Source organism: Grampus griseus (assembly GCF_964374135.1).
Source record: "Grampus griseus genome assembly, chromosome: 18".
Taxonomy (NCBI): Eukaryota; Metazoa; Chordata; class Mammalia; order Artiodactyla; family Delphinidae; genus Grampus; species Grampus griseus.
In genome coordinates, this window is record NC_139012.1 from 27,133,614 (window position 1) to 27,277,792 (window position 144,179).

The 144,179-nt window shown below is 40.6% G+C and overlaps 2 protein-coding genes across 2 annotated transcripts; both read left to right on the forward strand.

The window, feature by feature from the left end:
- The first annotated feature begins 45,038 nt into the window (after positions 1-45,038).
- Positions 45,039-91,023, forward strand: OBI1 (ORC ubiquitin ligase 1). Its single transcript, XM_082675691.1, has 6 exons — positions 45,039-45,144; positions 54,538-54,673; positions 57,069-57,160; positions 59,598-59,846; positions 69,230-69,318; positions 88,395-91,023. Exons 1-6 carry the CDS (start codon positions 45,073-45,075, stop codon positions 89,908-89,910), a joined length of 2,154 nt encoding a protein of 717 aa, XP_082531817.1. The 5' UTR covers positions 45,039-45,072; the 3' UTR covers positions 89,911-91,023.
- A 9,685-nt stretch (positions 91,024-100,708) lies between these two features.
- POU4F1 (POU class 4 homeobox 1) lies at positions 100,709-102,643 on the forward strand (the record flags this gene model as incomplete). The annotated part of the gene is made up of 2 exons (XM_082675768.1): positions 100,709-100,831; positions 101,492-102,643. The coding sequence occupies 2 exons, from the start codon at positions 100,709-100,711 to the stop codon at positions 102,641-102,643; spliced, it is 1,275 nt and encodes a 424-aa protein (XP_082531894.1).
- Between the last annotated feature and the right edge of the window lie 41,536 nt (positions 102,644-144,179).

Sequence of the window (144,179 nt, forward strand, 5' to 3'; positions counted from 1 at the left end):
AAGAAAAAAATCAGGAGCTTATGTTTTAATATGTAAACTACAATAAAGCCATTCTCAGATCATAATATCAGTATTGATTTTTGGAGTTGTTGTAGACAATCATCCAAAGAGCTCAGAGACCCCCAAATCGTTCTACAAGAGGCAAACTATCGGTTTCTTTAGAATCCTCTCATTCATGCCCAGCAGGAGACCATGCCCTAAATAGGGACAGAAAGCTTGCCTTAATAAACTCAATATTTCATAGAAGCCAAAGATGGGATTATTTAATTTAATAGGAAACAAGCATTACAAGAATATAGGAAAGTAGCACAACCTGCGGTATTGATTGTGTTACCACTCATTTTACTAAACAGAATTCTGGCCCAGTAGTGCCAGCCTGAAACAACAGTGGCATAATTTTGAAACTGATGCCTTGGAAGACAACACGGCATAGGAATTCTCACTCAGGTTAATTTAATCTCTCCCTAAGATTTCTTATTTTTCTCTCTTATCTGCAAACACAGTAAGTAATAAGAATGATCATCCAGAAGTTGGTTTACTAGCATTTGTAAGAAAACCACGTAGGACTTCCCTGGTGATCCAGTGATTGAGACTCCACGCTTCCGCTTCAGGGGGCATGGGTTTGATCCCTGGTTGGGGAAGTTCCACATATCGCACAGTGCAGAAAAAAAAAAAAAAAAGAGTTCCACATAATTTACACAATGTATATAAATCTATGAAAGTTGTTGACGTGGGTAATTCTGCAAGAAAGGAAGGAGTTATAATAATACCAAGGAGGCACTGGTATAGATGTTAATCAGTTCAACACTATCCCATTCTGCTTTAAGAGTGAATAATCTATTTCTTACTGATTACCAGGAGATAACCTACTTTAAACGTCCACACTCTGTAAAGTTGTAATCTAAATCGAAAAATATGGACACACAGAAACGGTCAGAAACAGTGCTATTTCACATCGAAAACTTCAGGAAAATAGGCATACTTCAGCTTTGCTAGTAAAATACCATCAAGATTCTACAAGGCAGAAGACAGTAGTAGAATAACAACATTACCAGGCAGAGGAGGGCCATGGTAACACTTAACGTATAAGATGTTTTCCAAGAAGAGCAATACCCTCTTCAAGAATCTTCCTGGATTAATTCTAGGTCAGGTTGATTTTTCTAGCATCCCATCAACATTTATATATTGGTCTAGAAAAGTTGTGATCAAGGCAAAATGTCTACATGTATGCTATATCTCTTTCTAATGGAAAAGGCAAAGTTTTGATATAAGAGAGACCAGACTTTGAATCCTGGTTTAACTCTAATAAGCTGTATGATATTGAACAACTGACTTTTCCCATCTGTAAACAGGGATAGTACCTGTTTCAGGGGCTTGCCGTATGGCTTTTTTGGGGGGGGAATAACATTTTCATGTTATTATTATTCATAAGCCAGTGGTTGGTAGAGAGTGGATACGTTATAAATATTAGTTCCCTGTCTTTTCCCCTCATGCTGAGAATCAAGGTTTCTATAACTTTTCTGATTCTTCCACAACTTAAAGAATTCTACATACAATGCACACTCAATAATTGCTGAGTGATGACATCAAAATATCTCAGCAAGACTGAATATGCAGGTTTTAGCCACTGCTACCTCCCTGTAAACCGGAATTCTACAGTGTGATTACAACTATAGATACACAAAAAGGATTAATGATCAAATTAAAAAGCAATAGAGGATTTCCCTGGAGGCGCAGTGGTTAAGAATCCGCCTGCCAATGCAGGGGACACGGCTTCGAGCCCTGGTCCGGGAAGATCCCACGTGGCGCGGAGCAACTAAGCCCGTGCACCGTAACTGCTGAGCCTGGGCTCTAGAGCCCGTGAGCCACAACTACTGAACCCGTGTGCCACAACTACTGAAGCCCGCATGCCTAGAGCCCGTGCTCCACAACGAGAAGTCATCGCAATAAGCCCGTGCACCGCAATGAAGAGAAGAGCAGTCCCCACTCGCCGCAACTAGAGAAAACCCGCACTCAACAACAAAGACCCAACGCAGCCAAAAATAAAATAAATAAATAAATTAAAGAAAAAAAAGCAATAGATATCTATGGTTTATATTGAAACAAATCTTAATGGTTCTAGAAAAAAATTTTTGAATTGAGAGATCAAGAGCTCTACCTCCTCCCCTCATACCTAAGTTAAATAGTGCCCAAATATATAAACATATAGTAGACTAACAATACAATTCAATATTGATTTGTTTGTTCAAAACACATAAAAAGCAAACCTTATGGAGAGTTTTACGATGTTAATAGTTTGCCTAATCACATCATTTGGCATACAACACTTTATTTTAAAATGAGTATAGAGCTTCCAGGAAGATGGCGGAAGAGTAAGACGCGGAGATCACCTTCCTCCCCACAGATACACCAGAAATACATCCACACCTGGAACAACTCCTACAGAACACCTACTGAACGCTGGCAGAAGACCTCAGACCTCCCAAAAGACAAGGAACTCCCCACGTACCTGGGTAGGGCAAACGAAGAAAGAATAAACAGAGACAAAAGGATAGGGACGGGACCGGCACTAGTGGGAGGGAGCTGTGAAGGATGAAACGTTTCCACACACTAGGAAGCCCCTTCGCAGGCGGAGACTGCGTGTGGCGGAGGGGGAGAGCTTCGGAGCCACGGAGGAGAGTGCAGCAACAGGGGTGCGGAGGGCAAAGCGGAGAGATTCCCGCACAGAGGATCAGGGCCGACCGGCACTCACCAGACCGCGAGGTTTGTCTGCTCACTCAGCGGGGCGGGCGGGGCGGGCGGGGCTGGGAGCTGAGGCTCGGGCTTCGGTCGGAGCGCAGGGAGAGGACTGGGGCTGGCAGCGTGCACACAGCCTGAAGGGGAATAGTGCGCCACGGCTAGCCGGGAGGGAGTCCGGGAAAAGTCTGGACCTGCCGAAGAGGCAAGAGACTTTTTCTTCCCTCTTTGTTTCCTGGTGCGCGAGGCGAGGGGATTAAGAGCGCTGCTTAAGGGAGCTCCACGGACGGGCGCGAGCCGCGGCTAAAAGCGCGGACCCCAGAGACGGGCATGAGACGCTAAGGCTGCTGCTGCCGCCACCAAGAAGCCTGTGTGCGAGCACACGTCACTATCCACACCCCGGTGCCGGGGAGCCTGTGCAGCCCGCCACTGCCACGGTTCCGGGATCCAGGAACAACTTCCCCCAGGAGAACGCACGGCGCGCCTCAGGCTGGTGAAACGTCATGCCGGCCTCTGCCGCCGCAGGCCCGCCCCGCAATACGTGCCCCTCCCTCCCTCCCTCCCCCTCCCCCCACCCCACCCTGGCCTGAGTGAGCCAGAGCTCCAGAATCAGCGGCTCCTTTAACCCCGTCCTGTCTGAGCGAAGAACATACGCCCTCCGGTGACATACACGCAGAGGCGGGGCCAAATCCAAAGCTGAGCCCCTGGGAGCCGTGAGAACAAAGAAGAGAAAGGGAAATCTCTCCCAGCAGCCTCAGAATCAGCGGATTAAAGCTCCACAATCATCTTGATCTACTCTGCATCTGTGGAATACATGAATAGACAATGAATCATACCAAATTGAGGAGGTGGACTTTAAGACCAAGATTTATGATTTTTTCCCCTTTTCCTCTTTTTGTGTGTATGTGTATGCTTCTGTGTGAGATTTTGTCTGTATAGCTTTGCTTCCACCATTTGTCCTAGGGTTCTATCCGTCCATTTTGTTTTTTTTTTAATTTTTTTCTTTTTTTCTTAATAATTATTTTTTTATTTTAATAACTTTATTATATTTTATCTTACTTTATTTTATTTTACTTTATCTTCTTTCTTTCTTTTTTCTTCCTTCCTTCCTTCCTTCCTCCCTCCCTCCCTCGCTTTTTCTTTCTTTCTTTCTTTCTACTTCTACTAATTCTTTCTTTCTACTTTATCTCCCTTTTATTCTGAGCCGTGTGGATGAAAGGCTCTTGGTGCTGCAGCCAGGAGTCAGTGCTGTGCCTCTGAGGTGGGAGAGCCAACTTTAGGACACTGGTCCACAAGAGACCTCCCAGCTCCACATAATATCAAACGGCGAAAATCTCCCAGAGATCTCCATCTCAACACCAGCACCCAGCTTCACTCAACGACCAGCAAGCTACAGTGCTGGACATCCTATGCCAAACAACTAGCAAGACAGGAACACAACCCCACCCATTAGCAGAAAGGCTGCCTAAAATCATAAAAAGTCCACAGACACCGCAAAACACACCACCAGACGTGGACCTGCCCACCAGAAAGACAAGATCCAGCCTCATCCACCAGAACACAGGCACTAGTCCCCTCCACCAGGAAGCCTACAAAACCCACTGAACCAACCTTAGCCACTGGGGACAGACACCAAAAACAACGGGAACTATGAACCTGCAGCCTGCAAAAAGGAGACCCCAAACACAGTAAGATAAGCAAAATGAGAAGACAGAAAAACACACAGCAGATGAAGGAGCAAGATAAAAACCCACCAGACCTAACAAATGAAGAGGAAACAGGCAGTCTACCTGAAAAAGAATTCAGATTAATGATAGTAAAGATGATCCAGAATCTTGGAAATAGTATAAAGAAAATGCAAGAAACATTTAACAAGGACCTAGAAGAACTAAAGATGAAACGAACAATGATGAACAACACAGTAAATGACATTAAACATACTCTAGATGGGATCAATAGCAGAATAACTGAGGCAGAAGAACGGATAAGTGACCTGCAAGATAAAATAGTGGAAATAACTACTGCAGAGCAGAATAAAGAAAAAAGAATGAAAAGAACTGATGACAGTCTCAGAGACCTCTGGGATAACATTAAATGCACCAACATTCGAATTAGGGGTTCAAGAAGAAGAAGAGTAAAAGAAAGGGACTGAGAAAATATTTGAAGAGATTATAGTTGAAAACTTCCCTAATATGGGAAAGGAAATAGTTAATCAAGTCCAGGAAGCACAGAGAGTCCCATACAGGATAAATCTGGGGAGAAATATGCCAAGACACATATTAATCAAACTGTCAAAAATTAAATACAAAGAAAACATATTAAAAGCAGCAAGGGAAAAACAACAAATAACACACAAGGGAATCCCCATAAGGTTAACAGCTGATCTTTCAGCAGAAACTCTGCAAGCCAGAAGGGACTGGCAGGACATATTTAAAGTGATGAAGGAGAAAAACCTGCAACCAAGATTACTCTACCCAGCAAAGATCTCATTCAGATTTGATGGAGAAATTAAAACCTTTACAGACAAGCAAAAGCTGAGAGAGTTCAGCACCACCAAACCATCTTTACAACAACTGCTAAAGGAACTTCTCTAGGCAAGAAATACAAGAGAAGGAAAAGACCTACAATAACGAATGCAAAACAATTGTAAAAATGGGAATAGGAACATACATATTGATAATTACCTTAAATGTAAATGGAATAAATGCTCCCACCAAAAGACACAGATTAGCTAAATGGATACAAAAACAAGACCCATATATTTGCTGTCTACAAGAGTCCCACTTCAGACCTAGAGACACATACAGACTGAAAGTAAGGGGATGGAAAAAGATATTTCATGCAAATGGAAACCAAAAGAAAGCTGGAGTAGCAATTCTCATATCAGACAAAATAGACTTTAAAATAAAGAATATTAGAAGGGACAAAGAAGGACACTACATAATGATCAAGGGATTGATCCAAGAAGAAGATATAACAATTGTAAATATTTATGCACCCAACATAGGAGCACCTCAATGCATAAGGCAAATACTAACAACCATACAAGGGGAAATCAGCAGTAACACATTCATAGCAGGGGACTTTAACATCCCACTTTCACCAATGGACAGATCATCCAAAATGAAAATAAATAAGGAAACACAAGCTTTAAATGATACATTAAACAACATGGACTTAACTGATATTTATAGGACACTCCATCCAAAAACAACAGAATACACATTTTTCTCAAGTGCTCATGGAACATTCTCCAGGATAGATCATATCTTGGGTCACAAGTCAAGCCTTGGTAAATTTAAGAAAATTGAATTTGTATCAAGTATCTTTTCTGACCACAACGCTATGAGACTAGATATCAATTACAGGAAAAGATCTGTAAAAAATAAAAACACATGGAGGCTAAACAATACACTACTTAATAAAGAAGTGATCACTGAAGAAATCAAAGAGGAAATCAAAAAATACCTAGAAACAAATGACAATGGAGACACGACAACCCAAAATCTATGGGATGCAGCAAAAGCAGTTCTAAGAGGGAAGTTTATAGCAATACAATCCTACCTTAAGAAACAGGAAACATCTCAAATAAACAACCTAACCTTGCACCTAAAGTAATTAGAGAAAGAAGAAAAAAAAAACCCCAAAGTTAACAGAAGGAAAGAAATCATAAAGATCACATCAGAAATAAATGAAAAAGAAATGAAGGAAACGATAGCAAAGATCAATAAAACTAAAAGCTGGTTCTTTGAGAAGATAAACAAAATTGATAAACCATTAGCCAGACTCATCAAGAAAAAAAGGGAGAAGACTCAAATCAATAGAATTAGAAATGAAAACGGAGAAGTAACAACTGACACTGCAGAAATACAAAAGATCATGAGAGATTACTACAAGCAACTCTATGCCAATCAAATGGACAACCTGGAAGAAATGGACAAATTCTTAGAAATGTGCAACCTGCCAAGACTGAATCAGGAAGAAATGGAAAATATGAGCAGACCAATCACAAGCACTGAAATTGAAACTGTGATTAAAAATCTTCCAACAAACAAAAGCCCAGGCCCACATGGCCTCACAGACAAATTCTATCAAACATTTAGAGAAAAGCTAACACCTATCCTTCTCAAACTCTTCCTAAATATAGCAGAGGGAGGAACACTCGCAAACTCATTCTACGAGGCCACCGTCACCCTGATACCAAAACCAGACAAGGATGTCACAAAGAAAGAATACTACAGGCCAATATCACTGATGAACATAGATGCAAAAATCCTCAACAAAATACTAGCAAACAGAATCCAACAGCACATTAAAAGGATCATACACCATGATCAAGTGGGGTTTATTCCAGGAATGCAAGGATTCTTTAATATATGCAAATCAATCAAAGTGATAAACCATATTAACAAATTGAAAGAGAAAAACCATATGATCATCTCAATAGATGCAGAGAAAGCTTTTGACAAAATTCAACACCCATTTATGATAAAAACCCTCCAGAAAGTAGGCATATAGGGAACTTGCCTCAACATAATAAAGGCCATATATGACAAACCACAGCCAACATCATCCTCAATGGTGAAAAACTGAAAGCATTTCCACTAAGATCAGGAACAAGACAAGGTTGTCCACTCTCACCAGTCTTATCCAACATAGTTTTGGAAGTTTTAGCCACAGCAATCAGAGAAGAAAAGGAAATAAAAGGAATCCAAATCGGAAAAGAAGAAGTAAAGCTGTCACTGTTTGCACATGACATGATACTATACATAGAGAATCCTAAAGACGCTACCAGAAAACTACTAGAGCTAATCAATGAATTTGGTAAAGTAGCAGGATACAAAATTAATGCACAGAAATCTCTGGCATTCCTATACACTAATGATGAAAAATCTGAAAGTGAAATCAAGAAAACACTCCCATTTACTATTGCAACAAAAAGAATAAAATATCTAGGAATAAACCTACCTAAGGAGACAAAAGACCTGTATTCAAAAAATTATAAGACACTGATGAAAGAAATTAAAGATGATACAAATAGATGGAGAGATATACCATGTTCTTAGATTGGAATAATCAACATTGTGAAAATGACTCTACTACCCAAAGCAATCTACAGATTCAATGCAATCCCTATCAAATTACCACTGGTATTTTTCACAGAACTAAAACAAAAAATTTCACTATTTGTATGGAAACACAAAAGACCCTGAATAGCTAAAACAATCTTTAGAACGAAAAACAGAGCTGAAGGAATCAGGCTTCCTGACTTCAGACTATACTACAAAGCTGCAGTAATCAAGACAGTATGGTACTGGCACAAAAACAGAAAGATAGATCAATGGAACAGAATAGAAAGCCCAGAGATAAACCCACGCACATATGGTCACCTTATCTTTGATAAAGGAGCAGAAATGTACAGTGGAGAAAGAACAGACTCTTCAATAAATGGTGCTGGGAAAACTGGACAGGTACATGTAAAAGTATGAAATTAGATCACTCTCTAACACCATACAGAAAAATAAGCTCAAAATGGATTAAAGACCTAAATGTAAGGCCAGAAACTATCAAACTCTTAGAGGAAAACATAGGCAGAACACTCTTTGACATAAATCACAGCAAGATCCTTTTTGACCCACCTCCTAGAGAAATGGAAATAAAAACAAAAATAAACAAATGGGACCTAATGAAACTTCAAAGCTTTTGCACAGCAAAGGAAACCATAAACAAGGCCAAAAGACAACCTTCAGACTGGGAGAAAATATTTGCAAATGAAGCAACTGACAAAGGATTAATCTCCAAAATTTATAAGCAGCTCATGCAACTCAATAAGAAAAAAACAAACAACCCAATCCAAAAATGGTTAGAAGACCTAAATAGACATTTCTCCAAAGAAGATATACAGACTGCCAACAAACACATGAAAGAATGCTCAACATCATTAATCATTAGAGAAATGCAAATCAAAACTACAGTGAGATATCATCTCACACCAGTCAGAATGGCCATCATCAAAAAATCTAGAAACAATAAATGCTGGAGAGGGTGTGGAGAAAAGGGAACCCTCTTGCACTGTTGGTGGGAATGTAAATTGATACAGCCACTGTGGAGAACAGTATGGAGGTTCCTTACAAAACTACAAATAGAACTACCATATGACCCAGCAATCCCACTACTGGGCATATACTCTGAGAGAACCATAATTCAAAAAGAGTCATGTACCAAAATATTCATTGCAGCTCTATTTACAATAGCCCGGAGATGGAAACAACCTAAGTGTCCATCATCAGATGAATGGATAAAGAAGATGTGGCACATATATACAATGGAATATTACTCAGCCATAAAAAGAAACGAAATTGAGCTATTTGTAATGAGGTGGATAGACCTGGGGTCTGTCATACAGAGTGAAGTTAGTCAGAAAGAGAAAGAAAAATACTGTATGCTAACACATATATATGGAATCTAAGAAAAATAAAATGTCATGAAGAACCTAGGGGTATGACAGGAATAAAGACACAGACCTACTAGAGAATGGACTTGAGGATATAAGTTGTGACAAAGCGAGAGAGAGGCATGAACATATATACACTACCAAATGTAAGGCAGATAGCTAGTGGGAAGCAGCCGCATAGCACAGGGAGATCAGCTCGGTGCTTTGTGACCACCTGGAGGGGTGGGATAGGGAGGGTGGGAGGGAGGGAGATGCAAGAGGGAAGAGATATGGGAATATATGTATATGTATAACTGATTCACTTTGTTATAAAGCAGAAACTAACACACCATTGTAAAGCAATTATACTCCAATAAAGATGTAAAAAACTAAATAAAATGAGTATTAAAAAAATCAATATTTTCTCCCTGCACTATCTGTATGCTGCCTCCACACTATGCACTAAATTTTCCAAGAGTAATTTCAAATCAAAATTGCATCCAAGAGCCACCTACATTGGCTTCTTTTGGACTTGCCATGAGATTATTGTTACAATACAAGCTACATTTGCATACATTAAAATACAGCAGAAAAGGTAGCCACTCTGCATGCCAAATAGTTGTTTTTCCTAAACTTAAATATCTCAGGTGGCTCGCTTTTATTCCCCAAGCCCCTAAGGTTATTTTTCTACATTAAAAATTGCTTGCATCCCAGGCAATTATTTGCAAAAACGCGAATCAACAATACCTTTGCTTATTCACGATATTGTCTCTATTTTTCTATGTCTGTTTTCAAGCTGCAAGGCTGCCATGAAAGTTGCATCTTTACAAGTTCATGTTCTCCTGCTGTTTCCCTCTCACCTCAAGTCAGTCTCTTCTGTTGCAAAGGGCATGGGCTAATGATCCAAGTCACAAGTGATTATATAGAAGAAAAAATGAAAAGGTTATAATCACATTAATGAAATGAAGAAGGGAGGTTTCAGGCAGAAAGTCTGCAAGGTTTTGAGCAGTGCCCCATTGTCATTCACACTACCTCTTCTACCTACTCCTAATCAATGCCAGTCTCCTACCTACAGCCTGGTTGATCCAGGGCCACAAGCTTGTAGATGTTCATACGTGGAAATTGTTATTCATTAAATACACTGTTCTATTTTAAACCACACCTCTTATTGCAGGCAGATGTTTGCCTGAAGGTAGGTCATTGAAAGTCAATGCAAATGAAGGCAGTTCCACAGCAGGGAGAAAATTAACTTGGGGAACTTTGTGGGCACAGGTCTTTCTCAAAGCAGCACCAGTGGTGCCCTTTACGATGAAGCCCCATCACCCAGGTGCTGAGCCAAAGCCTCCAGACTGATTACTGAGAGTGAAGTCCCTCCCTGTAGATGGCTCCCATGGTGATTTCCAGTGACTCTGGGCTGCCATCACTGTAAATGAAAATAAGAAGGGTTACAGTGAGAGACACAGGATACCCTGTATAGTATGGTAATTACCTTGCTAGTCACTCTTCTACCTTGAGTAACATTCACTAGAAACTGTAAAGCACAAATCACATTAGAGGAGACACTACCCCTAACTAACCCTATCTTACGAGCTCTTGAAAGTCATAGAGAATATAGAGTTGAAAGCTTGAGTTTCTGGGGAACCTGAGTCTTAAGTTCCATAGAGAATGCAACCTCCTTTCTCTACTCTCGGGGGCTCCCAGCTCAGATGAAGACATTGCTGTTGCTCCCAAGCTCCAGTTTGAAATTGGAGGCTTATAAAAAGCCACAGGGTTGGGAAGGGGTCCTCTTTGAAGATTTCTCAGCTGGCTCTAGACCACTGGATCTCAAACTTGGCTGCACACTTGGAATCACATGGGGGAGCTTTCAGAAAGGCTGAGGCCTTGGGTGTGACCTTCAGAGATTCTGGTTTACTTGGTATGGATGGCTGGGCAGAGTTACTAGACAATTCAATTCTACAGAAAAGTTCAAGAGCTACTGCACTAGACCAGTGGTTCTCAAAATGTAATGTACGTGTGAGTCATCTAGGGGTCTTGTTAATTTGATTTGATTCAGCAAGTCTTTGTTGGGGTCTTAGATATCACTTTTTTGACAAGTCCCAGATAGCTGCCAAAGCTCCTGGCCTGCAGACCAAGCTTTAAGTAGCAAGGCTTTGGGGACTTCCCTGGTGGTCCAGTGGGTAAGACTCCGCCAAAGCTCCTGGCCTGCAGACCAAGCTTTAAGTAGCAAGGCTTTAGGGACTTCCCTGGTGGTCCAGTGGGTAAGACTCCACCAAAGCTCCTGGCCTGCAGACCAAGCTTTAAGTAGCAAGGCTTTGGGGACTTCCCTGGTGGTCCAGTGGGTAAGACTCCGCACTCCCAATGCAGGGGGCCCGGGTTGGATCCCTCGTTGGGGAACTAGATCCCACATGCATGCTGCAACCAAGAGTCCACATGCCGCAACTAAGAAGCCCCCATGCCGCAGTGGAGATCCTGCATGCCTCAACGAAGACCTGGCACAGCCATAATAAATAAATACATAAATAAATATTAAAAAGAAAAAGTAGTAAGGCTTTAGACTAAGTTGGTAATGCTGGCAATGAGATAATAAATCCCCTTTATCAATAACCTGAATCCTTAGCTTTAATCACGCTAGTAACCCATTCTGGTGAATGTACAATGACGTATGCAAATGATATGTATTTACACTTGCTTGTAGTTGAAGAAGATACTGTACTAGAACAGCCAGCCACTAAATCTGGTACTGGGGGTATCATCTGCCAGTGATATGATTCTGTTCTATGTTCAATTTAACACAAAAATATTTGTTTTGATATCAGGCAGATGTTTTGGTCTACTGCACCAAAAATTTAGGCTGAATCTTAAAAAAATAAGTGCTACTGAGAGTAGTCATACATGCAAAAGTATTAATTAGGTGGTAATATATCCATTATAGTATCTTTTGAATTCCTAATATTGTGTTTATATAAATGACAAGTTCAATAGAATCACCAAATCTATCTTATTTTTAATCCTCTTTACTTTATCCCCACATCCCAAGATTGGAAGCAGGTTTTTCAAAGACATTGCCTATCAGATTCTAATAATCTCTCCTATCTTAATGCTAAAATGCATCTAGAGTATTTTATATCTATTAAAAAATAAAGTACTTTTAGGAACATAAAAATTCACACCACAACTAAGACCTAAAAGTGACAGTTTATACTAGTAATTGGGGATATTTTTCTCCTAAAAGGTCAAAGGAGTTGGATTAAGAATAATAAATAGAGGACTACCATGTTTCACCTCAATAATGATAGCTTACTGTGTGCCACATGCTTGTTTTAAATACTATATATCTATATATCTACCTGTTTAGATAGATAGAGACAGAAAGAGAGATACATGAGTGTGTGTGTTTATGTGCGTACTTACACTCATTTAACCATCAAAGGAATCCTACAAGATATTTTAATCCCCATTTTATATCTGAAAAAAATTGAGATATAGAGAACTTAAGTAACTTACACAAGGCCAAAGGGTTAAAAGTGTTGGAGCCAGATTGGGATTGACATATATACACTAATATGTATAAAATAGATAACTAATAAGAACCTGCTGTATAAAAAAATAAATAAAATAAAATTCAAAAAAAATGTTGGAGCCAGAATTCAAATACATATTTTCAGGATTTAGATCTCTGCTTGTACCCACTCTGTTATAATGCCTTTCAAGAAAAAGAGCAAACCTCTTCATCTGAAAGGTTGGAAGCTACGCTGACCATTCCTCCACCCTCAACCCCTTGCTCAGCAAAGCAATTTCCGTAATTCTGAGGACTTGTCCCTCTAGGTACAAGTGATGTTTTTTGAGATAATCAAATGGCTTACCTGCTTCCCCACCTCCAGTTTTTCTAATTCCTTTGCAAAACTTCGATTCCAGGTGAATTAGAATCAGAGAGAATTTAGATGGCCACAGGATTTCTAAAACAACTAATATCAGCAGTTCCCAGGTAGAGTGGGAGTGAGGAGAAGGGTGGCACTTGGGTACTGAAAAGCAGAAAGACTGGAATGGTTGCTCTGAGGGATTCATAATCCAAGGAATGAGGATAAAAACAGGATATTTGGTGTTACCAAATGATGGAAATTGTAGAAACCTCTGATTATTGAGGGTCTTAGTTTTCTCTGGAGCCTATGGTGACTGTAGAACTTTCAGCAGCTAAAGTCTAGATTGATTTTTGTGGTCTGGATATACTGCTGAGTAAAAAAGTATCAGAGAGAGACACCAAGGTAATGGCTGCTGTCAGAAAGAATTCTGAGACATGCTTAGAAAATTAAGCTTAACAGTTTGAGGTCCCATCCTGGCGTCTAGGTACTGAAAGTTATCAGAGTCAAAGATTAGTGCTATTCTGACTGAAATCAGGAGTCAGTCATTGCTGATAAGAACTCATTGTAACCAAGAAATAGAAAAGAGCATTCTCATGTTAAAAGTTTATTTTAGGAGCTAGTGATAAAGATGATTCTAAACGGCAAAACATTGGACCCTTGGTAATTAAAGACAGAAATAGGAGATGCTCACTATCATTGCTATTTTTAACAGTGTTCTGGAAATCTTGGCCAATGCAAAAAGACAAGATATATATACACGTTGCAAAGGAAAAGAATAAGAAGAAGTGTCCTTGTTTGAAGATGACAAGATGATCAGAAGGAAGCTTTATAAATCAATAGAAAGACTATTGAATCTATTAAGAGATTTCAGTAAATTAATATATTTAACAAAATAAAATTTTATGTATTACTTATAAGCCTTAATATATAAAAATCTTTTACAAATGAATAACATATGCAAAGCATGTTAATATCATGGGCAAAGTAAATAAACATAAACAATACAATTGAGTATATAAGAATCTCCTAAGTAAAAATTGAAATGTAAGTTTAAAAATATGAGATAGCAATATCAAATTGATAAAAGTATTTTTAATATTTTTTAATAAATATAAAACACATAGATAATATTTTAAAAGGTAATTTGTCAAAACTCATAGAATATACAACACCAAGAGTGAACCCGAGTGTAAACTATGGACTTTGGGTGATAGTGATATGTCAATATATTGTCATAAATTTTAACCTATGTACCACTGTGGTGCAGGATGTCTAAAGGGGAGGATGTGTGCGGACAAGGGGTATACGGGAACTCTGTGCTTTTGGTCACTTTCTTTAATTGAAATACAGTAGATGTTCAATATTGTGTTAGCTTTAGGTATACTAATTGTGATTTGACATTTGCATACATTATGAAATGAGCACCATGATAAGTCTAGCAGTCATCTGTATTAATACAAAGTTATTACCATATTATTGACCATATTTTTTATGCTGTATATTATATCCCTGTGGCTTATTTATTTTATAACTGGAGTTTTGTACCTCTTGTTCCCTTTACCTGTTTCTGCCCTGCCCCTCTTCTGGCAACCATCCATTTGTTCTGTATATCTAGGAGTTTGTTTTCATTTTGTTTTGTTTGTTTATTCCTTATATCAATTCATGCAGAAAAAGTATTTGACAAAATTCAACATCTCTTCATGATAAAAACTCTCAGCAAACTGTGAACAGAAAAGAACTTCCTTAACTTGATAGAAGACATTTGCAAAAACCTATAGCCAACATCGTACTTCATGGTGAAAGACTGAATGAATACTTTCCCCTAAATTCAGGAAGAACACAACTTCAGACTTCCACCATATTTGTCAACGATGGGTACGTAATACCTTGCTACTCAAAGTGTGGTCCAAGGACCAATAGCAAGGATAATACCTGGGAGCATGTTAGAAGAGCAGAATTTCAGGCCAGGTCTAGACCTACTGAGCCAGAATCTGCAGCTTAAGGAGGTCCCCAGGTAGCCCATATGTACATTACAGTTGGAGAAGCCCTTGTGTAGGGTACCAGAACAAAGCCTTGGGTTTCAATCTCATCTCCACTACTGTGCAGCTTTGGGCAAGTCACCTAACCTTTCTGGGTCTCTGATTCCTCAACTATGAAATATAGAAAACGATATCTCCCTTGCCGGGTTGTTATAAAGATAAATGACCTGGTAAAATCATGCTCCAAATTATGCAAGAAGCCTGGGACATATCTGCCATTTCTTTTATAATAACCATAGCTTGCTAGTGGGTAACAAGATAAGTGCAAAGGTGTAAATAGACAGAGAGAAAACTAACGTTTCCAAAACTGATAGGGAAAAAGCGAAAACAAGAACTCAGGTCTCCTGAGTGCCAGACTATCACACACTATGTTTGACTTTACTGGGCCCTTATCACAATGTTCATACTCCCCCTCCATGCAAGCTGTGTCCTGAATTGCTGAGTTATAAACTCCTGGGCATTATATCACAGTCACAGGTAACATTGCTCTATGTGTATATAGACATAGTATTGCTGTCATTTCTAAAGGCCAAATGGAGACCTAGGTAGGATATCTCCCCCATCTATCTACCTTGTCTTTCCCAACTTTAAAAAAGAAAGTTCCTTATTTCAACCTTGATAGCTGCTGTTTTTCAAACTGGCCACATACACAGAAGGCAAGGAGAGACTGAAGAAAGAGGCAGCCCACTCCAGGTTGGTAGGTGCCTGTTTAAATAGGCAAGGGAACTTAATTACAAGGCTTGTCTTGGGGAGCTGCAAGATGACTAGCTCTCCATATCCACCCACCAGCATCTTAAAAGTTTATATAGAGGCCTTAACAGGGTTCAGTCATATACATAGTCAGATGGGCTTGACAATACCTTACTCTCTCAAGGCTATGTTCCCACTGTGGGAATGGTGGACAGAGTATACATTCCAAGGACAGGGGAGGGAGTGAGGAGTATCTTGGGTTCAGCTTGCCAGCAAACATGTCCTCTCAATGGTCTCCTCCAACAATAGCTTTAAAAGAAAATAGTAAAAATATCTTATCAGAGTGAAAAATGCAAAGTGGCAAGTGGAAAAGACCCATCCTAGAACTCATTTCAGCTCTAAACAGAAATGAAAGGAACAGAAAAATGAATTCCATTGTTCGTATTGGTCAACAGTGAAGAATTAATGGGCCTAAGGGTTGGAACAGGGCATCTTACTCTTAATTCCAATATTTTAGGAAACTTACAGCCATCATGTGTTCCTTCCATCTGATTTATTACCTTCCTCCTGCTGCTATTTTAGTCAGTGTCCCCTTTCTGTCCTTAATGACGATGTAGTACATTTGGTCACCAGTCATCTTTGCAAAAAGTTCCTGTGCCCTTATTCAATCATCCCTCACCTTTGTCCTCTTCAGCTTTGCTAAATTTTATCTTATGAACAAACCATTTTTCCTGTTGTCTTTCATTCAAACAAGATACCAAATCCATCCCCTTCTCTTTGTATTTGCCTTAAATCTGTTTCATCCTTTGAGCTTCTGAAATTGGTGTTTCTAGAAAGAGCTGTATAGCTCTCATCTGCCTCTTTAACCTCATGCCCTCTTCACCACACTGGGGGATGACCTCCTGCAGGGTCTGACACCAGATCCTGAGCAGTGCCAGTAGCCACCAGGGCCCCTCATCACTACTCAGTACTGTTGTGTTGTCCCACACCAATCCCAAACCCTGCCCATCAGACACTGCCCACAATAACTGGAGGAAAACGAAGATACTATACTGAGTTTTCATAAAACTGTATTTACAGTAAGTTCCCTACATACAAACCTTCAAGTTGCAAAATTTCAAAGATGTGAACGTGAGTTCGCATGTCCAGTTACGTAAGTTCACGTGTCTGGAGTACATTGTCACGGGCATGCATCCTCTACAAGTGGCTGTGTTTTGTATAATTTACTGTACAGTACTGTATAGAGTACAGTAGTACAGTATCTTTATTTCAAGCCCAGGTTGTCTGGAAGCAAATGTAAAAGCAGTGGTATATAGCCGATTGTGTTAGTTGGGTACTTAGGCTAACTTTGTTTGACTTACGAACAAATTGAACTTACGAACGTGCTCTCGGAACGTAACTCATCCGTATGTAGGGGACTTGTTGTATTTCCATGGAAACAGTGACCTTGTATTCTGAGATTACGTGTTTCTCACTTCTGTTTTCTTCTTTTGTTGGAATAATATAATAACACTGCCCTCCTTTTTAAATGATCTTGCTTTGCAAAACTAAAATATTGCCAACCCTCTGTCAGGCTCTTCATCTTTGCCGTTGTTTCTTTTTTACTACTCTGTGAAATCTCAGAGTCTGGGTGTAGAGGTTAAGAGCACAAACCTTAACCTCTGTGGTCTGAGGTGGATTAGAATACCTGCTCTGCTTTCTATTGATGAAGAAACCATAGACAAGTTGCTAAACCTCTCTAAGCTTTTGGTTTATTCATATTACAATGGAGAAAACAGGACCTACATTTGAAAAAAGAAATAAATAATATATGCCAAGTGCATAACATAGTACCTGGCACAGAGTAACAGATCAATAAATAGTAATTATCATTATTATTATGCTTCCTTGAGGGTTACTTGGCCAAACATTTAAAATAAGCTCCCATCTGTTGTCAAGGCCCCACTTCCCCTTAGGAGAGGAAGACCAACATGCCATCAACCTCAAAATCTCACCTTTGATTGCAGGTCGGTCCTACAGGACAGGCTGTAGGATAGAAGTAGAGCCAGTGTATTAATCATATATTTTTTCTATATTTTATGACACTTTGGCATCTTGGGGAACCTGTGGACCAGAGGAGGGACTGCTCCTCCCAGGGTTAGCTAATTCCTAGAGGTAGCAAACAATTTGCCTGGGAGTGCAACTTTGATATGCAAACCAACAGATCCAACCCTAAACACTTCTTTTAACTAAATCTCAAACACCAAACCAATATTTCCCCTCTTCTAAATCATCCCAGTCCAAGTACCAGACAACTAGAGATCATCCCTATAGCCTAGAGCCCACTGAAATTATTCAAACAAGCCAATCCTAAGGTGCTTACCCCACCCTGCCTTGCCTTTCCCGCAGAAACCAAAATAAAGGCTTGTGGTCATGCTTTCCCCTCACCCCTCTGCCTCCTGACTGACCCCGGCGCTTCCCCATGTGGCCCTGTATGCCATGCTTCCTGTTTCTAGGCAACTGGAAGTAAAAGCTTCTTCCTTCATGGCAGTTGTCTCCTGATCTGTTGGCCTCATCACATCTGACTAAATCAAATTCAGGGTACATTTTAATGTAGTCAGCAAATCTGACCTGTCTCAGATGATATTTTGGGCTGAATACCCCCTTAAACTTAAATATACCAAAATGTCACCATCAGTGTAAATATATGCCTCAATGATAAACACCTCCCCACCTCCACTCCAAATCCACATGGTACTAGACGTGTATATCCAGAATGACTAGAGAATACTTGGTTTCCTAAGGGTAACTTCCAAGACGTAGTATCATCCACATGGAAAGTCGGGCCAGGTCCAGACCCACCTCTGAATTGCAATGACAGGGTATTCACTTCAGAGAATTTTTGAAGAATAGGTTTCAATTATCTTACAATTGTCCTTTATTTCCTTGGAGTCAATGGCAATGCAGAACAAGCCGCCTACAAAGAATTAAGAAACTTAGACACTGTTTTAAATAGAAGCTAAAATGGGGCAAAAATTGTGTTTTGCTTGTTTCCTGGGAAGAAACTCGTTTCTTATTTATTTACTTTCTATACTTTGATGGTGTTAAAGGTCCCTTTCAGATCTTAAGTTATATGATTTTATGACTATTACCATCATTTTATTTTCTCACCACTTTGGATCTAGTTCGCCGAGATATCACCAAGAGGTATGAACTGTTATTGTTAACAGGTAAAACTGAGCACAATATGTATATTTGTTCCATACAAGAAATAACTCTGTGAAAAAGTTCAAAAATGTAGGGCTGAGTTTCTTCCTATACCACTGACTCCCCTAGAAAAAGTCTTTTGGCCAAAATGAAAGTTCTTCGTGATCACCTAAGAAATTGCTCACCTTCCTGAGTCTCTAATCCCCTACCCACCACAGCCATTGAGGGTGGTAAATGGAGCACAGAATTTTAGTGGCTCTGAATCCCTCATGTTCTTGATCCATTCTGGACGTTGACCAGAATAACCTGCTAGGAGACCCCAATAAAAAACTGCCTAGGGCTTCCCTGGTGGCGCAGTGGTTGAGAGTCTGCCTGCCGATGCAGGGGACGCGGGTTCGTGCCCCGGTCCGGGAAGATCCCACATGCTGCGGAGCGGCTGGGCCCGTGAGCCATGGCCACTGAGCCTGCGCGTCCGGAGCCTGTGCTCCGCAGCGGGAGAGGCCTCAACAGTGAGAGGCCCGCGTACCGCAAAAAAAAAAAAAAAAAAAAAAAAATGCCTTGACAAACCCTTTGCCTTTCCCTTCATTTGTAACTGAGGTGGAGCTTGTCAATAAAGCTTTCCAAAGGTTCTTCACCACAATATTCTTAGACAAGTATTTACATTCTTTCCTCCTCCCCCATCAAAAGCAAGACCATTAAAGAAATGAACAGGAGTAGAAAGCCATCGGAAGCAGACCTTAGCTTTTCTATCCCGGTATGAGTTTGAAAGATACCCACTCTCACAGAAATACATCCTGGACGATGCAAACATGCCCCACTTTTTCCTCCTGCTGTAGCTCTTGTGATGTGGTCTAAAGGAATTTCTAAAATGAGGTCCTGAAGTCCTTTTGCTGGGCAAACTGTCTGTTGGGCATATTCCGTGCCTTTTTTCTTTCTCTTTTTTGGTAACAAATGAAATAAATTACTGCACTCGTGCCCAGTTTTTTTCCCACTCATTGTTCTTATTGGTTTCCTATGCTTGTGTTGACATTTATGAAAATGAGCCTTTGTAGACTCCTGTTAAAAAATAGTAAAGTAAAACAGCTACACTACCACATCCCTTGTCTTCATCTTGTCAGTCACCCTCACCGTCTCCCACTGCATACACAATCACCAAATACTCAAGTAGTTCTTTTCTCTCCTTGTAATATTTACTTTATTTAACCTCAAAACGTATGCAAATAAAGATTAATTGTGCCCAGACTACGTAGATCATTTTTTAATTAGCAGAGTTCATTGTACTTAGAGAATATGGTGATTAAATAGGACAGCGAAATGGCTAATCCATCATAAAATTTGTAAGTTCCTCACCCCCCAAAATTTCAACTTAAGATGCTTTTATTCATCTGAACAGTTCAGCCCTGCAGTAAAGAAGGCAACTAATGTGAGCTAAAGCCCCGTATTTGCATTAGCATCAGTCAATAGAAGAAAACAACATAACCTATTTTTAATTACATTCAAGGTGTTCGTCCTATTAACCTGAAAATTAAACATGCAAAAATGAATTCCACCTGTGAAATATTACTTTCTAACATGTTAGAAAAAGAAATAAAATCACTCTGGATATAAAGCAATGTGTGGCGAATCCTTCTTACAAACTCTTGCATGGTGGTTTCCCGGGAAACCAAAACTCTGCAGATGTACAAACTAAAATGCAGATGTGTGCATTTCAAAGAACTAAATCCAGTTTTTATTCCTAATGAAGCCAACTCATTTTCTGAGTTTACACAAAATGCTATGTCCCTCTAAATTGGAATAAAAATCTGGTCTCCTAAGCATGAACAATAATGTTGTTTGAAAATTAACATTTATTCAATCAAATTTGGTTTTTAAACCCGTATAATATATGATCTCCATAGACTGGCAACTAGTAAACCACTAGGTAACCTTGTTCTTTGGTATCTCACCAGGGGCCCTGCTGAATCATTGCCTTACAGGTTGTGTGCCAACTATGGAACAAACACAAATGTATATTTCCTTTCCAAATGCCTCACTTCTGCCAGGAAACTAACAGATGCACCAACAAATGTTGCAAGTCTGCCTATTAAATGGGGAGCTCATTGAATTTCTATTGCATTTCTCCAGCACAAGTGCATTTGGGGTAAAGAAAGAAATTAAAATGAAGTCAGGTGTCATTCAAGAAAATTACAGTCCCACGGAGGATAGTTTTGAGTTGCAGCTTTGAGTTGCCATGCTGTGCCTTTCACAGCTGCCTACAGTTCTTGTCATTAATAATCAGTAAATAAGATCTGCAGGTGGGCCTGGAAGGCACCCCAAGCCAAGAAGACGGTAGTTAGGGCTTCTGTCTCTAAGATGGGTGGCCAGGCTCATTTGCACTACCCAGCTTATGTTTCCACACAAAAGTGCAACCCTACTTAGCATAGCTTCAGGGAAGCTGCCACAATATAGGGAATGCTAATTACTGTAACCAACTGGCAACGATGCATCCAAAATTAAATGGCCTGTGACTGAGCAGATGAACAATTTTTATGGCCCAAAGATCAGGGAACAGGGATAGTTTGTTAAATTAACTGACAGCCTCTTTGGTCTAAGTAGGTGAGTTGAAGTCATTTGAAAGCCGTGTTTGCATGCAGTTACACACCAGAGTCTCTCCTGTGTAAGTACAGTTCCCCCTGCAGTTTTATGTGGGAGTATGGCTACAGTTAGCACATAAAATTAAAAAAGTTCCCCAGTTCAGTTCATGAATGACCAGGAGATGCTATTCTGAATCCCTATGGGATTGATTTTTCACACACAAAGGTTTGATTATCTTTAAATTCACCTGAAACGAATTCAAATAGTTGCATAGAGAGGTTTTTAGTAAACCTATAGAACCCTGCATGAACAAAAGCTTTTAACTTCTAATTTCCAACATTGATCACACTTAGAAACCAAGCCATTTCACTCGCATATCACAAGTTGCTGTTATTATAAGTTCATTCCCAACTGTTAATGCAAATCTAAAAGTCTTCCTGAAAAACAATACAGAGATGAGAGCATACATAGCCTCTAAAATTTCCAAAGCATTCCTTTTAGTAAACACTTTTCATGTCACAATTTAGGCCATTATTTCTGCCTCTTCTGCTACAGGATTTCTCAGCTTCGTCACCACTGACATTTTGAACTGGATAATTATTTTTTCCTTGAGGTGGGAGAGTAGGGGGCAGAGGGAACGGTGCTAGAAGGACTGTCCTGTGCCTTGTAAGATGTTTATCAGCATCCCCAACTTCTACCCACTAGATACCAGTAGCAACACCTCCTCCCAAGTTGTGACAATCAAAAATACCTTCTGGCACTGCCAAATAAACTCTGGAGAATAAAATCCTCCCCCCAGTTGAAAATCACTGGCCAAGAGTTGAACAAATATTTATTGAATCATTATACCAGACTCTGTGCAAAGTGAGGGATGGGGTTAGGGTGAGGCTGAGAAATAACCTGTGTCAAATCATAACACAGTTGTGACCTGGAGGAGAGGGTAGTTCAACAAAAGAGACAGGCACATGAACAGAACGTTTCAACGATATATGATAAAGCATAACTTAGAGTGTGTACAGGGTGCTCTGGGAATAGAGGAGAGGTGAATAACTCCTGAAGGTTCTGATGAGATTTACTGGAGGAGAGTCTGAGTTGGGGCTTGAAGAATGGGTTAAAGTTGGTCAAGTGAAGAAAGATGGAAAAAGCATACTTCAGAGGGCACTCCACGGACAAAGACACAGAGGTGTGAACCAGCAGGGTATGTGTGAAGCACTGTATCCATTTCTAAGCAGTTCTATCCATGGATACTACAGTTTTTAAAAGCACATTTTTTTTTTTTTAAAAAAAGGCAAGAACACTGAGAGGTAAGAGGGGAGTATGGCTTTTTTTTTTTTTTTAGAAGATGTTGGGGGTAGGAGTTTATTAATTAATTTATTTATTTTTGCTGTGTTGGGTCTTCATTTCTGTGCGAGGGCTTTCTCTAGTTGCGGCGAGCGGGGGCCACTCTTCATGGCGGTGCGCGGGCCTCTCACTATCGCGATCTCTCTTGCTGCGGAGCACAGGCTCCAGACGCGCAGGCTCAGTAGTTGTGGCTCACGGGCCCAGTTGCTCCACGGCATGCGGGATCCTCCCAGACCAGGGCTCGAACCCGTGTCCCCTGCATTAGCAGGCAGATTCTTAACCACTGCACCACCAGGGAAGCCCTGGCATGATTTTTGATGTTACAAGGAAGTTCTTTCTAATCATTAATTCAATAAATATTCATTTACTATCAAAGATATCTATGAGACTCCTTGCCATCTAGATGCTCACCATTTGGTGAGATATGAGAAGTACAGGTACGACTCAGATATGTTCTAAATTGCAGACTAAACTACAACTCTCTGTGTCACTCCAGCCTCTAGAATCTTCTCCTCATATATTGAATTTCACCAGGAAATATTAAAATTGCCAGATTTCTATGACAGTCTTATGGGAGAATGTGAAGAAGGTGAAGACATACAGCCTACAGGAAACTTACAATTTGGTTAAGAAGATAAAACTCATGAAAAGGTAATGAATCACACAAATTATGAAAAATGCCAAAGAGGAGGTACAGACTCTTAGAGTAGCAGAAGAGGCAGGAAAATGGTAGCTTTCCATGGGCAGACGAGAACTTGAGAAAGACATGGAATTTATTCTGATCTTAAAAAATGAGTAGTATTAAAATCATAGAAAGGGGAAAACATTTTAGACAAAGGGAAAAAATGGCAAGTACAGTGAAACAGATGTTGGTCCATGCCTAGCATTGTAATGATAGTGAGAAAACATACCTAGGTAGGCAAAGCAATGAGTTCCTACAGAAAGGAAGAATTAAAAGTAGACAGTAGCAAGATATGGAGAACCTTCAAGCTAAATAGTTGGGGTATGGGATAGGCAGGAGGTTAGACAGTATTTATGCCTACCATTGAAAGATGGATAGAATGATGATAATACTTAGGGGGAAATACATAGACAGTGGCAAGGAGGTGGGAAAAAGTGTATATCCAATATGGTACAAAGTTCCATCGGGACTTCCCTGGTGGCACAGTGGTTACGAATCTGACTGCCAATACACGGGACACAGGTTTGAGCCCTGATCCAGGAAGATCCCACATGCTGCAGAGCAACTAAGCCTGTGTGCCACAACTACTGAGCTCAACTACTGAAGCCCGGATGCCTAGAACCCGTGTTCCACAACAAGAGAAGCCACCACAATGAGAAGCCCTGCACTGCAACGAAGAGTAGCCCCAGCTCACCGCAACTAGAGAAAGCCTGAGCGCAGCAACGAAGACCCAACGCAGCCAAAAATAAATAAATTAAAATAAATAAATTTTTAAAATAAATTCTAAAGTTTAAAAAAAAAGTTTCATTGGCTTTGGGTGGTCTCATGCGATGGATGAAGGGGTATATTGTCTGCCTGCAGTCTTTTTGTATTTCATGAACACCATTTCTGTTTTAGCATTATGCTAACATAGTGATTCCCATAAACAATTACAAGAAAGTTTGTATTTTGTTAGGAAAATATTAAAAAGCCATGCTTTTTAATAGGCGTCATACCTCTGCAACCAAATGCCAAACCTCTAGGAAATGACTTCTGCCATTCTTCTCCACTCCTTCTGACTTCAATAAAATGACATCCACTTTTCTCAGCCCCACAGAATAGGCAGCAAATAATGCCTCCTAACCACAGAAGCCTCTGCCCCACGCCCCTTAGGGACTCTGTTGCCTGCAGCCAATAGACTTAGGTGCATTCCTGCCTAGAGCAGGTAATAATCAGTTAGCATCCTGCAAGTTAACACCTTCTCTCCCAGAGGCAGGTGTGGGAATCTCTTCCTGTTTTCCTTATACTTTCTTTGGAAGCACATAATTTTGATTGTAAAAGGCATGAGATTGGATATAAATTCTGCCTTCCTGTGACCCTTTTCCCCCTGCACAGAGACCAGTATTCATAGTCATGACTGACCAAACATACAAGAAAAGACATTTCTGCCCACAGTTCTCAAATTTGGATGTAAATGAGAGAATCACATGGAGAACTGCAGCCTAGAAATTCTGATTCAGTAAGTATGGGGTTGGAAACAAATAACTGCTCTTACTTAGCTGGTTCTGATTTTTAGAAAGTTTTTAGAGGAACATGAAATATGTTTTTTAAAGGGTATTACAGATATCTTTCTGGAAGTAAGGCCATTGTTCTTAGCCTTGACTTTCTATCCTCTTGAAGTAAATAAATAAGTAAACAAATAAATAAATAAGACAAAAAGCAAACTTGTTGCCTCTGAAGTGTTTGGGTATGACAAAAATGTAGCAGGGATAGTCAATAGTTTAAAGTCACTCTAGGTGTCCTTTAAGGAAATCTATCAGCACAAGTCACAGGCTCAGAATCAAACCTTTCCATCTCACATAAATCATACTTTTCAAGGGATGCAAGGGACTCTGAGAAGACACTTGTCAAGGAATCTGCTTGCACTGAAAAGAAGAGAAACTCCTTCAAAATCCTATCAGTGGATTGAATGCCAGTCGTGGCTGGACTTAAGATCTGTCGATAGTTCCCCAAAAACCCACACCTCACCTGATCCTTTACTCTCTCTCACTATTCTTTGCCACAGCAACTATGCAATCACAATTAGATAGAAATAGGAACGCCTGGACTAAAGTTGGGAACGATATTTGACACGGCCCTGCTCAAACAGCAGCCAAGGTGGGCCAGCAGAGTCTGCCCTTTCCCCTGGACTTGAAAGAATCAAAGAGATGGGGGAAAGAGAAAGAAAACCTTTATCAAAATTAAAAACTTTTGCTATTAAAAGATACTCTTAAGGAAATAAAAAGAGAAGCCCCAAACTGGGAAAAATATTTGCAAAGCATGTATCTGACCACAGGTTTGTATCTAGAATATACAAAGAATTCTTACAACTAAAAACAAAGTCAAGCATCCAGTTTCAAAAATGGGCCAAAGATTTGAGCAAAGAAGAAAAATGATGGCAAAAAAGCACATGAAAATATCCTCTAGGGAAATGTGAATTAATACCATAAGAGACACCACTGCACACCTATTAGAATGACTAAACTTATAAAAGCCTAACCATACCAACTGTTGGAGAAGATGTGGAGCCACTGGAATCCCCATGCACTGCTGGGGGAAGTGTAAAATGATGAGCGACCTTGGACAACATTTTGCCAATTTCTGTAACACAAACACACAATCTAAAGTCTGACAATTGCAGGAGAGTTTCTATGTAGATAGCAATGGCGTGTAAGACCTAAGAAACTCCAAATGGAGCCTCCTGATCTCCATCTGAAGCAAGGATAATCTGCCGGCATTTTTCCTCCCTGGGCAAGGGAAACACAGTAAGTCAACCAGCAGAAAAAGACCTGCCTTCGAATGTGTGGCTCAGGTCTGGCCTGTGAGTCCTACTGCCCCAGTGCTTAGCCTTGCATATTTCATGTCACTTCTGGTACTGAGCACACCTGTCGTAGCAGCAGCATGTCAGCGAGGGCTGTCAGTGGCAGCTGTTTCCCAGCTGTTTACAGCAGAGCTACATTGCTTCAGGCTGAGCTTCTGTGCTTTGTCCAGCCACCTGGTCTGATTTCTTCCACCTATCCTCTATAAATCTAATGATGATTGTTTAAGTTTTGATGCTATTGGGAATAACATAAAGGTTGATATTCTCTTTAAGAGTTGAACTACAGTTTTGTGACCCCAAAGTGGTATTAAACATTCCTCTTGGCCTAAACTTGTCATAAGATTAGGTCACGCAGCCCAGGAGGCATATCTGGCCCCTGACTCTGCATTTCTGGATTGATTTCAGAGCTTTCTGAACCCTTGGATTCACTCTGGGGGCACTCCTGTTTAGTATTCACTTTGCTGTTCAAAGAGCATATGGCTTTTTAGTCCTCAAAGAACAGCGAGTGCTCTGATGAGAGTGAATGCTATAATCTCACTCATTTTCATCCTCATCCACCAAGGCTTCCCTTAGCAAGTTCGGCCATTCTTCTAAGTCCAGACCAAGTCATTCCTGCTCCAGGAACTCTTTCAATATTCTAGCCTATAGAGATTCATCTCTCTCATTCCTGGCTACATTCAGAACACATAATATTCTGCCTTTTTATTCCACAATCCAATCCACTTTATACACTGTTGATAGGTTGGATTTTCTGAAGCATATCTCTGATCACACACTCCCTTGCTCAGAAATTTCCATTGGCTCCCAAGAGCTTACAAAGCAAAGTCCAAAGTCCTGGGACCCTCGACCACTGGTCTCAACCCATCTGACTGGTCTCTCTATGGCTGCCCTTACCCAGTTTGTTTATGCTCCAGCTAAACTGAACTGTCGGCTGTTCCTTAATGCTTTTCTATTTCCATAACTTAGTTTATGCTATCACTTCCACCTAGAACACCCTTTCCCCTACTCCATATGTCTATATAGGACAAGCCCAAATGATGTTTTTCTAGGAAGTCTTCTTTTTAACCCACTTAAAATAATCTTTCCCACCACCCAATTCCTATTATTGCACAGTTGAATCTCTCTTAAGACTCTTGCAATTTTATTCCTTTTTAAGAGTTATTTGTGTATAAGTATTCTCCCCCCACTGAACTACAAGTGCTTTGAGAATATGCAGGGTCCATATTCCATTTATCGGTGCTCATAGTGTCTTGAGTATAGTAAGAGGTTAATAAACAATTCTTTCCACGACAAGCTCAGTCTTGTCCTCCAAAGACAGCTGGGCCAGATTTTGTGAGAAGAGAGGAATCTAAATGTTTGCCCCCATATTTGCTAGCTCTGTGTCCTAGGGTAAGCCACTTAGCCTCAGTTTCCACAAACATAAAAGTAAAGTGATGACATCTTTCCAATCTGCTCACTGGGCCATTATGATGAGCTAATCAGATGATGCATTTGAAAACCGCAAAATCCTGCACAAGGCTTACAGTCCCCAAAGTCAGCGTCTGGCATATGCTTTCGGAATGCATACATTTTTATACACTGCATCAAGAAGTTTTAGAACCATTAGAACCATTAAACCAACATAGAACCAACATAGAACCATTAAAAATTAGAGTAACTCAGTGACATCTCATCTAGTACCTGTAAGGCCCAAGGAGCTTGGGACTTTGTCCCTAAATAGTGTCAGAGACACAACTCTGAGTCCTGTGCTATTTCCATTAAGCCATGTACAGCAGGCACTCAGAAACATTTGCTGAACCAAATAGATTCTATGACATTTTTATTTAAAGTTCAAAAGTCACCATAGATTGAGGTTCCCTGTGGAATGTACATGGCTGAGAAAACAATATTGAAGCAGTGGTTAAAGCTCACACACTACATCCCACCCCACAGTTACTCTCCTACTTTGAGCAAGGTCTCCAAACCTCTCTGAGCCTCTGCCAGAGGGTAATCTCTAAGACGGTGGGGACTTTGTGTCTATTTTATTCATTGCTGTGGACCTAAACCTAGACGAGTGCCTGGCACATAGTATGAGTTCAATGTGCATTTGTTAAATGAATGAATGCACCTCAGTTTTCTCAAAAGTGAAATAGTAAGAATCTCATAGGGTTGTCCTGAGAATTAAATGAACGGAAGCACTTAAAGCTCTTGACGGTGACTGGAATCCAGTAAGTAGAATCCAGTAAGCTGGCCATTATTACCATCCTGAAAACAAATCTCTCATCATCCCTACCATTTGGGGCTGGGGTTAAGGGGAGGGCTCCAAAAGAATGGGTGCTCTAACCTGAGCACCAAATCTCTGTTACCATGGATTGCAAATCTAAGACAAATTAGGAAGCACATTCTGGTAAATGTTGGTTGCCTAGAGATGCCTGTATCAAACCAAGCACTATCACTGAAGATCAGAAATTGGAACAACTACAGACAAAGAGAGCTAGAGAACAAAAACTTGAGAACTAAGCCCTAGACTAGAGAACAAGAATGGTTTGCTGACGCCGGACGATAAAATTATGTGTCAACTTTTTCATAAAACAAAGAAACACCCTTTTCCAACCAAATGCCTCAAAAATTTAATGTAGAAGCAAGATAAGGCAGTAGTAGGGCATCTAGGTTATATTCTTCGTATATTAAAGGGATGTTTTATTAAATGCCACATTTGCAGCCCTTATTGAAGATTGGTTGTGAAATTAAACTTGTTAACACCCTTTTTCACAAGTACTCACACCTAAGCAAATTAAAGGACAGTTAATTAGCTATTTAGGTCAAGTGAGAGCAACAATATATAACACAGAAGGATAACCAATATTTAAATAATATAATAAAATATAATTAACAAGAATATTGACCTAGGCATAATTTAACATACCCTTGAGGATCCCAGAGGCATCTCAGTATTCTTCAGAGTCACAGAATCATCATTAAGAATTTCAATTATAACTGTGTAGTATTGATACTGATTACCTGAGCTTTCTGTTCATTTGAATTCAGTATGGGAGTTGTTAGTTATATAGGTGTATGAAGGGAAGTGTGTATGGGGGTGGAGGTGTGTATATACATACAGCATACACACAACGTTAATAGGGAATGTATATATTTCCTTCCTGCCTTGCTTTCCTCCATGTTCCCCTAAAAAGCACACAGTATTCTAATAAAACATTCTCACCAGTTTAAAAAAGGGCTTTAGGCAGTAATTTAAATTTTTTCCACTTAGCATGTGCTTTGACTCCTAAAGACTTGTGCGTTTGTACTTTTAAAAGTTTATTTTTAAAACAATGAGGTTTCATCCCTTGTGGATCTTCCAAATAATAGTTAAAATGCCAAAATAATGACAGATCCATTCAAACATCAATGAATTTAAAATTTATTTTAACTGTATTCTGTTATCATTCAACAAGACTGACTCTTAAGGTGATTACCTGTCCACTATCCACTGACTACATTGGTCTCTCATATCTATGTGAACGTTCTAAAACAGACCTTTCCTAGTTTGTTAATCTTTTACATACAGATTTTAAATCAAAAGGCGAAAGTCCTTCATGGAGAGGTTTGCATATTGAAGTGCTCCAAGATATATTCTGTTCTTCCAAAATAAATTCGTGCAACAACAATTTTTTAAAAACCTAATTTTAATTATGTCATCTTTTCCCACAACTAATTTCTTTCTGACAAATATAAACCTAAGAGTTTGGAAAGTGTTCTTTCTGCCAGGCAGAGAGTACCTATGCTAAGACCACAACGCTGAATCTTGAGCGAAATTAGAAAATTCAGTAGTTGCCCGTAATCCACTCCTTACCTTTTTGTCCAAGCTAGAAATCCTGGTATAACCCTCGTTACGGAAGACAAGTTTATGTGCCTGATGCACAGTGAGACCAAACAAACCGGAACGTTGGAGTTTGGAGCAGAGAAAGGTTTATCGCTGGGCCATGCAAGGAGAATGAGAATGGGGGCTCATGCTCAGAAAACCCTGAAACTCCTCCAAGGGTTTCAGCAAAGCATCTTTATAGGTCAGGTGAGGGAAGGGCGTCGCAGGGTAAGTGATCAGCTGGCGCACAATTCTCTGATTGGTTGATGGTGCGGTAACAGGACGGTCAACATTATATCAATCTTTGGGTGCCAGAAGGTCAGGGGAGGGGCGGCTACGTGCTCATAATCCTCATGTACTTAACTTCTTCCATTTGGTGGTGGTTTTTAGCATCTGAAAAACTCAGGAGATATGCACGAGATACTATTATCTGGATACTTCAGAAAGGAGATTAAAAAAAAAAAGAATCGTTATTAAAAAAAAAAAAGAGGAGCTACAGCAGAGGATATGGGGGCGGGGTCTGTCCCAGGAAGTCCCCTGAGGATCCTGCTCGGTTACACTCTGATGTCACTTTCCCCACCCAAGCTCTAGAGCGCAGGCTCAGAAGTTGTGGCTCGCGGGCTCTAGAGCGCAGGCTCAGTAGTTGTGGCGCACGGGCTTAGTTGCTCCGCGGCATGTGGGATCTTCCCGGACCAGGGCTCCAACCCGTGTCCGCTGCACTGGCAGGCGGATTTCTAACCACTGTGCCACCAGGGAAGTCTGATCAAGTCTTAAATGTATCTATAACCCCAGAGTGATTCAAGCTCCTTGAGAGCAGACACCATGTCTCACCCAATTTAATACCTTGCAGGTATAATACATATTTTCTGGAGCACAATGCATCCTTGACAAGTGATCGTTAAATGAACAGCCACTGAAACACAAGACAGAAAATCTATTTACGGCATTTAGAAGCTATGTAGTTTTGCTACCTCTCTGAACCTCAATTTTCTAACTATAAAAAAGGAAGAAAGGTAGGCTGTCTATCAGGGTTGTTGTAAGGAACACATTGGACACATTCCAGAAATGTCTGCTGGGCTGAACCACTATTCTCATTGGTTTACCTTTTGCACCTCTGCCAGAGTTACGTGTCTGAGAAGGAAATTTTGGTGAAAGTCGGAACCTTTTCTTTTGCTACTCCTCAGTTTTTGCAAAGCTACAGCAATGTAATTGAAACGATTTCTTATTTATTTAGAGATTATTTCTTGAAAACATACAGTGTTTAATGATACTTTGGTGGAGGGGTAAGAAGAGGAGAGAATGGGAACAGGGAGGGAAAATGTCCATCAAAGCCCCTTTGAGTCGCTAAACTACCTTCTTGCTTAGGGTGTGGCCGGGGGAGGATGAGAAGGTTCATTTATCAGATGACTCAAATTTTGACTTTTAACGTTATCTCAAAGAGAATCTAAAGACTTCATTGTAGACACACTGATGATATTAAAAGGAGGCATCCATCATTCAGCCTATGCTTGTATATCAAGATAATAGTTCTCAAAATTTTAGTACAAACCATAGTTAGAAATCTATTCTGTATCACAAGTCAGCACAGAATAATACCACTATCACATACAAAGCGTTGTGTATTTGTGTTCTGTTCTCTTCCATTAAAAGTTTCTTAACGTGTTAGCTGCAACCAGGACAGATGGAGGTGAAGGTGATGGGATGGGAAAAGTGGAAAAAAATCAGTATAAATTGCTGAGGGCTTGCAGTCTAGAAGTGGGGCAAACACAAATCCCAGGTAAAAATTTTCATCCAATTCATCCTGGTTTGGGGGGAGAGAGGGTGAAGGAGATTTTTGCACCTTGGTTTCCCTGCTTTTCACTCACTAAATGATTTCATGACCCACTAATGGGGATGTGACCCATGGATTGAAAACAAAGACAAACCAAACTTTTACAAGCTATAACACTGCCTTTAGTGCCAAGAATTAAAATTCTAGGATAAATCCTATTTTGGGCAATGTGAAAGTAATTATATTTCATGGTATTTCGCCCTGAAGTATTTTGTACTAAAGGAATTAATCTGTTAAATATCAATATTCAAAATATAACACATTATTTGTGATAACTATTTTGACACTTTTTCATTTTTTAATATACTGAGGAGTCTTAAAAATAAATAAAAGACAAAAAGTTAAGTGTCCCAGCCTCTTGACCTCCTAAAGGTATTTCTTATACCTGTAGGTGATAAAGTATTTCCCCCAATGCCTTTAAACAAAGAAAGTCACCCTCTGAAAGTTGAATGTGCACATCTGACGTATCTTTCAGTAGGTAGACAGCATCTGAGGCCCACAGGAGCAGAGATTGGCTGCAGCTAATCAGTAGGAATGGCACATCAACAGAACAAGTAAGTCACCAAAGGAGGACAGTGGGGAGACACCGAGGCACAGGGACCCATTGGCAGTATCTATGTGTCCAATCCTCTCTAGTAAAGAGAGGCTCTGATTCCAAAGATCAGAGAGAAGTTTTCTGGGAGATTATCTCCCCAGGATTCCATAGGTGGGAACCATGTCCCTCCAGACTCTCCACGTTCCTTTGTTCTGAAGCAACGATCACTAAATGAAAGATACAAGTCATTGGAAAGGGATTTGCCTCTTTGTAATTTCATGACTTTACATTCTTCTTTATGTATGTGTCCGTGATTTTGATTAAGGTGAGTCTGATAAGTACTGACTGACCAGATATATCCTAGTTTCGGGACTTTTCAAGGCTGAGACCAGAACCCTGAAGCAAGTTGAGTTTAGCAAGATCGGGCCGCCTGTAAAGCCTTGTGACAGACAGTTCACAGTGTTCCCCATCCAGTCCACAGATCTGTTGGGTGTCCTATTGGCCCCTTGGCATTCCTCAGCCATTTAAGTCCTCCCTAGAACCATATAGAGGAATTTTTATAATTGATAGTTATTTTTATGTTATAATTATGTTAAACAAGTAGATCCAGTATTTCAGACCTTTTTGAAGACTTCTAAGATTCTTCAGAGGTTATTTAGCCCAACTGTTTTCAGATGCAGATGAGAGAACCAAGGCCCACAGAGGTATACGTATTCCACTGTGTCACACAGGCAGGTGAGGGCAGTGCCAGGGTTAGCACCCACCCCTTGATGTCAGGCATCTCTGAATCATCTTGAGGGCAGTTGTCTCTGAATTACTGTGAATTAAATGTGTAGGCAATAATCTTCTGATAAAATGTGTTTAGGTTAGTCCCAAGGCAGGGGCAAGAAAGAAAATATACCAAGAGAGGTAAGATATTTCATTGAAAACAAGAAAAAGTCCCACATCTAACACAAGCATATAGAACCTGGGACGGGGGAAAGGGATGAACTTCAAGTTGAAAAAAGCCCCTCAGTTCTCTCTTAATCTTCCCCTTCTCTTTCTTTCCCCTCCTCTCCCCTCCCCTTCCCTCCCTCCCTCCTTCCTTCCTATTGTTGTTACTTAAATCCAGTGGTTTCTTCATAGAATAATTAGGAGTTTGTTCATGAAGCAAGGAATAGATACACAGATAAGTAAACAGATGTGTCCATGTATGCATACAAGCGTGCACACACGCACACACACACACCTCTCTTATTTTCTTTAAAGATAGACATATTGTCACAGATTGGGTTTTCTGGGAAGAAGACACTAAGACAGAGTTGAATGTGCAGGAGTTTTGTCAGCAAGCACCCCTATGATCAACACCCACGGAAGGAGGGGAAGGAAATAGGATTGATTGGGCAAAGGAAGAAATGAGGCTGGGATGCAGGTCAATGGATACCTCAGCAGGTTGTACAGGGAGCTCCAGAGCTCAACTGGTTTGAAATGGTCAGGCTTTAATACCCCTACCTCCATCAGTTACCAGATGTGGGTGAGCCTAAGAAGGATACGACCCAGCTGAGTCAAACCCCAAAGGGGCTGAGGGCCGAAGGATATCTGCTGACAATACTCCCAACAGCGGGGACCCCCACCTCCCCTTGAAAGGGAGGACTGCGTGGTTTAGCTCTGTGTCCAGCACGCATGTATTCCCAAGAAAGGGCCAGCCTGAGCTGTATGTACAGACACAGGCACCACATGGAGTCTCACACAGAGTGAGCACGTAGAGGGCAAGGCTGTTGTGTTAGTGAGGATAGGTTAGGATCTGCAGCTACGAAAAAAAAAACCAGTCCGAAGTCTCAGTGGCTTATAACCACAAAGACTCATTTCTAGCTCATGTTTCAAGTCTGTTGCATGTGGTCTGAGGCTGTGATCTACGTTGTCTTCACTGCAGTGCCCAGGCTGAGTGAGCAGCTGCCACCTAAAGATTCCCAGTCCTCACGGCAGAGGAAACAGAGGCGTGAGGAAGCGAGCGTGAGCCCTTTCAGCTGCAGATTGCAAGAGACCTATGTTACTTCTGCTCATGTTTCATTGACCAACGAAAGCACCTGATCGCACCCAACTTCAATGGGATTCTAAAATATAACACTCTTCCAGGAAGGGGAGGGCAAGCTGATGTTGGTGAATGGTAATACGACTTACCACAGTTACATTAATCTCAAGGAACACTCTAGCAAGACTAAGAACAATTCTACAAATCACCATTTAAGTTCAAGAAGTACAGAAATGGTGTGTGTGATCATTAAAAGTCTGTAACTGCAGAAAGGGAGGAAAGAGATTTGTGTGAGGCTCCTGAGGATGGCAGCCATGAGAGCTGGATTTGGACACAGTAGGCTTTCAGTATATTTCTATGAAATTGAATTGAATTTAGGGTTTCATGTGGGTTTCTTTTGAATTTAGTTCATCACCAAGATAACCTAGGTAGCACATCCAGTAAAATACAAGGCATAATGATGCACCCTTTGAAGAATTTTTTTAATGTTAAAACTTTTGTGGTTATACAAGTAATATTTTTTACAATTAAAAAAAGCATAAATAAGAAAAAATCATAAATAAGAAAACAATCTAAATCAGTATAAGTAAGAAAAACATATAAATAAATATGAGTAAGAAAAAAAATGTCTTAGTTAAGGTTGCCATAACAAAATATTATAGACAGTGTCGCTTAAACAACAGGAATTTATTTTCTCAGAGTTCTGAGACAGGAAGTCCCAGATCAGGGTGCCAACCCTAGTTGGGTTCTAGTGAGAGTTCTCTTCCTGGCTTGCAGACAGCCTCTGTTTTGCTGTGTCTCCACTTGGGGGCTGTGAGTGGTAAGAGAGAGTTGGTGGTGCGGGTAGATCTTCCTATTCTTACAAGGCCACCGTCCTATTGGATTAGGGCCCTACCTTTATGACCTCATTTAACCTTAATTACCTCCGAAAGACCCCATCTCCAGGTACAGTCATATTAGGGGTTAGGGTTATAATATATGCATTTTGGGGAGATACAATTCAGTCCAGAGCAAAAATTATAAATAAAAATAATCTCCCAAGGTTATTATATCAGGAGAGACTAGATTATGCTCTGGTAGCACATCTTAGAGTCACTTATGATAATAAAGGTTCTCTTTCGGGCTATTTGCCTGAAATCTGACTCTATCAAGAGTCAGCCAGGGACTATTTTCTTTGCTTCACTCTGGAATTGAAACTAACGGAGCAGAAACCATTTTAAATGTTCCTGGTTACCATGGTAGAAAGAAAGAGAGCTCTCAACAACCTCAAACAGGCAATGAAAGGCTCCAGTCAAGAAGTAACCATAGGGGCTTCCCTTGTGGCACAGTGGTTAAGAGTCCGCCTGCCGAGGCAGGGGACACGGGTTCATGGCCCGGTCTGGGAGGATCCCACATGCCGCGGAGCGGCTGGGCCCGTGAGCCATGGCCACTGAGCCTGCGCATCTGGAGCCTCTGCTCCTCAACGGGAGAGGCCACAACAGTGAGAGGCCCGCGTACCGCAAAAAAAAAAAAAAAAAAAAAGTAACCACACTAACTGTACCTGCATCTTACTCCCAAAACTGGACCAAGGGCTTCACCACAGACAGGAGGGCCAGGCAGGGCAGACCAACCACATCCTCAGGAGGCAGGGAATTGGACATCACTGTAAACAGTATTCATGACTACTGTTATGGGTTGAATTGTGTCCCCTCAAAATTCATATGCTGAAGTCCCAACCCTATTACTTCAGAGTGTGACCTTCTTCAAAGACAAGGTCATCACAGGTGTAATTGTTTTTTCGGATTATCTTTATTTGATATTGATTATATCTCTGGACTCCTGCTTTTCCCATTTAATCTGTGTGTTTACTACTTTTCACCTCATGGAATCCTGAGATTTTAGTTGATTTACTTTTTTTTTTGACATCTTTATTGGAGTATAATTGCTTTACAATGGTGTGTTAGTTTCTGCTTTATAACAAAGTGAATCAGCTATATATATACATATATCCCCATATCTCCTCCCTCTTGCATCTCTCTCTCACCCTCCCTATCCCACCCCTCTAGGTGGTCACAAAGCACTGAGCTGATCTCCCTGTGCTATGCGGCTGCTTCCCACTAGCTATCTATTTTACATCTGGTAGTGTATATACGTCCATGCCACTCTCTCACTTCATCCCAGCTTACCCTTCCCCCTATCTGTGTCCTCAAGTCCATTCTCTACGTCTGTATCTTTATTCCTGTCCTGCCCCTAGGTTCTTCAGAACCATTTTTCTTTTAGATTCCATATATATGTGTGAGCATATGGTATTTGTTTTTCTCTTTCTGACTTACTTCTCTCTGTATGACAGTCTCTAGGTCCAACCACCTCACTACAAATAACTCAATTTCGTTTCTTTTTATGGCTGAGTAATATTCCATTGTATATATGTGCCACATCTTCTTTATCCATTCATCTGTCGATGGACACTTAGGTTGCTTCCACATCCATCACAGGTATAATTCATTAAAGTTAAGACGAGGTCATACTGAAATAAGAAGTCCCCTATTCCAATATGACTGTTGCCCTTATGGGGGAACTTGGACAGACATGAGCTCAGGAAGAAAGACATGGGAAAATGAAGGCAGACATCATAGGGGTGTTTTTGCAAGCCAAGGACCAACACAGATTGCCAGAAAACCACCAGAAGCAAGGGCAGAGCATGGAACAGATTCCTCCTCACAACCCTCAGAAAAAAACAACCCTGCCAACACCTTGGTCTCCGACTTCTGGCCTCAAACTGTGAGACAATACATCTGTATTGTTAAGCTGCCTGTTTATGGTACTTTGTTATAGCAGCCTTTGCAAACAAAGACAGTTATCATAGTAACTCTTGTTTACGCCCCCCCCCAAAAAAATCCAGTTACATCGTTAATTTATGGTGAATTAGAGTGCCTATTTGCTCATATCCTTGTCCCCACTGGAGATTCTCTTCTTTGGTCACAGAAGCTAAATTCTAATCAAACAGCCATGCCTTCATTATTAAGCCATGCTGAGGACTGTGGATAAGAGATCACAGAGAACTGTGATTTAATCATTAAATTACAATAACTTCAAAACTGTTTTGTGACCGTTCTAAAGGGATCATATAATTTCATGCCTTCTTTGAATGGCAATCAAACTTAGCTACTTGGAAGGAGTCCACTGTCCTTGTGAAGGCCACTTCAAGCTTCTGGAAATAGGACAGCACTTTCTAAGGGAGGGTAATGAAGACAGTGGAAGCAGCTGGTGGGGTAAGAGTGAAAAAAAAAAAAGGCGCTTTCATGCTATGATCCCCCAGCTGTTTCTGAGAAAATAGCATCCGTGAACTATTCTGTGATGTGGCTGCACCTTTTCCTCTAAGTTCAATTTACATGATGTGTAGCAGAAGAGGCTGTTCCCCTAGCTTACCACGCAGGGATCCTGCCCATGGACTTGTTCTTCTGGACAGATCCTACTATTTAATTTGTATGATAGGGACTTCCCTGGTGGCACAGTGGTTAAGAATCTGCCTGCCAATTCAGGGGACATAGGTTCGAGCCCTGGTCCAGGAAGATCCCACATACCACAGAGCAACTAAGCCTGTGCACCACAACTACTGAGTCCGTGCTCTAGAGCCCTTGAGCCACAACTACTGAGCCCGTGTGCCACAACTACTGAATCCCAGGCACCTAGAGCCCGTGCTCTGCAACAAGAGAAGCCACCACAATGAGAAGCCCGCGCACCACAATGAAGAGTAGCCCCCACTCGCCACAACTAGAGAAAGCCCGTGCACAACAATGAAAACCCAAAAATAAATAAATAAACAATAATAATTTGTATGATGGTTTGAAAACATCATTCTTGGGTAAAAATACACACACACACTTGTTCTTTCTAAACCTGAGAACAACAGCTCGAATAAATTAATATACATTTTAAAATGGTGATATGCAAGTAAAGATAGAGAGACATAGAGCTAAAACTGGGATAGACTGCCAATCTATAAGCCATTATTTGCTGAGACCCACTGTATTTTGTGCCACATGGATAAAATAGGATTCCTCATGATCAGGGACCTCCAGTTTAGTTAGGGAGAGATTTTTCCAAAAATGTAGAGCCCAACAGAGGCATATATGCCACTGCACATGGTTCAGCTGGGTGCTCTCCCTCTCGACGGCTGCAGGAATTAACTCATTGTATAATTGATGGCTTATTAATATGTTTGCCTTCCTGCATTTAGAATGTAACTTTCACCAGGACAGGGCTGGTCTTGTCTTTCAACATTTTAACTTTAGCATTTGTCGTGGTGCTTGATCCACTGTGGATGTGAAATAAGAGCTCGGAGAATAAATGCATGAGGTACAAAAACTGGTGGATGTAGATCATAAGTGATCAAGAATTTGAAAGGCAAGGGGATTATGAGCAGGCTGGAGCAGACAGGAGAAGCATCACGAAAGAGATGAAACTTGAGACTTGGTCATAGTGAATGGAGTGAAGAAAAGAAAGAAAAGTCATAGATCAAAGAGTTGAGGATGGTGAAACGATGGGGAAAGGAAGCCTTATTTTAAATAACACTTGTAATAAATGATTCAACTGCTGAAACAATGACTGGGAGTGTTGAGTGTGTAAAGGAGTGCTGATGCTTTTTACCTAAAAGAGGTAAAGCCACTTGGCAAGACTCCAGCCAGCTGCCGAGGACTCCACGGCCAAGTGCAGGATGTCTTTGTGAGAGAGGTACACAGAGGTGGAATGCAATTAATTATAGGGCTTCAGTAAATAGGATGAACAGAGGCCTGGTTTTGAGTTCCCATGGAAGGGTCCCACCTTGGAAGGGCTGCTCACACCTAAACTAAGGGCAAGAAGAAAAGGACTGTGCTTTGTTGGGCATCTTTTTTTTTTAAACAGGCTTTTTTTTAAAAAAAAATATTTTTAAAAGTTTTTTTAAACTATTTATTAATTTATTTTTTGGCCACACCATTTGGCATGTGGATCTTAGTTCCCCGACCAGGGACCAGGGATCAAACCAGTGAAGTCCCTGTCGGGCATATTAAAGACAAAGCAGTCAGGATCTCAGAGCTGGGGTTCCTATTCTGCTGCTCTGGCAAATCCTAGAACCTCTCTGTCTTTGTGATTCCTGTTACGATATTCCTGGACGTATTATTTCCTACATTCATTCTCTAGCATTCAACAAACATTTGTGAAGTACCTCTTAGCTTTAGGTGGAACTAAAATATTCTTTAAAAAGTTACCTAGTTTAAAACAATCACCCAATTTGCAACATTTTAAAATATTAAACATTATAACTTGCTGTGTCATAATGCCAGGGGCTAACCAATAGTGAGAACATCCATCCGGAAGAGAAATCACTGTCAAAATAGACATTTTATGGTGGAATAGAAGACTTGGGCTCAGTACTTCCATTTATAAAATGACTCATAATCAGTACAGGGGCTGGCATATCACTGATAATCAATAAAATATTTGTTGAATGAATAAATGCAGGCGGGGACATTATCTGATTTACAGCTGTCTACCCAGCTCTTAGACCAGTGCCTGCCACATAAAAAAATTTAAAGATTGGTGGAATAATAAATAACTAATTACATTTATTTATTCTGCAATCACTTATATTGTTATTACATAAAAATTTGATGTGTAGATTCAGTATTAAAACCTCAACTGCTACTCAAGAGGCCAGGATTTCATTCCAAACCAATAAAGCGTAAGTGTAACTTTTCTACTAGAATGTAAGCTCCATGAAATGAACTGTCTGAGTTAGTTTTCCTTAATGTTTTTAATAAAAATACATTAAATGAATAAATGCTAACTTCCAACAGTCTATTCTAGAAAGAAAAACAACAAAAAGATAACAACAAAAAACCACTGTGCAAGAAAAACCCAAGTTCTTCCTTCTGCTGTAGTAAGAAGCATCTTTCATGATGACATCTTGAGACATTTTAGCTCAAAATTCCCAGCCTGTGAGAAGATGGTACCATCCATACAACTGGGCCAGCACCTCTGATTAATTGTTAATCCAACTTTTATGTGTTTTCTCAGTGTTAACCGCAATCCAATTGTGGGTGTATAAATTTAAAACCAAAAAAAAAAAAAAGAAAAAAGACTGTCTCAGGAATGAAAAATAAATGTAATCTGAAATCAATATTTATGAAGTTGTGATTAATTGACTGATGACCAAATGATTACAAAACGTCTGCCTGAAACATCTACTCACATTTATTAGCTTTGACCAAAAAAATTAAAAAACAATCTGAACTGGGTCAATGAAAGAATAATGCATTCCTAATCAATTTTTAATAGCACTTAAGATTTTATATTTTTTAAACTTGCTTTTAAATAATTTATCATAAAAATGAATCTGATTTAAACAAGGAGTAAAAGGTGTTCCACGGTTATTTGATGGTTTTCTTAGCAAAGAAATTCAATTGTAACTGACTTTTTATTACTGAACTACTTTATTAATAATAATACATCTTGCACTTACATGAAGGCATTTAGCCAACAATCTCAAAGAGTCTAAGTGAGATCTAGGATTTAGCTCCCATTCTACCATTATCTGGTGGTTTACCTTATCTAGGCCTCAATTTCCTCATTTGCGAAAGGAAAGGCCTGCATAAAACCCCCTAAGATCCTTCCTACTTCTAAAAGTTTATAATTCTAAGGATTTAGGAGGCTTTAGCCTATCCCAGGTGCTGTATGTATCTGATCAAACTCCTCAGGTCACAGGACTCCTCATGGGGCTACGAAGAAGCTGAGAAAGAAATTAAGCAGAAAGTCAACAAGCCATGTAATCTTTGTTTTCCTCTTAAAGTAATGGCAGCATTATTTAATGATTTGGGCCAAATAATGTCTGTTTAGAATATGATTTGTCAAGATGCCATATCTTATTAAAATTAAAGCAAATGTGAATTAAAGCATTGCTTTAGTTTTCTATTGCTGTGGGACAAGTCACCCCAAAGCTTAGTGACTCAAAACAACAATAAGTATTAATGATCTCTGATAGTTTTTGTAGGTAGGAATTCAGAAGTGACTAAGCTGGGAAATTGTAGCTTGGGTTCTTTCAGAAGGTTGCAGTCAAGATGTTCACTGGGGCTGTAGTCATCTGAAGGCGTGAATGGGGCCAGAAGATCCATTTCCAAGATGGCTTAGTTACATGACTGGCAAGTTTGTGTTGGCTGTTGGCAAAAGGCTTCAGATCCTCCCCAAGTAGGCGTATCCACAATGCTGTCTGAGTGTTATTTGAGGCACTTCCACAGGGCAAGCAATCCAAGAGAGCAAAGCAGAAGCTACAGTGACTTTTATGACCTAGCCTTGGCAGTCATACATGTCACTTCTACCATACTCTATTGGTCGTACAGGGACAGCTTCATGGGCATGAAGCTGTGTAGTCACACAGGGCCCTACATTCAGAAGAGTCCTGCACTTGGTTTAAAGCTTTGATGTTGCCATGTTGATATTCTTAATCATTTTATCTTTGGACTTTCAAAAGTGAAGTCAATAGGAACCATGGAGTACACAGGTGAGCAGAGAAGGTACTTGCAGTATGTGTATTCACTGCTATTCCTTGCCACCCCTTTGCATATGGTGTTAGCAATGCACAGAATTCTGGTGGGAATTCAGTGAAACTCAAAGCAAGGACAACGTCAGCGTATTTTGGAAGCCTCCAGCTTCCAGAGTGTTGGGAGAATGTGCATGTATTAAGAAGTGAAATAAAGAGTTAATTTTGTGCATCACCAAAAAAGAGAAATGCCCTTCATAGGGCAGAGGGAAGATTGAGTTCCTGGCCTTAAAGCATTTGAATTATTTAAAGCAAAGCCTGGGAATTGGCCTGGAATCAATCTGGACCTAGAGAGAGTCCTAGTCAGTCTGTATTGTTAATGATATTACTCAGGTGTGTGTGTGTGTGTGTGTGTGTGTGTGTGTGTGTACTTATTCACAAATCATTAGTGAGCAGAGCAGGTATGTTATGGTATGATCCTATCTGTGCTTATGCACACAATAATATATGAATGAAAATGTTTGTAAGGATATGCTCCAGAATGTTGATAGTGATTACCAATCAGGATCGAGAGGTAAGGCATAAACTTAGAGGAACTTCTGCTTATTATTTTATATATTTATAAATGGCTTAATTTTCAAGATGACTCTTACTATTGATATTTTTATAATTAGCAAAATGCAATACAGTCTTCCATTTTGAAGTGAAAAACAAGTAAACGCAATGTGTAAAGCAGCCTGGGTCTGTAATAAAGGTAGTTGGTGGCTAAAGAAAATATTACGGTCTGTGGACTAGTCACTCAGTACCAGATACTAGATAAATCAAATACAATCCCAGGCCTCAAGAAACAGACAGTCTGTTGTAGGGGCAAACAAATAAACAATCAACTATAATAGAATGTTATTAGCCTAGTGCAAAAAGAGCTATATGGACAGAGCACTAGAACAGCACTGAGAAGCTGTGACAATGATACAAACGAGGGATGTTCGAAATAGTCTAGATTTAAACATTCTACTTAAAATGTTGGTTATGATTTTTTAAATATATTTTTGTGACTGAGTACTAACACCAATCATCAGGATGATTAACAAGAAATGAACTTTCCCTAGTAGCTTTGGAAAAGTCTTTTTTTTAAAAAACTGTCTTCAACGTGTCTTCCTATTGCACTGTCTCCAAGGCTTGGTGTGAGAGGCAGAACAGTCTCAGTCCTACATCCCCCTCAGAGGGTGGGAATGACAGGTCCTAAAATACCACATTAGGTATAAAAAAGGTGAGAACAAGGTGAGAACAGGGAAGAACACAGTAAGATGGGGAAAAGGCAAACCTTGAACGACGGTGGGTAATGACTTGGAGCTTTCGCATTCTGAAGCCTGAGATTTACAGCCAGGAATATGAAAGATGCATTTAGCAAAACATGTGAAGCCGAGACCCCATTTAATATGACTCCAAACAGCCAGGAAATAGGCAAAGCAGATGACTTTTAGGTCAGTCATTCAGAAAAAAAGTGGCCATTAAACAGACAATCAATATGACTCTTTTGCCCAGATCTCCTATCCCAAGCATGTGATGGTCTCCAATTCCTAGGAAATTAAGTTACTGAGCTGTTTGGAAGAATTCTCACTATCACCTGTGAGCCGATTTTGAACTGGAATTGGGCTACCTCAAGTGAATTACTAGCTGCTCCAATCTCATAATTGTCTGTTCCTTTTGTAGACGTGATAGTAAACATACATTGACCTCATTCAATACACACACACACACACACACACACACACACACTTTACCAATGAGGAAGCTAAGAAGCAGAGAGGTTAAACAAATAGTCTGAAGCCAGTAGAGCCAGGAATTTGTTCAGGCAGGGATTTCTGCCCTGCAGCCCAGGTCCAGACCCCTTTCTTTTAACCATGAGGCTGCTTCTTGTAATTATAATGCTCTCTCCCACAAAAAGATTAGTAGAAGTAGTTGCACTGGTTTTGTTTCTAAATCTCCCTACTCACAGATTGTATTTGTTTGCATAAATTGATCACACTGGCTCTTCCTCACTTAAAGTAAATTGCAGTTAAATTCCAAATCTGTTATACTCAAAGATTCATTTAGGAACTTTCAGAGTTTTTCATTGGTAGGAAGTGCTAACTTATAACATCACACATTCTTCTTCAGAGTTCAGCAACATAGTGGTACATTTCATATCCAACCAGGCGCCTGAAATGAAGGCTTTAAACGCCTGTGCGAGTGCTGTCGGGGAGTGTGGATGGTTCACGCTCTTTGCAGCTTTCTCACACGTGGGTGTAAATCAGAGTCCACGGCTCAGATCCTAAAGTCTTTCGGATAGAAATCACAGCAGGACCAACAGTGAAAGCGTGTCTTCACGGAAAGCTGCTATTAATGTAAGCAAAACGTCTCTGAAACAAACAAGGAGACAATCACTGTCGTTTTAAAGTGACATTACATCATTTAAGAATGTAAAAAGACCTGAGCGCGGTAGAAAGTTGCTTGGAAAAGTTAAAATGTACAGATAACACATCAAATTTTTATTTGTCTTTCCTCTTCCCGTTTTGACTGCGCCGTGTTTTCTGTGTCGGGTTTACTCTTTAGGTGGAAAACTCTTCCCTCCTTCCCACCCTCCAGGAAAGATCCTGGGATTTTAAATCGCCTTTCTCCATCTTCCTCTCCTCCCTCCACCATTACTCTTTCATTTAAACTTTCAAGATCCTCGATGCCCGTAGCAAACCTCCTTCCTTCCCATTCTCAGGAATCCTGTAGCTCCCGAACCGGGGAGAGTATTTTTCAAACTGAAAAGCAAGGAAAGAAGGAAGGGAACAGCTCTAGCAGCCGCGCGCTGTGAAAGCGCATTTTCGTTGCCTCGACCGGCGCGGCGTGGCCCTGCTGGGCCACCGTAGCCGGCCTCGCGCGGCCTCAGTCGCTGTTAGGAGCCGCGGTCGGCGGGACTTCCGTGTTGGCGGGATTCTGAACGCTGCCATGGCTCAGACCGTGCAGAACGTTACATTGTCGCTCACTCTGCCCATCACGTGCCACATCTGCTTGGGGAAGGTAATGGGTGATTCCGGGCACGGCTACGAATCGGGGTCGGGTGTGCAGTGGCCCGCCAGAGCCGAGGCCGGTCTCTGTGTGTGGCGGGGACGCGGCGCGAGGCACCTGGCTGGTTGAGGACGCCGACCCGCGTTCTCCTTAGGCTGGGGTGGCCACGTCCTGGGCGACGGAGGGAGCGCGCCGCGATTCGTGTGGTCATCTCTGTGCCTTTCGGAGGAAGATGACATCGGTCTGGGGTGTGGAGGGAGGGCGGCCTCACCCGGGCGACTCCGGCGTCGAAGGAGGCCTGGTCAGAAACGAATCCCAGCAATTTACGCCCCTGTGCATCCCCATCAAAGCCTGAAAACACGTTTCCTGGGAGCCTCGCTAAGGTTCCTTCGTCCTCTGCACAAACTAGAGTGTTTTGTTCTTGGGCCTCCAGTGCTGGTTGGAGAGTCTTTTCCATTTCCAAGATCATTTCCTTTACTTAGCCCGGCGTTGGGAGTGGCCTTTGCTCTGGGTTCAGAATTAGAAAAATAAATAGTACGTGTCCCTGAATGACGTTTAGAATGAGAGATACGGTTGTTAATTCCAAGAACAGATCAGTCACGAGGTAGAATACCGTCTTTTTGTGATGCAAGAGGTGCCTAAGGTGTTTGTGAAACTAGGTGGAGAAAGTAGTTCAGAATTAGAAACGGAGTTTTGAAGGTTCTAATGCATTTGTCTCTTTCATTTCCGTTTGTGCCTCCCGTTCTGTTTAAGAAGAACATTTTGTTTTACTACGTAGGTCTAGAAGGGAGATTTTTTTTCCTCACCCTGAATTGTTTTTACGTTTGTGGTGTGTTTGTGCGTGTGTGTGTGTGTGTGTGTGTGTGTGTGTGTGTTTACCGCCCCTCCCCCCCCCACTGAAACTGTAGCCACAGGCATAGGATTGAGAAATGCAAACTTAATAGAGCAAACATTTGAGTGTCAGCCAATATGATCATTTGATCATCTGCTTTAAGTCTATGTAAATTTCCTGAGTTCAAGAAGTAGTAGGAAGTCAGGCTTGGAAGAAACTGATAACTCATGATATCCATCAGAATGAAATGCCAAGGAAATAGCAGATGTGCTGTGAGAGGATATAGAGATGGCTTGATCCATTCTGACTGGCGAGATCAAGGATGGCCTGTGGAGGGTGGTTATTTGAGCTGGCACTTGCTACCACTGTCTGCATACATAGCTGAGAGGAGGGGAAGATGTTTCAATTTGCTACAGTCTACATTTGGCTCCTGACTTGAAGTTCCCACAAGTTAAGTTCTGAGTGAATTTACTCCCAACAGTAGCCTGGTAAAGGGCTGATAAAATAACCTTCGGAAATAATTTTCACTTTGTTGTAGTTGTACACATTATATCTAGTTTCCTTTAGTTCATAGACTGTCTCTTGCAGTTGTGTTGAAAATGTGTTTTGCCTGGTTGATTTTGCCTACCTATGCTTCCTGTGTTTAACAAAACTGATAGCTAATAGAATATAGTGCTTTGCAGATTACAGAATGCTTTTGTATACATTTAATTATTTCATTTACCGCTCTCACCAGTGCTGTGAGATAGATAGGGCTGATTTCCCCATTTTTCAAATAAGAAAACTAAGGCTTAGAGTCTCCAGCGTTTGAACCTGTTACCATTTGTGTCTTCAGTAAGTTACTTCCTAAAAACTCACTTGAACTCATGCATAACAGCAGACACTTTTGGTGTCTTTTTTCTGCCATGTACTGGTTAACTGTATTCTAGAATTAAATGTGATTAATTAATTAAAGGTTAATGATTTGTAAATAGGCATTTGTTTATGTCTACTGTGGAGGCAGAAAGGCGTAGTGGTTGAGGGCCCTGAGTACTGTGTTCAGACTAAGTTCTAATCTAGGTCTTCCACTTAATAGTTATACGACCTTATACACATTACTTAACCTCCCTCAGAGCAGTTTCCTTATCTGTACAATGGGAATGATAATAGTATTAACATTCATCCTTGTCTTTTGGGGAGGATTAAATGAAGTAATTCATATGCAGTGCTTAGCATGAAGTTTGGCACTTAATAAATGTTAACCTTTACTATGGACACTGAGGCAGACCCTCAAAATGAGGAAGCCAGCCTTTCCCAGTAAATGTTCTTCCCAGTTGCTTCATGAGACCAGTACACTCACTCAGTGAAGATTTACATTCCCAACAGAGTGGGACCTGTTTGTCCAGGAAATTGCCACAGTACATCCAGAGGTTTTAGCTGGTTCCCTATCCCTGTTGCCTTTTGTATAGTTGAAGCAATTCTGATCTGCTTGTGCTTCTCACCCTCCCACACACAGCTGAATTTGTGGGGTACTGGAGATGGTATGGCCTGGAGTAGCAGCGCGTTCCTGATGTTACTTCCATCTCCCTGACACACAGCATCTCCGGCCACCTCTGAGATCTGCCTTAAGGTCCTTCCTGAGTAGCCCTCTTCTGTATAATCATTCTTTTGCTGCCCTCACCATTTGTACCATATAGAATTAGCAGTCTTCATTTTTGATTTTTCTGCAGAATTAGGGGCCATTATTCTCAGAGGTTTACTGTAAAAAAAGAAAACCTTGCATATTACTTAAAGAAGATAGGGGTGGTATAGACCTTAAATCTGAAGAGATAAGGTAGATGCTGATTGGAATGGGGGTGGAGGTGGGGAAGAATGCGGGGGTGGGGGGGGGAGGGAGCAGTAGTGGAGATAGTCCAAGTATGTAAGTGGCTAATACTCTGTCTTTTGAATACAAATGTGCTTAAAATTGAAAAGTTTAAACATTTTGCATTTCCTACCTCTGACTCTACCTCAGTCTTAAAGGTGGATTCTCTCTGCCCAAAAATGTTTAGCAACCTTGCCAGTATTGTAAGTAAGAGCTCTATGTGGCCTGAATAAGTTGGGTACATCCTGTGGGACAATTTGTATATAACATTTTCTTGCCTATTCCTCTTTAATTTTTTTCCATGCCTTGGGGTAATAGGCCAGCAGGCCAAAGTACAGAAATGATCTAGCCCAGGATATCTGTTCAGTGACATTTGGTCCTGCCGCCAGAATGCTACAGACCAGTTTATCTCTAGATAATTCCAGGCTTTTATCTCTTCAATTAGGATTCAAGCTATGAAATGAAACTGTTGCAGGTAATACTTTTATTGGCCGAGTCAGCGTTTTGCCATGAGTGACAGCCAAATGTGGCCCATAGTTAGTTTTATCAAAGGACAGAGGAGGTTCTCAAGAGAAGTGCCAAGCAACTAGGCTTCTAATGCTGTTTAACATTAATATATCATATCCAATTATTCCTCACTTGAGTATGAATCCAGTTTGGGGCACCATGCTTTAAGATAAATATAAATAAACTAGAGTATTTGAAATCATTTGGAAAGGAATTGAAATTGAGGTTGGAATATAGATGGAATGGAATAGTGTTGGAGTGAATGAACATGATAGCAAATCATTAAATAAAGTATTTTCATTTGGAAGGGAATCAAGCTTTGGGTAGCTCCACGATATTAAGATTTGTACGTAATATGATGCAAGCTTTCTGGCTGAAATAATCAGAAATGAAATCAGCTTTCTTAGAATGTGGAGTGTCCGTCTCTTGAAATGTCCAGTAATAGCATGGACTCTTTCCCACTAGGAACACTGTGGAAAAGAACCCTTCTTTCAGGGAGGACTTCTTGCTTTGCTTTCCACACATGTAGTTGATTTAAAATGTTGCAAAGATAGAGCTAGAGACAAAGCCTTAGCAACTTAGCATCCTAACTCTAGGTTGACTAAATTCATTAATCAGTGTTCATTAGGGGCTGTTGATCAGCCAGCAAGCCACCCACCTCAGTACACTGAGCCCATGTTTGAGTCCTGATTGTCTCTCAGTTCCCAAGAGTAGATTTAAGAACCAGCCTTGTACATAATTGTCACAGGTAATTTGCTTTGAAAAAAAGTCATGTGGAGTATATAAATTTTGCATTTTCTCTTTTCTAGATTAAAATAAGCTTGAAGAATGCAGACACTTTCAGAAAAGTATAACACTGTTGTGTCTTAACATGGAGTATAATAAAAATTAACTCAAAAAAGTGTTGATATATCCTAATAATTTTCAAGGTTGGCATATAATAGCTGACATATTTACTTCACAAATAAGATTCCAGTTTATCCTTAAGCCGTTCTAGGTAGGGATAAAGATGGGAGAGGGGAAATGTATTATCTCTCTTTTTATGTAGACAGAAGTGGGGACTTAGACCGATAGGCATTAAGTATAATAACTTAGTTCTCGGGATCACACAGTTTTAAAGTTCTAGGTCCTAAACTCTGGCCCAGAGCCAAATATTTCTTGAAACATAGCAAGAACAATCCAGGAATTTTATTTTTAAAAGTTTCCAAATTTCTAAGGTTGAATAGGCGGGCCCCTACTACAATCATTTCTACCTCAGCTTTGTTTTCCAGTCTTTCTAGGTCTCCACTAGTGAAACCCATAAAATTTTGACATAGGTGCCAGAAGGATATTCTTCGGAGAAGAAGGATTAGCTCTAGTCTCTAGTAAAGGTGACAAGAGCAGAGAAGTTGATTGTAAGTGTAATTGCCAGGCCAGTTGGTAAAGTTTATCTACTGCCTTTTCCCTCCAGCCACCTCCATCAGTACAGTACCTCTTTGCTGCAGTCCCTACTGATCCTGGTGTCTTGATACTTTCAGACATGTGTCTTCTATTTCTTACTTCCAGATTATTATTTACTAAACCTGCTCTAAGGAAGAAAGAACTATTTCTTAGTTGAAAGATCATTCAGTTTGCATGTGTAATGGTGGTTGAATGCTGACTCTGCCACTTAGAACCTGTATCATTATTTCCTTGAGTCTCAGTTTCTACAGCTGAAAATGAATTTGATACTATCAACCCCATTAGGTTGTTAGGGAAATTCATGTGAGTATCCCAGCCCAGTGGTTCTCAATGGGATGGGAGTACATTTCGTTCCACAGAGACATTTAGCAATGTCTATTTCTGATTGTCTTTGGGGGTGCTACTCATATCTAGTGGATAGAGGCCAGGGATGCTGCTAGCTAAACATCCTACAATATACAGGACAGCCTCCCACAACAAAAACTTTTTGTTCCAAAATGTCAGTAGTGTCAAAGTTGACAGACCCTGCCCTAAACCAACATATAACTCCTATTAGGTAAGTCTAGAATGGATATTAATGGACAACACCTTTAGGCATGACTCCTCCCAGGTACGTTTGCTTTTTATGAAAGGGGTTTTTGTGGTAAAGTCTCTTAAAACTGAAACATCTTCAGATAAAAGAAACTACATAGTAGAATTATATATTATAGGGTTAATGTTTTTTATACTTAGGACTGCTTCCTTGGGCCCATTGCAGAGAGGAGAGCCCACTTTTCATCCCTTGCTTTGTCTTCTCTTCCTCTCCTCACCAGCCTCGTGGGGCATTACCCTAGGATATCACCTCAGCATGCTTACTCCACATGAGTTTGGAATTGTACGTGCCACTTAGCTTTGCCATTGTCTTCTTGCATTTTTATTTTGTAAGAGTGCTTACTGTGTTATTGCCACAGATCTCATTTGAGAGTAAATTGGATATAAAGTCTAATAACATAGGCAAATTATGACTATTTCTGTATCTTGAGAAGTTCTTATTAAAGAAAATTATTTGTGTATGTGTTTTGGTGTTGTATATAGCAGGATCTGGGCAGAGGAAATGGTGGACAGGAATTGAAGGAGGGCTAGATTCTTTGTATTTTGCTTCTGTAGGTTATGGTCAAATAAATAACGAGTAATTTGTTTTAGTAGTTCTTTCTCCTTTATAGGTTTCTGTTCTCCTAAGTAAATTTAAACCATTGTCTAGAAATCATCATCTGATAAGTACATGGTCCAAAGAAATGAATTAGTCAACTGTTTCAAAATCCAACACAATGACAATGATAATACCAGGTATTGAACAGTGAAAATGATTCTCCTTTGGGTGACATTGCCAGTGGCTGTTAGCAGACAGAGCCAAGTAGTCTGCCTGTGGTTGTTCTTCTGTATCATTCTGGCAGATTAAATGGAAAGGTTAAACTTTCACTTTTTCAGAATTTGGCAGTGGCCATTGACCTTTTGCTTCTTGAGATGCTTTTAGCAGCATTATCTCAGCCTTTTGTTTTAATACATCAAAATTCACTTATATTAATCTTAGAGTATACATTGTATAAGTGTTGTAGGTGGACATAAAGATGAACAGGATAGTGCCCCTGCCCCCAGGGAGCCTGAAATCTAATAGGGAAGGCAGGGTGTAAACAATTTTCCAAGGCCAGTGAACATTAAATCAATGTATAAGAAGTGCCCTTATAAGAATCAGACAAAGATCCAGTTAATTCTAAAAACGATTAGTGAAGGCCTTACAAAAGAGGTAACCTTTGATTTCCATCTTAAAAGATGGGAAGGATTTTATTTTGATTGGGGAAGTTGGGAGGCCAGTGGAACATATTAAGCTAAAAAATGAGAGCCCAGTAAACAAGGAGACTCTATTCTTATTCCTTTTGATGAACATTGGGTATATCTGTGTGGTTGAAGTATAGGTTTTGTCAAGTATTGAAATAGCAGATCAAAGATGGCTATTTAAGAACCAGATTACATTGTTCTTTGGAAGCTGTACTTAAAACTATGAGCAGGGAAAAAAAACGTTGTTTTGCAGGAGAGCAGTGAAAGCTGCTGCTCCATATTTTAGATGGCTAGCTCTGGCATCAGTATGAAAGGTGGACAGCAGTGAACATGTGGAAGCAAGGAAGCTTGGGAGGAGGTCATTGCAATAGATTGGGCTAAGAGAATGAGAACCTGAAGTCATTGAGGTGAAGATGGAAAAGAAGTGATAGATGATAAGTAAAAGAACATTTAGAGGTAGGTTTGCCACATTTTGACTATTCTGGGATATACTTTCTTTCCCACGTTATAACATCTCTGAAATCTGGTTCTATTTTACAAGCGGTAGCATCTTGCAGTTGTAATTGGCAGCATTTTTCATTCTTCCTTTTTTCTTAGTGGTAAATAAAATATGGGTATATCTTAAAATCTCTGGCTTCCTAGACTGATATATGATACCAGCATTTGATGATTGATTGGATGGTGAGGATAAATAAAAACGGTGAGTCAGAGACAGCTCTCAGTATTCTAGCCTGAGTGGTGAGGTGGTGGTGCCAGTAACTTAGACAAGAAGCGCAGGATGGGGAGTGAGTGTGTGGAGGCCAGGTTTGGCTTTGGACATGTTATGGTTGGGGCAGCTTTAAGATGCCTACATGGAGTTGACTCCTGGGCATGTGGATATAGTCCTTTTCTGCTTTCCCCTCCCCTCCCCAGGGATTGCTATGTGGAAGTCTCTGTGCTTACATCTTTATATTATTACATCTTAAGCAACATCTGAATGAAAAGTTTACTAGGTTAAACCATAGTTTTCAGAAGAGGAAACAGATGCCACTGTAACTAAAGGGTTAACCCAAGGTCAAACAGTTCAATAAGTAGCAGAGCTGAAGTCAGCCCCAGGTTTGTCTCTAGAAGCCTAAGCTCTGCCACTTACTAAGGTCCAGTTACAGAGGATTCTCAGGAACTGTTACCATAGAAAACATGTTAACACTATGTGATACATGAGATTGAGAGAGAAAATAGAACTTTGTCAGGTAAGGTGTCCCAGGACAAAACATTAGGGAAAGCAGCTGTACCGCCTCCTGTGCTTTGACTATGAGCATCTGTTCCTCTTCTCATCATACCTACTCTTCCAGTATTACTTCAGGCTTTTCAAGATCCATTGGTTGACTCTATCAGTTTGCTTCCATTCACATACTCAACAGTGTTTGGCAATCCAGCTCTGTACATAACCCTAATAAATTTACTTTCTTACCTTTCAAAACAACTGCTTTATTCTCCTATTTTCTCAAGTCGATATTCCCTCCTTCTTCTCACTTGCAGCTAGTAACCTCACCTCATATTTAATCACAAACAATAAGCAGTTGGAACATGAGTTCCCTCATCTTTCCATCAACAGATCTTCCATCCACTTTGTATTTGTTCTTGTACCCTCGGTTTTCCCTTTTGTTAAAATGGAAGACAGATCCTCACTCCATATAAGCCAAAATCTGCCCCCTTGTGCTTTGGATATCATTCCCCTCTTGACTTCTTAGGGACTTTGCTATCTATGGCTCTTAATCCCTCCCCCTCTTCCTCCATCATTAATTAATATCCCCTTTTTACTGTGTCGTTCCTGTTATCATTTCTTACGCTGGCCATATTTTTATGCTCTCTTCTTTACAACAAAATGTGAAAGAATTGCCTATTCCCTCTGACAAGTTCCCCAATAAATTGAATTTTAAGTACTGTCCTAATAGCAATTACTTCATTCAACAAGACTTTATTGCGTACCTACTGTGTACTAACCTATTTTCTAGGTACCAGGGATTCAGAAATGAATGAGACGAAAGAAGTTCTTGCTCTTACAGAGTTTCCAGTCTAAAAGGGGAGATAAATATAAATTTACAATAAATATGTAAACAAATAAGTAGAAAACTAAAACAGCTTCTCTTCTATTTTCCCTCTGATAAAACAGCTACACAGTCAGAACACCTACATCGTTAACCCTGAGCAGGCCACCTAATATCTTCACACCTTGGTTTCCTTATTAGTAAAGTATATTTACTGTTTATCTCACAGGGTTATTGAGAGAGAGAGAATGCATGGAAAGCCTATTGTAAAATATAAGACAATATAAATGTAAAGTATTGTTATTTGATTACACTGAGTCAAAGATTTGTATATTTGGTGTATTTAAGTATTTCTGTCAGCATTGTTTGCTATTTAGATTGTAAACCACAAGAGCATATGTCATGTCTTTTAGGATTGTTGTAGCTTTCATGCCTCTGGTTTCGGGGACTTTCTAGTAAGAATCAGTGCTAAATTGTTGATTGCTATTGCTCTGTAATATAGTAGAATGACTTGAGGGAAGGATTTCAAGTCTTGAATGTCATATGGGTGATTGGACTAAATAATCTTTAAAGAACCTTCTAATTCTGACATTTCGTGATCCAAAAATAGAATAGTTGAAGGAAAATTGCCCCAGCCTCAGTGGAACAAAATGCATTTTATTTTTGGCAATAAGTGTGGTTTGGAACAAAATAAAACCATTTCATGATGTGTTCAAAGTTTCAGTCTCTATGACCAGATATCTAAGCTAGTATCTGTATTATACATGTGTAAGAAACAATGTGGTAGCACAAGCAGCGTTTTTATGAATCCTAGATATTATACTTCCTCTTAAAGCACCTACTTCTGTACTCTAGAGAAGAGATTTGCTCTAAGCTAAAACTATTGAGATTCTCATTACGACTGTTGCCCTGTACTAAAAGTAATGTTTCTTTTTTCAAAGGTACGCCAGCCTGTTATATGCGTCAACAACCATGTATTTTGTTCAATTTGTATCGATTTGTGGTTGAAGAATAATAGCCAATGTCCAGCCTGCAGAGTCCCCATCACTCCTGAAAATCCTTGCAAAGAGATTATTGGTAAGGGTCTATTTTATAAACATATAGAAATAGATTTGAAACAATCTTAAATAGTGTCTATTTGGAGGAAGACTGAAATAGACAATTTTCAGTGATGTTATTTTGCCAATATCCTACTGGATGGATTGGTCATTTGGCATAATCTGTAAGTGGAGCAATTGAGGAGCACAAAGCACCATGAGAAGTCTCAGAGCCTCCTGGAACTTTCGTTCTGGTAGAGGCTGTGCATGTGGACCAAAATATTAATGGTTTAAAGCAGCAGATGCTAACAGCCAAAAACAAACAAACAGAAAGGTCCACAGAGTTTAAACAGGGAAGTTCAGCTAGGAACATTGAGAAGGGATCCATGACACAGGTGGCCTTTAAGATGGAGATTTAAGGATGGATACGTTTTCAAATGGTAAAGATGAGGGAGGGCGTTTCATGCAGGGGGAATAGCATGCACTACAGTTTAGAAGTAGTAAAGTAAGGCATGTTTTTGGAAATGATCAGTAGTCTAGTTTGGGTCTGACTGTTGAAGTAAGACTGAAAATGTAAAATGAGACTCTATTTTTATTTTTTTAACATCTTTATTGGTGTATAATTGCTTTACAATGGCGTGTCAGTTTCTGCTTTATAACAAAGTGAATCAGCTATACATATACATATGTCCCCATATCTCTTCCCTCTTGCATCTCCCTCCCTCCCACCCTCCCTATCCCACCCCTCTAGGTGGAAGGGAGGGAAATCACGGAGCTGATCTCCCTGCACTGTGCGGCTGCTTCCCGCTAGCTATTTTACATTTGGTAGTGTATTAGAGCAGAGCATCTTGAGTGACAGACTAAATCCGGGAACTGCTGTGTGGGTGAGAAGGGCGAGGTGGGCATGATGGTCTGAGCAAGGGGATGGCACAACCCAAAATGTGTGTAAGGAGTATCACTCAGGGGATGTGTGCAGGCTGGGCTCCAGGGGAGAAACGGGGCGTGAGTAGGTCAGGTTGGACGCGCTTGCCCAGGTGAAGGAGAGTGTGATTCTGGATTAAGGGAATAAAAAAGAACATTCAGTGCTACAGTAGTGTAGGTAAGAGGGGGATAAAACTTGAACTAGAAGATTCTTGAAAAATAAAGCATTTAAAGAGCTTTTTTAGTGTTATTTCTCTTAGATTGTTAAAATTAAATGATTTTTATTTGGTTTTGCTTTAGGAAAAATTGAAAGTGAATTCATGATAGCATGAATCATAGAAAAAAACCTTTCAGAAAACTTAAGAAGTCATTGTCATAGTCCCAAGTTAGGCAAAATGGACTTAACTAAAATTTTTATAATGGAAAGGAAGGTATATATGCTGGAACAAAAGAACAACCAGTGGAACTTTGGAACTAGGTGATCTGAAAGGGGAGTCGGAGCTGGCTCCAAGGTTTCTTTCTTGAGTACCTGGATGGAGTCTGATAGAGGAATATTTCTCTGCTGTGCTGGAAACTGGAGTGTTAACCTTAGCCTCTACTTTTCTACCTGCACTGACCTTTACCAGGAGTCAGGTCTTTCCTTGCGGAATATGAGTTTTGTTGATTAAAATAATGCGAATGTTTTTTCCCCAGCTTCTTTTCACATCCCTTCTCCCTCCTTTATTCATTCATATGTAAGTGATATTTCGTAAATTCTCTCAAGTAAAATGGTTCATCCATCCTGCCATTTGGATAGAACATCCTGAAAAGAATATCTGTATATGCCTTTGCTATCATGATGCTGAGAAGTACAAAGAAGGTAACCACAGCATAAGTGAAGAGCTCTCAGGAAGAAAACATTTTGAGTGTGTTTGTGTGAGTTATTATGGGCATACAATTAGTGCTGTGATTTATAATCGATCGCAACTGGGTTGTTAGAATCAGTGAAAAGACACATTAATCTTTTCAGTTGTGTAACCACATATGTTTGAATGAATACATTGGTTATAATAATATATATCATAATATATGTATCATATGTGATATATACAGATAATAATATGTATTTGATAATTATATCATGTACAGATAATATTGATAATATTTATACAACTTATTGGTTAGCTGTAAATATAATCATTGATTTTATCATTAACAGTTGTCTGGTACTCAAAATTTGCAGTCGTCCAAATGTGATCATTAATAAAATATAGCCTTTGCCTTCATTGAGTTTAATATAATAAGATACATAGGTAAGTAAACAAAACATGATATTTTACTGAAGGTATTTCTTACGGTGTTATTTATCTTTTCTCAGGATTAAAGTACAGAAGAGGCCTAGGCAGCCCACGTGGTTATAAGGAAAAGGGTAGAAATTAAGCTAGAGAACTATATAGAACAATAAGAAAAGAGTTCATTTTAATTGTCATTCTACCCAAATCAGAATGAAAAGTTAGCTTTTTTTTTCCCTATAGGAGGAACAAGTGAAAGTGAACCTATACTGAGCCATACAGTCAGGAAGCACCTTCGAAAAACTAGACTTGAATTACTCCACAAAGAATATGAGGTAAATAATAATTAAAATGTTAAATGATGACAGCATTGAATTCAAGGTAAAACTGAGCTATCAGTCCCTGGACTTCTTAGAGTAAGCATCTAATGAAATCTTATTTTAAATGCCAGTTTAAAAATATCTTATTTGATAAATTTTTTCTTTTTCCCTTTCCTATTTCAAATAGTGGAAGGGAACAGATGGAAACATTTCGGTTTTTTCTTTCTTTTAATTTTAAATTTGTCCTCAACAGAAACATTGTTTTGTAAGTTATTCCCTCAAGAGGTGGGAGATAAAGGAAACTCCCTTGTAAAAGTCAGTCTTCCAGCCCCCACAAGGCATTGTGAATGGTCTGGCAAACAGGGACTATAACCGTCATTCTGTTTTTGTTTCTACCTATAAATTCACTGCTAATTATAAGTCTGATCAGTTCTGGTAAAGAAAATATACTTATGTGAGCTACCAGCAAAGAGATTTTGGTGTGAGATATGCTATTTCCTAATTCTTTTTTTTTTCCCCATGTAAAACAGTGGGTTTTTTTTTTAAATAAAAATTGTGTATATTTAAGGTATATAACATGTTTTGATATACATATACATGGTGAAGTGATTACATCAATCAAGCTAATTAACATAGCTGTCTCCTCACATAATTACTTTGTGTGTGGGGTGAGCGTACCTGAAATCTATTCTCTTCGCAGATTTCCAGTATACAGTACAGTATTATTAACTATAGTCATCATGTTATACAGTAGATCTCTAGACTATCTCTATCCTGTATAACTGCAACTTAGCACACCTTGAACCAGCTCCCTATTTCTCCCACCTCTCCATTTCCCCCACCTTGCACGCTTGGTAACCACTGTTTAACTCTGCTTCTATGTATTTGACTCTTTTAGATTCCACATATATGTGAGATTATGCAGTGGTTTTCTTCCTGTGAAGGTGATTTGACATGGTGATGGAATTTTTTCTAAATTAGCTTCATGTTAATGGAATATATATACTTTTGAATAAACATTAGGCCCAGTTGTCATTTTATATCGACTAAATGAGGGATATTATTGCTCTCTTCCTTTGACACAAAATATCTTTAAGTTATACTATGTAAATGGAAACTGCTTCAGCTGCTTTAAAAATTTTTTGAAATAAAGTAGGACATAAATAAATGAATAAATGTTCATTCATATGTTTTCCTGTTTATATTTGTTTATTCATTAATATATTAATTCAAACAAGTAAAGTGATTTTCTCATTTTATAATGCTATTTAACTTGAAATGTATTGTAATTTAAAATAGTAAATAGCACTATCTGTGTTAGCTCTGAAACGTATTCTTATTTACTTAATATTTATCACACTTAGATGCTAATCAAATTAATCCTTTAGAAGATCACTGGCATATTGACGTTTATTTTCTAACAACAAAATTTCTGACAATCTTAGTTTAAGATGAAATATCCATTATAGATGAATAAATTGTATCACAGAAAAGAGTTCTAACCCCAAATGTTTAGTTACTGGATTTAAGGTAGCAAGCAGTTCCACATGGGGAAAACTAATACTTGGAATAGTCTTAGCAGTAATTAAAGATCCAGAATGTAGAAGAGTTAAAAATTAACTACAGGTACTATTCTGAAGTGGAAAATGAAAGGACATGGTATGTGGTTTTACTCCTACTTCAAATATAGAAGCAAAAATATAGACATCAAACAAAACTATAAATCTTGATCAAAACTGTATTTTTAAATTCCCCTCAGTAAAGCAATTAAACATGCCTCAGAATTTTCTTCTGAGGAATCTACTTCCTTGTTGAATTCATGTGCCTTTTCGTGTTTTATGGATATCTAAAATAGAATCAAAGATTCGACATTTTAATTTTTTTAAATCACAAACTATCATTGAATTAAAATAAAAGCAATGGAAATGCCTTTTTTTTTTTTTTTTTAAAGAAGACGTTGGGGGTAGGAGTTTTATTTATTTTTGCTGTGTTGGATCTTCATTTCTGTGTGAGGGCTTTCTCTAGTTGTGGCAAGCGGGGGGCCACTCCATTGCGGTGCGCGGGCCTCTCACTATCGCGGCCTCTCTTGTTGCAGAGCACAGGCTCCAGAAGCACAGGCTCAGTAGTTGTGGCTCACGGGCCTAGTTGCTCCGCGGCATGTGGGATCCTCCCAGACCAGGGCTCGAACCTGTGTCCCCTGCATTAGCAGGCAGATTCTCAACCACTGCGCCACCAGGGAAGCCCGGGAATGCCTATTTTTATCAGAGTCAAAATTCATTTTGAGAGTTTCAACTATATGTGACTTTCTGTCTGCAGAGCTTTTCTGATGCATAAAGAATCTATGTATCTACAGAATTTTGAGTATAAAATTTAAAAGCACATTGGCCTCACTCTAGCATATGTATGTGTTTAGTGTCTCTGTCTACCTGATGGCTGTGCAATGCTTTTTCAGGATGAAATAGATTGTCTACAGAAAGAGGTAGAAGACCTTAAGAGTAAAAATCTCAGCTTGGAGTCACAGATCAAGACTATTCTGGATCCTTTAACCTTGATGCAGGGCAACCAAAATGAAGACAAACATCCAGTTGCAGATAATCCAAGTAAAATTGACCCAGAAACTGTAGCAGAGTGGAAGAAAAAACTTAGAACAGCTAGTGAAATCTACGAAAAAGTGAAAGATGATGTGGAAAAGTTGAAGGAGGTAAGTTGTGGTTGTTTTTAAAATTCTGTAGTATTTTAAGTACCTTCAAAAGTATAAGTCACCATATTATTTTGAGTCATCATTAGATGATTTGGGGGGAAAGGACAGAAATCCCTGGATGAGCATTTATAAGAAATAGGAAAACTTTTTCTCCTTAAGTGTTATTAGCTGCCAAGAAATATCAGGTGGTTCCATTTGTGACTATAATTGGAGACTCTGTAGTGCCTCTATATGAATTTGCATCTTCTTGTGGAAGAGTGACATCAATTTAAAGGATGTATTTCTATTCCTCTCATTGTGGTTTGGCTTAATTTTGTTTTTTAAGCTTATGTTAGTGACTACCCTGTATGCATAAAGACAAACACCTGTCCATTTCCCTACCTATAAAATGAAAGGTTTAGACCATATCTTTTCTAGCACTACCATTCTCTGATTTTTTTAATATTGTAAATAGTTAAATATTTAATGACTGCTTCCAAGAGAGCTGTGAGTAGCTGCTTTAGACTACTCCATGAAAGAGAATGTTTGGCTTATGAGGCAGGTTCATTTTTTTCAATTATTCTTCCATCCATACAACAAGATAAAGAAAGCATAGGTGAAAAGGACAAACCTCTAGGATTTTCCAGTCTAGGAAAGGAGATGAGATCCATGCTATCAGCACTAGAGGTAATAATCAAGTGCTGTAGAGCTTTGCTGGCCAAAGGGACTAGCCTTTAGCTTGACTTCAGGTTTATCCACAGTGGAGTCTTGTGCTGAATAGAGATGGTTTTGTGGTATCCAGGTCCACAACCACCCATTCAGCCTATGTGCATTCTCTTAAAATACTGTTACTGTGCTGAATTACTAAATCCTGCCTCCTGAAATCATTAATGCTCCATATGATATTTTAAAGATGTGCTACCACATACTGATCTTCAGTGAGGTTAAGTAGCAGAGAAGTATCTGCAGCTTAGTGTGAATACTAAGTCATACCCATGTGTAAAATAAATGCCATTTAGGCTTAGAAAAGGCCACGATGAGACAAAGAAGGGAACTTAGTGCTTTTAGAGAAAAAAGAAACTACGGACATAATTGCACTGAGTTTGTTACAAGTTTAGGGGAAGTGTGTAATTTCTTTGGTTTTCGGTAGCCAACATTATTAGCATTTTGTCTAAGAAGAGAAGAGGACATGAAAAGGAAATACAGCTGGGAAGTCACAGTATTTATCTATCAGCCATGTCCCCTGTAACTTTTCTTCTTCCTGAACCATCAGTAAGTTCTATAGGGTCTCTTTTATAGTTATTGAATTGCATTTAAATTTTTGGTAATAAATGTTTCTTAGAGCATGAAGATGTGTATGAAAACTTTACTCTGGGCTTATAAGAGTGGTATAGGGAAAAAAAAAGAGTGGTATAAGAGATGTATGTAAAAGAGAGCTACATAAAATACAGTTTTTCTTTGTTCTTTTAAAGGTCACGTGTTAAATTCAACACCCAGAGCTACCCTGAGACCTCACAATTATCTGGGATATTTAATAAGCCCATTTTGGATGCCCAGTGAAGATATTAGGTAGAATTAGGCAATAAGCTGGGACATAAATAAATTTTAAAATGCAGAGGCAAAACTTGAATGTAAAGTACAAAATAACAACATACTGTAAATCAAATATAGGAGTACTAAACATTCAGAATAAAGGAATACCTAGAATGAGTGAAATGGACTTTTTTTCTTTTTTTCTTTGAAGTTTTGGATTGTATCTTATTTTTTTATACAGCAGGTTCTTATTAGTCATCCATTTTATACACATCAGTGTATATATGTCAATCCCAATCACCCAATTCATCACACCCCCACCACCATGCCCTGCCACTTTCCCCCCTTGGTGTCTATACATTTGTTCTCTACATCTGTGTCTCAATTTCTGCCCTGCAAACCGGTTGATCTGTACCATTTTTCTAGGTTCCACATATATGCATTAATATACGATATTTGTTTTTCTCTTTCTGACTTACTTCATTCTGTATGACAGTCTCTAGATCCCTCCACGTCTCTACAAAAGACCCAGTTTCATTCCTTTTTATGGCTGAGTAATATTCCATTGTATATATGTACCACATCTTCTTTATCCATTCGTCTGTCGATGGGCATTTAGATTGCTTCCATGACTTGGCTATTGTAAATAGTGCTGCAGTGAACATTGGGGTGCATGTGTCCTTTTGAATTATGGTGTTCTCTGGGTAAATACCCAGTAGTGGGATTGCTGGGTCATATGGTAATTCTATTTTTAGTTTTTTAAGGAACATCCATACTGTTCTCCATAGTGGCTGTATCAATTTACATTCCCACCAACAGTGCAAGAGGGTTCCCTTTCTCCACACCCTCTCCAGCATTTGTTGTTTGTAGATTTCTGATGATGCCCATTCTAACCGGTGTGAGGTGATACCTCATTGTAGTTTTGATTTGCATTTCTCAAATAATTAGTAATGTTGAGCAGCTTTTCATGTGCCTCTTGGCCATCTGTATGTCTTCTTTGGAGAAATGTCTATTTAGGTCTTCTGCCCATTTTTGGATTGGGTTGTTTGTTTCTTTAATATTGAGCTGCATCAGCTGTTTATATATTTTGGAGATTAATCCTTTGTCCATTGATTCATTTGCAAATACTTTCTCCCATTTTGAGGGTTGTCTTTTTGTCTTGTTTATGGTTTCCTTTGCTGTGCAAAAGCTTTTAAGTTTCATTAGGTCCCATTTGTTTACTTTTGTTTTTATTTCCATTGCTCTAGGAGGTGGATCAAAAAAGATCTTGCTGTGATTTATGTGAGAGTGTTCTTCCTATGATTTCCTCTAAGGGTTTTATAGTGTCCGGTCTTACATTTAGGTCTCGAATCCATTTTGAGTTTATTTTTGTATATGGTCTTAGGGAGTGTTCTAATTTCATTCTTTTACATGTAGCTGTCCAGTTTTCCCAGCACCACTTATTGAAGAGACTGTCTTTTCTCCATTGTAAATCCTTGCCTCCTTTGTCATAGATTAGTTGACCATAGGTGCCTGGGTTTACCTCTGGCCTTTCTATCTTGTTCCATTGATCTGTACTTCTGTTTTTGTGCCAGTACCGTATTGTCTTGATTACTGTAGCATTGTAGTATAACCTGAAGTCGGGGAGTCTGATTCCTCCAGCTCAGTTTTTTCCCCTCAAACCTGCTTTGGCTATTTGGGGTCTTTTGTGTCTCCATACAAATTTTAAGATCTTTTGTTCTAGTTCCGTAAAAAATGCATTGGTAATTTGATAAGGATTGCATTGAATCTGTAGGTTGCTTTGAATACTATAGTCATCTTCACAATATTGATTCTTCCAATCCAAGAACATGGTATATCTCTCCACCTGTTGGTATCATCTTTAATTTCTTTCATCAGTGTCTTATAGTTTTCTGCGTACAGGTCTTTTGTCTCCCTCAGTAGGTTTATTCTTAGGTATTTTCTTCTTTTTGTTGCAATGGTAAAAGGGAGTGTTTTCTTAATTTCTCTTTCAGATTTTTCATCATTAGTGTATAGGAATACAAGAGATTTCTGTGCATTAATTTTGTATCCTGCTACTTTACCAAATTCATTGATTAGTTTTAGTAGTTTTCTGGTGGCATCTTTAGGATTCTCTGTGTATAGTATCATGTCATCTGCAAACAGTGACAGTTTTACTTCTTCTTTTCCAATTTGTATTCCTTTTATTTCTTTTTCTTCTCTGATTGCCATGGCTAGAACTTCCAAAGCTATGTTGAATAATAGTGGTGAGAGTGGACATCCTTGTCTTGTCCCGGATCTTAGAGGAAATGCTTTCAGTTTTTCACCATTGAGAATGGTGTTTGCTGTGGTTTTGTCGTGTATGGCCTTTATTATGTTCAGGTAGGTTCCCTCTATGGCCACTTTCTGGAGGGTTTTTATAATAAATTGGTGTTGAATTTTGTCAAAAGCTTTTTCTGCATCTATTGAGATGATCATTTGGTTTTTATTCTTCAATTTGTTAATATGGTGTATCACATTGATTGATTTGTGTATATTGAAGAATCCTTGCATCCCTGGGATAAATCCCACCTGATCATGGTGTATGATCCTTTTAATGTGTTGCTGGATTCTGTTTGCTAGTATTTTGTTGAGGATTTTTGCATCTATATTCATCAGTGATATTGGTCTGTAATTTTCTCTCTTTGTAATATCTTTATCTGGTTTTGGTATCAGGGTGATGGTGGCCTCATAGAATGAGTTTGGGAGTGTTCCTTTCTCTGTAAATTTTTGGAAGAGTTTGAGAAGAATGAGTGTTAGCTCTTCTCTAAATGTTTGGTAGAATTCACCTGTGAAGCCATCTGGTCCTGGACTTTTTTTTGTTGGAAGATTTTTAATCGCAGTTTCAATTTCATTCCTTGTGATTAGTCTGTTCATATTTTGTATTTCTTCCTGGTTCAGTCTTGGAAGGTTATACCTTTCTGAGGATTTGTCCATTTCTTCCAGGTTGTCCATTTTATTGGCATAGAGTTGCTTGTAGTAGTCTCTTAGGATGCTTTGTATTTCTGCAGTATCTGTTGTAACTTCTCCTTTTTCATTTCTAATTTTATTGATTTGAGTCCTCTCCCTCTTTTTCTTGATGAGTCTAGCTAATGGTTTATCAATTTTGTTTATCTTCTCAGAGAACCAGCTTTTAGTTTTATTGATCTGTGCTATTGTTTTCTTTGTTTCTATTTCATTTATTTCTGCTCTGATCTTTATGATTTCTTTCCTTCTGCTAACTTTGGGTTTTGTTTGTTCTTCTTCCGCTAGTTCCTATAGGTGTAAGGTTAGATTGTTTGAGATTTTTCTTGTTTCTTGAGGTAGGCTTGTATAGCTATAAACTTCCCTCTTAGAACTGCTTTTGCCACATCCCCTAGGTTTTGGATTGTCATGTTTTCACTGTCATTTGTCTCTAGGTATTTTTTGATTTCCTCTTTGATTTCTTGAGTGATCTCTTGGTTATTTAGTAACATATTGTTTAGCCTCCATGTGTCTGTGTTTTTTACGTTTTTTTCCCTGTAATTCGTTTCTAATCTCATAGCGTTGTGGTCAGAAAAGATGCCTGATATGATTTCAATTTTCTTAAATTTACTGAGGCTTGATTTGTGATCCAAGATGTGATCTATCCTGGAGCATGTTCCATGTGCACTTGAGAAGAAAGTGTAATCTGCTGTTTTGGGATGGAATGTCCTATAAATATCAATTAAATCTATCTGGTCTATTATGTCATTTCAAGTTTGTGTATCCTTATTAATTTTCTGTTTGGACGATTTGTCCATTGGTGTAAGTGAGTTGTTAAAGTCCCCCACTATTATTGTGTTACTGTCGATTTCTTCTTTTATAGCTGTTAGCATTTGCCTTATGTATTGAGGTGCTCCTATGTTGGGTGTGCATATATTTATGATTGTTATATCTTCTTCTTGGATTGATCCCTTGATCATTATGTAGTGTCCTTCCTTGTCTCTTGTAACATTCTTTATTTTAAAGTCTATTTTATGTGATATGAGTATTGCTACTCCAGCTTTCTTTTGATATCCATTTGCTTGGAATATCTTTTTCCATCCCCTCACTTTCAGTCTGTATGTGTCCTTAGGTCTGAAGTGGGTCTCTTGTAGACAACATATATATGGGTCTTGTTTTTGTATCCATTCAGCAAGCCTGTGTCTTTTGGTTGGGGCATTTAATCCATTCACATTTAAGGTAATTATCGATACCTATTACCATTTTCTTAATTGTTTTGGGTTTGTTTTTGTAGGTCCTTTTCTTCTCTTGTGTTTCCCACTTAGAGAAGTTCCTTTCACATTTGTTGTACAGCTAGTTTGGTGGGCTGAATTCTCTTAGCTTTTGCTTGTCTGTAAAGCTTTTGATTTCTCCATCAAATCTGAATGAAATCCTTGCTGGGTAGAGTAATCTTGGTTGTAGTTTCTTCCCTTTCATCACTTTTAGTATATCATGCCACTCCCTTTTGGCTTGTAGAGTTTCTGCTGAGAAATCAGCTGTTAACCTTATGGGAGTTCCCTTGTATGTTATTTGTCTTTTTTCCCTTGCTGCTGTCAATAATTTTCTTTGTCTTTAGTTTTTGCCAGTTTGATTAGTATGTGTCCCGGCCTGTTTCTCCTTGGGTTTATCCTATATGGGACTCTCTGTGCTTCCTGGACTTGGGTGGCTATTTCCTTTCCCATCTTAGGGAAGTTTTCAACTATAATCTCTTCAAATATTTTCTCTGGTCCTTTCTGTCTTTCTTCTCCTTCTGGGACCCCTATAATGGGAATCTTGCTGCGTTTAATGTTGTCCCAGAGGTCTCTTAGGCTGTCTTCATTTCTTTCCATTCTTTTTTCTTTGTTCTGTTCCACAGCAGTGAATTCCACCATTCTGTCTTCCAGGTTACTTATCCATTCTTCTGCCTCAGTTATTCTGCTATTGATTCCGTCTAGTGTATTTTTCATTTCAGTTGTTGTATTGTTCATCTCTGTTTGTTTGTTCTTTAATTCTTCTAGATTTTTGTTGAACATTTCTTGCATCTTCTCGATCGTTGCCTCCATTCTTTTTCCAATGTCCTGGAGCATCTTCACTATCATTATTCTGAATTCTTTTTCTGGAAGGTTGCCTATCTCCACTTCATTTAGTTGTCTTTCTGGGGTTTTATCTAGTTCCTTCATCTGGTACATAGCCCTCTGCCTTTTCATCTTGTCTGTCTTTCCGTGAATGTGGTTTTTGTTCCACAGGCTGCAGGGTTGTAGTTCTTCTTGCTTCTGCTGGCTGCCCTCTGGTGGATGAGGCTATCTAAGAGGCTTGTGCAAGTTTCCTGATGGGAAGGACTGGTGGTGGGTAGAGCTGGCTCTTGCTCTGGTGGGCAGAGCTCAGTAAAACTTTAATCCGCTTGTCTGCTGATGAGTGGGGCTGAGTCCCTTCCCTGTTGGTTGTTTTGCCTGAGGTGACCCAACACTGGAGCCTACCCGGGCTGTTTGGTAGGGCTAGTGGCGGACTCTGGGATGTCTCACACCAAGGAGTACTTCCCGGAACTTCTGCTGTCAGTGTCCTTGTGCCCACGGTGAGCCACAGCCACCCCCCACCTCTGCAGCAGACCCTCCAACACTAGCAGGTAGGTCTGGTTCAGTCTCCTATGGGGTCACTGCTCCTTCCCCTGGGTCCTGATGCACACACTACTTTGTGTGTGCCCTCCAAGAGTAGAGTCTCTGCCTCCCCCAGTCCTGTCGAAGTCCTGCAATCAAATCCCGCTAGCCTTCAAAGTCTGATTCTCTAGGAATTCCTCTTCCCGTTGCTGGACCCCCAGGTTCAGAAGCCTGACGTGAGGCTCAGAAGCTTCACTCCAGTGGATGGGCTTCTGTGGTATAATTGTTCTCCAGTTTGTGAGTCACCCATCCAGCAGTTATGGGATATGATTTTATTGTGATTGCGCCCCTCCTACCATCTCATTGTGGCTTCTCCTTTGTCTTTGGATGTGGGGTATCTTTTTTGGTGAGTTCAAGTGTCTTCCTGTCAATGATTGTTCAGCAGTTAGTTGTGATTCCAGTGTTCTCGCAAAAGGGAGTGAGAGCATGTCCTTCTACTCCACCATCTTGAACCAATCCTGGACTTTTTTTCTAATGTTTCCAGGGCTAAGTGAGTTTTGAACAATTATGAAGCCAGTGTTGAGAATGCAAAATATAATAGTTAGCTGAAGTCTTCATTACTCTTTTAGGTGCAACAAATAGGCAGAACTCTCCCCTTTGTAACTTTACCCACCTGATTCTCCTGAAGTTGAAACTATCTCTGATAGTTGAGGAACTAGCCAGCCCATAAAGAGAATCTTAGAGAGCCACAGGACTGGTGAGAGACCTTGACAGAGGGGATGGGGAAAAGAAATCAAATGAGGTTCTAATTTAAGCCTGTCATTCATCACCAAAAAGCATTCACTAAGTGCCCCCTCTTATGAGGGCTTAATTCATTGTTTGTGTGTATGAGGAAGTAAATTACTTTTCCTGTGTCTTCAGAGGGGCAGTAATGGTATTTATCGGTCACTTAAAGAATTAACCCTCCACAGTCTTGGTTGGTTTGCACCCACGAAGATAAGCAGGTGCTTAGAGCTCAAAAGGCACCTAGATGAGTCTAAGTGAGAGAGTTAGGCTTGGTGCCCAGAAGAGTGTCCTCTGTCCTGCTTCTCTTGTCATCCTCTTGGGGTATTTGTGTGTTGACAGGCAAATAATATAGTCAGAAGTTCTAGAAATTATTGGTCAGATTTTTAAAATCTGTTTTCAAGTTTTGTTGGTTTAAATCTCTTTGTTGACAAATGTTCTTGTGACCCCTTCACTTTGAATGTTAATGTTCTAGTCAGACAATGAATTCCTCTTGCCAGGTTGGTAAGATTGGTTCCTAGTCTAGGGAGTCTTATTTTTTGTTGGAATTGAAAAACACAATGACTAGGGGTTTAAATGAAGTAGCTTTTAAGAAGACTACAATAGACACACTACTTTTTGGGCTGTCAAGAATCAATATTGAGCTTCTAGATTTCCTAGCAATTAATGTTTTGTCATGCAGTTTTTAGGTATCATAGAACTCAAAAAAGAAAATCATACTTGGGATTTTTTTTTTTTTTTTTTTTTTTTTGGCGGTACGTGGGCCTCTCACTGTTGTGGCCTCTCCCGTTGCGGAGCACAGGTGCCGGACACGCAGGCTCAGCGGCCATGGTTCATGGGCCCAGCCACTCCACGCCATGCCGGATCTTCCCGAACTGGGGCATGAACCCGTGTCCCCTGCATCGGCAGGCGGACTCTCAACCACTGCACCACCAGGGAAGCCCAGGATTTTTTTTTTAAATCAAAAGAGAATCCATAGAATTTATTAGAAAACATTGATTCAATTCTGAGAGTCCCAGAATTTGTGAGCCAGAGCATTTGAGAAAGCCATTTTGAAGAAAGCAAGCTATGTTATCACTAAAAACTATTTTTAAATAGCAACCAAAAATCAATCTCATAGCTCAAGATTCTTAGCGTTAGTTTTGTGAATAATTGCATGTGGTATAATGTTATCATGCTTAGAGTATTCAGTTATGTGAAAAAGGAAAAGAAAAAAACATATTTGCCATTAGTTTAGTCCCTTAATGACTCTAAGCTGACTAACATAGTTCCGTTTATTTCCCTGGATAGGGGATTTGCAGAGTGCTTGGGGAATACGGATTAAAAATGCTTGGTTGTGTTCACAGTTTCACAAGTCATTCCCAACGGTGATTTTAAGCTTCTGAAGACATGTTCTAGTATTCAGTTTTCTGATATTGTTGCTCTAAAGAATACAGATGGCTCATGTCATTATTTTTACAAGGCACTTTTGTTTTAACTTGTGCTTAATTATTTTCAACATTTTTTTTTTCTAAGGCAAATAAAAAATTGAAATTGGAAAATGGTGGCCTGGTGAGGGAGAATTTACGACTGAAAGCTGAAGTTGATAACAGATCACCCCAGAAGTATGTATTTTGCTAACAGAGCAATGTTTCAGGTTATGTCAATGTTTTAGAATAAGCTGCTGTTATAGTTTGTGTTTGTCATTTGACTCTTTTCATTGAAGCATGTAAGTTTAAATAGAATGTCTTACCTCTAAACATCAAGTGTATACTTATGTTACTGGTAAAATCTTAGTCATAGTTAAGACTAGTGTTGAAGAAAAGATTTCCCTCTGATACTTTTTCTGTATCTGATTAGCAAGAGGATTGTTTTATGTGACCTAAGATAGGTTAGCCTTCACTTCGTTTTACATGTAACTGTTTAGTGGTCCTAACAAAGAGTAGGGAGAGTAACATAATGCCCTTTAGATGTTTTCTGAAATAATCATAGTTAAAATTCATATAGCGCTTTCTCTTTGTCAGGTACAACAACCTGTGATATAGAACTATTATTATTCTCCATTTACAGATGATGAAATGGAGGCATAGAAATCAAATTAATATTTCTAAATCTGCACTGCTAGTAAGTGGTGGAAATAGGATTTGAACCAATGTAGTCTAGCCCTGGAATCTGTGTTCTGTTACATTACATTGAAAACTATTACACTACCCATTATACTAAAAAGCCTATCTGAAATAGAATTTTAAGGCATCATTTGTTGAATATTGGACTGATTTGAACTATACAGTTAAATGAATTTATTCTTTTATGATGGGATAGTTTTCACTCCATTCCAAAAGGTAAGCAGTTGGAACTATTGACCCACTTAACGGTTAGTTTAAAATGATAAGAAACCATTGAGAGTTAAGACTTGAAGATTGAGAAAAGATGGGAGACAGTGCTTAAGGTTGTTATTTTTCTGGGAAAAAAAATGACAAGTGAAAAGAGAATATGGCCCCCATCCCTCTGAGGAGTGGCATATCAGAACTCCACACTTTTCCCAACCAACCATTAGACTTCATTTTTTCCTAATGGAAAAAGACAAAGACAGACATAAACAAACAGTGGAAATTTATCCTACCAGACGTAGTTCTCTGCTTGTCATTTGAAAAGGAGAAAATATTGCCTTCAGTAGAACAAGTGTAGTATCCAGAAATGGTACAAATAAACCATAATTACTCAAAGCAGAGATAACTAACCAATAGACAAAGAAGCATAGCTTTTACTTTTAAATAGTTCCTTCCCCTTTTTTCTTTCACTTCAGATAATGTTGTACTTTGATGAATTAGTGAAATAAACTTAAGAAGTGTTGCCATTATTATATGGCGGTTTGAGTCTCTGCTCTTCTCATTTATTGGCAGCTCGCCTTGCCAGTCATAGTAATGCTTGTCCATTAGCCATTTCCCACGGCAGGCTGAATGGAACTAAAGCCATTTTGTTTGTAGCTTTTATTTCTTGAAAAGTTGCCCACCAGATTTCAGATTTAATGCTAGCCACCAGGATGTGTGTTTTTAAATAGCCATGACTCCTACCTGATAAACAACTGAAGAATCTTATCTAAAGAAACCTCACTGCTGTCTATGCTAACAAGCAACCACACTTCTGAATCCCATATAACTTTAGGATTTGCTATCTTTAACTTCCATTCCTTCCCTTCAGGGGAAAGGAACAGTTTCACTTAAAAAGCGATTTGAACTGACCCCTATTCCTGATCAATTTGCAATGCATTGAGGTATTAAAAGCATGGCTTTTGATTTATAGCCTTAGTTTACTCTGCATCACAAAACCCTAGTGGGATTCAGAGAGAAGCTGACCACAGCTGAAAATACCCAGATCTGGTTCACCTGAAGAGAGCTCCTATTCGTATTGAAAAGAATATGAAATTTCAAGAGTTTAAAAGTAAATGCAAGCAAATAAAAACCATCTATTCCATTTCATTGCCTTGATTAGGAAGTGCCTTGACAAATTATTTTTCTCTTATCTACTTGGTTAGGTGTCAAGGTATACTTTTTATACACATGACCTTAGTTTCTGATGTATCTTTCAGGTTGTGCAGACATATTCTACAAATCGTGCAGAAGAGAGAGCTTTAAAATTTAGATACTAGAGAGGAAAAAAATTAGGAAGTTATATTTGTTAGCTTGGACTGCCATAACAAAATACTATAGACAGGGTGGCTTAAACATTGGGTATTTATTTTCTTACAGTTCTGGAGGCTAGAAATCCCAGATCAAGGTTCAGCAATTTTGGTTTCTGGCAAGGGCTCTCTTTTAGGCTTGCAGACAGCTGCCTTCTCACTATGTCTTCACATGTCAGAGAGGGAGTGTGCACGCTCTGGTCTCTCTTCTTATGAGGATGCCAGTCCTGTTGGATTAGGGCCTCATCTTTATGGTCTCATTTAACCTTAATTACCTCCTGAAGACCCTGTCTCTGAATATAGTCACATTGGGGTTTAGGGCTTCAACAAATGAATTTGGTGGGGAAGTTGGGAACACAATTCAGTCCATAGCAGAAGGTATTTCTTTTTAGGACACTCAAGCAAATATCATGCTATTGCCCCAAAACTAGACTAACATCTGGTGTCAACAAGGGGGACTTAGACATTTACCTTGGTCTCAAGTAGATAGTATTGTATAAAAGTAATAAATTTTATAATTTTTAAAAACAGTGCTATAATCTTTAAAATGAAACCTGGATTATCATTTATCTCCTATGCTATTGTTTTTCTAGTCTATCTTTTACCCTCCATTATATCCAGTCTTAAAGTGTACCTGCATATTTTTCCTTTCTCAACTTTAACTTAAAAGCCCTTTTGAGCAGTGTGGCAGATATCCTACTAATCGTGCTCTTCTAGGTTTCAATAATATCCATTATATTCCTTGTCAAAAATTCATTGTCTCGATATCTAAACTGGTGGTCCAGAAAAATGCGATCTTTTTCTTTGACTTGATGTAGCCAAAGACTTCCTGAATTTGTCTTCTAATTTGTTTCAGCTGGAGAAAGCCGTCTGTTTGCCCTTTCAGTTTTCTCTAACATGGACTCCTAAGAGAATCAGATTTAATATTCAGAACTCAAGAGGTGGTGGTAATGTCCTTCAGTTTACAAGACTGTTATGCGAAGAAAACTTACTCTCCCAACCAACCCAGAAATACTAAAAGTTTATTTACTTGACAGTATCCTAGGTGCTTTGAACTATACAAAATAAATACTCTTTCTGACCCCTAAAGTAGGTTAGGTTCCCTTGCTGTAATTTCTCTTACTACCTTGTACTTTCCCTTTTTAGCACATATCCCAATTACTAATAATTAATGTTTTGTGTAATTATTTGTTTCATGTTCTTCTGTTTGAGTGAGGACTATAGTTTTATTCACAGTTGTAGCCCTGCATTTTATAGTGTTCTGGCTAATATTCTGCTCCTAGTATATATTTGTTGAGTAAATGAATAAAAACGTAGCTCCCAAGACTATGAGAAAACAGACAGACAAATCCAGAATATGGTACAATCAATTGGAAAAATGACCAGATTTCTTCATTAAATCATTGGCAAAATGGGAGGGGAAGCCTGATTTACAATAAAAGAGGACTAAGAGATATAATAACCAAATGCAGTACATGGATTTTGTTTGGATATTGATTAATAACAAATGTCAGAAGACATTTTTGAGGCAATTGGATATATTTGAATATGAACTAGATATTAGATGATACCAAGGAATTACTGTTAATTTTGTTTAGGTCTTATGGTTACTTAACAAAATGTCCATTTTTTTTTAGAAATGCATACTAAAATATGAACTATAGTACATTTTAACAAAAAAAGGGATATATATATATGTGTGAAATGAGGCAAAATCTTGATAATTCTTGAATGTGGGTGATGAGTATATGGAGTTTTTCCTGTTCTCCGATTAAAACCAACAAAACATAGTCCTTGCTTCCAGGAAGTTCATAATCTAATGAAGATGAGAAAAAATACATGAAACAATTAAATACTAAATAGTTACTAAGTCAAATAGCAGAGACAGCAATATGAGTTAAGAGAATGGCCAGTTGATTGGAGTGACGAGAGTCTTTATCTAAGAGGCAGGACTTGAGCCCAGCTTTGAAGGATGGAGATTTCAGTGAAGAGGAAGGCATTCTGAGCAAGAGGAAACAGCTTGAGCGGTAAGGAGTATTAAGAGGTCCCTTCAGCTCTAGTTCCTTGTCTCCAGAGTAGCCACAAGTCATGCCCAAGAAAACACGGTGGCTTCCTTCTCAAACTCAGCAGAGCAGAGGTCCTCTGTGTAATTTGCACATCTCTCCATTGTGACCGTCATCATCCCACTTAAACAGCTGGGGTTAGCACAATTCCACTACATCTAGTACTCCACTACATTCTGCTCTAAGCAGAAAGGCCTGTTCTCAGTCACCTATTTAATGGGGAATGCCAAGTGTCACACCTCCACATGATAAGAAACAAGAATAAGAAGCTGAAGAGAGGACTTTAGAATTGCATTTCTCTATTCCTGAACTGTGCCAGGAAGTGTGATATATTTGTCCATGATAGAGAGAGGAGTTCCTTAGTGATTTTTTCGCTCGAAGGGGTATGAAGAATTGATTTGTAAAGCATTTGAGAGTCCTATGCCCTCTCTCTGAGATCTCTGTTCAGTTGTGACTTTTTTTTTGTTCTAGTCACGCTAGGCAGAGTTTGTGCCGTGTTGCCGCCTATTATGAGGCTTTAGCAGAGCAGATGTCCATGCCTTTAGCTTCTAACTTACCTTAAAGCGTGGGGTATAAAGCTCCATATACAAAATTCCATAGGTCATGTAAATCAAACCTGGTTACAATTGGATTAATGGCTTTCCTTTCTATAAATATGTGTTCGGGAATGTCATTGTATCTTTAGTGAGATCTGTGAGTTTGATACTATGGTAGTGTTAAGCATCATTTTTACTGCCCAGCAGCCCCAAGGCTTATCATTATGGACCAGTCTTCACCCATGCCTCAGCTCCTTCTGGGGGAAGATAAAGGCTCCAGGTACTCTCTAGATGGTGAGCAGTATTTCCTATTATTAGTACATGAAAAAAGTGCTCTGAGGAGGAAAGAATAGACTTCATAAGTCATCACCTGCACGTTCTTCCCTTCTTCCTGTATTTGTGTTCCTTGAGCCGTCTTATCAACTCCCATGGCTTTAATAATCATCTACTTGTATGTCTGAGATTACAAAACAAAATCTAAATCTTTGGCCTTGCCTTTTCTCCTAAACTGTAGATTAGTGTTTCCATCTATCTATTTTATACTTTCACTCAAGATCCTATACCTTAAATTCACCACAAAGCACAGTAGTTAAATAAATGCTTCGTTCTGGAGACAACAGTACCTGGATTCAAATTTCCTTGCTTCCACTCTGTCTCTCTTTTCCCTACCCAGTTCAGTTTCACCATGCTCAAAATTGCTTTTTATAAAGTATAAATCACACTATTAAATCTCCTATCTGAAACTATCCAGTGTTTTCCTAAAATAAAATCCAGACTCTTCACCAACTAGTCTTTGCTTGCTTATTCCACTTCATCTCATTCTCATTCCCCCAGCTAATCCTGCTCTAGCCATACTGGTCTTCTTCTGTTTCTAAAACATGCTGGACTTTTTCCTTCTGCTTAGAATGTTTTGCTTCTGCATCGTTATGTGGCTGTCTCCTTTTGTCATCAGAGTCAGAAAGGCTTTTCCTGACCATTCAATCTAAAGCAGCCCTCTGAGGTTGTCCTTGTGACCTTACTCTTGTGGAGTTTAGAATGGAGAACACAGAACAAGAGGTCAAGCAACTAAACAAACATGGTAATTTCAGTGATAAAGGCTAAGACAGTAATACTGTAACATTGGTTGTGTGTTAACTATGGGCTCTGTTATAAGTACATCTCAAGTTTTAACTCATTTAAACCTCACTGGAACCTATAAGATAGGTACTCCTACTGAGCACATTTCACAAAAGATAAAAACTGAGATACAAAAAGTTTAAGTATCTTCCCCCAAATCACAGCGCTAATAAGTAGACAGAGTTCAGTTCTAGAGAGTCTGGCTCTGGAGCCTGTGCTCATAATCACATGCTATATTGCTTTGCCATGCCATGATTTTATCACTACGGTTAAGAAAACATAGGCAGAACGCTCTATGACATAAATTACAGCAAGATCCTTTTTGACCCACCTCCTAGGGAAATGGAAATAAAAACAAAAATAAACAAATGGGACCTAATGACACTTAAAAGCTTTTGCACAGCAAAGGAAACCGTAAGCAAGACGAAAAGACAACCCTCAGAATGGGAGAAAATATTTGCTAATAAAGCAACTGACAAAGGATTAATCTCCAGAATATACAGGCAGCTCATGTAGCAAACAATCCAATCCAAAAATGGGCAGAAGACCTAAATAGACGTTTCTCCAAAGAAGATATACAGACTGCCAACAAACACATGAAAGAATGCTCAACATCACTGATCATTAGAGAAATGCAAATCAAAACTACAATGAAGTGTCATCTCACACCAGTCAGAATGGCCATCATCAAACAATCTACAAACAATAAATGCTGGAGAGGGTGTGGAGAAAAGGGAAGCCTCTTGCACTGTTGGTGGGAATGTAAATTGATACAGCCACTATGGAGAACAGTATGGAGGTTCCTTAAAAAACTACAAATAGAACTACCATATGACCCAGCAATCCCACTACTGGGCATATACCCTAAGAAAACCATAATTCAAAAAGAGTCATGTACCACAATGTTCATTGCAGCTCTACTTACAATAGCCAGTACATGGAAGCACCCTAAGTGTCCATTGACAGATGAATGGATAAAGAATATGTAGGGCTTCCCTGGTGGCACAGTGGTTGAGAGTCCGCCTGCCGATGCAGGGGACGTGGGTTCATGCCCCAGTCTAGGAAGATCCCATATGCCGCGAGGAGCGGCTGGGCCCGTGAGCCATGGCCGCTGAGCCTGCGCGTCCGGAACCTGTGCTCCGCAACGGGAGAGACCACAACAGTGAGAGGCCCGCATACCGCAAAAAAAAAAAAAAAAAGAATATGTGGCACATATACACAATGGATTATTACTCAGCCATAAAAAGAAAGGAAATTGAGTTATTTATAGTGAGGTGGATGGACCTAGAGACTGTCATACAGAGTGAGTAAGTCAGAAAGAGAAAAACAAATACCGTATGCTAACACATATATATAGTATGCTAACACATATATATGTATATAGGAATATAAAAAAAATGGTTCTGAAGAACCTAGGGGCAGGACAGGAATAAAGACACAGACATAGAGAATGGACTTGAGGACACAGGGAGAGGGAAGGGTAAGCTAGGACGAAGTGAGAGAGTGGCATGGACATAGATACACTACCAAATATAAAACAGATAGCTAGTGGGAAGCAGCTGCGTGGCACAGGGAGGTCAGCTCGGTGCTATGTGACCACCTAGAGGGGTGGGATAGGGAGGGTGGGAGGGAGGGAGATGCAAGAGGGAGGGGATATGGGGATATATGTATATGTACAGCTGATTCACTTTGTTACACAGCAGAAACTAACACACCACTGTAGAGCAATTATACTCCAATAAAGATGTTAAAAAATAAAAGTAAGGAAGTAGAAGGTGCGGAAGCAAGGGGCTACTTCCGTCCTCCCACCCTTCTCTTTCTTTAATGTTTAACAGTGGCTTTATGAGGTGAATGCTTGAAAGTATTCAACATTAAATTCAGTGTACTTCACATTAATGTTTGCAAAATACATCGTTAGCAATTCTTAAATATTTCAAATCAACTAACTTGAAGTGCAGAAGGCTTGTTCTCAAATAACTCTTCTGAGGTGACATGAAAACTGAAAGCAGCCTATGACTTGAGTCCAGCCTTGCTGTCTATATGCTTCACTTGCAAAACCCCAGCACCTGAGAGGCACCTGATAAATACTTGCTGAAGAACTAAATAAGTAGATAAATAACATTTGATAAATTACTTGACCTGTTGGGGCCATTGCTTTCTTTATATAAAATGAGGATAATGTACTGCTTTGAGGATTAAAGGAAATAAGTGTATGTCCTTGGCACAGCATGTAACACAAAGAACTGGTAGAGGTTTGTGTCTAAATAACTGTATCCATTATCCATCCCACACAAAAGATTGTTTATCCTCTTGCTTTGTTCCTGTGCTCCTTCATGGCTTTACTACTGGTCCGGTTGCCTAAGATAAAAACTCCAGGGCTTCCCTGGTGGCGCAGTGGTTGAGAGTCCGCCTGCCGATGCAGGGGACATGGGTTCATGCCCCGGTCCGGGAAGAGCCCACATGCCGCGGAGCGGCTGGGCCCGTGAGCCATGGCCCCTGAGCCTGCGCTCCGCAACGGGAGAGAGAGGCCACAACAGTGAGAGGCCCGCGTACCGCAAACAAACAAACAAACAAAAAACTCCAGTCTTCCTATGTTTCTCCACCCCTTGTCCTCACCCCACACCTAACTGTTCAGTATATTCTATCCTACCTATTAAATGCCTCGGTAACGCATCTTCTTCTTGTTCCCACTAGTTTAGATCCACATGATTTCGTGCTTAGCCGATTTTAACAACCTTCCGACTGATTGCTCTTCTTTTCTTCTCTCAACCCTGGAGCATCTGCTTTATTGTTGCCTGAATTCTAAAATATAACTTTGATCATCTCACTGCCTTGCTTAATAACCTTTGGTGATTTCCCATTGCTCACAAATTGAAGCCCAAATTTCTTAGTATAGTACGGAAGCCGCTTTCCCAATATGATTTCAACTTAGCCTTCTTAGCACCTCTCCAACCTTCTTCTTCTTATACTCTGCTGTGGCCATGCTGAATTTCTCCCTGGGCCGAGATTTGCCATGTTATGACATGTACCTTAGCTCATGTCTTTTCCTTTGGCTTCCCTGGTCCTCTCCATTAGCCTCTCTGTTTTTATTCTGCCTGGTTAATCCCTACCCATCCTTTGAGATCGAGCCCAGTTGTCAGTTTATCTATGAGACCCTCCGAGATTTCCAAGATGATTCTTTTATCATACTGTTTTAAGGATTACATCGTATACTGACCAGCTCTGACTGTCATGCTCAGTTAATCTGCCAGCTCCTTGGAACTAATACTTTTTTTTTTTTTGGCCACACCACACGGCTTGCGGGATCTTATTTCCCCAACCAGGGATCAAACCCATGTCCCCTGTGATGGAAGCGCAGAGTTCTAACAACTGGACTGCCAGGGAATGCCCAAGACATGTTTTGTTTGTTTGTTTGTTTTTAATGAACTCAGTGTGTATCTGTATAAAGTGTGAGTGTTTGTGTGTGTGTGTGTGTATTTTTTCTCTGGGACATGGCAGAAGGAAGGAGTCCTTACACTCTAATACTTTATACTGCTCCTTGGAGGGAACTGACCAGGGAATTAAGATCTTGAGCTTTCTTGAAGCTTAAGGTATATAGGGTTTAAGAGGGCAGAAAGTCAGAGATTCCTGGCATTCTCCAAATGAGGAGAGTAGAGGGATTTCGTGAAGTTTTCCTAAATTGTACTAGAGATTGAGAGATAGAAAGAGGAAAAGAGGAGGTAGTGTCAGGGCTTGCCTGGCTCCAGGACGATGTTCTGGTCTGAGTCACCTTACTTGAACCAGGTTTTCCTGCCCTTACCTGTCTCTGTGCTGACAGTGAGCTGTGCCCCTTCCTGGTCTGCTCTTCCTAAACTGTGTCTCAAGATGTGCCAGTACTACACCTGGCTTTCAGCTTCCTCAGCAGCATCTCTGCTCTTGCTAGCCTTGGCTGTTCTCTCTTCTTGACCTTTTCTGGCCTTTTTTGTTTCTCACGATTCTGCTCTGACAAATGCCATGATTCCTGGTATTTGACCCCAGCCTGATCCGTTGACTGATTCTGCTGTGCCCTTTGGTTTTCCCGGAAGGGGAACTTGTAGACTGTCAGGGGAGCCTGATGATACCCTGGGGCCAGACTGTGACAGCTGGGTGTGCTCAGGCCCCTCAGCTGCCTGAGGGGCCCTTCTCTGGCTACTCAGCTAATTGGGGGTGGACAGTTACTGCAGTTTTCTGTCAACTTGCCTTTATTATATTGATAAGATATTTTAGGAGCCTGTAGTGCATGCTAATGACTAAGCGGTAAGGTTGTCAGAAAGATTATGAACTGCGTGAGAACAAGGATAATGTCTTCTACTCCTTTTGTTTTCCTTCCTCATCACCTCTCAGCGTGCATTAGTCCTCAATAACTATCATCTGAGCAATAATTACAGAGTGGCTGGATCAGTTTTTTGTTTTATTTTGTTTCATGTTGTTCTTCATGCTGAGAGAGATTGATTTAACTATAGTGAAAAATGTATAGATACTATTAGTTCAGAGATTTTTAAGTATGCTTTTTTTCACCCAACAACAGTTGCATTCTTTTATACTGTTGAGATTTTATTGTTGTAGTTAAGGTTAGTATATTTTGGGAAAAGGTATAAATCCTTTATTCCTCTGAGAACTGTGAAAAGATATGAAATAGCATGTCTCAAGGTTCTCTCCTTCCATGAAAGATTAGGATTGCCATTTATGTCATGTCAACTTTGAGGCTGATCTTTTAGGGCAGAAAATTAGGGTATTTCTGTGTGGAATTGAAATGAGATATATTTAACAAATAGAATGGAATTTATTCCACAGTAAAAAGAGTAGTCCATCTTCAGGCAGTGAATATAGATGTGGGTTAGCCCTTTTTAGAGACTTACCACAAAAAAGAACCTGTTCCTCTTCAATTTACATATGCTGCCCAGCACTTGGGTGTTTTCTATTAGGAATTTCTAGGTATTGCAGCAAGAATTTTCACCACAATTTTTAAATACAAATGCATGGTTAGTTCAATAAAATAAACACACACAATAAACCTTTCTTTAAAATTGTGTTAATAATACGAGCTTTTTTTTGGCTGCGTTGAGTCTTTGTTGCTGCATGCGGGCTTTCTCTAGTTGTGAGCGGGAGCTACTCTTCGTTGCGGTGCACAGGCTTCTCATTGCTGTAGCTTCTCTTGTTGTGGAGCACGGGCTCTAGGTGTGCAGTCTTCAGTGGTTGCAGCATGCGGGCTCAGTAGTTGTGGCACGCGGGCCCTAGAGTGCACGGACTTCAGTAGTTGTGGCGTGTGGGCTCAGTAGTTGTGGTGACGGGCTTAGTTGCTCCGTGGCATGTAGGATCTTCCCAGACCAGGAATCAAACCCGTGTCCCCTTCATTGGCAGGCGGATTCTTAACCAGTGTGCCACCAGGGAAGTTCCTGAGCTATTATTTTTAAACTCTGTTCTCCGTTTGAAAGCTTGCCAATCAGACTCTACCTTATTTATTTATTTATTTATTTTGCGGTACGCGGGCCTCTCACTGTTGTGGCCTCTCCCGTTGCGGAGCACAGGCTCCGGACGCGCAGGCTTAGCGGCCATGGCTCACAGGCCCAGCCGCTCCGCAGCATGTGGGATCTTCCCGGACCGGGGCACGAACCCGTGTCCCCTGCATCGGCAGGCGGACTCTCAACCACTGCGCCACCAGGGAAGCCCTACCTTAATTTTTAAACAGGACTTTTGGGAGGTGGAGGAAGAAGGAATGGCTGCAAGGGCCTTAATTCTTTGTCTAGTTCCACTGTCCATGTGACCTTTGTCTTTAGGGGGAAATTGTGGCTTTTTTTTATTCTTCCAAATATTGGAGCACTTTCTGTTTTGTGATGAATATAACAATATAAGAGGAAATATAACATAGCTTGTGTTTTTTATTCCTATTAGAACCCTAGATAAGTAAGTACCTATGTGATATTTAGGTCCTAAAATTATACATTTAAAATTTTGCTCATTTCACATTGGTAGCTTTGTTTCCATGTAGTTGAAGATGTCTGCTGATTGTGCATGAGGTAGACAAGAAGATAATATATGCTTTTTACACATAGCACAATTAAAGGTGGAGCTTCCAGTTTATGGTTCTGGTTCAGATTTAGTATTCATATCTCTGGTTAAAATAGTCATGCTTTTTGGGTTGGCATTTGCCAGGTTGATCTGTCTGTGCTGTAGTTTCCTGCAAGGCCATTTTAATAAATGATCTTTGGAAGTTTGAAAATACCTTGAACTTATGTCTAGAACATAATAGGTGTTTGATAAATATTTATTGGCTTTGTGCATACATATCTGAATGTATTTCTACATCTTGTTATTTCCTCTCCATATTTCTAATAGCAAATGTATGTATTAATAAATAGTACAACAATTCTAGTCCCTTGACCATATATATATACAGACTTGGCACTCAGTAGACATGCTTGCGTTTTATACTATGTCATAGTATAAATAGGTGCTGACATTATTTAAGAAAGGATCTCATGTTCAAGCATCTCATATGGCTTCATACATGGTGTTTGGACTCAGACAGACTTGGCTTCTTGCTGCTTCCTTTCTGCATAACCTGGAAAAAGAGACAACCTTTTTAAGCATCTCATTTTTCATCTTTAAAATAAGAATAATAGATCTTGCTTCATAAAGTTAACATGACAATTAAATTAGGTAAGTTAATATATATCAAGCATATAGCAATGTCCTTGACACAAGTAAACTTTCAGTGAATTGTGGCTGCTGCTGTTATTGTCACCAGCGTTGTTGTTAGTAGTCACTTAGAGCATTGTGGAAGATTTGTCTGTTACATTTAATTTTGGTAATTTCCATCCCCAGAGTTCACTTGCCTTTATTTATTTATTTATTCGGATGTTGGGCCAGGGAATAGAAACATTATCTTGAGTCTTCAGGAGGGAAGAGGTTTTTCCTGTTCTCTTTTGGTATGCCTCATGTTGTTTAATATATTTTTGTGGACTCAACTAGTGTGACAGGGATTGGCCATAGACAGTACTTTTATGATTAACAGATTCTCTAGGAATGTAACATTTTCATAAGTGTTTCATTTTAAACAGAGAAAACTCTCTTGAAGAAACACTGGCAAGTCATCAGGTTCAGCAGTGGATGAAAATGTATAGGGCACTTTCCAAAGCTTCTCTAGTAGTTTAAAGACAGAACGCTCTACCCCATCCTCCTGATACATACACAGGGATGAGGGTAGATATGAGTAATGCACAGACAGCTCAGTAGGAGCAGGTAAGAGAAAGGCCCCCACCACCAAGTACAGTTTTGAGCTGCCGACAGTGCTGGTCCTCCCTGTGTTCTTTCCCTGGAGTACGCCTCCTCCGCATCCTGTACACACATGCGTACAGCAGAGCACAGCACTGGACCTCCCCCTTTCCTTCCCAGCCCCGCCCAAACTCAGATCCTAAAGAGCTCATATCACAGACTACTCACTGAAGTTCTGTGTAATCAAAAAGAGGCATTTGCAAACTTAAGGAATCTTTAACCCATATATTATGCTGTAGGAGAAAATACTTAGGAAGGGGAAAGGAACAGTAGAAAATCTTTTCCCCTAAAACTTTTATCTCTCTTCCATGTTTTAAGAAGATACTTTCCTAGTATCTCCATAAGTCAGGGAATGAGAAGATATGCAACTGCAGCTATATAGCCAGGCAACTCTGCAATAAAATTTACTGTATGCCTGGGTCATTCTTTTCTTAGATGAATGTAACAGTTCTTTAAAAAATAATTGTTGAGGCTCACTCAAGTTTACTTGGTTTTCCCACATACCAAGCATTACTTTAGTACAGGTAATCCTCACTTTGCATGGTTGTATAGAATCATAAAAATGACCATTCAACCTAAAACCATGCAAAGCAATCTCAATAATCAGTGAGAAAAATCAAATTGTTCTATAAACTTTAATAATTTTTATCAAAACATTAACTCTCTTACTGTCAGTTATAAATGTATATGAAGATGAAAAAATAGTAAAACTGATACTTATTTAGTACATTAATATTTTTATAGTACAATTTAAAACATTAGAAACATTGAGAATTAAAATGTTTTATTTCTTTATAAAAAACTTACGGAGAATAATTTGAATAGTGCTTGCCTTCTTAGCGTATAGCTTATGATATGAAGGCAGCAACTTTTCTAACGCTTCAACAACTATTCCTAAGTTTGCATCAGCTTTACATTTAATCCTTTTGTGCTTTCAGTATTGTGAAATAGCTCCATGTTGCTTTAATGTGAAGTTTTTTGCCAGCCTGTCACTTCCTCTAGACATCTTTATCCTTTTCATCACAGCCACTTCTTTCATTTACGTCAACAAGTTCGCCTTTCCCAAGCTCCTCTGGCTTACCTAGGGTCTCTCAAATAGTGACAGTTTCAACATTCCCACAGTCAGCTATTCTTCTCTACACTTACATTTGATTCTAACTTTACTACTGGCATTAATCACTTTTCCATTTCTTTGCCAAACCTCATCTTTGTTGCCTAGTGCTGTCTTTTGATTATCCATTTTTGTAAATGTCATGTGACAGCACAACTATATGTTTTATTGTCTGTGTATGAAGTGAATAACAGGTGCACAGTCACTTTCAGACTTTGAGAGAAGTGACCTGATTGGTCACTGTTCATGATGCACGGTCTGTTGTTTATATAGTGTTTTGTGAACTGAAAAGCTGACAGTGAAGTTTTACTTTATGCAGCTACTCACAGTTAATATAATGTGGTAAATTTTAACCATGTTGTTCAGTGACTGGTGGTATTTAACTAAACTGTGGTAACTGAAATTTGTGCATATCGAAACCATCAAGGACCTCGATATTGAAGACCTATCAGGCTGGATCACAAAAGCTGGTCCATATCCAAAGATTGCTTTTACTTTGTTTCACTCTTACCTCAGGTAGTAAGTAAGGAAAATATATAAAATCAAAGGTACATGGAAGGCAGAGGGGCTCACTTCCCCAGAACCCCGCTTGTTCCTCAAGAAGATGTTTCTGAAGTTTGGTGGTCTCAGCAACCCACTGGGCTTTGCTGCATTAATCCCTTTTGTTGGGGCTGCCATTGAGAACTAGAGGGGCAAAGTAAATTACTCAAGTTTCACAGCTAGTTAATGGCTGCATAGCACTAGAGGTTAATTCTTTTGACACTTGGTTCTGGCATTTATTCTTTTATCACATTTGCTTTCTTCTGACGCCCTTCAAACACATCCTGTTCCTCCTGTGTGATGAGCTATGAGAAAATGTCGTCTTGGGAACTTTTCATTATTAGAGATGCCCTTTAGTTATAATACCTCAGAGGTCAAACCAATAGGACTTTTCATTTCTCTTACTTCTAGTAGGGACAGGACCAGTCTTGTACTTATGTAGCTTTTTGAACAGGGGAGCTCTCAGCCAGAACGTGTCCATGAGTTAACGTTGCAAGATGAAGAATCCTTTAAGCTTCTCCTTAGATTTTAGCAAAACACACTTCTGATATCAGATGCAGCCCCCAAACTGCTTTATGTTTTCTCTGACGTAATGAAGCCCTTGGCCATCACTGCTGCTTTGAAAATCAAAGCCTTCTGGTCTCTAATGGAATGTTTATAAAAATACTCCATTTTGAAATTTGCGCAGGAAAAGGAAGTATGGTAAATGATATTAGAAATCCCTCTGGCTTGCCTTCTTAATGTTATGTAGTCTGGGAATATCTGGAATTAGTGTGAATAAGAGAGTATTAACACCCAAAGTTAAATAAGCTCTTATCCTCATTGTTTTCATCCATGGAAGTATAGCATCAGGTGTGCATCTCTAATTGTTATTTCTATATGATCAAGTAAATTGTCTCTTGCCAAATTTAATATTGGTATCTAGGGTAAGCTAAAAATATGTCAGAAGTCTCATCTGTTTGCATTCTCTTGCAAAGGTGGAAGTGGAAAGTTTTTTTGGATGGAGTAGAGTGTAGAACAGCAAGCCTGTAGAATAAAAAGAACTATGCTGTGTATGTATGTCATTCTCTGTTGCTTTCTCTGGTGTCAGTGAAAAAAAGAAAATAAGCAGTCAAACGTATGAAACATTTAGTTTAGTAATATAGTGACTCATAATGCTTACGTGTGAAAGAGACCCAAGGACCTTTGGATTATCCTGTGGTGTTGGCTCTGTCTTGATGTAAGGCATTGATGTATCTTAAAGTAAGAAAATAACATCTATTCAAAACATATTTGATGAGAAACTACTGTGTACTGTGAATTGTTCTAGGGAGCTAGCCATAATTCCTGCTTTCCTGGAGCTTATACTCTAATGGTGAAGAGAGAGACAGAAAACAGATAAGCTACATGGACTGATAAATTAATTGATCAGTTCATTGGGTTTCACTATATATTTCTTTTAGTTTGCCCACCAGCACAGTTCCCTTATTAGAATGGTAAAAAGGTCTGAATATTTGAATTGTTATAGACTTGCAGAGTATTGAAATAGAACTTAGGGGAATTGAGGGCATTGACCTTTTAGAAAACAGCCGGCTCCATCAGTGACTCCTTGCTTGTCCCTCTCATATGTGCTTAGTTGCTGGCCTCTGTTGTTAGTTCTCATGGCACTTCAGCTTTCTCTCTAAAGTAATACAAAAAACATACTTAGGCTATCATTTTGACTTCAGCTCAGAACATTTGTTAACTAACTTCTTTTAAAAACATAATAATAAAAAAATTAGGGGCAAATATAGCATCATAAAATGACATTATGTCTGAAATTCCAGACTAAAATCTAGAATAAGAAGCTGCTAATATTTGGAGAAACATTCCTTATTTGTCACTACTTCTTATGTAGGCCTTTGAGTTCCCAAGGACATCCTTTGGTAACAGCTGACTTACTATCTAGTAACATTATTTGCTTTTAAACCATTTGATTTTATTTTTCATCTGAGGATAGTTTTATTATAAAAATTGCACTTAAGAAAAAGCAAATTTTGTCTTGGCAAGCAAATTTAAGGCTGTCACTTTTGCTGTTTGCATTAAATAAACATGCTACATAGTTTTTCCATTTAAAAATATGTGGGTTGTTTGATTATGCCAGAGTAGTTACAGTCAAGAACCCACAAATATTTATTTTTTACTTTTTTTTACTTTTTGACCACACTGCACAGTATGTGGGGTCTTAGTTCCCTGACCAGGGACTGAACCCGAACCCCCTGCATTGGAAGTGGGGAGTCTTAACCACTGGACAGCCAGGGAAGTCCCAAGAACTCACAGATATTTTTGCTGAATGAACTTAAAGATCTTTGTCCACCTTTTAAAATTCTCTTGCAGAAACTACCACTCTGTCAAATACTACATTTACAAAACAAAACATTTTTCTTTGGTGAAAAAGGAAAAACTCCCATCATTCATTTAACCAAATACTCATAGTAGTAAACTTTGTCTTTAAAACAAGGAGGCTCGTGGGCTTCCCTGGTGGCGCAGTGGTTGAGAGTCCGCCTGCCGACGCAGGGGACATGGGTTCGTGCCCCGGTCCGGGAAGATCCCACATGCCGCGGAGCCGCTGGGCCCGTGAGCCATGGCCGCTGAGCCTGCGCTTCCGGCGCCTGTGCTCTGCAGCGGGAGAGGCCACAACAGTGAGAGGCCCGTGTACCGCAAAAAAAAAAAAAAAAAAAAAAAAAAAACCAAGGAGGCTTGTTACTGAAGTTGCTTTTGTTTTTGTTATACCTCTGGTGTTTGCTTTGATTTTTAGAGGTTGATGGGAGTGTGCTCTTTCTGGGAGATCAGTTAATTGCAGTGAGTAGGTCAGTATTTGGCAACATGTCTTTTAAGGTCCTTTCTAACCCTGAGATTTTATGAATCTATATTTACCTTTGTCCCTGCTTTTTTCCCTTAGTGACAAGAGCAGGGATCATGTAGGGGAGGAGCTGGAGAGTGAACTGGGCTACAGTTTAGGAGGAGCTGATGGGTCTTGAGTGAGAGTCATACAACATATAGTTGTTGACGCAAAGAGGTACAGTTACTGTTGGCTTCTTCTCCGTTTTAATTTTTTAATACTTAGTACATTTTCTTAATTGTAATTATTCTTTTGTAATTAGGGAAAAAAGAAAGAAAAAGATAAACCCATAGATTAAAACAATTTGTAGAAGTCACCTTCTCAAGTACCTTGCTCAAAACAGACAATCCCTGAATTCTTCAAGATGGGCCTATATTTACGTCATCAAAAAAATGATTAAGAAAAAGCTTTTTAAAAGAACTTTTGTGGAGAGAAGTTATTTTTCATAGAATGTAAGACTTATGTTTACTGACTCATAAGAAGCAGTTTCCTGAAAGATGAAATTTCCTTTGGTAGTCAGATCAGATAGAATTTAAGATAGATACTTTATGTCCCTTGGAGCTGGGACAGTCTTATTGATCCTTTTATCGTCAGCTCCAAATATACCATGAGCCATACTAGGTGCTCAAAACTTGTTTTCTTAGCTGAACCCCAGTACCCATTCTTAAGGGAATAGTGGAAACAAGGTAATCCCAAGTGAGAGGAGTGATTTTTTGTTGTGTTCTTTTTCACTTATTCTTCAAAATGTTCCTTTTCAGAAAATGTGAAAATGTTTTTATGTGTAATACATTGGAAGCACAAGCATTGACTTTGTACCTCAAAGTTGGAAGAAATGAAATTGATGTCCCACACAGTCGTGAAATGCCAAAAATAAGTAGAGCTGAAATGAATTAAAGCCCAGTACTCAGAAAGGCCAAGTAAAAACCTCAGATCAAGGGTAGCTATAATTGAAAGGATCCAAATAAGTATTTAAACCCACTCCTGCTGGAACTGCTAAGATTTCTCAATTTCAAATTGGCATTTTATGTTTGACAAGGTGACACTGTATAAGGAATGTATTGTAAAACAGTGCTGTACGATAGGAAAATGATTGAATGTAAATATTTCAAGATGTGGACCACTGTTCAAATGTTATCATAAATCTTTGCCATTGTTTTAGGATATAACTCTTCATGCATATATGAGCTGAATTGATAATGCCAGCTCTTAGGAGGGAAATTATCAGTGAGTTTCTGCCTCGCTGCTACTACTAGTATGATTTGACCACAGAAGTATCCTATTAGGCCTTTGCCATTATTATCATATGCTTATTAATACATAAATGGGGAAACCCTCTTTTGAAGGTACTACATCTGTCATTGCTCTTATCCTGTTCATTGAGTGGTCTGAAGTGTCACTGTTATGTGAAATTAGAATGGGTGGAGACAATTTGCACTCTTAAACTTCGAAAAGGAAAGAAAAAATCTTGAACTGTAAGGTTAACGATCCTTCCATTCTTTGTAGGTTTGGAAGGTTTACAGTAGCTGCTCTTCAGTCCAAAGTAGAACAGTATGAACGTGAAACCAATCGCCTCAAGAAAGCCCTGGAACGAAGTGATAAATATATAGAGGAACTAGAATCTCAAATTACACAGCTAAAGAATTCAAGTGATGAGAAGGAAGCTATGAATTCCATTTGCCAGAGAGCACTTTCTACAGATGGCAAGGGGAGCAAAGGCACCGAGGAGGATATGGCATCCAAGAATCAAGGTGATGGTGCCAGAAAGCAGCTTGGCTCATCAACCTTGAATTCACACCTGGCAAAACCTTCTAGCAGTTCTGTCAGACAGGAAAGCACCAGCAAAACAGAACCAAATTGTTCTAAGAACAAAGACTTATATCACAAACGGGTGGAAATAATGTTAGATGTGACAGATACAAGTATGGATACTTATTTGGAAAGAGAATGGGGTAATAAGCCAAGTGATTGTGTATCCTACAAAGATGAAGAACTCTATGATCTTCCAGCTCCCTGTACTCCTTTGTCCCTTAGTTGCCTTCAGCTCAATACGCCAGAAAATAGAGAGAGCTCTGTGGTCAAAGCGGGAGGTTCCAGAAAGCACTCAAACCATCTCAGAAAACTGGTGTTTGATGATTTTTGTGATTCTCCGAATGTTTGTAATAAAGATTCTTCAGAAGATGATAGAAGTGAAAGTGAGAAGAAATCAGAATGTTTTACTTCCCCAAAGACAGGGTTTTGGGATTGTTGTTCCACGAGCTATGACCCCAGCTTGGATTTTGAAAGCTCAGAAGAGAACACGATAGCAAATTGTGTTGGAGAAATTTCTTCAAAATTGAGTGAGAAATCAGGCTCATGTTTATCCAAGAGATTGAATTCTCTCCGCTCCTTTGAAATGAATCGGACAAGAACATCCAGCGAAGCGTCAATGGATGCGGCTTACCTTGACAAAATCTCGGAGTTGGATTCAATGATGTCAGAGTCAGACAACAGCAAGAGCCCTTGTAATAACGGTTTTAAGTCATTGGATTTGGATGGCTTAGCAAAGTCATCTCAAGGCAGTGAATTCCTTGAGGAACCAGATAAGCTGGAAGAAAGAACTAAACCAAACCTTTCTAAAGGTTCTCTAACTACTGATCAGTTAGAAAATGGAAATGAATGGAAACCCAATTCTTTTTTTCTCCTCTCTCCATCTGACCAGGAAATGAATGAAGATTTTTCACTCCATCCCAGTTCTAACCCAGGAACCAATGAAATCAAACCCCCAAGCTGTTTGTTTCAGACTGAGTTTTCCCAGGGTGTTTTGTTAAGCAGTTCACACAGGCTATTTGAAGATCAAAGGTTTGGGTCATCTTTGTTTAAGATGTCCTCAGAGATGCATGGTCTTCATAACCACCTTCAGTCTCCTTGGTCTGCTTCCTTTGTGCCCGAAAAGAGGAATAAAAATGTGAATCAATCAACAAAAAGAAAAATCCAGAGCAGCCTTTCCAATGCCAGCCCATCAAAAGCAACTAAAAGTTGACTCATTAGAAAGGTGTCATTTATGTTTTTGTCCTGAGAGGAATATAAGATTTCAAAGTTAGTTTTTTCCGCTCATAAAAGCTCTATACCATTTTGAACTGATAATCTTTCGTCAGGTGTCAAGTCAGAATGGTGGATTAGCCTGTACCCAGGATACTTTTGTTCACTTTGAAGAGTTTTAGTCTTTTTCATTTTCATTTGGGGATCTTTTTGACCAGAAAAGGTAGGGTCAGAGTTTCTTTTTAATGAATATTATACGTATCTGGTTTGGGTATATTTTGTTTTCTTGAAGCCTCAGTTATCTTTAGAACTTGGATTTTTTAAATAAAACTTTCGGTGTTGTCCACACACTGCTCATAAGACACTTGAGTTTCTTTAAAGCTTTTCCTAGGGTGGAAATTATTTTGCCTGCCTCTTTTTATTTATGTTTAGTGATAGCCTAACTTTTATTCAAGGCCATGATGGAGAAATAGCACTCGAACCTTAGTCCAATACTCGTCTACTTTTTTTTTTTAAGTTTTATGTATATGTTTGCATTTTTAACATTGGGTTCTGTCCAGTTTTTGTGAAAATGTGTTGCTAGTATGAAAGAATACATTTTCTATATGAAAATACTTGTTTTATGTCAGGTAGCTTTCATTCACTCATCTTTTTGTGTGTGTTGAAAATCAGAAATTGAGCCTACTTTAGCAAGAAGTCATGGAACAGTTGTGTTTGGAGGACCCTAAACATGGTAGCTTCATCGTTTCAGATATACAGGTGCAGGAGCACTCATTGCCAAGTTCTTGATCCACTTATGTCCCAGGGGAACTTTCTTTGGAGTGGTAAAGTTCTTGTTTGCATGTTACTGTTCTTCATGGAAACTGTATGCATGGTAGCATTCTTGCTTGCACTGTTTTCCTTACTTAAGAAAAAGAAGTTTCAGTTGGCTAAAAGATTATCTGTTATGTAGGCCCCAAAAAACTTTTTCATGAAGAGTGTAAAGGGGGTGAGAATAGGTGAGCTAAGCACAATTTTTAATTTAGATTCTGAAAAGGTATATTATTCTCAACATGTTTGGTATGCCCATATAGGCCTTTAAAAATGGTTTGTATGTTAATGACTTGTTTATCTAATGTGCACTGAACATTTTACATTAATACTGTACTGTTTTACAGTAATACTGCATGCTTTTCTATGTGAATTGAATAAAGGATGTCAGAAGCACTGTAATCCTTGATATTGGCTCATGTTGAATTAGCCTATAAAGACCAGTAAAACTTACCATTTTTTATTGATCTTTTAATATAGGGGTTGGTGGACTATGGCCTGTGGTCCAAATTCTGGCCTGTACCTGTTTTTGTGAAAGGCCTGTAAACCAAAAATGGTTTATAGATTTTTAATGGCTTTTAAAAATCCAAAGAATATTTCACAACACAGGAAAATGATATGAAATTCAAATTTCAGTGCTTTTAAATAAAGTCTTATTAGAACACGGCTGCACTTACTTGTTTACATTTTATCTAGGACTGCTTTTGCACTGAAACAGCAGAGTTGAATAGTCTTAACAGAGACCATATGGCCCACAAAGCCTAAAATATTTACTGTTTGGCCTTTTACAGAAAAATTTGCTGACCTCTGTTATAAGAGACTCAGGATTCAACAAAACCATAAAAGTATAAAAAGTCACTTTTATGATTTGGAGGATCATGACCTCTACTTTTAGAAGTAATAAGAGCCTCCTCCCCCCAAAATGGCTTAATATAAAGCATAATTTTTGTTCTATCATATTTTTTCCAATAAGTATTTATGTATTACTTTGTCTTTCTGATAATGTTTAAGCTAATGGATACTCTCAGAGATATTGCAGTTTAAATATCTTTGACAATGTGGATATGCATTTGAAATTCTATTAATGTAGAAATCTAACATATTTCTGAATAGAGTAAATTTGGGGGTAAACCTCACTCTAATTCTGTCTGTAACTCTCTTTTTTTAACCATGACTGTGTTAGGTTTTAATACAAACTGACACTGTGCCATGGAAATGCAGAGTGTGTAACCTGATTTACTAGTGCCTAACCGGGTGAGGGTGTCTCTACTGGGCTAGAGTATTTCCTGCTGCTTCAGAAACACTGCTCCATTCTCTCCAAAACAATATTTCATATATTATATTAAATTAAAAAAAACTGACATTCCTCAGTTGAAGGAAATAATGTGTTCAGGATCTGATTTTAATGACACATTCTCATTTGTACTCCTAATCTCTTTACCATAATCTGAAATGTCATGACAAATATGGTGGTCTCATTTTAAAATATATCTATTATATATACACACCCTAAAGCAAGACAAATACTTTTTTTTGAAACTAAGTACTTTGCTAACCTGTATCTCATGTAATCTTCTTTTCAAACTCTGTAGCCAAGAATAAATTTTCCCCAGTTTACAAATAAGCGAGTTGAGATTAGTTGTCACACAGCTAGAATGGGATTAGAACCCTGTCTCGGAGCTGGGCCTCTGACTCCAGACCTTGTACTCTCCCTCCCTCATGCATGGGATGCATGGGAGTTCACACTTATAGGCCAAAGGATGAATGGGTTTGAAGTTTCCAAGGATTCTTTTTAAAGTAGTGTTTTGGAAGTATTAGCATGTTTCTTTTCAAGTAGCATTTAATTCCTGACTGTGTCCTCAATCTAAGTCTACTACTAAGTGGGAGCTCAGTGATGGGAGTCGTGTGTGTGCCACTTTTAAGTTTATAAAGATTCACATTAACTCTGACATTTAGATGAATTTCAAAATAGCACTAAGGCTATGTTAGAAAAAGATGCGCTAGTGATAAAGGGAAAAGACACATCAGTTCATGTCTTTATAAAAACAGTATCTTTTGGCTGCTCATCTTTTTAAAGTGCTATGGCTAAGAGAATGTGACATGATGTTAGATATTATTTTGACATGACCTTTAGTGTTTATCTTTTAATTTTTAAAATCTTCATCCCATCCAAAATGACAAGTCTTTTTCCTGTTCTGATGGATCAACTGAGACTTAAACTGAAAATGTCAGACTTGAAGATATATAGTCCCTTAATTTCAAATCTGCTCTGTTTTCTTATAAGTTCGTTTGTATTTACTCTGGTTTGAAACCTCTGAAGGTACCACTGAACAAGGGAAGAGCTTCGGTCTTGATTCTTAGGATGTTTCAGGAACCTGTTTCTATATACTTGAATGGTTTTCAATTCAAAGTGTAATACATGCACTAGACTTTTCCCCCCCTCACTTTTGTACCTGTGAATGATATTTGTAGAGAACAGTTTAGTTTCATGGAGTGTGGCCTATTTAGAAGGGTTTCCCAAGGCCTCATAAGAAGGTCTTTCATTCCTATTCGTGGGAGTCCTACAACAGTCTTTGCCTATCATGATGTAACCCGATCCTTTTAATAATACTTGGCAGAGAGAAAACCTTTTAAGCAGTGATCTCAGAGTGCATAGCGAACATTTATTGCTTAATTCTCGGAACCCCACTCTGAGGGAGGAAGCTGCAGCTTTCTTTTAAGAACCCATCTGAAGCTTAGGCTTGGATGATCTTCAGTTTGACATGACAGAGGCAGCCTAGAATAAGTTCGATTGAAGCTCCATTTCTTGAATCAAGGTAGATTTCTAGGTCTGCTGTGTCTTAACAGGGAGCAGACCCCCTCTAATAAATGTTAGTTGCATTAACCAAATGTGTAGAAGTGTGCGCCTAGTGTGACATATAATTTGGGGCTGTGAACATCCAGTACCCTAGGGCAAAGATTTGACTTAGGCATTTACTGAGACTTTCTGTGAGGAAGGAGGACCTAGTTCTGGACCATTTTAATTCTTATAACACTGGTGAGTAGAAAAGTGTCTGTATTGGGGATAGCATGGAGCAGAAAGTAAACCAGGCTGCTTCACGGAAGTGCTATTTGTATTGGGTCTTTAGGGATGAATAAGAGTTTGATGCGGAAGAGGACATCTCTTCTGCGCCTGTGTCCGCTCTCCTGCAAGGGGTTGCCTATTCATCAGATGTCTCAGAAGAGGTGCTGAAGGAACCATTCACTAACATCAGGGCTCCTGATGGAAAAGGTTTCCCGATTGCCCCAGCCTGAGCTGGCAAGTTTGGCTTTGGTCCGCCTCCACTCTCTTGAGCATCCCCTGAGACTCTAGGCTCAGCCTCGCCGCCAGGACCGGCGGCCTGCTGGCGAGACTGTGATTCCCAGAAGGCTAGAAGGCTCAGGAGGTGGCAGGGCTGGCCCATCATCTGTCCATTAAGCCGAGGCTTGGCGCTCCGAGGACCGGAAGGCGCGACCTCGCTTCCCTCACTGGGTCGTCTTTGTGCTGGGGGTGGGGAGGTGAGGTCTGGCCCGCCTGCCTCGGCTACGATCCCGCATTCCTTCCTCTGATTCCGGCGAACCCCTCCTTCCCGGATTCTCGAAGCCAGTGCCGCTCCCCCTTCTCCCGGGAGGACGGATCTGCCGGTGCTCCTCTGGTCGGAGTTTCCCGGGCTCTTGAGGGCGCTCTCAGCTGCTCTCTCCAGGGCCCCGCCCAAAGAAAGGGCCAGCTCTGCGGTTTCCTTTCGTTTTATTACTACTTGCGAAACCTGGCGATTAAGACGCGAAACCAACAAAGAGTTTTCTTTCCACCTTAACCTTGCACACAATCCTTTAACAAATTAATTAATCCTAATGAATTAACACTTCATTTATTTAAACGCGCTACAGTCCATGAATTAAATTTTCATGCAGTGATTAAAGGCTGTTAAAATATGCATGATTTCGTTAAAATTTTATAATAAATCAGGGCAATGTGTTACATGACAAGGCAACTATTTCCCAGTGCCTCGCAAGGGGCTTTGATTTGTGCAGGCGGCGGGGAGGAGGGGCGGCTGGCGGCGGCGCCTGCGAGCTTCGGAGCCGGGCGACAGGACCCAGCTCCGCACTTCGGCGTGTGGACTCGAGGCTTCGCGCTTTCCTCGGGGTGTCTGGACCCTCCTGGGGATCCCGCTCCTACAGGCCGAGACGAGTCTGCGGAGGGCGACGGGCGCTCGCCTCTCGGTTCCCAGAACTGCGGTCGCGGGGGCCTGGGGGTCCTCTGCGGTCCTTGTGCGCCAGCGGAGCTGCCTCCCACCAACGCGCGCGTGTGGCCGGGTGGGAGCGGCGGGCCCGCGGCTCTCCGGGGAGAGGAAGGCGACACAACTTCCATCTCGTCGCGTGGGGTCAGGGGCGGGCGTGTCTGTTGTAGAGTTGGTTTGTTCGTTGTTGTTCGTAACCTCGAAGCCCCTTCTCTGACCAGCGCGTTCTCCCTTTCTGGAAGGGGCCTGTGCGGGGCGGGAGCAGCTCTGCTTCCCTTGGGACCTAAACCACAGGGGCCCGTGGCCAAGCGTAGCGGTTCAGCATTGTCACTTGGACAGTGAAACTTGTTCTGGCAACTAGCGGGCGAGGGAGGCCGTGCCCCTGTTAGGACGGAGACGTAGTCCTACATCATCCCTAGGGCTTTCACAAGGTACGTGGGTTTAAGTCCACCGAGGGGTTAGGGTGGAGATTATATATATATATATATATATATATATATATATATATATATATATATATATATATATATATATATATATATATATATATATATATATATATATATATATATACACCTAGATCTCTACAGATGTAACGCCAAGAGAGATAATGACCGGCAGTGAACTTTACTGCCGCATCATTCGGATCCCAAGTGTGTGTATCAGGGACATCTCGGAGTGGGGTGCTCGACATCCAGGAAAATGTTCCCAACGTAAGTGGCATTTGAATTAAACGGCTAGAAGAACGAAAACACTGGGTTTTCAGCGGCTTACTCGAGAACCTCCTCCGCAGGTCCCAGCTGGAAGCCTCACAGGAGCTGATCACCCCTGGCTTCAATAACTCACCCACCCCGGCCTTTGGGACCGAGGGAGACAAGCGGCCGCGGTGCGGGCAGAGCGGGGTAGAAAGGAAGGACAGTAGCCTGTGGGAAATCTCCCAGCTCTCGCCAACGAGAGCGTGGCTGTGAACTCGCGCCTCGGGCTGAGCGGTGGCACAGGGCAGGGCGACCTCCCAGGACTGCCTTGCGGGCTGGGCGGGCGAGGAGCCCAGTGCCCACACCGCGGGAGGGACGGGAACGGAATGCGCAAGGGTCAGCGCTTAGAGAGACCCGGGAGCAAAGCTGCCCAGGTTTGACGCTGGCAAGGCCGCCAGGAGGGGAAGCGAAAGCACGGCACTAGTCCCCCCTCTGTCCCACCCTTCGGACAGAGGGTGTCTGAGCGGAAGGGAGCCGGACCTCCCAAGTGCCGCCCCTCTTCCGAATACCGACACTCCCCCCCGCCCCCCTCCCAATTCTAGGCCTCCTAGTCCTCTGCTGGCCAGTTCATTCCCACCGCTTAAAACAACCCAAGCGGCCTCGGAAGCCGGCCGACTAGAGGCTCTGGCGACTTCCCCCGCGCAGGGCGCTGGCTGCGCGGTGAACGGGCCGAGTTTCTGGGCGGCAGCCGGGAGGAAACGTGGCGGCCCGCATCTGCGAGGAGCAGAGCTCCGTCTTGGGCCGCCTGAGTTTGCATGTTGTTCCAGATCCCCGCGTTTGGGCAAGAACGTGAGGCCCGATCCCCTTCTCTTGTACGCGCACAATCTCCACTCACTTCAGTGCACATTCCTCAGGACCACCGCTCCCCCCATCCTCCGCCCCCCGGCGTCCCCGAATGCGGATAAATAAATCGGGTTCAAGCCCAGAGGTGGGGCTGGGGAGAGGGAGGCGTGCAGGTAGGGGCTGCTGAGTCCAAAGCTAACTTTCCCCGCGCCGCTTCGGAAGAAGAAAGGCTGCCCAGCCAGTAGCAGCTGTGGAGGGGGCGGGGTGCTTAAAGGCGAGCAGCAGTCACCCCCAGCCGGTCCCGCCCTTGCGCTGCGCCTCTCCCGCGGGTCTTCACTCCAGCCTACCAACGTCTGCCCGCAAAGCCCGGGAAAGAGGCGCTGCGAAAGGAAATGTGAAGTGGGGCCTGCCAACGAAGGAGGAGAAAATTAATTAATGAGGGAAAGAAATGTGTTTCTGATCCAGATGATAGACTCCCTATCCCTGGGGGCGGAAATTCCTTGGAAATCAATAGCTGTGCATTCATTATCTCCCTCTTGATAAAATGCAAAGCTATGAGATCGGGTGAGGAGGGAATCTGTGTTGGTCATTAAACAGGAAGGAAAAAAAGAAAAAAAGAAAAAAACAAACCCCAACCTGCCCAGGATTCTATGCCAAGGCTCAGACCCCACGTGGGCATCACTAGCTCTGGCAGGGGCCATCTAGTTACTGCACTTGCCAAACCCGGAACACAAAGCAGTGACATTGATGGACTGAGCCCCAGTCCACCACCCTTCCCTTTCACTGCCCTGGGGAGAGTAGGCAAAGGCTTGATAAGGTCCAAGGAAGTACCGGCAGATCTACCACCGTGTCCCACTCTCTAGCCTGGGGCTGAGGCCCAGCAGGGATGTGACAGGATAATTCTCCAAGCATCATCCCCTACCCCACCCGGTATTTCTATACAATTCCCTCTCATCGCACCTGTCACACCTGTACCACAAAAACACCCCCTTCACCTGTAGCTACCCCACTCTCATAGACTGCCACCGCCCCAAGGCAGATGCCTGTATTTTATACCTCATTTTATCTCCAGTGTCTTGCCCTGGCCCAGACTGGTGCTCAAGGTAGGGTAGAAAGTAAATGAGGGAAGGATGAAATAAATGACTTTGGAAAAATTGCTGGCTGGAATCAAGATAGACAGCTCTGCATGGGGACAGCACGCCCTCTGTTCCAATCTGCATCTCCTTTTCAGGGAGAGAGGAGACCCCTTCGGCGATCTTCCTGCTTGCCCCCCACTCCCCATTAGTCCTGGCTTGCTGAACTCTCTTTGTTTTTCTCCCGGCCCTCGCCGTCTGCCTTCTCTTCCTTCCTACACACGTGTTTTGTTCTATGGGGTATTTTCACTCTGTGACAAGCACCCTTCCTAAGTGCCAGGGTGGACACAGATGTGCCCTAAATGGGCTTCCAATCCATTAGTGGGGTGAGGGGGGTGGGTAATGAGATGGGAACTGTACCCAGGGCCCTATTTCTAGCCCTGGGGGAAAGTGAGACATTCTGAGCAGAGGTCTGAGCCCACCCTAAGCTGGGCAGGGACTCTGGTTGTCCTAAAAGAAGTGAACTAGGAGAGGAGTCTGGACAAGGTGATGAAGTCTTGACCTCAGGCCAGGGACCTCCCCGCTGGGTTAATTGGCGCTCTCTCAGTGTTGGAGGGTAAACCGAGATGGGCTTCTGGTACTCAGGGGCTCACCTCTCTCTCTGTCTCTGAGTCCATGTGGCCCCCAAACTGTGCTATTTGCGTTTGTTTCCCCTGCACTCTTTGGGGTCCCTAAAAGCCAGCGTTTCCCTGGGGGGAGGGGGAGACAGGATCTAGGCGCTCATCCTCTGCGGCGCCCTTCCTTCCCCCGACCCCGACCCCCCGACCCCCTAACGCAGGCGAGCTCAGGGAACCGCCGCGGTGGGTGTCAGGAAGGATTAAGTTAAGCCTGAACACCCGGTGCGACGACTACCGTAGGACTCATTCGCTCCCTCCAGCGATGTCCTGCTCGTGGTCCATTCCCCGCAGAGATAAAGTTGCACTTAGCACTCCCAAGGGACCGCGTAATGGATGGAAACGAGGCTCCTTCTCACACTAGCAAGTGAACATCCTTCTTAACTCCCCTCTCGGGCTGCGAGGGGGTGGGGGGAGGGGGAAAGGTAGAGAGAAAAGAAAAGACAGAAAGAAAAAAGAAAGAAAAAAAAAAAGCCGTGGTGACGCCTCTGGGCTCTTCTTGGAATTTGAGTAGGGAGCGTGTCCGCTAAATACGCACGCGTTTATCCAAAGAAAAGATCCAAGGCGAACGTAAATTTAGGTTTATAGAAATGAGATCTAATCTTTAGCGGAAATACAGACCTCCTTGCTGTGGGAGAGACCAGAAAGATTATTTATCTGATCTCTGCCTCCCCTACGCAGCCCCTTGCAGTTCTCCAGCTCTCTCGCTGCAGATGTGATAACATCTGGGCTGTTATCACCCCGGGCAAGGGCTGAGTCCCTGGGGACTCGGGCACCTGAACTATGGTTCCCCGGGAGGCCCTTGATCTGCCTGCCACATAAGGGCCACATAGCAGGTTGGCTAATTGATTTATTCTTCTTACGTTTTGATTTCACAATAATAAAAAATAAATAAAGCCTGGACCAGAGCTTGGGCCCCGTTCTTTTAAGTTGGTTTGAATTAATATTTTAATCACGCTTTCCTATAAATTGGCTTGATTCTGTTCCCTACTGAAGAAAAAAAAATGTGTGTGTATATATATACACATCTATACATCTGTATGTATATCTGTATCTGGGGGGCGGGGGCGGGCGGGTGGTGGGCAAACAAGCCAAAACGATGGAAGGGAAAATAAAGTTCTCTTCAACATCTTATTTCCTTTTCTCTGAAGCTATTTCCTTTTCCTGGAGTTTCCAACATAAAGTGTGTGTGTGTGTGTGTGTGTGTGTGTGTGTGTGTGTGTGTGTGTGTGTGTATGCTGAAGAGAGGTAAGGATCCCAGCTACACCCTGTTAACTATTTTTCCTTTTGATTACAAGAAGCCTCAGATCATCCGGAGCTCGTTTGAAATGTGGGTTTGTACACGGTTAAAGGAGACAAACAATAAGAGAAATGCACAACTTCATTTCAACAACCAGCCGTTCCCTAGTAGAAAGCACACGCTCCTTGTGGCTCCTAAGTGGCTGTCACTGTCGGTGCCTGACACACTTATAGTCACAACAACAACAACAACAACAAAGTATGCGGAGGAAATTAAATCATATGGAAATCAATAGCATCTGACTGCTTCAAACAAATGTCTGTCACCGCGATTATTCATTCTCCAGGAACCTATTTATAAACCATGAAAGAAACAGGTTCTTGCCGCAAAAGACAGCACCTTCTGCATTTCTGTGTTATTTATACTGCATACAGAAGAATGCGCGGGCATAATTTAACATACAAATGCCCAGCTGTATACATTATATAACAGCTTGTTAGACGTCCCGGAGAGGAGGTGTGCCTAAGTAATGCGCATATATTCAGGGCTTGCGATCGGGGTGAGGGTGTGGAGGAGGGAGGGAAACCACCCAGGGGCTGGTGAGCATCGTCTTTCTCCCCCTAAAAGATGCCTACCCTCAAACAATAGCTGGCCCTTTTGATCTTTCCAGACCCGCGATGGGAAAGGTGAGAAGTGCAGTGCGCATGTCCGGGTAGCTACAGGTGCATCACCTGCGCTGTCCTTGCTGGTGGTCACTATAAGAGCGGCTCCCACGCGCGGGTCGCGGCCGGGAGAGAGCGCGCGCGCGCGCAGACGCACGGCGCCGCCGAGAGGGAGAGCGCGCGTCAGATAGACGGAGACAGCTGATGCCTGTCAGCGCGGCGGGCCCGCGAGCTCTCGCGAGAGCTCCCCGGACCGGCCGCGAGAATTGGGGCTCAGGTGTAAGAGGAGTGCATCCCGTCGGCGCACGGGGCTAGAGCTCTCGGAGAAGTGGGATCGCGAGGCCGGTGCGCGGCGGTCTGCGCGGTCAAAGCAGCGCCGGGCGGCAGCGGCGGCAGCAGAAGCAGCAGCGGCCCCCGGCGCGTCCGCCGCCTCCGCGCCGACAGCCGCCGCGGCTGCAGCCTCCGAAGGGAGGCCGGGGGAGCCGGCGTGCGCACTTTCCCGCGGACTTTCGGAGTGTTTGTGGATTTACTTGCCAAGCCATCAAGATGATGTCCATGAACAGCAAGCAGCCTCACTTTGCCATGCATCCCACCCTCCCTGAGCACAAGTACCCGTCACTGCACTCCAGCTCCGAGGCCATCCGGCGGGCCTGCCTGCCCACGCCGCCGGTAAGCGCCCCATGCACGCGGACCCGGCCCGCGGGCCCGCCCCCTCCCCGTCTCCGAGACGCTGCATGTCGGGTGCTGATGTATGTACAGGTCCCGGTGCGGGGATTTGCGGGCAGGGAGTTTTAGAAGAGTCCCGCTGCGAGGCAGGCTTCGTACAGTGGAGCTTAGTGTCATGTTCCCGTCGCCTCTGCCTCCGTGTCGGGCGCCGGCGATCGGAGTGGGGAGCACTGGGGCCATGAGTCTCGACTTCCCTCCACTCTTTCCTGTTAATTTCATGCCTTGGAAAGGCGTTTTCTGTGCGTGTTCGGGTGCGTGACACGGGTCCCCAGCTGCGAGTTACATCTGCACTTCTTCTTTCCCCCTCCTTTTCCGTCTCCCACGCCCGTCCCCGGAATGTGTTCCTGTGTCCCCCTCTCCTCCGCATCTGCCCCTCTCCTCACACTCCCGTCCCTTCTCATCTGACCCCCTGTCTCGTCCCCAATGTGTCCCTATTCTGTCTTTCCCGGTCTCCACTATCCCCACCCTCGTCGTTATTATTTTGCTTGCTTTGTGTTGGCCTTTTGCTTGTACTTTCCGGCTTGTGTGTGGTTGTTCTGTGTTTTTGCTTTTTTTGGTTTTGTGGTTGTTTTTTTTTTTTGGTTTGGTTTGTGTCGCCTGCAGCTACAGAGCAACCTCTTCGCCAGCCTAGACGAAACGCTGCTGGCGCGGGCCGAGGCGCTGGCGGCGGTGGACATCGCCGTGTCCCAGGGCAAGAGCCACCCGTTCAAGCCGGACGCCACGTACCACACGATGAACAGCGTGCCATGCACGTCCACGTCCACCGTGCCGCTGGCGCACCACCACCACCACCACCATCACCACCAGGCGCTCGAGCCCGGTGACCTGCTGGACCACATCTCGTCGCCCTCGCTCGCGCTCATGGCCGGCGCGGGCGGCGCGGGCGCGGCGGGCGGCGGCGGCGGCGCCCACGACGGCCCGGGGGGCGGAGGCGGCCCGGGGGGCGGCGGCGGCCCAGGCGGTGGCGGCCCCGGGGGCGGCGGCGGCCCGGGCGGCGGCGGCCCGGGCGGCGGCGGCGGGGGCCCGGGCGGCGGGCTGCTGGGCGGCTCGGCGCATCCGCATCCGCACATGCACGGCCTGGGCCACCTGTCGCACCCGGCGGCGGCGGCCGCCATGAACATGCCGTCGGGGCTGCCGCACCCCGGGCTGGTGGCGGCGGCGGCGCACCACGGCGCGGCAGCGGCGGCGGCGGCGGCGGCGGCGGCCGGGCAGGTGGCGGCGGCGTCGGCGGCGGCGGCCGTGGTGGGCGCGGCGGGCCTGGCGTCCATCTGCGACTCGGACACGGACCCGCGCGAGCTCGAGGCGTTCGCCGAGCGCTTCAAGCAGCGGCGCATCAAGCTGGGTGTGACGCAGGCCGACGTGGGCTCGGCGCTGGCCAACCTCAAGATCCCGGGCGTGGGCTCGCTCAGCCAGAGCACCATCTGCAGGTTCGAGTCGCTCACGCTCTCGCACAACAACATGATTGCGCTCAAGCCCATCCTGCAGGCGTGGCTGGAGGAAGCCGAGGGCGCGCAGCGCGAGAAAATGAACAAGCCCGAGCTCTTCAACGGTGGCGAGAAGAAGCGCAAGCGGACTTCCATCGCCGCGCCCGAGAAGCGCTCGCTCGAGGCCTACTTCGCCGTACAGCCCCGGCCCTCGTCCGAGAAGATCGCCGCCATCGCCGAGAAACTGGACCTCAAAAAGAACGTGGTGCGGGTGTGGTTTTGCAACCAGAGACAGAAGCAGAAGCGGATGAAATTCTCCGCCACTTACTGAGGGGGATGGGAGGTACCGGGCGGGGCAGATCGGGGAGCCGAAGGGCATTTCGAGGGGCTTTCCCCGGGCCTGTTTCCCCCCGGATTTAGAGTGTCCGTTGTCCTGCTTGCATTTGGGGAGCCCCTCCTCGAGCGTTCGCCTCCACCTCCTCTCTGCTCTCCCTGCCCTTACCCTCCCCAGCCTAGAGGACTGAGGTGCAGGGTGTGGACACCAGAGAGAAGGGCGGGGGGAGAAGAGGGAGCATTTGTGAGAGTGGGGGAGTCGGGGGAAGGAAAGCGGAGAGTGGAGGAGGGGTTGTGAGGGGCAGGATGGCTCTGGGGGTGAGGGTGGGGGGAGACTCGGGAAGGGTAGGGAAATTGACTGATTTTGACCAGAGACACTTATCAAAATCTCCTGGGGACCAAGGAGCTATGTACAAAAAAACCTACCAACCACCAAAAACCAAACAAATAAAGACAAAAGAAAACAAAACAGAACAAAAGCAAAGAAAAAAATGCTTTAGAAATTTAACTCCGGAGAGTCGTGTTCTGCAGCTTCATTCCCCCCTCCTCCCCTGCCCCGCAAGGAAGAGAAAAAAGAGCACCACGTTATTACTATCGCCCAGCCCTACACACAGGAACTGAGTCAAAGACCGAACACCAGACGAACCGGAAGGTGAAATTCTGGGTAGCAAAGCTAGTTGTTCTGTTTGTGTGTTTAATTTAATCTTTCCTCTAAGTCTTACCTACACCCCATCCAAGTCCTCTTTGATTTATTTTCTCTTTTCCAATGAGACTCCGACGGCTGCTCTCCATTTCCAGAAAGTGAGTAGGGGCACAGCTGAAAGGGGCGGCGGGTGGCTACTTGTTTAGGTGAAGTCCAAGTTTTCCAGTGACCCAGCCTATACTCCTGTGGCCTGATAGGTCAGATGGGGGTCTTTAGGGAGAGAGAGGCATAGTCTTTGGGCTGACTAAAAAGCAGAATTTAGAGGCTCCGAAATAAATATTTTATTCTAGGAAAATAGAACAATTTTAACCAGGTTTTTACTCTTTCCATTTTTGCTCTCATATCTAAGATCTAGAAAACAGACCATTTCAAACTAAGCTTTCCCCCCCCTTCCCACTCATAGAACTTGCTTGCCCTTTCATTTATTTTTCTCAGTGGCTTATTTTAAACTATCTACTTTTTTTTCCCCTGTTGATTCAAATAGATTGATGGGGTGGCAGACAGTAGGAGAGATACGCTGTCCCATTTTCTCCACAGAACAGGACCCATCTTGCTCTTCTAGGTCCCCTTTCTTCTCTCTCAGAGAACATGAAATCATTGAAATATTGAGAAGTTTCTGCTTTCACTTGGAGCAGGACTTGGCTGTGAGAAAATCAACTAAATCCCAGATGAGAGGAAGACGGGTTTAAAGCCCTCCATTTATTTCAAAAAGGTCTGCATGTTGGGAGCGGGGGGGAAGCAGAACAACTGTTTCATTATTATTATTATTATTATCCAAAAGTAATTTATTGCTGGGGATAAATGTTGGGTAGCAAAAACTTTAATTTGCACTATCAGTCTCCCAAATAGAAAATCATGTATAGTATTTCATAGTAATAATCAAGGTACTTTATGAAACTACTGATGGATTAAAAAAAGAAAAAAAATTGAAGGTGGTTAGGTAAAATGCCTGCTTGGTGCACAAGACACTCTTGATCTCGGGTGGAGATGGTTTATTACCGTCCTTCAATAAGAACTAAAAAATTGAAAACAGAACAGATGAGAAAAGAAAAAACCTGCCATTTAACAAGACTGAAATCATGCATGATCTGAAAGGTGCAGAAAGAAACACAACTAGGTCTCACTCTGGTTAGGCATTATTTATTTAATTACATTGTATATCATTGTTTGCAGCGCAAACATTCTATGCATTTGAAACTGAGCACTAAACTGGGCTAGCTTTCTGATAGACCGTTTTGTGGATAGTGTGATTTCACAGTCTACTGCCTGTTTTCACCGAAAACACAACATTCTTGTCATATTCTTGTATTTAGAGGAAAAGGAAAAAAGGAAGATTACTGTAAATATTTTCTTTAATGCACACACTCACACAGTGGTTACGAACTGCCAGTGTTAATCCTGAAATGCCTCACGGATTGATCTACCTGTCCATGTATGTCTGCTGAGCTTTTTCCTTGGTTATGTCTTTGCTCTATTATCTTCCCCTCCTCCCCACTTCTATCAGAACCACTTCTGTGCGCCAAAATACAACAGGGGGATATGTCCCAGTACACTTACAAATAAAATATAACTGAAAGAAGAGCAGTTTTATGATTTGGGTGCATTTTTGTGTTTATACTGGGCCAAAGTCCTGGGAGAGCCGGTCAACAAATGAGACTCAATTCAACCAAAAATACAGGGAAGGGGAGGACGTTGAAAGGGAGGTGAAAAGAGGGGAAAGGATGAGAATGATGTATTTTTCTGCTGAATCAGAATTCACTTTCAGATAACTCATGTGAAAGCGGTGCTCTGAATAAAATGAATTCTCTATTAGTTGCCTGTGTTTATCAAAGTTTTCTTTTTTTTTTTTAACTGCAGAAATCCTTCAAGCACAGCCCTCGCTTCAGAGTGGTGGAAGGTAATAAATAACCACGCACTCTCAAAATATTTAAATCAAGGTTCGGTGCAGAGGCATTTGGAGGTTTGTATGTGTTGTTCTAGCCTAAAAACGTTTCTAAGAAAATGTTGTAACTAAATGACTTTTATTTGGAGTTTAACAAAAACCATCCACTGATCTGTCCAGCCATGGTGTCAAATGCCTCTGTTCATTTGGAACTTTAGTGTGCCACCTACTGCTCCAGAGGGACCAGAGATTCTCTGTTGGTGACCCGGGACTAGATCAGATGCCAAATGTAAAAAGTTTCTTAATAGCTGGGATTATATCTTCTGAAGTCATCCTACTTTAGCCAAATCTTTTTAATTTCACCGGCAAATCTGTGAAACAAAATGCTTGATGTTCAAAAAAGAAGAGTACATTTAAAAAGCTGTGATTTTAAACAATTGTTAATGTTTTAAAAAAATCACTAGAGGTATTTTTAAAATAGATCTCTTCCATCAAAATTGATTTGTTTCTGTTGTTATTAACTTGAAATGTCATCAAAGTTTTAAATAAAATACATTTGTTTAAAAAAATACCCACGTAATTTTATAGAAAAGTATGACCGGATTTCGTTGTTGGAGAACCAGGAATGAACAAATAAACAGATTTACAAAGGCTGTTTTTTAAAAAAAATCTGCCCCGAACGGAAATGTTGCAGGCAAATATATTTGTATTATATAATGATGACTAATGTATGTAATAAGAACTAAGCATTTGTTTTGTATTAAGTAAAATCCTTACCAAATAAAGAGAAGACAATATTATGTTAATAAAACATATTATGAAAATACATGCTTTGCAGAGTTTCCTATTTTACGTAGTAGGAAGCTGTGCAAAACAAAACAGGAAATGCCTTGCTATCTAGTGACTGAATCTGTGTACTGCCTGAAGGAATATTAAGACTATTCTAAGATACCTTTGTCAATTCACGAACAAACAAACAAATAAACAAGTTAACAAACATCCTCCTGGAGAGAGTGCTAAGGCTTGCTACTCAGTGGTAGTTAACCTTTCAAAGTTTTCTGGTTCTGAAGAACGGAACTTCAAGTGAATTCTGGCACTAGTCAGTGGGTGGAAATAGCGTGGCTCCGGTTCTTTTAAATAATCTAAAAATAAGTTGGAGTGGGAAAATTGTGCTCTGTTTGCATTTCAGCTTCTCAGGAAATGCAGGCGGTGGTGGAGTAGGAAAGGCAAAAGAAAAGTAAGCGTAAAATGCATCTACCACGTTTAAGCCACCCATTCGTTTTAAATTTTCTCTTTTCCCTAGTCCTAGCTCCGAGTCCCGCTACTTCTGTAGGTCTAGGAAATGATGTCCTCAAGACGCTTCAACTAACTTCTTAATAGATTTTTGTTTAATGCGTGTTCTGAAATTGCTCTCAACTTCGATTACACCCTCATAAATAAACCGTAGGCACCCACTGACGTGATTGTATCGAGTTTTAATTTCTTGTGGTATTAAGATGACTTCGGTCTGGTTCCTACACTTGGCCGCGCCAAGAGAGGACAGGGCGCCCTGGGCCGAGGACTCATCTGGCCAGCTCCCGCCCTCAGCCCCTTGCCCCGTCTCCCCGGTCTTTCCGCCAACCTAGCCTGAAAAATCCCTACCCCATCTTTCACTTGGATGGGCTTTCATAGTCGAATCCGTGAGGTAGGAATTGTGACTTCTGACCTGGCTAAAAGCAGCGTTCCCCACCCCATTCGAATGGCCTTGGTGGCCGGCGAGGTGATAAAGGTGACGACCACAGTTATTCTCTGGTGTGGTTTTGCTGATGGGTGTTACTGCCGCTGCAGTCTTAGCCCCAGTCCTCGCGAGCGGTTCCAGAGGAGAACGCAAGCTTAATTGATTTTTAAAAAATAGCAGCCTAATTCTAAATCTCACGGGGGGCCTCTTTCCCACCTGCGAGATAAGCCTTGTCGCAATAATTACATTATTTAATATTTGATCAAACCTTTGCGCCACCGCGGCGGGAGGGGCCGGGCCGCCTCACGCCCTCCGGGGGCAGCGGGCAAGCGGCTCTGCCCGAGCCGGACTGGGCACGTGCGGCGGGGGCGCGCGGCCGCCCCGCTCGGGTTGGCTTGCCCTTTGAATAATTCATGGCCTGAGGATTCTGGAAATTAATAAAATGAAGGATAACAAGAAGCTAATTAAAAACTTTCGTAATTGTTGTCAAGTCAGCCTGGTGAAGCGATTGGGCAGCTCTCCCTCTCCCCCTCCCCGAAATCCGGTGGCTCCGTAGGGCGGGGCGCGGGCCCGGAAGGGCCTTGAAACTGGAGCGGCCGAACGCTCCTGCGGCTCCCGGAGTGATTTCGGAGGCGGCCTCGTGGTGCTGCTCCCTCCCCTCCAGTCTCTCAGGCTAGACTTCGGACTTAGGAGGGGGTGCCGTTTCAAACCACAGGCAGAGCTGACTGGGTCTGAATCTGCAGCCAGGAGGGGAACCGCTCTCCCCCGACCCAGGCAAGGTTCCTGACCCCCTGGAAACACCCACCCAACCCTGGCCGCCCGCGCGGGGAAATCCCAGCGCCCTAGGCGTGCGAGCCGCGGCCCAGCGACCAGGTACGCTGGGTCTGTGCCCCTCCGCCGCCTGCCGCGACTCGCGGCCCGGAAGCTTCCAGCTGCCGGGAGCCTCAGCTCCTCTCGAACGGTGGGACAGCTACCGCCTACCGGCCCTGGCCGGGGCTTAGCCAGGCCGTGAATAACCGGAGCGGTCAAACGCTCGAGTGCCCAGCCTCCAGCGCGCGTGCGCAGGCGAGACCGGCGGGATGCGGACCGCTGGGAGCGCCGCGCGGACGGGGCGCGCTCCGAGTGCGCACGGTGCGCGCCGAGCTCGCGCAAGCGCGTTTTGTGTGCGGCGTCACCTCAGAGAATTGAGCTGGAGCCCCGCAGCTGGTAATTAAGCGCTCCCGAATGTTCTTTCCCACCCTGTAAGGGCTTCTGAGGGCGTCCTGCGAGAAAAGGGAATGGACCAGTATCTCGTAGAGGTTAAAAATACTCCCCTCCCCACAGTTTGCCTACGTCAACAGACGTCCTAAACACCACAAAACTTACAAAACTGGTTGACATTTTTTGGCAAGAACTGGGAGCAATAAGGTCTCGGCTTTTGTTTTGTTGTTAGGGTGCACACCAACAAAGCCCTGCTACGAATTGGACCTTATACCTGGCGCGGGAGGAAGGCTGGCCGCTGGGCGTTAGTCCCGGGGAATTCCGTAGAGTCCTGGATCGCAAAACGGAGGATGAAAATCTCGGTTTCGAGAGAAGTTGGCAAAGCTCAAGCCAGGGGACCAGTGTCCTGCTGCTGCAGCCCCAGGGGAGGGGCTAGGAGCGCCTGTCTCCCATCTGTTGCCCCAAGCCCGAGGGCCCCGGAGGTCTCTTCCTTCCGATTTAGAAAGCGAAGAGAATGGGAAAAAAGAAGAAAAACTAAAGAAGCGTGGAGAGAAGTGGCAAAAGGAGGGATGGAGAAGGAAGAGAGGCAGACTCCTTGCATTGATTAGGTAAAGCGAATTACAAACCAAAGTTTGGTAACTCTTGACGCGTGGCTTCAGTGAAGCATAATGCACACAAACTTTTGTAGGCATGGATCAGAATAAAACAAAGTGTTGACAATTTCCAGCCGCGAAAATTCTCTTACACCAGTCTTTCCCTCCCCCCCGCCCCTCCCTCGCCAAGTGTTGACAATAAACATTTAATGAAGGCTGGGACCCGGCTGTCTCCAGCCAGTGTCTGAATACTTTAAGCAGACCATTAGCACGGCTTCTTCCACTTCAAACATCGCGCGCTACACTCTAACATTTTATATATATATATATATATACAAAGTGTGAGACAAATAGTATGTTTATACGAATATCTTAAGTGGTGTGCAGTAGTTCTGATACCCCCTGTACATATTAACAGAAACCAACGCATTGTAGAATACTCGCGCTTAAAAAACTGTTAAATACAGTTAATGCAATATTAATCGCCCTTTGGTGATATAAAATGCAATATTTTCAGGCAGCTATCGAGCTTTTCTAGAAGAAGAGCTGATGAAAAGAGTCACAGCTGAATAGTGGAGAGAGAAAGCCCGGTATTTATTGCTTTTGTTTGGCTTTTGGCTACAGAGACAGGAACCTTCTAATGGGGTAAGGACATTTATTTTATCTGCAATCTATTGCTGCTAGAGCAGGGGCGGCAGATGGGGCTGGTGCGATAGTCACAGTGTAATTTAGAGCGAATCCTAATAACTAATAATGATTTATGTTAATTTTGATCACTTATGCGACTTTACCAAAGCGTTGTGATGAAAGAAAGGGAAAGCAAGAGAACCAGAACGTGACAAGGAGCTCTGAGGCTGAGATTGGAGCTCAGCTATCCTGCTTAAAATGTGTTTTATGAGTTAGCAATGGAAAAACAGGCATTTAAAAAAGCAGGTAGGATCCACTTGACTCTGGGCAGAGGTATCTCCCGGGGGCTTTCTTTTCTTCTGAAAAGAAACCTAAATGAGAGGAACCGTGACGCCTTTGAGCGGGAGTCTCTTTTATCGCAGTTTTAAAGAAAAAGATATGGTTTCAATTGTTTAATTTGTTTATATTCAACTAAGAGGTCGTGTGTGTGTGTGTGTGTGTGTGTGTGTGTGTCTGTGTGTGTCTGTGTGTGTGTAGGGGAATCAAGTGTGTGAGAGGCGTTAGTGCGCGCCGGGGTCTTCCTTCCAAAGTGTAATCTGAGCCCGAGGTTTGAAATCAGCCTTAGCGCCTATGAGCAGGCTCTCGCGCACTGTCGCCACGCCTTATGCAAAAGTTTTATTACTGCGTGCTTAAGCAAGTTGCCTTTCTCGCTTCCCACCTGATATTTGTTTGTCTAGAATCAACTTTTGGGAAGCTTTGCCTTCTCTGCCTCCCATCTTTCCCCTCCCTCAAGGGATCCCAGGACTTTTAAACTTAAAAGTGCTTCCCCTCTCCCCATCCTCCTGGTTAAGTGGCCCGGGTTCAGAACCCCAGGGGCTGCCAACAGGACGCAGTTCTGCACGGGAACAGGCGATTTTTGGCTGCAACGCGGTGCATTGCAGAGGGTCGGAGCGATTTTGAAAGGGAGGGTGCGCCTTGCTCGTGGCAATTTACTTTTTCGGTTACCTTTTGCGCGTTTCAACGCCTCAAGGCTATAGTTTGAAAGTAAGACAGCATCAAAGCAGCTCCTTATTAGCTCTGTATTTGAGAAATCCGAAGATGAAACTACCTAAAAGGTTTAATAGGGCGGAACAGCATTTATTTGCCAAGCAAACAGTCAGAGTACAGTTCAAAAGGGGTACAGTGGTTTATCAGCAGGAGGCTGGAAGGAGAAGAACGTTGGGTAAAGGGAATTTCAAGCTTCAGTTACGACGTTAAAGTGAATTAAATAAGCTTCAAGTGGGATGTCTCCTTTGATTTTGAGTATCATCTCCCTCGCCAAAAATTTATACATACGTACATGTGTATATATATTTCTGCATATATGTACATCCCAGAGGCTTACTCCCCCTTTCAGAGTTTGCCAAGACTTTGTAACTTTTAGGTTTTGTAGAGCAATAATAGTTATCTTTCTAGGGATTTGATCGCAAATGTATTTAAAATATAATCTTTTAAAATACAAAGTTTCATTATTTTTTCCCTTCTTATTTTAAGCCTACAGATGTAAAAATGCACTTAATTTCTTCTACTAGGGAAAAACATCAAGCTACATGATTAAGAGCTGTTTCTTTCCTAAATATTATGCTGTATATTGTTTTCACTTTTGAATCATCTCTATCAGTAAGTGTACTGTTATTGTACTGTTAATATTCCTGGTTTAAAGAGGACTTTAAACAAAATAAATCTTTAAACAAAATAAATCCAGGCAGCTAACGTTGCCTGTTTACTGGTAATGCTCAGGAGCTTGTGTGTGTTTGCGAGCTTGAAGCTGCACCTCCACGTGCATATCCACATACAAACAGATTTTTACTGTGTTGTACTAAGTACAATTTTTACTGTTGTTGTTGAGTGTAGTGGAGTCTTATTTCTAAACTTTATTCTGGTTCTGTCCCAGTGTTTCAGGGCCAGAAGCAACTCCCTTAAAATTGAAGTCTGGTGCATTATTGAAACTCTCTATCAAACAGCTCTGGGGTGCAGCCTTTCTGAACACGCTGGCTCTAGATGAGGTCTGACTGTCTGACTGCACATAAGCCCCTAATATGTTAATGGCCGTAGGGGATGCCTAAGGTACTATCTCAAGCTGCTTCGCACACCATATGTCAGGCCGTTAGCCACATGGATCTATTAATCAAAAAGAGCTGGAGAGGGAGAAGAGGGTCTTTGAAAGGGTGCGAGAGCAATGGGGGAGGGGGGAGAGGGAAAGAGAAAGCATTTAAAACCCCCATCATTTTTGTTTCTTTTATTAAAAAATGAACAAAAATAACTAAAGAAGGCTCAATCAGTGAAGATTTCCTTTCTGTCAAGTTAAAGATGGTTTATAAATCCCTACCAAAAGAACTCGAATAGCATCTGATTCTTTTAAAATAGAAGGCAATTTTACCTGGAGGGTCCTGTTTAGGGTTCCTTTATTGCAAAACTTTTATAAGCAAGACTCTTGATACAAAAAGTTGTTTTTGTTACGTAGGTTGTTTTGTAGATGAGCTTTATTAAAAGTAGTAGGGGAGGTGGAATGAGTCAAATGTGTGTTTAGGGGATGGAAGGGGGCCATGGAGGGAGATGTCTGGAGGATTTGTAATGAATATATAATTCATCAATATGTATCTGCACTAACAGTAGAGCTTTCACCACCTTTAGTTCTTCTGATAGTAAATGTAAACTTTATATTTTTATCCCTTCTTTTAAACTGGCTTTATGATAAATGAAACTGCAGAGTCTACAGGGTACAGAAAGTATTTAATTCTTTTAGGAGGAGAAGAAATGGGAAAACACTTTAAAACTCCCATTCTTTCTCACTTCTGCTTTATTTAGAATGATCTCTTCTTCCCCCTTGAATGTTTAAAAATAATTTTGGTTAGATAAATACTTTAGAAAGTTTTCACAGCCTTAGAATTGACTATGTACTCAACATGGAGATGGCATACATGAATAAGTACATTAAGTCTGTAAGAAAAATTTAGATTTTTTTCTTGAAGTAGTGAATATGTTTGTCATGTGCCATAAACTTAGCATTTTTAGAGAAATCAAATGAAAGTATTGATTTTAAAGTGTCAGAACTCTCAGAAACAGAGCCGTGAAAGGAAAACATGTAGGCACTTCAGATTTAAAAGTTCTGTTCTTTTCATGTGTTACCTAGGGATAGAGAAAATATAAAATCAAATGTTCATTCAGGTATTATTATTTTCTAAATTGATAGTCAGTGATTATGAACCATATGAAGACTCAATTTCTGGATTATAAATTTTAAATTTACAATCTGTAATTAATGATACAATTTAGGAAAGAATACCCTTGAATATGATTTTTAATGTTATAGTAGGCTTATACTAAAGTGTTTATAGGATAATGGAATGACTGAAAAATTTATTCATCTTAGGTTTTTAAATATATATATATGCAAGTGATTGACTATTTATATATATTTGAGAACATAGATTATTCATCCATTCCACAAATCCTCTGTCATTAACATAGATTCATAGTAGTCTATTATATTGGACTTGGAGAAAAGAGGGGCAGCAAAATGTTCTTATTTATGATTTAAAGATACCTAAAGAAGATACTTGTGAGATTGTGCTCAATAACAAACAAGAATCATATAAATGACATGCGTTACATTATTTATAGGATGTAAGTGGAGTACTTTGTACTGTATGTTAGATTGGATGTGTTAAATATTTTTTATTTTCACAAATGCACCTATTTGTGTTTATATAGAAGTAAGCTCTTAGTTACAAGAAAAGGTTAACATTGGTAGGTGCCTTTAATTAAAAACACCAGTACATTAGGTTGTTTGGTTTGCCTGGAAAATCATCTGTAACTCTTTCAGTAAAAGGAAACAAACAAACAAAACATTTAAAACATAATTGTAGAGAATTATATTGTAGAGAACTGCAGTCAACCTGTAAATATGAGGGGTTCTAAAGCACCGTATTTCATCCAGGAGATGATGAATACATAAAGACAGATCATCCTGAATCTCAAGAGTAGCTGCATACAGAGAAACACTTATTATCTTTAAATTTTGGTGCATGCCACACGAGCCTTCATTTCTTTCCCTGTAGTTAAAACATAGCCCATATATCTGTCGCATTGGGTTTCCAAAGACTCGTAACTTAATTCCTTCAGGCTATTCATCAGCACAGTAATTAAACTAGCAAATGGATGTAAATAAAGTGAAATTGGTTTCATGACAGATGAGGCGAAGAGGCCTCTGACATGAAACAAGGCAGGACAATAATGATTTCGGCAGCATTGGGCTATGGAAGGAACCCCAGCTGGATTTATTAGGTGCTGCAAGTGATTTGCTGGAAGCGGGCAAGACATGAGCACTCTTTAATCTGACAGGAATTTTGCATCCTAAAGAGCATATTGAAATATAAATCCAGAAACAAGTTCAGGCAAACTGTAAACAGATGTATTATTGGACTGAAGGTACTATTCAATATTAAAAAAGGAAGAAGAATAGAGAACTACAACCTGACCCCCACCCCGTAGAAGAGCTTAAATTGCATAACTTATTACCTAATCCTAGGAAGTGACAAAATAATTATGAAACATTCTTTTCTGCTTATGAATTCTGTTGCTACTTCAGGGCTAGCAATTTTGTGTTTCCAGGTTTATTTACTTGGGAAAACAACTAATACTATGGATGATTTAAAAACCAGCATGATAGAAACATCTGTAGAAATTATGGATACATGCATATCTGGGAGGGGAATGTGACAAACTGGGAGAGAAGCCCAGATGGGCAACTTATTTTACAGAGTGCAATTATTACTGCATTTAAATAAAATCTGGGATAAAGATCTGGTACCAGCTTATTGCCTCTAGCGGTCTGTGCCTGGATACCCAGAAAGTGCATTTCTAGCTACAGAGAGAAATGTCTTAAGCCCTTGATCAGACTAAGCTTTAAAATCAAATATAGATTTGTCCTGGCGAAATAAGCAGTTCCGTGGATTAGGGGGAGCCAACCTATAGCCGAAAATTGAGAAACAAGAGAAGGAGAAGGTGCAAGGAATGAGTTGTTGGCTGGCTCAACAAGACTTAAATGGAAATTGAGTCACCAATTCCATTACAAGGCAGTCACACATAGAATAAATAAAAGGCAGATTTTCACACTAGGAGCAGATTAGCCCCTTTCACCACGAAAAGAGGAGAAATGAACTGCTTTACGCTTAAATGTGATCTCAATTATTTAAGCCCCTTTTCATGAGGAGCAAAAGCCTCCATGAGTGGTGCCCTCCCTTCCCACAAGATTCACGCAGGATTTTCAGCACCGTGGCCAGCTCCCGGGAGGCGGGGGAGGAGGTGGCAGCGGGTCGGGTCGGGGCGGGGCAAGGGAGGAGGGTGGGGGGTAGACGTTAACCCAGGAAAGGTGAAATCTAAATACTCCTGAAATTCTTCAGGCGGTTTAATTATTTAGCAGTGGATTCGGATCCACCAGTGGGATACTAATGTGGCCCAAGTCCTCAAATTTTTTGGAAAGCTGTGTTTTAAAAAGAGATTGGGGGCGGGGGGAGAGTAGGAGAGTAGGTTATTAAAACTCTTAATGAAAATAAGAACTTTTAAAAACTAAACACCCACTGCACGCCCACTATTAGAAAATAGTGGGTGACTTTCAGGCCACGAAGGAATTTACGATGAAACTCAGTTGGCTTTCTCCCTGAGCCTGTCCTTTTTTTTTTTTTTTTTTAACAGAAAAATATGCCTAATTATTTTACAGTTCTCTTACAATCACTAGGCATAGGCAAGTCCTTTAATTATAATACAGTCTGAATAGGGGGAGCATATGGAGGAGAATGTCAAGAAGAGGGTGCCAGGGGCAGATCCTCAGAAATCTGTATTCATTTCGGGCTCTTATTTGTTCAGTAATCTCTACCATCATAACTAAATCTTGAAGCACTGATGTAGTTCGAGTTGTTGTTGACTTAACGTCAAAATTCAATCACTGGGGGTTTTGCATCAGCCGGGCTACTTATTTGTCTAATAAATCCGTCATTTTGTAAGAAAAATATTTGAGCAGCCGTACTTGACCTCTTGATATCCACAAGTCACATTTATTTCTCCCAGTTTACAAATGCAAAATCGAGATGATCATCTAATGCCTGGAGGAACTGTGTTGATTTCTGATTGGATTTTAGATGGAAATGTCTATTTTAAATACCTTGTGATTAAATTGTACATATAATAGAATCCATGCATTTTAAGCTGATTCCTGCTTGGAAACTTAACAACCTGCACTGCTAGTCACACGGACCAATGCCAAAAAAAAAAAAAAAAAAAAAAATCCCACAAAATATCAAACCCACCTTTTCCAAACAAACACTTAAATTCAGTATCAATTTTAAGACTTTATTAAAACCAGAGTCTTATTTTTTCTTATCTTAAAGTAGTTCTCTTATGGATGGATTTTTTTCCCCCAGAAAATGTTATAATTCCTGGAGGGTAGGGCTTCATTATCCCAATCCCAGGGACAGCACATACAGGAGAATTCATGGCTAGCCCTGCAAACTCGGGGCTGCAGTTTGGAGTATACTGCTACACTGTAGCTCAAGTCCAAGGAAATCCACATCTCCATTTCTGAATTTTATTAGTCAAGGAAAAGAATGTGTTATGTTTGGTTAAATTAATTTTATTCTTCAGAATAACAATGTGTTTGGAAATTGCTTGAAAATATTTGTTCCACCCGTCTTGTACGGGATCTCCTTTTAGCGCCTTTTAGTGCAAGGCCCCTTCACAACTCAAGAATCTTTCTGAAATCTTTGGCTAAGGCACAACGGTCCATTTGAGAGAGTTTCTCTGTGTAGCGTTGGGGAGAACGAGTCATCACCAGGACCCCTTCTGTTGTGGCAAAGTGCTTGACTGAAAAGAGACGTCTTCAGAGTTAGACTGGAGAACTGATTTTGTCAGTTGGTTATGAGACTGGGCTAACTGAGGCCTCAGAAACCTGGAACAACCGAACGCATGCATTTATCCTCGAGGCGTGTCCTGCACATGCAGTCCCACCCGCTTGGCGGGGATGGGTGGGGTGTATTCTGGTCGCACCTTGGCTGAGGGAGGAACAGGACCTGGCAACCCACTCAAGTTTTGGAACGCCTTTGTTTTGCACCCCTTTTGCTTTCTTGCTGCGGGACCTGCGTGTGTGTGTGCGTGTGTGTGTGTGTGTGTGTGCGCGCGCGCGCGCTATTCAATAACTGAGAGATGTGTAGAGAAGTGTTGCTTAAGCTTGTTTGTATCTGAAACTGTCTTGATGGTTCGACCCTGTATACAAGAGAATTCAAGCCCTAAGTTGCCATATAGGGGGAGGGTCCCTGAGCCCCTGCCGCCTATGCCCGTTCTCTGCCCTGCGTTTCACTCCCTCGGAGCCCCGCTTGGGTACCGCCTGAGTTTGGTGTTCGTACTTGTCCTTCCCTGCTCAGTTTACGCTCGGGATCCCCCCCGAGCCTTCGGCTTCTCTATGGTGGTGATGAGAAGGATGCTCTTCTCAAACGTCTCGGTGCTCCCCCGCCCGGGCCGCCTGGGAGCTGGATCCCTGCGTCTACGCAGGGCAGGGCTAGCGGGTGGCTTGCGGCCTCCGGGCTAGGACGGTCCAGCTAGGGCAACCCTCCGAAGGGAGTTCGGCTCCTCGCCTGGGGCGAGTGTCCGAATGTGCTCCTGCTTTTGCTCGTTTCCCCCCTGAGACCTGTAGTGGTCGCTAGTAAGCAGCAGGTTTCCTGCCTCAACTTGCAGTGATCGTGCACTCATAAAGCTTAGTAGGTGCCTGTTACTGACCAGTCAGTCCTTCCTAGGGGAAGGCAGCTGGGATCCGGGAAACTCTTCCCGTCGTAGTGTGCAGTGTTCATTTCTGAGCCTTGCTCATAAACATTTCACTTCCATTTCCAAACCAGCCCTCCCAAACATTGATTACTTCATTTTCCCCCGATAGGACCTTAAGGCATTTCAGGTATTCAGAAAGACATTGAAAAACAAAACAAGACAATAAAAACAAAAAATAATTCTCAACTCTAGGCCCACCCTTCTCTGTGAGAGCAACAATCTACACGACTCTACTCCCAGTTCCAAGGCTTGTCGAGGATGGAAGGACCAGATTATGTCTCTTTGTGGTTTATGCCAGCGGGTCTGGCTGGATTGAAGTTCTAGTTATGAGGAGGTGAAGGAATCATTCTTTAGTATGTGATGAAACCGGTCAGACTGAATTGGCAAATTTGTTCAAGATTTGTTTCTGTTATGAAAACGTACTGGTGGGGCTTTCTGAGTCATTACTCTGTCTTATTCTTTTGCCTCACTCCCGTCCTTGTCCCAACTTCCCCTCAGTTCTTGAGAGAAATGGGAAGGAGGTGTTCCTGGTGTTCTTGGGCTGTCTCCTAGTTGATTCTCTATTTTGCCTTCAGCTGTGGAGATTCTGAGGGGACTTCATTCCTTGAGTGTGGTTAGGCTAGGGAGACAAGGCAAGTGTCTAGGAAGGCCCAACTCCCTGGGCTTTGGTGCTAGACAAAGTTTGCTCAGGCCTCCTTTTGGCTTTCAGATTCTTCTCCATCCCCTGGAATGTTGGAGGAAGGACTTCTACATTTCCATTGGTTGCCTTTAGTTTTTCCAGAGTCAGTCACTCTATCAGAAGCTGGAATTAAGTGCAAGAAGGTAGTTGTGAATGGTGGGATAGTTAGGAGATAGATGAGGGCAAAATGTTTCAGAGAGAGATATATTTTTAAATGCAGATGATCCTACACTTACAAATGTATTAGACATCATTTCTTAGAGGAAACTTTGGAATATTTAAAAATACTCAAGACTTCTACCTATAGGGTTTTGAAGTTAGCTTTCACCTGCATAAAGTACTGACAAGTTTGTGAACTTTTTTTTGTTTGTTTTTGCGGTATGCGGGCCTCTCACTGTTGTGGCCTCTCCCGTTGTGGAGCACAGGCTCTGGACGCGCAGGCTCAGCGGCCATGGCTCACAGGCCTAGCTGCTCCGCGGCATGTGGAATCCTCCCGGGCCGGGGCACGAACCCGTGTCCCCTGCATTGGCAGGCGGACTCTCAACCACTGCGCAGGGAAGCCCTGTGAACTTTTTAATGAGAACAAAACTGGAGTGAAAAGGAGGAAGTACTTTGGCAGTTTGAAAATATTAATGTTAGCTTGTGGAAATAGATATACTACACTGTAGTTATTAACAACTTATAAAATTTTAAATCAATACAAATTAATTTAATTATGATTTGTAATCACATTATTCATGATCAATTTGAAATACTACATTAAAAATAATTAGTGCTGGGCGCCATCACTTGAAACTCCCCTAGTAGCTTAATGAAAAGGAATGTCACGTATCACCTTTGGGTTAAACCTGTAAATTAGGATAAATGCTTGTTTTCCAATAAAAATGTGGTAAAATAATTGTACTTTTAATAGACATTTTTATGACTGAGTTGTGAATGTATAATGGATTTGGGGAGGATGGTATTATTATTTTTTTCCATGGACCTTGTTAAGTATTTATTAGGGTTGATTGAGCTGTCAGTGTTCTTTTCAGGATCAGACCTTGAGGATTTGAATGAAGACTAACTTTTATGTAAAAATATCATGCTGTCCTCGAAGCCTGTGCCAAGAGGTCACTGCAGATGGAGGTCCTAACTTAGCATAATGGGTTTAACATCTCCATGACATCATCAGGGAATCTGAAAGGAGTCTAAGGATAATCAGAGTGGTCATTCAGAAGGACAGTAAATATTTTATGAGGATATATAGAAGATAGGAAAGATGGTCAGAAAGGTGATTCTAAGCTCCTTAGCTTTCTGTGAAAGAGGCTTCTCAGTTACTCGAAGTTAAAAGAGCCACTGCATATTCTTATATTAGTGAGACCCTTTCCAGGCTCTCGGAATAGGACCCAGATTCGGTCCTATTTTTTGTTTGTTTGTTTGTATATGATTATTTTTGTTTCCTGAACTCTTCGTATTTTGTCAAGCCACCTGTATTTATCCTTTATATGCTTGCAAACAGGAATACACATCCATTATTCCTGGGACTATTTTAGTTTATTGATTTCCCAATATTATCTAGCTCTGCAAGACAGGTTCTTTACTTTTATGGTGATAATTGAAATTACCAGAAGCATATCAGAAGTGCTTGTGAATTAGATGAATTCAGTAAACTCTATTAATTATTTGTTTTATTTTTTGCCCTTTATTAAATATAATATTTGAATTCTTATAATACTACAGGTGTTTAGATGGGATTCCCTTTAATCCGCCCCTGAATTTCTACCTCCAGCACCAAGCAGGCATTGAATATATCTCTATCTCTATCTGTCTAGAGAGTGAGAGAGAGAGAAGAAACAATAAAAAAAAATTCACGAAACTACATGATTCAGAGTCTTAAACATCTCTAACTTATGATCATTTTTTTTCCCACCAGACTTTACATGAAAGAAATAAACTTATTGTGTTATTTGAAAAGTAGACACATCCTTTTCCCCCAGAATATGTGGATTTACACTTGCTCAGGTTTATTAGTTTTTGTTTTTATCACACATTGTATTAATGGCATTAAATGTCTGACATTAACCGTTAAAATGGGTATTTTAGGCTCAATTTCAGAAAAACCAACTGGAATGAGCACTGAGTCTTCACAAATTTATTTGTTTATTGTTATAAAAAGTCCTTTTGAAAGAAGTCCGCATGCCAGAACTAAGAGCCCTCGTGCTGCAACTAAAAAGATCCTGCGTGCCATAACTAAGACCCAGCGCAGCCAAAATAAATAAATAAATATTTTTTTAAAATAAAAAAAATCCTTTTGATACTTTTGAAAAGAAAAGAACTTTTATCATTCTCTGCAGAGGACATAAAATGCATTAAATGTTTGGAAGGGTACACAGAATATTTTAAACTCTAATATTTAATCTTCTCCCTTCCAAACTTGATCTTTCAACATCTTAGGGATGGGTACATCCTTAGAAACACAGGTGTCGTCATGCCATGAAGCCTTCCATGATCTTCTAGCCGGGAAGAAAACTACTTGTGAATTCCAAGGCCCGTTTTTCCTTTCTTTAGTCTCTTGATTCACATTGCCTTCTATTGTAAAGTCATGTTTGCACTCTTGCATTTCTACCATAATAAAGGCTTCTCAAGAGAAGAGAGTTTATCTTTTCTACCTATGTCCCAGAATTTCTAACACAGTATTATATACAGTAGGTAATAAAACTTCATGAATACATGAGTTAAGAAATGCAAAGTTTTTTTCCTGATTATCATATTGAACACATGTGTAAATAATGCAGTCTCTTGCTCTTCTTTTGTATAATTCCATTTTACTCTGGTGATTTCACACACAGTGGACAAATGGCAGCACTGACCTTTTCAGGCTGAGGTTATTCTCATATTTTATCTTAAAATTATGTTGCATCAATTAGAATTCCGTTCCACAAAGCTCATCATAGTTTTATTTTAAAGCAATTTAAAAGCTGTTGATATTTGAAATATTGTAATTGTCTTTATATAATTTGTGGAAACAAAATTTGTGCCCTTGCCTCATGTCATTGCAATTGGCTATGGACTGTTCTCATGACTCAAAGCCCTGATCCCTTTGCCTAAACCCCCAACATACTCCATTATTTGTCCCATTGTACACAGATCTTGCCTTAAAAATTCGGCATTATGTGGTTTCCAGATATTAACTTGAGAATGTCTCTGCATGATTCATCCTTTCTTTCCCCTTTGTACAGTCACTGAATATTGCAATGCAATGATTCCTGCAAGTGGACCAGTCAAAAGTCAAATCATTCCTTTATAAGATACAAAGTTTAATGTGCCAGTTAGCAAGATTTGCTTCTTGGTAATGGGACTCAGCAAATTTTACTTTCTGACACATTTTATAACCCTTCAAAGTAGGTACAGTAATTACAAATGACTCAACTTCCACAGCCCTGTTGGTGCCAGGCTCTGCTCTATATCTCTCTGAGAATGCTTTTGATTGCAACTGAGTAATTTTTTAGTGACTGATACTGTGATTCAATCAGTGCATCAAATGTTACAGTGTTATTTTCTGGGACTCCAATGCCTATTGGTTTTCAATACAGGAAGCAATTATTAGTGCTTTAAACAAAGAGAAGGATGCTAAAAGTGGGTAATGTAAGCATATGTCATTTGACTATTTCTATTTTTAAAATATAAAATCCATCTTGCATTTTAAAACACCAAAGAAATTTTATTTGCAATGACTGTTTTAACTCTAGTTCCTCATCTGAGAAATTTCTGTCATGCTGCGAGGTTTTCTTTGTCTACAATAGATAAGAAAACACAACATTTCTAGGTCCATTCCTTTTCACATTAAACAAACCCCCAAGGGGAAAATGTACCAGTTCTGGGCCTGAACATTACATTTCACAAACTGAAACCACAAGGACCAAATATTTTGTTAATCACCATCCATATTTTTTTTTCGTATTTTGAGCTGTTTGCCAAACAAAGAGAAGGCAAAAGCTCCGCATTTATACATTTCTACATTAAATGTAGAAACATTAAAAAATTAGATTAGGAAATAGATGAATATAATGACCTTACTCTCAATCATATGCTGCCAGCTAAGTGTTTGAGACTGAAAAATTGCACTAATGAAGCTATTTGAAGGCTTTTGTGGACAACTGCTTCCTCTTTGAAGATTAAATGAATGATGTTGATGTGATTAATCTTAGTACAGGGAGTGATGCAGCAGCTAGAAAATACCTTGGTGATTTTCATAATTAAACTGAATCAACATTTCAAAGAAATGCCAGTGTTATCACTTGTATATTAGAATTACATTCATTAGACAGAAGAAACAAATAATTTGAGCAAACAAGATTTTCCTTTTGGTGTACTGAGATTTCTGTCATGTCTCAGAGTATCTTACTATAAATCATCATTACTGTTTAATTTTGTCCGTGCCTTTTTTAGCTGTTTTTATATCTCTGTGTGCATGCGCAGTGCTGTTAATGATTCAAAGCATCTTGCTGCTCTTTTAGTTATTTTTCAACCTTTGAATTTTATTTTTTCTTAACTCCACTTCCAAGGTAGCTGTCTGCTAACTATGAACTTAAATGGATAATATTTTAAAAATCCAATTTTTAATAAAACAAGACTTCTTGGAATTGCTTTGGTACCTGGCAAAGAATTGAGAAAATCATATTTCTGGTCCACATATCTTTGATGTATTTCAATATCGTGGTACAGTATTATCTTGATTCATTTATTGGTTAAGTCATTTCTTAAAAAAACATTTTTTTTCTTTTTTTCATGAAAGGGTAATTCCAGCAGAGTCACATTTTTTAGTGCTTTGTGGATAAAATAAATGAGAAAATCATCAGCACCTCTCCCAAGCCACTAAACTGTGGGAAATTGCCTTTTGGTAGATCAACCAGAAACAGTTCTACTGACTTCTTAGTACAAGTTAGGTTCAAGGGGTAAGGATTACTGTATCAAGAGAGACACAGTGTGTTACTTGTTCTATCACCACTTTAAATTATTTTAAAGGTTTCTGGATGACTCTTGGTAACCCTGGTATTTGCAGTGCTCTTCTAGCTGTTGCACAATTTTTCCTTTCCTGGCTGTTTCATAGAAATAAGAAATGCTTTCTTTTACGTACTGGATAAAGGCTGTTTCATAGAAATAAGAAATGCTTTCTTTTACATACTGGATAAAGGCTGTTTCATAGAAATAAGAAATGCTTTCTTTTACCTACTGGATAAAGGACTAGTCTTTCTCTTCAGGGACTCCAATTTGAGTTCAACCTACAATCTTAAGTGAAATGAGTCTGGTACCTGGTCCTGAGTCACTGGTGACTGACAATACTCAGCCCCAAACTTGTTTTTCCTTCCATTACTGTTGTCTGTAATGTAGACAACAGTAAAATTATCAGGTGCCCGATAGCTCCGGAACAAAATTTCTAAAACAAACAATGTCTGAAATGGATCTAAGATGCTGGTACCTATTCCCTGCTACAACTCCTCCACTAAAACATGACCTAATGGTCTGGAATCTGTTGGCGTTCTTCATGTAGTTGTTTGCATGCATGTGCTTGAGATCCCAGTCAGTCACCCCATGCCTAGAAGTTGCCAGTTAATCGTGACAGCCCATGAAAAACGAGACTTGCTTACCACATTCGGGACCATAGGATGTTCAGTACAAACAGCTTTCAGCGCTCTCAGACTACCCACGTGAAATCTGAGTAATTACTGAACCCAAAGCACAACTTTTCCTCAGATCCTTTCTTCCATGCTCGTTACTTGTAACCGCAGCAGTCACAAGAACAGGGGAAGGAGAAGAGTAAGTGGAGACTCAGGATGCTGGGGTGTGAAGCGACCTCCTAGGGGAGGAGAGCCCAGAAAACTTCACTTTTCAGGGTATTTGCCACGAGGCAGATGGGGAAACCAAGAAAGTATGGCTGCAGGAAGAGGGAAGGAAGACGGCGCCACACATGAGGGATATGATTTGCTTGGGGAGCAGCGAGCCCAGGGCAGGACCAGCATAAAGGAACGCTGGGAGAAGCAAAAAGGGAGCAAGGACTTTGCATAAACATGCAAGGGGTAAACAAAATGATTCTAGTGGCGGATGCAGTAAACAATCCTGTCAGTGAGGAGCAAGTATGGGCTGAGAAAGGGACAGAGAAGGGAAAGTGAAAATTACAGATACTGTGCAGAAAGAAAGTAGAGCTGCCTCATGACTAACTGGAAAGTTGTGTATCCTTGAGAGGAAGCTCTTTCGGAGAACTCTACAAAAATAACTCACCCGACTTGTCTGCTGTCCAGATCCAGAGAGCTGAGGGCGGAAAGAGATAATTGTTCAATAAATCATGCTTATCAAGCACACTTTCTCTTTCCTGGAACACGAGGAAGTTGGAGAGATCGAGAGGTTATGAAATCGCTCCCTGTTCTCCTTCCAATATTCCGGCCACGTTCCTGAGCTAGCCTACTTCCCCCTCTTTCTTAACTGTTCTGCTGACACATCTAGACGCCCCCCGCCCCCCACCGCCTTCTTCAACTTCACCCTGGTTTTGGCCAGCTCATTTTTAGTGTTACCTTTTTCCCAGAGATGATTTAGATGTGTTTCCGTTTCTCTTCCCTCACCTTGCTTTCTGCTTTTTGCAGGTAAGACACAATTTCTTTTTGCCTCTCAGCCGATCTTCCAAAGAGTAGGTGGCACTGCGAAAATTTCCTTCGGTCTGCTTTTCCTCCAGGCCAGGCCTCAATGGCTGTAACCACATTTTTCTAAAAAAGAGGCTGATGTCTGTCTAGGAGACAGAGATCACAGGTGGAGTCCAAATCAGAACGTACTGTCGGTCAGCACTGAAAACTCCGGCTCTTCAGAGGCCATCCCATGCTGCCTAAAAATAAACCTGCATTGACCTTTACCTCACAGTCGGTATTTCCCCCTCTTCAATTCTTCCAACAGTGAAATGAGCATTTAGGGATCTCTACACTTGAGAGGAGATTTGTTTGTGTTGGAATGTTACAAAATACATTTTGGAGATAATGTCTTTTAACCCAATTATAACTTCATCCTCTTAGGAATTCAGTTTTCACTAGAAGTGTTCTGAATTTCCATAACCTTTCCCACTGTAACTGTCTCATCTGATTTCTCCTCGTCCCCACTCACCCTGGTCAGATTGTCCCCTTTACTCCCCCATGGGCACTCCATGCTCACCATTCATCTTCTTGCCAGAATCCCTTGCTCTTTGCCTGGCTAGGGTCTCTTTATTCACCACGTTCCAAGTCAGTCCACTTTCTCCATGAACCTCTCTAACCCTCATTTATCTTCTTTTCTGTAAATTTAGCACTCAACTGTTTTGAGTGTCAGTAGAACATGTTAGTTAAGAGAGAAGATTGGAGAATCAGAATACGTGGGTTTGAATCCTGGATCTGCAATCTATTAGCTGTATAACCTTGGGCAAGTTATATAGATTCTCTGTGCTTCACTTTTTCCCATTAGTAAAGTGGAGATAATAATGTGTTCTACTTCATCGAATGGTGGGAGAATTTAATAGGATAATATAATCAACACTTAGTGCAGTGCATATTTAGAATGAGTACCATGTGTCTGTCACAATTTGTGTTTTGGATTTTTGTTCAGTCATATATTACACAATAGAAAGCAGAGGTCATCTTTTATTCTCTTTAGCCATCCCCAATAGTGCCAAGAGAGAACTAAGAACAAAGAGGCATTTAACCACTTGCTTATGGATTGATTGTGTCCATTGAATTAAAATGTCTTTTCTAATATGCCGAGTGGCAAGAAAAATTCACCATGTATGTTAGTCCGATTAGACTAAGAAGAGTGTTACTGAATCTTATGAACAACCCTAAGCCCTAAACAGAAGTCAACAGGAAAATGAGCATCTGCACCGCTCACTCTTTGACTTAGAGCTTTGGTCCATGGCCCACACTGCTGCCACCAGATGGGTGAAGCAGTGCCCACTTATCTCTGATTTGTCTTTGAGCTTTCTTCTTACTCTCAAAGAAAAGAAAATAATTTGTAAACTAGGTCAACAGAATGTGTAAACTAGGACCACAAAAGGGGGTTGCAATAAAAGCAGAAAAACAAGGTTCATCTAAGAAAATCATGCTGCTCTTTGTTGCATTGAATTCTGTTTTTTTAAAGAAATTATTTTCTATGGACCATGTCATAGAACTCTTGGGTACTACAACATTTTCAATGTAATTCCATTTAAATCTAGATTTTTGCTGTTTGTTTAACTGTAGTTCAGAGCTAATCTTATTTCTCTTTTAAAAAGGACATGTGAAGAGAATTTTCTATTGAAACTGCTTCTAGAGGTCACACAACAAATTCTGTTTCTGCTCTTTCTCTCCTTGTTCAACCTTATTCCTTGACCTAAATACACTCCTGTTAGACGCTAAGATTCCAAACATCTGTCTACACCTTTCCTGGATTCCCTCTGGAGGCCTGACTTTGTTCTTGACTGTCTATTGCTAACCACAGTAGAAGCCATGAACACAGCTTGTCTCCCTACAGGTCCCAGACTGCCTGATTGCCAGTGACTTTATGACCACTCACTGCTATAACACATTTAGATTTTATGGTAGTAACTCATGGATCCAGTGATGTTTGTGAAATTCAGTTGGGTGAGCAACTGTCTCTGTTTGACGATCCTGTCTTCAGAGCTGTTTTCTTCTTTAAGTTTTTCAGAATTCCAGATCCCTGAAAAATCATAACGATTGTTATGCCTGCTTATTCATATGAATTAGACCAGCAATGACCCAAGCTCAGTCAGATGTGGTGTCAAACACCAGAAAGGCGTCTTGCATGGCATTTTGTATCACCGTGGAAATGCTGAATAAATAGCAATGTCCGTGGCGTAGTACTCTTTAACTATTTGCTCTGTAACCTTCATCTAGTCATATTAAATATGGTAGAAACATACCTGAACTCACTTTTATGTAGGTGGAATATCAGCACATCTTGTTATTATAATTCTTCTTAAATTAAAGAGCCAACTCTGACTTAGGATTCAGGTTATCTTGCCTCACCGACTGTTACTTTGCAGATTCTCCCATTATCTGATTTCAGACAGGGAAACAAACCCTGGAGATAGTGGAAATTCTAATGCGAATGGTTGGAATAGGCATGATGCAGTTTGCTGTGTGGAGATGAAACTCATGGCCCTTTAGTATGGAAACTAAAGACTAAACTAAACTGTTGTCAACTAAGAGAGAATCGAAACCAAGCTGATTACAAGCCCACTGAAGAACAGGATTTCCAAAGAGCAAAAGCCCATCTAACGAGGATTTTTGAAGGTGGTTTCAAAGATGTAGGGCAAAGCACAGTGTGTTTGGAAAGAAAGAACGGAGATGTGGAACAACGGTATGGTGCAATCTTTAAGGCAAGGGCAAGGACAAGGGCAGGGGAAAGCTGAAGGGGTTAATGCTGGCAGGATTGCAGAGTGCGATTGCTTTGAGATTACAGTAAATCAAGGGATAAAGAGGTTAAAGAATGAACTACGTAAGTAGGTTTGTGAAATTAATGATGGTTCTAAACTGGCTTGTTGAACTCAGAGAAATGCAGTAATTCATAGTGAGTAGGAAAATGGACAGACATTCAAGTTGGATGGGTTCTTTATTCGTTTATCTGTTCTTACCTTTGTGGCATAGGACAGACAACCTAATTCTTTCATATGCTAACCTGCATAATGGTATACTGAGTTTCCACCTGATTATATAGGGAGTCTAAGGTCCAGGGAGATATTGACCACTCAGTACTTTGGAGCTCTTTGGAAGGGCACACGTACGTGCACATTCATTCAGTAGCGTAATCGTTCCTTGTTTCAACAAAACCAAACCCAATACAAATAACTAAAAAATGAAAAAGAATGTTCAAAGATATGGAATTAAACAACTAAGTTCAAAAGTAAAAACCTCTTGAAGGCAGATGTTATCTCTCTCTTTGTGCCATCAGCACCAAGCCCAGTGCCTGGCACCTCTTAGACTGTTTACAGGTTTGATGAGAAATGATTCTGAAAGTAGCTAAATTAATTTTTTTGGGGAAAAATTGGATTCATCAAAGTCATTTAATGAGTGGAGTTAGTCATGCCGAACATGTCAATTTTGTTTCATCTCAGCAGAAATAAACTCATCTGTCACTGTTTTGCACTTTCTAGCGTGATCTGAGTCTGATATGCAATGCTGTTTAAGCCGTTCGAGTGTGGGCTGGACCTAGTGATTTGCTTCTAATGTATAGATAGTGGCAAGAGTGCTGGGATGGCATTTCTGAGATTAGGTTACAAGAGGACCGTGACTTCCTTTGTGGTGCTCTCTTGCGCCCTCTCTAGGGTCACTTGCCCTAAAAGAAGCATGCTGCCATGATGGGGGCATGGAGATACCCACGTGGCATGGTGAAGAGTTGAGGCCCTTAGTCCAACAGTGCATGAGGGTGTTGAGCCTGGCTACAACAATGCAAGGGAGCTGGAAAGCTAATCATTCAGCCCTAGCTGGGACTTGGTATGACCATCAATAACCCCAGCTGACAACTGGATTGCAACCTCATGAGAAACCTTGAATCTAAGGGACCCAGCTAAACCTTTCCTAGATACCCAACCCACAGAAACTACAAAACACTAAATGTTTGTTATGTTAAGAAGCTAAGTTTTGGGATGATTTGTTATGCAGTGATAGATAATGAATACACTGTTAAACAAAAAGAAAAAAATCCTTGGGCAAAATGTTTGAAAACTAGACTTGTTTTTTTCCTAACAGTTTTTACTATTGTTTTTGCTGAGGGTCCTAAAGAGAGAGACAGAGAAGGAGACAGAGAGAGAGAAGGGAGTGCGGTGGGGGAAGAAGAGGAGAGATTGACTCTGTCTTTCTTTCTACTCCATCAAGGATTCTAACTTTGATCTTCCCTGTCTTCTAAGATAGCAGTCTTGGGGAGCTGAATTGAGTACATATTTGGCTTCCAAACAAATCTTCAAATACATGAAGGCTGGTTATATAAAATAAATAAAAATTATAAAAGAATGTAGTTTTCTTAATCAATGATAGATGGCACGTGGATATTTTCAAAAGTATTTAGAAAAATGTAAACATATTTTAAGAGGAAAGGTAAACAAAGGCTAAATTTACATTGTTATAATATTTATTGTATATAATTTCATTGCTATTTAGTGTTTTTATACTAATTTGTTTATACTAATATTGCAAATATTTGCTAATATATGTAAACTTGTTTCATGGCTCTATTTTGGAAATCCATATTGCATTTCACCTGCCTGTACATCTATTTATTATATTTTCTGTCTCATCGTAGCTAGTAGCAGTATTCTGCAGGTTTTGGTGATCCCAGTGAGTTAAATTATCTTTAAACTGATATTCTATTCATGAGTATATACTGTCTGAGAGCATACTGAATTTTATTAACTATGTCTCTGAAACTTCTGAAACTTCTTGGAATGAAGAGAAATGTTTTATTTTTTTTCTTTATTCTTGCCAATATGGTAACTTTCTGAATCCATTATTATAGCATGCCATTTAAATGTGAATATTTTAGACGTTAATTGCAAAGATCATAAATGTGATAGCTGTGAAAAGCACACTGAAGCCAGTTTTATCTTTTTAACCAAAGACAGAATCTGAAGAACAAGATTTTTCTTCTTATTCTCCTCCTCATGATAATCAATGCATATTTATAATTACCTATGGGCATTGTATTATACTAATACCTGCAGGTCTTTTTTATTCATTCAATGAAAGGTTGCCAAATTCGCCTATTCCATGAAGATTTTATGGAAGTAAATGTTGTCATCATCCCTTAAACTGGTAGGGTGCTTTATAGTTCACAGAGCATTTTCATGTGTATCATTCTGTTAGTGCCTCGCAGTGGCCCTGGAATTAGGAGGGACGTTTACTATTGTTCTCATTTTATAGAGGAGGAAATCCAAGCTAAGAGAATTTAAGTGACTCTGCCAATTGGGGGTTAGAAAGTGCTATGCTTGAGTCCTGAATCGATCTACTAACTTTTGGTCCCGTGCTCAGTCCATAGGTTGTTTTTATTTTATAAATTTCTGACAGGTGCAACCACACCAAATTTATGATTAATAATAAGTGTTGAAATGTTGAATTACTCAGATAAGTGCGTTAACTTTCGAATGGCTCAAATCAAGTGTGAAAGGAGATACCACCATTTAAACCAGGAGTCTGTTTTGCTCTACCTGCAGCTATTAATTAAGCTTAGTAAAAATATGCAAGTCCTACTGATGGGATATATTCCTGGCACTTATTTCCACTGGGATTTATGGCCCAACTTACTTAACAAGTGATAAGGGAAGCACCTCTGGTTTCAGATCAAAGTGTATTTAGTATTAGAGGAATTGGCACACTTATTATTCCATATTGGAGAACATCCAGTTAAAATCCAATCTAGGGCTTGATGATTGCTTTATCTGCAATAAGGAGTCATTTGTACAAAGATGTGGTTGACACTAACTGCTTTGAGAGATCTGAGGACCCGGCAAAGTCAGGCACCCAGTGGAGACTTCGGGTGTTCGTGCTCCACCCCCGTCCCCGTCCCCGCCACCCGCTTGCCCTTGGTAGGAGTTGGATGTGTCTGTCACATGACTACTTGGCTTTGAGACTGTGGTTTAATCCTCTAACATGGATCACTGGCCCATAGAATATTGATTTTTTTTTTTTTTTTTTTGCGGTACGCGGGCCTCTCACTGTTGTGGCCACTCCCGTTGCAGAGCACAGGCTCCGGACGCGCAGGCTCAGCGGCCATGGCTCACGGGCCCAGCCGCTCCGCGGCATGTGGGATCTTCCCGGACTGGGGCACGAACCCGTGTCCCCTGCATTGGCAGGCGGACTCAACCACTGAGCCACCAGGGAAGCCCAGAATATTGATCTTGATTGCTACAGGATTCCTACTGGCTGATCTATAAAGAATTTCATTCTAATGTGCACATTGTAGGTGTTCAGCAAATATTTGCTAAAAATAAATGAATAAATGCATACTTTCATAATTGAAAACTTTCAAAACCCAGAGAAAAAGTGGTTTACACCTTCCGGGGGTTGGGCCTGTTATTTTCTTTATCAGAATTTCCTTGAAGTGTTTGTTAAGTATAAGCTTGAATACCCTTCACATTTGGGGTTCCTGTGTCTTGATCAGTGGTAGAAAAGCAGCTGCAGCGTAGTGACAGGGGCATGGAAGGGCTCCCAGTGGGTCCCTGGAGGAGCCATGCTTTGTGCAGAGGTAGGGGTGAATTCTGGGCTCAGAAGCGCCTGGGTCAGCCAACAGTTTTGATCAGTTACCCAGGAGGGAGTGAATGAGTGGGAAGCACCAAGGTTAATTTGTTGATTAAAATTATAATTCAGCATTTACATTTTCAAAGTACTTTATGATTGCTAATGAGTTGTTCTTCAAAGTGGACCTGGGAAGAAGGTTAGCATCTTCGTCCCCACTGTACAAAAGAGGAAACAGACACCTGATGTTAAGTGGCTCATTCAAAGTTGCCCAGGCAAGTTCACCGTGAAAAAGTCTTGGTTGAACTTTAGTAACTGGCCGTCTACACTGGGCTCAAGGTCTCCCCAGGGGAATTGACTCATCTTGGGGCTCTGTTGTCTAAATGTGGGTTGATATGGGTCTGAGATCTTCTAACGAAATAAGCTCAACCATCCTCACTCCTGAAGGATGTCAAGGAGGAAGAATGATTCTGGGAATGCACTACTTTGATCTGTCCAGGGCTGTGATTGTGTAAATTCTGCTCATGAACATTATTTCAGGATTCCGAGCCTTTGCTTTCACTTTTCAACAAATCTCCCAGGAAGCCTTTTTCTACAAGTCTTCTCTTTGAGATAAACTCATGTTCATATTAATCCCACTTTTAGATTTTTATTCAATTAAAATAGACAGAATAGCATATATATTTTTTCTTGTTACAAGGAAATGAAGCAACTGTTCATCCCTAATCAGTGCTTATGGGAGACGCAGACCTCCAAAAGCTGTTTGAGTCATGTTGCTGAGGACATTTCTTCCTCTTAGCTCCCCAAGCCTTTGTGCAGAGGCAGACCTTAATTTTTGCCTTACAACGTTATAATGGATGCTTTCTGTGTCACTTTCTGTGAAATTTTTCACTACTTTGTCTCTCTACAATCTCGCATCACACCTGTCTAATCATAGGCACTTAGTATTAAATGCTTGTTAGTAGAAGAATAAATTTAGGTTTTTACAAGTGGCTATAAACTTTCTGCTTCTTTCCGGGAAGGAGTAATAGATGTAGAGTGAGAAAGAATATAGGAGAAAGAAAAAAAGAAATTGAAGTAAAGAGGAGTAGTGCCAGCATGCTGTGTACTATCTTACATACTCTCATTTGTTCTCATTAGTAACAGTGTTTTGTAGATGAAGAAATGATCAGAGACAGAGAAGAGGAGGGGAAAGAAGTAGGTAGATACAAACTGTACTGGTTTCCCAGGTGCAAATATGTCCAACATTTGTAGTTTTAATTATAATAAAGTAAAATTAGCTTCATGATGAAAAAAATCATCTTTCCCCCAGCCAAACCCTGAGAAGGCCAGTGCCAATAAGGAAATTATCTGGAAACTGGTTTCAAGGGACTCAGTCTAAACACGGTGGATGAGTAAATATTCTATCCCCCCAAGAGCTCCCCAGATTTTTTAGTGTGGTTTTTAGTTACTAGAGAATGGGGTGAGGAATGTCATCTCAGTTCCTGGCCAGCACATCACCTATTTTCTATTTTTCACTTACAATAGTCCTAACTGTACAGCGTATACTAGGAACATTTAAATATTAGTTCTTGGAATTTTCTAAGGGGAGACTTAGTCACAGTTCCATAGTGGAGGTACTTCAGAAGAAAAACCTTTGGTAATTGAGGGGTTGCACAGATGCCTTATGTCAACTGAAGCTGTATATTATGAAGTAACTGTGAAGCATTGGCCACTGTATAAGAGTATGAATCAGAGGTCTGAGTTCCGTGTCTATCTGCCACTTACTAGCTGTTTTGAGCAAGTTGCTGGACTTCTTTGTGCTGCAGTTTCTTCACTGTTTTGTAAACAGGGCTGATATTATTTACATTAGAGATGTTATGAAGACTAAAAAATAACATATTAAAAATGTTCATTGAATTAGGGAGGAGGGGGAAACAAACAAAGCAAAGGAAAATTCTTCCTTAGAGAAAAACATCAACTAATAAATGTGGAAGGAATGATGAAATTAGAAAATCACCACTTTGTAGTCCCTAATGTCATAATGGGTTCAAGTGTGAGTATAATCAGTGGGTGCTAAAGCCATGGGGTGAAAGATGTTGAGGAACAGGATATTCATCGTAAACCCTGGGGAGTAAGTTTACACTGGAGTGGTCAGGTGGTCACACCTTTATCAAATGGTCAAGGTTAGCAGGACTCCTAGAGGAGTCCTGTAAGAGTTACAGTCCTGTTACAGTCCAACTGTAACTTGACATTACAGTTGGCCCTCTGTGTCCACAGGTTCTGCATCCATGGATTCAATGAACCGGGGATTGAAAATATTTGGAAAAAAATTCCAGAAAGGTCCAAAAAGCAAAACCTGAATTTGCCATGTGCTGATAACTATTAACAAAGCACTTATGTTGTATTTATAACAATTTACCTAGAACTTACATTGTATTAGGTATTATTAATATAAGCAACTAGAGATGATTTAAAGTACATGGGAGGATGTGTGTAGGTTATAAGCAAATACTGTGCCGTTTTATATAAGGGACTTGAGCATCCGTGGATTTGGGTATCCTCAGAGGTCCTGGAACCAATCCCCCAGGGTGCCGATGGATGAGTATATATGCTACTATATAATTAAAATCTGAGGTAGCCAGTACCACCTGTGAATTATTCTGGCCAAAAATGTTTCATCAAAATCTAACGAAACCTCTAACCTAACTTCTGGTTTAAGAAATACAGGAGATGGAGGTACAAGCTAAGGTGCACTATGAGAAAACAACCAGAATGTGGGATATTCTGTGTAAGACAATTGGACCTGAATGCTTAAGAAAGTTCAATATCATGAAAACAAAGACAGGAAAGGGGACCGATCTGGATTAAAAGATAGTAAGGAGCTATGAAATATGTAAACTCCATGAAATATGTAAAACAGCAACAAAAGTATCAATAGCAAGTGAGCTATAAGATGCCTTTAAAATAATTTTTTTTGGTCAAGGATTATTAGGAAAATGTGTGTAACAACTGGAACTAGGTGATGTTTATGGAGTAATTTTTATTCTATAAAAATTCTATAATAATTTAAAAAATTTCCTAGGTATAATAATGATTTTGTGATATATTTGAGACTATCTCTCTCTCTATATATAATATATAAAGATAAAGGAAATATGAAAAATATTAACAATTTATCTAAATGGAGGTATATGAGTATTCATTTTATTATTTTTTCAAGTTATTATGTTTAGAATTTTTCATGTTAGAAAAAAATAAAAAAGGAAATATATATGTTACTCAAATGATAAATCTATGAAAAATCTAAGCTGTTCTTAATGTATCAATAGTATCTATAAAATATCTATAATGGTATAGGAAATTGTTGACTAATCTATTGATGTTGAGAAGGACAGGAACAAAACTTATCCCCAAAGGAAGTAAAATTCACATAGGAATTAAAAAAACTGTTTAAAGACTGTGAGACACCTAGGAAATGCATAAAATATTTTTCTTTCCTTTCTGAGTGCAAGTTTTATTATATTTGCAAGTTGGCTTGTCATCCTCCTGGTCTGAAGACAAATCCAGACAATGATGCTCTGGGGCAAACTCAGAACAGTATATTAACAGTATATTAACAATATTTGTAAAGCATTCCTTATTTTCTTAATCTGAATGCATCCTCCCAATTACATAGGTATCCCCTCCAAATACATCCAATCATCTGACTGTAGTCACACATTAATTCCAGTAGACAAATAAGCCAAGGATTTCTTTCTCAATGTATCAGTGAAGAAGCTTAGTCTATGATGGTACATGGGTAAGAAATGTGGAACTAGAACCAAGTATTACTCCCTGCTCAATTAGAGTGAATGGGAAAAAATTTTATGTCAGATTTACTTTGGAGAAAGTAGTCCAATCTGTATTATTACTAAGATATTCTGAAATTCTTTATGCCTTTAACTGTGATTTAAAAGCTACTAGTTATAATATTGTACATCAACTATTCCTCAATGAAAAACTAAAATAAAAAATAACAGTTACAAATTAGGCCTAATAGGCCGCATATTGTGATGTCAGTCCATTAAAGTTGACATAGTGCCTCTATAAGAACATAAGTAATAGACCATATACTTACAGCATGAAGCTAGGTATTTTTTCTACTAAAAGTAAAGAAAATGAGAAATTGAGAGGATCCGCATTGCAAATATTTAAGTAGAAATCCAAACATTTATTAAAATTTTTTGCTATTATTAAAAAAATTAAAGTGCTGACAATATTTTTAAAAATTAAAGATAATTATATCTTAGAGTTTTGCTAAATATTGATTTTACCTATCTGTATTTTTTCTTTTTTCCTCTCCTTTCTTATTTTTTGCTTTCTTTTCCATTAGTTTTGTGTAATGCAGGACAAATGAGCTGTGGATATGTCTATGGAATAAAGTTTTATATTTTCTATATTAAATTTTTAGAAGTAATAATTGAAATGTAAATACATTAAAAATGAACAACTAAACAAATCTAAAATATATCGCTATTTGCACAGATGTCTTCTATTTTTTTTCTGCATCCTTATCACTCAGAAGAATAAATTCCACTTTTCACTGGAACTTGCTGTTTAGTACTACTACAACACTTCTAGAAAATCATGAATCTAAGAGTCAGAACTGTCCAAATCAAAAAACTTTCAAATAATTATCATCAGTAATCCCATCTTGGGATTTCCCTGGTGGTCCCATGGTTAAGACTCTGCACTTCCACTGCAGGGGGCACGGGTTCGATCCCTGGTCCAGGAACTAAGATCCCACATGCCATGTGGCATGGACAAAAAAAAAGAAAAAGAAAGAAATCCCATCTTAAAAAATGAAGGATGACCACATTTATCCAGAATCATCAGGCATGAGTGCTACCACGTTGGTGAATTTTCCAGAAAAACATTTAAGTGGTCTGAACTTTTTAAGCAGATTACCAATTTAAATGCAATGCTTTAAAAATCTTTTGTGTACCTCCTTTCATATAAAACTTAATATGCAGAATATAAGCTAATATTTACTAAATGATTCAAGGCTATCATTGTGAACAGAATGCCTTTAATCCACATAATACTATGGTTTATAGATCGTCTTCACACATCTTCTCATTTGATCTTCACCGCAGCTTTATGCCATGAGTAGGGTAGGTATCAATATTCCTGTTTTCCAGAAGAGGAAACTGAGGCTCTGGGTGGCTAAGCAACTTTCCCAAGAATCTCTCATAAGTGACAGAACAAGAAAGCAAACAGTCTTCTAGCTTCAAGCCTGTGCCCCTTCCCATAAACAGCACTGCCTCCCTGGACTAGTGATTACACAGCGGTGTTTACAAAGATAATGAAGTGGTAACATGGACCATTTTTCCTTACTCTAAAAACCCTCAGACTCCTAAGGTTTTATGTTCTTGCATTTGCTTTTTATAGTTTTTACTGCATAGCGCCTGGCATATAATAAGCATTTAGCCATTGTTCCTGTGAATCTGTCAGCTGTTGGTTGTAGCATACCTGGCAGTAGAGACTTATCTTCTTATTAATATTCATTCATTCATACATTCAGTAAATACTTATTGAGAATGTACTATTTGCCAGGCCACAGGGCTAGATGTGAGGATAAATGCTGAACCCATAAAAAAACGTAACGTTTCGAAGCTTATGTCAATCACACTGTCACTCAATGCCAGACTTCTACCCCTCAAATGAAGCTACTTCAAAGAAGATGGCAATGATTCTAGGTATCAATTTGCTAGGGCTGCCATAACAAATACCACCAGACTAGGTGATTTAAACAACAGAAACTTATTTTCTCCTAGTTCTAGAGGTTCGGAGTCCAAGCTCCAGGTGTGGGCAGCGTTGTTTCTTTGGAGGCCTCTCTCCTGGTCAGGAACATGGGTACGTTCCTGTTGCTTCTTTGCACTCTCACGCCTGGTGTCTCTCTGCTTGTCCAAATTTCCTCTTTTATAAGGACACCAGTCATATTGGATGAGGTCTCACTCATATTACCTCATATTATCTTAATGACCTCTTTAAAGGCCCTATCTCCAAATACAGTCACATTCAGAAATATTGGGAGTTAGAACTTCAGCATATGAATTTGGGGGGGGACACAATTCAGCCCATAATACTATACTAATTACTTTCCACGTGTCAGCACTTTCTAGGCACTTCTATTAACACGGATTCTAACAATGTAAGTTAGGGTACAGTTGAAGACATGTTCAAGGTGGCAGAGTAACTTGTGTGAAATACAGCTTATACATGGCAGGGCCTGGAGTTGAGCCCGGCCATTCTGCCTTGATGTTCTTTGATGTCTATTTAATGGTGTAGAAGTCTTTTCTTATCCTGGTTCTTGCCATTCTGGATGACTGAGTACTTGGTAAGTGTTATGCTGCAGGACAGCAGGATATTAGTATATACTTACTTACATTGTCAATCTCACTTTAAAAAAACTGGTAAAACTCTTTTTTTTTTTCCAACCAGCAAGTATTTACTGTGTGCATACTACATGCCCAGCAATGTATATGTTTTTCTATAGGTAACATAGCTGCAGATTTGCTTATTTCCTGCACTAAGCATTGCTAAGTTGATGGGCTATCTGGCTTTAGTTATTTTATTATGGTGATGATTGAAACAGTCCTTTAAAATCTATATTCTTATTCACATCCCTGCAGTCCAGGAAAAGCAAAGGAAAGTAAGGGGAGGATTAATAAATATTTGTGGAATGAATTATGATCATGTTAAGCAGAGTTTCCAGTTTATGTTATTTAGTAGCATATATACTCTTGCTATACTCTATATAACATATTTATGGAATTGTTGTCTTAGAAGCTCGGTATGCATTATATTCAATAATAGCCACTAGAAATGTGGTTTTAAAGCCAAAAGATGGAGATTTCATTGGAATGCGGAAAAAAGAAAAATAAATTGAATCCAATTATTTGAATAAATTGAATCAAACATTATTTGAGCGTTTTCCAGGTACCAGGAATGATACCAAGTACTGGGGATACAAAGAAGAATCAGTCATATCCCCAGGCCTCACCTAGTTCAATCCCTCAACATCTTTTCACCAGACGGTGACATTAGTCTCTTGACTAGACTTCCCTCCCTCTATCTTAGCCCCTCTTTAAGCCACAAGCCACACCGCATCACAGCAGTCTACCCAAAATGGAATCCGAACTGCAGAAAGTCCAAATGCTTTAGCATCATAGTTAAGACCAGCAAGACACTGCCTCCCGCCCTTTATCTCCTATCATTCTTCACCTTGACATTTACGCAGAACATTTTTCTTGTTTCTTTTATGTAACATTGGACCTCATCTTAGTTATCAGATGCCACAGAAGCATTCACAGATTTCTCTCAATTTGATATTACTATCAGAACTGCTTCCCTTAAAAAAATTAGTTTGGGCTCTGACTAGGCATAACTGTAGCATTTAACACACGTGAATATCTGATGACTGGCTTTGGTTGGCTTGTAGCACCTCAGTTGATACCCTAAAGTCAGGCAATGCAGAAATATTTTGGACAAAATATTCAGTCTGTGATGTGATCAGAAATAACTTAATGTTTATTTTATACAACATAGTGCAAATGTAACCTAGTCAAATTATCTAAGATTTTAAAAAATCAATATACTTTTTGAATTCAGGGAGGACCTTAATATACCATTTTATGTTGTTGGATAATGTGAAATCTAATATGCTTTTCCATTTCCAGGAATTCCTCCCTGGGCTCCTGTGAAGGAACTCAGTTATTCTAGTCTGATGGGTGGACCTGAAACACTACATAGTATAGTTGGCTAGTGGCCAGTTGTATTTCTTCAAACATTCTCTACTCCTCAAAAGTATTTCTTCAGTGAGCTACATAGTACGTAGAAACTAGCTGCCCGTCATCCTAAGAGAAGTTGTCTTCTCAAGGAACACTAAATCTTCCTCTCTCTTCCCTCTCCCTATCTTGATATTAATTTGGATATTACTGGATTTTAATAATTAGAGTCTTAGAGATAGTTGCGCTTATTTGGTAACCAGCTAGTTGTTACTTAGCAAATCAGCTAAGTACACATAAAACACTACAGTAGGGCTTCCCTGGTGGTGCAGTGGTTGAGAGTCCGCCTACCGATGCAGGGGACATGGGTTCGTGCCCCGGTCTGGGAAGATCCCACATGCCGCGGAACGGCTGGGGCCGTGAGCCATGGCCGCTGAGCCTGCGCGTCCGGAGCCTGTGCTCCGCAACGGGAGAGGCCACAGCAGTGAGAGGCCCGCGTACCACAAAAAACGAACAAACAAACAAAACACTACAGTAAAACATCAATAAACTGTAATGTTCAGGGAATGGTTACTTGATTTAACCTGTGTGTTAAAAACAGAAACCCCTGCCCCCTTAAAAAAATCTCTGGTTTAACACTGTGTTTAAGATATTTTGGATAACTTTACTGTTAATATAATAAATTTATAGTAGATACATACAGTATACAAACAGCATAAAATATACTATAAGAAATATTATAGACTTGTCTGTTCAGGATCTTGGTTCAGCCTAAACATAAATTCTTTTTTTTTATTATTGAAGTATAGTTGATTTACAATATTGTGTTAGTTTCAGGTGTACAGCACAGTGATTCAGTATTTTTGTAGATTATACTCCATTATAGGTTATAACAAGGTAATGGGTATAATTCCCTGTGCTGTACAGTATATCCTTGTTGCTTATCTATTTTATATATAGTGGTTTGTATCTGTTAATCCCATACCTCTAATTTGTACCCCCCCTCCCTTTCCCCTTTGGTAATGGTAGGTTTGTTTTCTATATCTAAACATAAATTCTTAATAAATTCCTATGTACTGACTGAATAAATGAGGTAATAATACAGCTGACTTTGTACTGCTCTGAGAACACATCTTAGATATATTTTAATTTGTTTTTTAAGTTAAATGCCTGTTATCTTATGATTTGGTTTGCTCTTTCTAATATCAGTAGAGATCAGGAAAAGAGTTAGCTCGGTTGATTGGATAGTCAGTTATTTGGATTTAGATCATTAGAGGTTGGAAACACGATGGCCTGAATTACAGCTTTGCCACACACTGTATAAGCGTGAGTAAATTATTTCTCTGAACCTCCTTTTATTTGTTGCTAAAATGGGGATGAAAGTGATACCAACCAATAGACTTCTTGTAAAATTTAAATGAGGTAATGTAGTTAGAGGTCTTCTTAACTGGATGCTGTCGATAAAGGGCAGGCATTGTTGTCATTCGGCCCAATGACTTTTACAGTAGAATTGAACCAGATTTAGTTTACGTTGTTCTCGTTCTTTGGTGGTTGTTGACTGGGATGCTGCCAACGGCTGCTAGCTAGCTAATGCTCCTTTCTCCTGGGCCAGGCCCAGGTGAGCTTCTCCGCCTGCACCCCACACTTCTTCTAGAAAAGACATGTTGACCAGAGAGACCTGCTTGATTTAAACCATTCTAATAGCTCAGAAACTTGGCACATACGTAGTTTTCCTGGTGGCAAAGGGTAAAAATATGAAATTACTTGCATTCCTCTCAGTATAATTTAATCTCACACTATTATTCTGACAGAAAAATGGAGAAATCATTTGATAGTATCCTCCTTACAATTAATTCTATAGGATCCACAGACTACTTTTTATATTCTCAGTTTTTTTCCTCCAGATTAAATTATCCAATTTCTCAGCAATCTTATTTTTAATTCCCCTCTTGTGCCGCCCTTCCCTCTCTCAAGTTCCCTCTCCAGCTAAAGATACTTGAATTGTAAATATCCGAGTCATATCTACGGTAAGGGAGAATCTCTTGTAGTGTCTATAAACTTAGTGCTTTAAATGAGGTTAAGTCTAAAATAGACTAAATCATGAGTGAGGGAAAAAAGATCAAAGGAGTTGAACATGTAACCCACAGCACAAGTACCGTATTTCCTTGGCCTGTTGTTATTACACCACATACATCAAAGCTTGGACACAGAGAGGAGGACTTGCCACCCACAAAAATGGATTTTGGAATAAAAAAGACTGGGGTGTGAATATTAACACCTACGCACTTCTATTACTTTACATGAGAAACATGGATAACAAGAGTGGTTGCCCCATAGGATTGTGAGAATTAAGTAAAACAATACCTAAGCACATCAAGTCCATCCATGCATCCATCTCTCCATCCATCCATGCATCCATCTCTCTATCTCTCCATCTATCCACTCATCTATCCATCTCTCTACTTGTTCAATCAACATTTACGACAGTTTCCTTTCACCTGGCCTTGCATTTCTATAATTAAAATTAAAAAGTCTCGTCAGAGAAATGAAGCTTCTGACCTGGAATAAGGAACAACATCCTAATCAGAATATCTGCCCTTCTGCTGTGCCCTCTGCTTTGGCAGCCCTGGGCACAGTTGACAAGCTTTCCTAGTTTTATTCACAGGAATTGAAAGTTTCCTGTGTTATCAAAAATCCTCCCCGCCCCCACCACCCCAGAACCATCATCCACACATGAAGCCAAAGGATGGAAGTATAATTGGATGGTTCATCAACAGACTTTCTGATGTTTACCCAGAGGGGTGAGACTGGGGAAATACGCACGTGTCCCCTCAGCGAGCTGATAATCCTGCGGGGGGAAGGCTGTGTGAAAGCGTAAAGCTTTTAGACAAATCTGGCCCCAGGCAAAACTATGAATCTGACCGAGATTGTCTTCTACCTGCTGGCCTCTGAGCCTGGGATCTTTCTTCCTCCAGCCGCGTCCACTCTCTCCCCCAGCTGTCACACAGTGCTGCCTGTCATCCTTTGTGGTGCTCAGAAGAAACAGAAAATGCCTCCCCTCCTAGGCGCTGTGCATTTTTAAATAGGCATCAAAACTGCAAGTTAAAGGACATTTCAGCTTGGAAATGGCCTGCAGGGCAGGGCAGCCTATACTCTGGATCTGCTTGAAGTCCACCCTTTTGCTACAGAGAGGAAGGTTACATGGTCCAAGAAGCTAAGACAAGTAGGGCAAGGAGGATGGCACACTCTTTTCCTTCCCCCCCGCTCTCCGGTCTTGTGTGGCACGGCACAGTTCAATCCCCAGCTGGAATTACATCGTTGTTCCCGCCTTTCGTGACCCATTCGTCAACTTCCAAAGAGCGGTGGTTGCAGCTGCTGATCCTTCTGGGCCTGCACTTCCGCCTTTTTTTGGGGGAGCACAGGAACCAAAGAGCAGAATGACCACTGCCCATGCTACCTGTGAATGGCTCTCTGTACAAAACACTGACTGAGCTATCTTTAAATCTTACCCTGGAGAACTTTTACCTTTTCTGCTACATCTGAAACAAATAATTTCATGAAATTCTATTAATAGAACATTTAGCAAGATATACCAAATTCCAATGAGATCATTCCAAAACTTCTAAGGGTACAGATGAACCTATTTGCAAAGCAGAAACAGAGACACAGACATAGAGAACAAATGTGTGTACACCAAGGGGGAAAAGGGGGGCGGTGGGATGAATTGGGAGATTGGGATTGACATGTATACCCTGCTAGGTATGGAATAGATACCTAGTGAGAGCCTGCTGTACAGCGTGGGGAATGCTACTTGATGCTCTGTGGTGACCTAGATGGGAGGAAAATCCAGAAGGGAGGGGATATGTGTACATATATGGCTGATTCACTCACTGTACAGCAGAAACTAACACAACATTGTGAAGCAGCTAAACCCCAGTTAAAAACAACAACAACAAAAAAACCCAAACAAAAACAAAAAAACTTCTAACTCTCAAACCGTCTCTCTAGCATTGGGAAGAAGGGCAAGACAGTATTTGACTTTCTACTTTTTATGAGAAGGACAAACTAAAAGACCAATAACTGTAGGTTTTATACTCCCTTTGCTGTGCCAGGTAATGACAATGTGTGATGGTCCCTTCCCCTTAAACAAATTTGATTAAAGCAGATGATTAGCTAAAAAAAAAAAGTCTGGGAAAAAGGACATCTTTTTATGACAACTCACTTATGGTTTTGAAGTGTGCTGTAAATGGTAAGATCACTGTAAGTAACTTAGCTGAAGTGTAATAATTGGGTTCCAAGTGTTATGACTGATACATTTCATTGAGAATAGCACCCTGAGGTTTTTCCAAATTAAAGACGAAATCTAAATAAAACCTTAAATAATCCATGTGGAAATACTTTATTGTAGTTAATAATCAAGCAGAATATGCTAATTTTGTCTGCAGACTCATTCCAGCGTATTATACCTATTGTGGCTTCCATTTGAAAGGCATCTCACTTGGCTTATGTAAAAATAATAGCATTCCTAACTATTAATAGCAAATAAGAGAGACATTTATGGACATTCATACATCATTTATAAATGACCCTTATGAATAAAGTGTTACAATGATTCCATTAGCATAAGTTCCACAATTATGGCCTGCATAAGAGATACATTTTTCTTTCTTGAATGCACATATAAAAAGTTGCCATTTACTTTGTTGAAATTTAATCTATAAGGCTTCAATGTATTTCAATGTAACTCAATGACTATACACCTAAATACATAGACACGGATGTATCCTATGTGTATGTGGAGATCCATGAGGCCCTTAATAATGTACCTCATTGGGACCCAGGGCACATGACCATGTCTGCCCCTTGGACGATGGAATTTAGCATGAGATCAGGTTTCTAGGGTTGGCTTGGACAAACTGGTAGGGAATTAAGGCCCCTGATGGGGACCTTGATCTTCTTTTTTTTTTTTGCCTCTCCCTGTCATCTCTCAATCCAGATTCTTGGGTACTAGCTTCCCTCTTTGTAAGGGAGGTCCAACTTTGGAGTAAGCTCTTGCAAGGGATGTCCAACTTGAGAGTAAGTTACTTACTCCAACTTCTGACGGAAAGGACAAACTAAAAGACCAATAACTGTAGGTTTTATATTCCTCTCACTGTGCTAGGTAAAGTCAATGTGTGATGGTGGTACTGTCCCCTTAAATAAATCTGATTAAAGCAGATTATTAGTTTAAAAATTAAAAAAAGGAGTTTGAAAAAAAGATATCTTTTTATGGCAGCTCACTTGCAGTTTTGAAGTGTGCTGTAAGTGGTAA

Coding starts and splice junctions, on each gene's coding strand:
- OBI1 (XM_082675691.1), top strand. CDS start 45,073: ATGGCTCAGACCGTGCAGAACGTTACATTGTCGCTCACTCTGCCCATC. Junction 45,145..54,537: donor GCCACATCTGCTTGGGGAAG/GTAATGGGTGAT, acceptor CTTTTTTCAAAG/GTACGCCAGCCTGTTATATG. Junction 59,847..69,229: donor ATGTGGAAAAGTTGAAGGAG/GTAAGTTGTGGT, acceptor TTTTTTTCTAAG/GCAAATAAAAAATTGAAATT.